This window comes from Peromyscus eremicus, chromosome 9 (genome assembly GCF_949786415.1).
Source record: "Peromyscus eremicus chromosome 9, PerEre_H2_v1, whole genome shotgun sequence".
NCBI classification, from domain to species: domain Eukaryota; kingdom Metazoa; phylum Chordata; class Mammalia; order Rodentia; family Cricetidae; genus Peromyscus; species Peromyscus eremicus.
The window spans coordinates 91,963,312-92,107,490 of record NC_081425.1 but is presented as its reverse complement, the minus strand read 5'-3'; the positions used below and the strand labels follow the sequence as shown (position 1 = coordinate 92,107,490).

Here is a 144,179-nt window from a genome sequence, read left to right as displayed (position 1 = left end):
ATCGCCATTGGGAAGGCACAGCAGAGCAGCCCAGCTCATGGCATCATCAAAAGGCCGTACATGTCATTACAGGCCAGGAAGCTGAGGAAGAAGCAAGGACCAAGGTGGCCCACTCCCCAGTGACCCATTTCATCCAGCTAGACACCCCTTACAAAGGCTCCGCAGCATCCCAAAGTAGCCACCTGGGTGGCCAAGAGAATGCCTATGAGCGACATTCCAAATTCAAGCCACACCAGTGACATACGCCTACCTCCTCCTTTCTGTCCCCTTTTTCTTCCCTTCCCCCACACTCACCTTCGCTCTATTCTTCCCTCTCTCCTTTTCTTTCTCTCCCTGTCATGATGTCTTAGTTTAGGGTTTCTATTACCGTGATGAAACACCATGACCAAAAGCAACGTGGGGAGCAAAGGGTTTATTTTGATTATACTTTTATATCATCGTTCATCATCAAAGGAAGTTAGAGCAGGAATTCAAACAGGGCAGGAACATGGAGGCAGGAACTGAAGCAGGGGCAATTAATGGAAGCATGCTACTTGCTGGCTTGCTCTCCATGGCTCCCAGGACCTCGCGTATGGCACCTCCCACAGTAAGCTAGACCCTCACACATCAGTCAAGAAAATGCCCCAAAGGCTTGCTCACAGAGCAGTGTGGTGGGAGCATTTCCTCATTTGAGGTTTCTTCTTTCTAACTGGCTCTGGTTTATACCAAGTTAACCTTAAACTAGACAGCACACATAGTCAGCTTTAGTTGCCCTCTTGGCTCAAACTAGTCACCTGGGAAGAGGAAACCTCAGCTGAGGAATTGCCTCCATCAAATTGGTCTGCGAGCATATCTGTGGGGCATTTTCTTGATTACTAATTGATGGAGCAGGGTCCAGATCATTGTGAGCAGAACATGCCTAGACAGGTAGACCTGGGCTCTATTTAAAAAGAGCTCGCTGGGTAAGGCAGAGGGAGCAGGGCAGTAAGCAGCCTTCCTCCACAATGTCTACTTGAGTTCCTGCTTGTGTTCATGACATGACTTCTGTCTACGATGCATTATAACCTGGCGGTATAAACTAAACAAACACTTTGCTCCCGCAAGTTGCTTTGGTGATGGTATTTATCGCAGCAAGATAAGTACTTCCCTCTGCACTGCTTCTCAAGCAGACCCTCTTTCCAGGCAGCAGCTGTGCCCAAGGCCTTCTGGGACCCTGTCATAGCCACTCTTCCCCTTTGTCCCACCATGCCTAGCTCCAGCCCCATGCTTGCCCTCATACTGCCCCACTCCAGGCTTCATTCTGACACCTCTGAGCCATGCTGTGCCTGCTCCTGCCTCTTGGTGCTGCAGAGTGTCCCCCACACACCCCCCCATCCTCCGCCCCACACTCCTGCTCTTGGATGGTTCATGTTGCTCTGCAGTGCGTGTCTGACTCAGGCAGCCTCAGGAATCCTATTTCTCTATTCCCTTTTCTCTCCATCAGGTTGGAAGGAGCCTTCCCCCGTGTCAGGGGTCAGGGTGGTCAAGTCCACTCTGGACTTTCTACATGAGAGAAGGGTTCACCTCCAAAACACCTCCACCCATAGCAGCTGCTCCCAAAGCCACCTGCCCAAACTCTGTGACTCAGTGGCTTTGGGGATGGGAAAAGCCTTCCTCCCTTGGTTTGTAAACTCAGTCCCACATTATGAGTATTAATGACATTGGGTGATTGTCAATGTGCCCCGCTTGGACAAGAGACCAAAGTGGAGGCTCACAAGGACATTGTAGTCATGGAAAAGGGCCGAGGACTCAAGAGGATACCTGTATCATTTCAGGGACTTGGTCCCCCAGGAGCTCAGAGAGAGCCAGGCAGGAAGCACTGTGGTAGAGAGGAGAGCTACAGGGCACAGCAGGTCTCTGGGGCTCTTCCAGGCTCCCTATAGCCGTACTCACCTCTCCCAGTGCTGCCACAACCTCCAAATTTCAAGACAAACAACTGCAGGTCTGGATTTTTTTTCTACAAAAATGTCAAGACACAATCCAATTTTTTTGAGGAGCACTCTGCAAGCCAAATAAAACACACCAACAGAACAAATATGGCCTGTAGACCATGGTTATGACCTCTATGAAGTATCCTCAACACCTACCCTCGCCCAGGACCTCCTGGGGAGCTGGCAAGAGGCTTCCCCCTCCCACACACTGCTCTCCAGTTCTACCACAGTCTTGGGGCTCAGCCGTCTCCAGAGCTGTCTCAACACTCAGATGACCCACGCTGTGTGTAGACTCCAGGACTGTCAGCCTGCTTTCAACCCACAGATCCTTGGTCACTTTGCACAGCTGGTTATAAACAAGTTAGAAGACTCCGAGGCAGCCACTGAAGGACCCTCCCCCCCCACACACACACACACTGTTAGAGTATTCTCTTGGGCTTGGTCCCTGGTCTTCTGTCACTGAAGAGCCTCACACACAGCTACTTTCTGCCTCATCTCAGGCAGCCCGGGGCATCATGCTTCAGATGAATTCCATGGCCTCCTGAGGAGCTCCCTAGGGGACCCTCAGTGACCAAGGACAGAAATATCTGTGGGAGTAACCAGTTTTGCTTCTCATCGGCTATGTGAGCTGGGCAGGAGCTTAAGCTCTGTGGGCCTCCTTTCTTCACCTGTAAAACAGAAATGCTACATCCAAAAGGAGATGAAGTTATAGAAATCCCTCACCTGCTGCCCCTGAAACAGAGAGTAATAACGGCCGCACTGCTGACCCCTGTGTGAAAGGCTGGCAGACACTGTTCTACCTAGCCCTCTTAGTTACCTGTGGGGCATGGTCACCTCTTGTCCCGTTCCCACCACACCATGTCTATGTCACACACAGATACAAAGCTCCACAGACAGTAACCACTGAGCCCAAATGTGAGTCCTTGCTCAGTCTAGAAATTCTAGGCCAGGGCTTGGGGCCACCCTGGCTGAGATCCCCTATCCCCCAGTGTGAGGCCTCTAGCCCTTCTAATTCCCTTGTCCTTGGACTGACTTCTTTCCCCCACTGAATCTGCTGTTGGCCCTGGGGTCCAGCATGTGTGGACCTGCAGCCATACAAAGCTGGCCCCTCCACTACTCACTGCCTTAATAACAGAGTTCTCTTCACACCTCATGGGTTCACCACCATGGTGAGTGACATCCCTGGACAGAGGCGAAGCAGCTGTTGTGGGTTCCTATGTCATCTTGGAGTTGTAGCAGATGTTCTGAGGGCTTTGTTGCTTGCTTTTGAGGGTATCCTGAGTTTTAGTTCCTGGTTCCCAAATAACCTACAGCCTTCTATGGGCCCTGAGGCTTCAGGGGCCATGCTGGGGGTACCCTTCCTGTTACGATGAATGCCGGTCCTACGCTGGCTGGCACCCCCTTCTTTTTTGTTTTATTTTCACATTTAGCTCCAGATCCCTTCCTCCTGGGGATTGTGCATGACTTTCACAGGGCCAAGCAGAGCTGAGGGGTCCAAGAGTCCTGACTGTTCCCTTACCCCCCACTGTGTGACATCCTGTGGTATTATTAGCGCAGGAGGTGATGAGGTGAGGATCGTTTGTCAGCTAGAGCTGGGGCTAGATTGCCCTCTAAGTCATGCCAGAGGTGGGCCCACACTCAAAAGCTGCACAAATGTGTATTCCAGCTGTGGAAGGGCAGCCTGGCCCTCTCAGAGGCACACTGCCCTCTGCTGGTCTTGCTGAGAATACAGTGTCAATGGGGCTCTGCTGCAAAGACCTGGGTGAAGAGGGAGGATGGGGGTGTGCATGCGTGCATCACTTCCTCGGTCCCCCCTCCCCATTTCTCATGCCACAGTGATGTCTCTTGACAATCCGCTCCCCACAGTGTTGACGTTTCTAACAGATCGGTCATGTAGTTAGCCCACATATGCATGAGCACCTGCTGTGTGCTCGCAGGGCTCTAAACTATCTCACCTGGAGAGCCTCCGACTCCCGTTTCCTGTGTTCAGGTTGTCAGAGTCCTCCTGTCCCACCTCCAGTGTCCGCCACCTCTTTGGAGCTGGCGTTTGCTGCTGTCTCCTGGACATGTGACCAGGGCCCCTAGCAAGCACTGGTCTCTGTTCTCTCCTGAACCCATCAACCCTGCTGACCGCCTTGCACTCAGCCCTCCTGTCCAAACAGCTTACACAGTCCAAACCCCAAGGACATCTGCTCAAGAAAGACTCATAGTTCCTCAAAGTTAGACCTGGGCTGTAAGTCTTGGCTGTAAAGCGTAGACCCGTCGTGAACTAGCTTTGGAAGGGTAGGAGCTGGTTAAGCCAAGATGGCAGCAAACGGGAAGATTTTTCCCATCATCGGGGCCATGAGAGGTGAGGAATGACACCACCTCCCTGATATATCTATCCCAGGCAAACTACTGCACTCACCCCAATAGTAGTGAACTCTGGATATACCACTCAGTGTCTGCCTCACAGGTTACCCATCGGCTCTCCTTCCCAGCATAGGTGCCTCTGCCTGACAGCCACCCAAATTCCCGCACAGTCAACTGGTTCTTTTTCCCTTTCCTGCTAAACAGGAATCCCCTGAAGAGCCCCCTAGAGGACTCCCACATCAGGGAGTGTTCTCCTCCCCACAATTTCCAGGGCCCAATCTTCTGCAGGCTCTTGGGGTTCTGAGTGGAAAGGAAGGATGCAAAGAGAATACATCCTTTGCCTGGTCTCCAGGGGGAGCCTTTCAAAAGAGTTACATTCCCATGGGTAGCTTTGGTTCTGGGAGGGCAGTGACTGGCCACCAGGGCTATGCGTCCTGTGGGGCAAGACGGGGCAGCCAGGAAGCCATTGTTCCTGCTCCACAGCAAAGCCAGGCAAGCCCTTCCTCCATTGGAGGAGGTAGCCGCAAAACAAGGCCTGGGATACAGACTCCTAATGGCCCATTTGAGCGGCTCCCCTCAAGCAGAAGTTTCCCACATGACCTTCTAGCCAGGGCCCCAGGCATTCCTGCCTCCACAGCAACTGCAGCCTCCTCTGCTTGGCATTCTGTCCAGCCAGGGCACAAGGGAGGCTCCCAGGGAGGGAGGAGGAGAGCAGCGGAGGACGCTGGGCTTCACTGAGTGAGACCTTTCCTGTGAGAACTGTTAGCCCTCTGGGTCTGGTTCTGAACCCTTTGCAGTACCCAGAGACGCTCAGGAGCCATATCAGGTGGGGGACCCCTCTGCTAAGTCCACATGACTGTACTTCTTCCAAGACACTACGTGACTCCAAATAAGTGACAGCAGCTTTGATTCCTTGAAATCTCCTTGCTAATTTAAGTGCGAAGGACCCATACGTCCATAAAGAGAGAAAGTTCACACGATAACCCACACGCTAACCCAAATGCAGCTCTGGCCACTGAGTGATGAATTCCTTTCAACGTATCCTCAGCAGCACCCTCAGCCCAGGGACCATTTGCCCAGACTGAGCTTCCTGGGTCTGGCTGTGTGAACCCCAACAAGTGTTTGCTCTGCTGAGCCTTGAGCTGCCTGTCTTTGTGCTCCCACCAGCCATGGCTCCTGTACAATGCAGGCTGGTTGTCCTCTGTCACCGCAAGTTTCTCATCCATAGATTTAGCAAACGCAGTTGTGTAACTGAGTGAGCACGTGTTTTTGTTATTCTTCCATCAGTCATAGGCTAACAGCCATTCACATAGCATGTGCATTGTATTTAGTGAAAGAAGTCATCTAGAGATGATATAATTATGCAGGAGGGGATGCAGGCTCGCGCTAATATAATACCGTATAAGGCCCTCACCACCCAGAGTCTGCTGTCTGCGGGGAGGGCTGGGCTCCAACCAGGCCTCCATGCACACAGAGAGATAGATGTGTTGAACTGTGTTGGAGATGTGTTGACTCTTCTCCCAAAGAGGCCCAAGGGCAGAGGCCCTGCTTCAGTCTGGCTTCCAGTCTTTCAGACCCCTTTCTAGTCCACCCTAGCCCTCCATCCTTTCCCTGTAACCTTCCTCCACTATCCCCTACTCGTGACAGAACCTGCTCTTCTGTCACATGTACTCATAGGTCCCAAGCCCTGAGTCCCTAGATGTCCTACACCCCCAGACCATGTATGCCATGGTCTTCAGAGCCTTTGGGCACATGACAGCTTCTAAGACCTTTGAGCCTAAGCACAGGCCCATGTGGCTCACACCTGTTCCCACATGAGTGAGGCCAAACACCAGGCTCCGTGTTCCCCGGGGGGTTCTCAGGTGCCTCTGTTCCTGCTTGCATTCCTCTTTTCATCCCAGCTCCCTACTGGACTCAACCCTGAGAGTTGGAATAGAGTTTGCATTGACTTATAACTTAGTCCACATCTGTTCTGTGCCCAGGGTATGCTCAGGTGGCTGCCTAAAGCCAATGTGAGCCTTGCAAAGCTAGATTCCTAGGTGATCAGGATCTGGAGGAGTAGGGAGGAGGATAGGAGATTGCTTCCCAGGGGCCAGTAGCACTTTCTTCCACATTGGAAGCCTGAGACCAGCCAGACACACTGCAGCTTGGGCCTCTGCAGTTGTGAGTTGGAAATGTTCTCTATAGCTCGTGTTTGAATGTTTGACCCCTGCTGTGGGATGTTCTGTATGTCAAATGTGTTGCTAATTAGTCAATAAATAAAACACTGATTGGCCATTGGCTAGGCAGGAAGTGTAGGCGGGACAAGGAGGAGAATAAAGCTGGGAAGTGGAAGGCTGAGTCAGAGAGACACTGCCAGCCGCCACCATGACAAGCCGCATGTGAAGATCCTGGTAAGCCACAACCCATGTGGCAAGGTATAGATTTATAAAAATGGATTAATTTAAGCTATAAGAACAGTTAGCAAGAAGCCTGCCACGGCCATACAGTTTGAAAGCAATATAAGTCTCTGTGTTTACTTGGTTGGGTCTGAGTGGCTGTGGGACTGGCAGGTGAGAGAGATTTGCCCTGACTGTGGGCCAGGCAGGAAAACTACATCTACAGTCCCCAGCCGGTGACACTGTCTTGAGAGGCCGAGGAACTTTGGGAAGAAGTAGGTCACTAGATGAGCCTTTGGTTCCACTTGCCCTCCATCACTGTGATTCTGCCTTGAACTCTGCTTCCTGGCCCCTGTGTGTCTGTTCCATGCTCACACAGTCACGATGTGAGTTGCAGTCATCTCCATGACACACTGAAACCCTCTGAAACTGGGACCCAAAAGAAACCTTTCTAACCTTAAGACTGTGGTGTCTTAATTACTGTTTTAGTGCAGTAACAAAATACCACGTCCAAGGCAACTTGTGCAAGACGGTATTTAACGAAGCCTACTGGTCCATGACCGTCACACCAACGAGTTTGACAGCAGGCAGGCAAGCAGACATGACCCTGGAGCAGTAGCTGAGAGCTTACTCTGATCCTGATCCACAAACACAAGGCAGAGAGAGAGCTAACCAGGAATGGTGTGGTCTTTTGAAATCTCAAAGCCTACCTCCCCACCCCAAGACATACCTTCTTCAACAAGGCCACACCTCCTAAACCTTTTGAAAGAGTTCTACTAACTGGAGCATAAGTATTCAAATATATTCTCATTTAAACCACTATATGTGGCCATGATGACTTGAAGGTAATCAGCCTACACGCTTATGGACAGACCAGACAACAAAAGGGAGGGTCACCAGTGGACAGACAAAATGGGGAACACCTCCTGGGGTCTCCAGGCCCTAATCCTTGCCCTGCAGAAAGCACCAGAAGTCTCATGCACTAGATATGGAAGTGTAAGTAGCTACTTCAATTTCCTCCCGAATACAAAAATTGCATGATATGTCTCAGTTAACGGTATGGAATGGCTTGTGTGGGCCATTTCCCCAGTATCGAACATTTGGGCCACATAGGGACAGTGATTCTAAATCACACATGGACACACAGACTCTAAATCAAGAAGAGTCAGTCCTTGTGGGTGGGTATGCTTAGCTGCATCATTTCTACAGTACACAGTGGTACCCACAGGATAGGGAGCTCTGGGAAGGACGGAAGGGTGCTTCTCACTGTCCTCTTGGCCTGGGAATATGAGGCAGATGTGTTCTGTGAGAACCTGGCATGCAGTAGATGTCCAGCAAAGACTGGTAAGTGCTCACCCACTTGAGGAGTGTCAAGCTTCACAGGCCGCTGGTAGATGTGATTCCCGTCTGAGGCTGCAGCCCTTTGGCTCATGTGTGTGTCTGCCTCACTGAGGGAGGGAATTGTGTTGGGACAACTGGAAGCCTCTTTTCATTCCTCTGCCAAGTGGGCCCCATGCCAGAACTATGATCCAGGGCATCCTTGCCAAGTTTCCAGGCCCCTATGATGCTGCACTCCTACCCTGGGGGACCCCTGCTCCGTCTCACTTCTTCTGAGACAAATCAAACTGAAGAGAGTTGGCTCGCATCGAGGATGAAGACTTTTTCCTTTGCACACACTTCTGGGGAGGGGATGAATTCTTATGGATCTTTTCCATGAGATGCTAGTGGAGGGTTCTGGAGGGACCCTTCAGGCACCCATCACTAACTCCCAGGGTGGAACATAACACAGAGGAGCATGGTGCCAATCGCAGCAGACTCCAAGATCAAAAGGAGACATGTAACTTGGGTCTCTAAAGACGAGTCCTGATTGTGGCATGTAGGGCATGCTGCAGCCTGCACAGTATCCTGAGAGCCACAGGCAGTACAAGCCACCGTGGGTGCTGAACGGGTAATGAAGCAGAAAGGCAGATCTGGACTCGGTACTTCTCCTGGCTCCTATGACCTTGAGCTTCTGGGCACACAGAAAGCATCCACAGCCACTGGGCTTCCCTAAGTCAGTGTAGAGCCTGCTGCCCAAGTGCCAGGGTGAATGATAAAGTCAGGCTTGGATGAAAGACTGCTCATACCGGGGTGTCTGTGTGGTAGGCTGGAGTCTGCTTCTTCTAGAGCAGGCTAGTGTCAGCAGAGGGCAGGACCACACGCTAGGCACCTCTGGTGGAAAACCATGGAGGTCCTCTACCACAGTGGGGTACAAAGCAAAGATGGGGACCCTGGGCAGACCCTCAAAGGTTCCCCACCTTATGAGAATGTCCGAGGCATTAGCCAGCCCACCCGTGAAGGAAAGAATGAGAAGACCCGGTCAGAACAGTCCCTGGGGTGCAGCACTTCAGAACTCCTGTCATTGAGGGAGAAAGTGGTCCTGGGGCAGGACATGGCTTCTATTTTCTTTTAATCGGAAAAATCAAATGGTTGGGTTCTGCTTCCTTTACCTGCAGGTTGGATCAGGTGGAAGCTGGAGGAACCGGGGAGTGCTCTGGTTCCAGGGAACACTCCTCCTGTAGCTCTCTGTGGGAGTTACCCTCTCACCTCTCCCAGAGGTCTCTCCTAACAGTCCCCAGGCCCCACACCATCCCCAGGTCCCTTCCCTGCTTCTCCTTTTCCTCCACAGGGTCCTGCAGCTATGACACAGGGTGTGCTTCATCCACCCAAGCTCCACTGCCCTCTGCTCTGGCAACAGGTTGTTTTCCCGGTCCCTGCTGCCACCACGTTCTTTCTGTGAGTAGTTCCCTGGGTTCATCCAGCACCTCCTGGGAGGCGTGTGCTCTTTGATCCTCATTTTATAGGCAGAAAAACTACAGCCCAGAAGTGCCAAACGGCCTGCTGAAGGCAACCAGCTGGCTGGTGGCAAAGCAAGGACTCCATCCCAGCCCTGTGTGGTGCCAGGATCTGTGCAATGAATCTCCGAGTTACACTGTCTCTGACAGATTAATATGGTGACCTGTAATGAGGGCTTTGCAAATACCTTTCGAACAAATGCATTTAGACCACCTCCGCTGAATTTTAATGCCCCTACCCCATACCCACACAGCACAGTGTGGAACTCTTGTTGTGGACCGCTAGAACTTGACCCTCACAGAGTAAGAAATGCCTTGGACCAGTGAAGGCAGTGTGCTCCCTGCCCCGTGTTAGTGTCTGCATGTGCAGCCAGTAGAGAGGGTGGCCTTCAGGCCCAGCACATGCAGGGAGCACCGAGCACCGGGCCAGGACTGCTTTCCTGACACAATGTCCTTCTACACAGAGTTCTCTCGCCTTCCCAGCACATCCTAAAAAGTGAAGCCCTCCACAGAGACTTCATGAAAGAGATACCAAGTTGTTAGTAGAGGGAGTCAAACAGGCTGAATCCCATGCTCACACCCAGAAGCTGTGTGATGTGGGGAAATGATCCACATTCTCTGAACTGTAGATATCTCCAGCTCTAGAGTGGGAATCCCGAGACTGTTTAGCACACAGAAATGGCTTACTTCTCAGTGGTCTTCCTTTGGGGCTCCTAAACCAGTTTCCACTGGGAGGCAGGAGTGAGTCCCATACTAAGAACCCAAGTTCAAAGCCCATGTCACTCCTGATCTCCAGGAGGCCTGTTGTGGCTGCAGTTCCCCAGGCTAACTGGTATTGTGCTATGCACAAGGCAAGTAGCAAAAAGTGTCCCTGTCCAAAGCTCATTGCTTAAAATCCCACCATCCTCCTTAGAATAGGGGAAATTTGACAACTCTCTTGGTACCTACCCTTATTCAAGGCATTGTATACTCAGCTCCTAATGTGAGGATGCTTTTCAGTGTAAACCCACTGCTCTGCTGAAGACTCTGTTGAGAACTAATCCACACTGATACATCTCCAGCTGACCTCAGAGGATGTCACCAGCAGGAAGGAGTCCTCTCCATAGAGGACTGGAGATCCAGATGTTGTCCTTATGGGAAAGGAAAATTCCTCACACATCCCTTTAGCAGGAAGCTGGTCCTGGGACACCATGTCCATGTCTACTCCACTAAAGACCAAAACATCTTGATAAAAAGTGTTTTCAACAAATAACCTGCCACTGCTGTTTATCAGCACCAGGTTCTAACCAGCTGAGATAACTGGCCAGTCCCCTAGTGCTGAGCTGAGAAAGTAATCGTAGCTCCCTTCCCCGCTTCAAGGTCAGGGGCAAGCTCGTGGGATGCCCAGTCGATGTCATATGGGCACCTGGAAACCCACATGAGGAAGGTGTGTTGCTCAGATTTTTACATTGTGCTTTAATCTTTCTATCGTCGTCATCGTCATCATCATCATCATCATCGTCATCATCGTCATTATCATCACCAACAGCAAAGAAATACTTCTCAATAAAAGCCACACCGTAAGTAAGATATTCCATATAGCAAAGACGCTTACCATGTAGCTGAAGGCAGCACCTGTTTACCAGGAGCCTGAAGTCCTGTGGAAGCCACCCGCTGCCCTGGTGTCTTGCTTAGCAAAATGGGACAGCATCTGCCTCATAAAGCTGTTTGCTCACACACTCCTGGTGGTCCCTGGACAGCCAGTGACCACATCCCTAAGCCATGCTGTTAGCCCAGGTGTGTGGTCTGATGGCACCACACTCCGATGACAGTGTACCACCCCCAAGTTTGGAGAAACCCTTTCTTCCTTCCTCCTTCTCTCTCCCTTCCTTCCCTCCTTTTCTCCCTCCTTCTCCATGGGTTTAGTTCACCATCCCGGATGAGCCCTCCTCATTGGATACCAAGTGAGGGGCTGTGCCAGGAGTCCCTGTGTGGTTTTGGGGAACCAGTGTTAGCCTCTGTGGCTTTCGTTCCCGGTCGGCTGGATGACTTTTAGTGAAGGCACCTCAATCTGTAACTTGGGGACAGGGATGTGCACCTCAAAGACTAGTGTAAGTACCTCTAGCCATAGGGGGTAGACAGAAAATGGCTTCTGTTGGACACAGTACTTTAAACCAATGAGCTGCAGGTCTGGGTGGGGCCCACTGAGCAGCCATCCCAGCAGGCAGAGGCCGTGGGGGAGGGTAGGATGGTGGTGCAAAGCTTCACATTCTCACCTTGTCCACTCACTGTGGATTGCTTATGTTAATGTCACAGCTCTACAGCATTATCGCCAGAGGCCAAGAGATACAAAAGGAGAAAGAAGTCTTTTTCCAGAGAATGGTGCTCTGTCTGTAATTAGCACGTTTCCAGGAGCCTGGGGCTGGGTGGGAGGATTTGCCCAGCCCCTGTTGGCTTGTTAGTGCAATGCATTCCTGAGGCTTCTGCAGTCGGAGCTTCCTTTGGCCGCTGCCCTCCTCGGGCAGCTGTACCTCTCATTAAAGGATTAGCAACATTGGCCATGCAAGGCCCAGAGCTCCAGGCCTTCTGCAGTCAGCCCACCCCAACCCTGTGCCTTATCAGTGCTCCCCGGCAGTGTTTGTGCTGGAAAAGCCAAAGCAGGGCTCGGGCGGAAATCACGGATCACTGGTGTCATGAGCTAATTAAAGACTCTGGGGTCAAGTCCAAGGGGGAGGACACAGATTTTCCCACCCAAGACCTCTCTGGTCATGCACGGCTACAGGCTGAGAAAGTTGTTGCTGCCAATAGCCCATGAGAGCGTGATAAATGGGGACTTGGTGGGACTTGCTTCACCAAGAGAGGCAGGACTGGCCCACCTTGTCACTGCTGAGCTGGCCACAAGTTGGGGAGCACATTTGGAAACATCCATTTTTCAGTAGCCTCTTCTTTGAGACAGGGACCCAAAGGGCATCCATGGGCTGTGAAACCCTCAGACTGTAAAATGAAGTTCCCAGAAAAAGGAGACACACTTGTGTAAAGAAAGATTCTATTGGCTGACCAATTAGAACGTCTGTGATTCTGGGGAATTAGAATGTTGCAGGTCAGGAGCCACACTCTCTTGAGTTATCTTTAGCTTTCTATTGTTAGTCTGTTCTAATAATATTTCCCTTTATTTCATTGTATTTCAATAAAGTTGTATAGTAAATTCATCTTTTTTTTATTCTCTGAAAATTTCACACATGTATATAATGTACTTTGATCATATCTACCCCTCATTCACCTCCTCCAACAACCCCCAACAACCTCCCATCATGTCCCGCTCCTTACTTCATACTTTCCTTTTATAATTATCTATTACTTATTTAATCTTTTAAACTTCCAAGTCCAATTAGTGAAACCTATATACCTGGGACACGGGCAACCTACCAGGGGCCACATTCCCAAAGAAAAGTGACTCTCCCTCCCCCAGCAGCCAGCAACTGCCAATAGCTCCTCAGCTAGGGATGGGGCTTAGGGCACCTCCGCCATCTCCATGCTGGACTTTTTAACTGGCTTGATCGTGTGCCGGTCTTGTGCAGCTAACCATAGCTGTTGTGAATTCGTGAGTGCAATGCCTCCGGCAAGGTGTCAGCTCCACTGTAGTGATCCCTGCTCAGGCCCTCAGGGTAGGAGGGCCATACTCACACATTGCACATGGGCTGAGATAACACCCCAGGTTTGGGTAATGTGTTCCCTTCTCCTCACTCCACTGAACTCCTTTTGGGGACCTGAGCCCAGTGTGTGATCCCCAAGGACAAGACATTCCGATGCAGCCTGGTTGAGCATGGCAAAGCTCACTCACTACACAGAGCATCATGCACTCAAGAATGGACCCCAGCTGGGCGGTGATGGCGCATGCCTTTAATCCCAGCACTTGGGAGGCAGAGGCAAGTGGATCTCTATGAGTTCGAGGCCAGCCTGGGCTACAGAGTGAGTTCCAGGAAAGGCACAAAGCTATACAGAGAAACCCTGTCTCAAAAAACCAAAAAAAAAAAAAAAAAAAAAATTAAAAAAAAGAAAGGATCCCAAAGCTTACTGTGTTCCACTTACCCACCCCAGCAAGGGTGACCACTGTCAGAACTAGCAGGGCTACAAAGCTCCAAATGCTCCCTGACTTATTGGTTGGGACCCCCAACAGAGCAATGTCATCCAATTTGCGGCGACTGTCAGTCACTTCCCAAGACTATGTATCACTCCCATTCAACACACTCATATGGTCAGTCGCTTCTAGGATCCCAGGACACTCTTCAGCTTTTCTCAGGAGCGGGTTACTGGAGGCAGGTCTATCTGTGGCCCATGGATGCCAGGAGCAGAAGTGTTAAGGGACAGTCCAGTAACCCCTAGGAGGTCCTTCCCTTCTCCTCTCCTTCTGCTTTCTCTGTGCCTAACTTGTGGTGACTATGTTCCTCAATGTGTCACTCAATCCAGCTTCTTCTGTCAGGTGGGACCTCACATTGATAGAACATACACTGTTTTCTATAGGAGGCTTTCTGAACATCCAGCCTTCTGTCAATAAATCTTTATAGAAATTAATGTTTGTCTGTTTGTGGATCATCTATGGCTGACTTCAAACCATCATTGCAGAGGTAAGTGGTTGTGACAGAGACAATAAAACATCCAGCATTCAATATTCGACTCTACACAGAAAGTCTGTGTCTCCTAGGGGGGTTACAAACAATTTTAGTTCATCTCCACTAATGTCCATAACATCTTTGCATGTTTGACTCTGGTTTCCATTCAAGGGAACCTCCTAAGACCTAGCAAAATCATACATACCCCAGGGCTCTTGGGAGAGAAGGGGAGATTTGAACCCACATCTCTTTTTCTGAAGTGTCCTCTCGGCATTTGTCAGATCAGAACAAGCTGAGGCTGAATCACTGCCTTCATCCACCTGCCAAGGCCACTGGGACTTTACTCTCTCCTAAACCAGGAAGATGCCTAGTGACAAGACCCTGACTTTGTCTTTCAAAACCTTAGTTAAAACCAGAAGACCAAAGACATTCACCCAGTTATCTCCCCAAAGCCCCTCGCCTAGACAACTGGCATCTCTCTCTCTCAGGTCCAGGCAATAGGCACCAATGGACAAGCTGGGTGGCTAAGGCTCATCCTGGTGACTCTGTGGTTCTTTCTAGGGGGTCAATGGGCAGGGAAATCGTGAGGTTTCCACTTATGGTTCTCACATGTCCCACTTCTAACGATTCATCTTTACACATGTGATCCCCCACCTGTTAGCCTGACTGTATTTTAAGTACTTCAAAATGAGCCATCTGAAGCAAGAGCTTCATCCCTGGTGGTAGAGGTGGAAGTGAAGACTTATGGCCATAAAGTTACCCTTCTGGTGACTCACAAAAGTCACCTCTGCTGGACCGGAGACTGTCTCCTGAGAGCAGGATGTGTGTGTGTGTGTGTGTGTGTGTGTGTGTGTGTGTGTGTGTGTGTGTGATTTTCTAAGCATCAGATGGGAGCTGCAGGTGGGCAGGCAAACTGTTGTGGCTTTTAAAGCACAAAGACGCAGATTAGTCCTCGAAGCCAATGGCCATGAGCCTGTGTCTGTTTCCTTATCTGCAACATGGAAGAAGACCCTGACGATCCTGACCTTAGAGCTGTGGGGCATATGACGCACAAGACGAATTAGGTCACATGATGGGCACAGGACCTGTCCATGGCAGGTGCTCCCGAAATGGCAGGATTCATCAGCATCAAGATCAACAGCTGCCGCCTCCGCTCATGGTCACTGTCATCAGCATCATCATTAACCTCCCTGCTTCTTCCCTCTTACAGTCTCCCGTGCTGTCAGTGCCTGCTAGCCAGGGGTTCCAGGAAGCCTGGGACAATGATTAAGAAGAGCAGTAATGAATACAAACGGTTCCCTGGGTTCCGCAGAGGCTGCAGTGGGCGGAGCGGCCTCTCAGCACTAGCCACCCCTGCTCCCTCTGGATGGCTCTGTCACTCTGCTAAGGCTGGCTTGATGAAGACAGATGAGGGCCCACGCCTGGGGTGAGGCCCTACTACAGCAGAGCGGAGCATTTAATCAGGACGCTGGTCTCTGCCAGAGCAGAGTAATTGGAGGCAGGTGCTAAGAGCAATTTAAATAAAATATTGAGTTAATAAGGACGGCTGACAAGGATGTTACAAGTCCCCTGTCCAAGTTTTCAACAGGAATTTGTAGGCAACTTGGAGGCCTGAGAAATGGTGACTTAATTTTCTACATGTCTCTTTTAAAAAGTACAATAAACTGCAAATTTTTTTTTTAAAAAAAGCTCATTTATTTTCACTTTGGGGATATAAAAATGGTCAGAGAAGCGGCCAGCATATCTAAGACACCCATGATGGAGCTTACTGAACATGTCTCCCTTTCAGTTCCTGCTGCCCTGCCTCCCTGTCCATCTACCCTTCCTCTCTCAATCCATCTCCCTTGGCCTGGGTGCATCATGCAGACCACCCCTACCACCAGAGCAGTTCTTCTGGGGTGCACATGACACCACCCTCCTGCAGAAAGATGTGGAAGAGCTTTGGTCCCCTCCCCAGCAGAGCAGTGCCCCTCAGAACACCACTCTAGGTTTCTACAGCTCATGCTTGGCCCTAAACTGTCTCTCATCACTCTTGCTCTCCACAGCTGTTCCAGCATGGTATGAACCCCTAAAACCTTCTTAAACCCACCCTGATGGCCCACCATCTCTGTGTCTTAACACCCTTAACACCCTTCTTCATCTGCTGGTGCTCAGGGTCCGGAGCGCCTCTGAGTGTAGCCACAGCAGGGGACCACCGCAGTCTCTAAATGCTCTGCAGATGTGCAGCTGGCTCTCATCACCAGCGAACTCCGAGGTGGCAGTGGACTCTCTCAGACACGGTGAAGCCTGTACAGCAGCATGCCAACTGTCCCTCCAGGGGTCCCATCAGAGGCGCCTGCCTCTCTCTGTATGCTTTGCTACCACTCATCAGCCAGAATAGCCCCTCGATGCATTTTGAGGACTCCGACGGTGTCTGCAGCTACTCTTCTCAACCCCAGTTTGTGATTACATGTCAAAATTGCCCCCTGAAAACATGCGGGGGGTGGGGGGGAGGGAGAGGAGGAGGAGAAAGAGAGCATCTTATCAAAATGACAGACAGAAGAAAAAGCCCTCCCATGTGTTGTCCAGCGAAGGCTGTCTCTGAATGCCCTCTCAGGCTTTGTCTTCAGTCCAGTGAAGTCTTGTGGAGATAGGCTGTGAATTGCCCACTCCGCTGACTACTCCACAGAGTCCAGAGGAACCCCATCTCAGCACTGAGGGAACCCTCCAGCATCCACCAGACCCTGTAGGGAGGATCCTGCTGAGGTTTGAATGAGGCTTGTTCCTCCAAAACACCTGTATTAGAGCAGTTATGGAGCTGCTGAGACGTTGTCAGGTTGTTAAAGGGGCAGTACGTTCCAGAGGGGTGGGGTTAAATCTCACAGTGCCAAGTGAGTCCCTGTCTTTCAGGACTGGATTAGTTACCATGATAACGTGTTGTTCAGTGTTTTGTCTATTTTTTTTTTTTTTTTTTTTTGGTTTTTCGAGACAGGGTTTCTCTGTGTAGCTTTGCGCCTTTCCTGGGACTCACTTGGTAGCCCAGGCTGGCCTCAAACTCACAGAGATCCGCCTGCCTCTGCCTCCCGAGTGCTGGGATTAAAGGCGTGTGCCATCCCCGGCCGGCGTGTTTTGTCTATTTTGCAGGTAACTACCCACCTGCCTGTTGCTGTGAGGCTGTCACTAGAAGCCAAGCAGATATTAGCATCATGTTCTTGGATGTCCTGGTCACCAGAACCATCAATTCTTTACAAATTGCACTTTCAGAGGTTCTCTTTTAGGGGAAAACACCCCAAACCCATAAGACCAAAAACGAGCATTTCTCTATTATCTCTAAAGTTGTGACCTAACTTCATAAGACACCTCAGAGGAGGGCTGCTGTGAAGAGCAGCAGCTCTGAGGTGAGAAAGACCCTATGGCATCTTCATAGAGACCCCCACCCACGGTCTTTCCAGTAGAGCTGCTGGGCCAGCTGTAGGGGAGCTACCCCAAAGAACAGGGCATGTGTTTCTTCACCAGTCTCTCGGGAGAAGAGCCCCTTATGGTCCCAGCCTGCTCTTTCCTGCTTAGTCATAATCCATTCCTCTCCAGGAGACCTTGTGGAATCCAAGCCACACAGAGGGGGCCTTACATCCCATCCAGGTAGCTCTGTTCTCACTGGTGAAAGTGCCCCTAGGAACACACTTCTGGCAGCTGTGACCACACTGACTTACCCTGGCCACGTGAGACCCTCTGCACATAATGTCCTGATTCCTTTCCATCTCCTATTCAAGCCAGAGTTACTCAGTGGAATGCAATGAAGTGAGGGCTGTCTCATGGAAGGCTGGGCCAGGGCTGCACCCATCCTATCCTCCATGCTCCCTGCACTCCTCCCACTGTGCCTGAGCCTGGCCTCCACAGTCCCAGCCCTTCAGATCCTTCCAGAAGTTCTACGGAAGTTCACATTCAACATGTCCTAAACTGAACTCTACAGATCCCTCCAGACTCTATCTTGTGCTCCAAAGAATGACATCAACACCAACCAGACCCCAGAGCGGAAACCTGGAAATCAGAGCCAGTGAGATGGCTTGGCAGGTAAAGGTGCTTGCTGTAAAGTGTGATGACCTGAGTTGAATCCCCAGGACTAACATGGTGGAAGGAGAGAACCAAATTCCTGGGATGTGAGCCCGTACACATACATACAAACTCAAAAATGAATAAATGTAATTTAAAAATTAGAAGCCTGGAAATTATTTGAGGTACCCATCAATATCATCTGTATCCAATGATTAGTTAGCACAGTAGGGTAACTAACCAAAGCCTATCTATCCCCTCCTCACCCTCTATTATTTCACTGAGTCAGGTGTTTCATTGGTCTGGACTACTTAACTACAACAGCCTCTGAGTGTCATTTTGTTTTGGTCTTGACACAAGATTTTGTGTAGCCAGAGTAGATGTAGCCAGAGAAGATGACCTTGAACTTCTGATCCTCTTGCCTCTGGCTCCTGAGTGCCAAGATCACAGTGTGAGACACCATGCCCAGATTACGTGGTACAGAAGATCCAACCTAGGGTCTTGAGTGTGCTAAGCAAGCAAGCAATTGCCAACTGAGCTATATCTCTAGTCTTGACTGGTCTTTCTGTTTCTCAGCTGGACCATTTCCAATCCACCTATAACACTAGCTTCAAGTTGATCTTCCTGGAGATCCAACTTCATTGCACCATTCCAGTCTACGTCTCTCAAAGAATCCCATGAACTTCAAGGAAAACTCAACACTAGTGCTGTAGAGTTTAAAAACTTGGCTCATCCTGTGCCCTCAGCTGGTGGCCTTTCCCAACTGACCTCTGGCCACTCCTCTCATTTCTCTCCGACCCTCATATTCTGATGCATGCTTCTCCCTCCCCTGGCCTGGGGACACTCTAAAACAATGGCTCTAAAGCCTGAGTGTGCTTCAGAGTCGTCTATGAAGATTTCATAAAGCATGGAGTACTAGGACCTTTCTGGGTGCTGATGACTGAGTCAGCTGTGGCCAGGGAGCTTTCATTGAAAGTGTCTTTTCTTTATTTGGGTTTTTGTTTTGGTTTTGGCTTTAGAGACATAATCTTACTACATAGCCCAGGCTGGCCTTGAATTCAAGATCCTCCTGTCTCGGCCTCTTGAGTACTGGAATCGCAGGCATGCACCTCCCATGCCCAGCTCTAGGATCACATTTTCAATGCTGCTGATGCGCCTGCTGCTGGTCTGGTGAGTACAACAAGAATCTCCACTATAGATGCACTCAGAAAGGACTCTGCAAGCACCAGATGAATGACTGAGTGCACAGGTAGCAAACACTTGGACCCAACAGAAATTTGAATCTAGTCCTTTAGAGTCTGTTGACCAAGTTTCACTCATGTGAGCAGTCTTGGGTGGAATTTTGGAGTAAGTCAAAAGAGATAAGTGACATCCTGCCTAGCAATGGTCCTATGGACCTGTCTCAGGCTGTGTCTGTGGTTAGTGCCCAGCTGTATGTCTTGAGGGATCAACATCTTTCCCAGGCACAGAGGTGGGAATTAGAAGCCTTGGGCCTGGGCCTCTGTCTGGATTCCCGTTACATCATTTGGATTTCTTTATAGACTAGAGAGTTTAGAACATCGTCAAAAACACATGTTTTTGTGATTTTTCCAAGAGCCTTGATTCCTGCTACCATGTCCTGTTCCCAAGCCACTGCCAAGCACCACTGACACATGCCAGCACACATCTGAGCTCTCAAATGCATACAACATGTCCCTTCTCATATGGGTGGGGCTTGGAAAATGAAAAACAGCCAGTGTATGAGGTATCTTGAAAATGCCAGCTCCACAAGGCTGCCTAGAAGTGGGTGGTAGTACAGGCAGAGACTTCATGAGTCTACAGGGTCATAATGAACATAACAAAGACCCCAGTGCTAGCCAGGTACAGGAGGCAAATACTAGAGGGTTGTCAAGAGTTCTAGACCAGCCAGAGTGAGACCCTGTCTCCAAAGCAAGTGAATCGGCCATCTGGAAGGAGAGAGATGGCATCTTCCTCTTGGACTTCTAGCCCACAGAACTTAAGGGCCGGTGGTAGAAGCTGTATAGCTCATGGGTAATTGTTTTGGGGCAACCTGGGCAGACTTCACAGATGCCCAGGAGATACAGCCAGTGTAGTCCTGTCTGCACGGTAGAGAACCAAACAGAATAAGCCTTGTGAATGGGTCGGATACACTTCCTACAGAGGAGTACCCCTCAGCTCCATCCACTCGAGGCATCTCCAAAGATTTCTCTGAGTACCTCAGGCACTCACATGAGGTTTTTTTTGTTGTTGTTTTTTTTTTTTTTTTTTTAATGCAGATGTGTGCCTTAGATCCTAGGACAGAGTTTGTCTTCTCAATGCCATTACCCAGCCCCAGATGCCAACACTGAAGCTTGGTCTCTCAGGCTCTGATGTCCCAGGAAGATGTACTGCACATCCTGATGATGGTCCCCAAGGATGCAGCTATTGCTGTGACAGATCTTCTGTCAGTCTCCTAAGTTTCCTCCCACCTGGAGCCCTGCCACACTGTCCCGAAGGTACTCTTTACAGGAGGCCCCCTCTGGCTCTCTTCTTGCTTCTGCCTTGAGGGCTCTGGAAGTCACCTGGCCTCAGGGTGGGCTCCCAGTGAGCCTGGAAGTGTCCTGGAAGATAACATGCACAGGGGTAAGTTCTGCTAAGGAGACTAACCACAGTTCTGCCTGGTTGACTACATGTCTGAATATCTCCACAGACTGCCATCTTTGGGTTTCACGATTTGCAAAACTGACTCAAAATACTCAGCAAATGGATCTTCTCACTACAAGTTTGTTGTACATGCAGGAAAGGAGGAGGCATGGGACAGGCACTAAGCCAGAGAGAAAAGCTCTTGCAGTGCGTGTACCACCAGGAATTTGTCAATCCACATGGCTTCCAGGGTTTCATAATATACCCATGGTGGAGTAGATCACTGGTCATATGACAGAATACATTTTCTATCCATGCACTGCTTCCTGAAGGTCAGAGATGAGAAGGGGTGAAACTCAGTCCCCCAAGAAAGTGCCTGGTCTTCCTAATGGCCACCTGCTTTAGTCCATTCAGGCCAGATGACAAAGTATCATGGTTGGGTGGCTGATAAGCAACAGGAGTTTCTCATAGCTTTGATGGCTAGAAGCATGGACCACAGTTTCTATGAGAGTCTCTCTGGTTCATAGCAGACATCTCCTCCTTGTATCCTTGCATGGTAAAAAGAGGGCAAGAGAGCTCTCTGGGGACACTTTCAAAAGACTCTGTTTCCATTCATGAGAACTCTACCCCCATGACCTAAATTTCCCAAAGACCGCACATCATAATCTTATCACCTTAGGTAGGATTCAATATACGCATTGAGGATAATGTGTATGTGGCAAACAGCATGTTCCTCTTTGTCAGGACTATGGCAGATGAACGTGCTCTGGCCTGCAGACACCCATCTTGCTCCCACTGCTCAGATAGTCCTGATCCAGAGGTGCTTCCACAGATTGCTTCTGGGGTGCCAAGGCAGAGCCTTGGAGGCAGGAGAGCCCACTGAGGGGTATGGAGGGGCCCTGCTCTGTCTTCCAAAGGATGGAGAGACAGGGGAGGGGTGGCATGGAGGAGCAAGGCCACATCACTGTCCATATGGAAAGCTTCTCACTGAATTTTTCTTTTTTTTTTTTTTTTTTTTTTTTGGTTTTCTGAGACAGGGTTTCTCTGTGTAGCTTTGCGCCTTTCCTGGAGCTCACTTGGTAGCCCAGGCTGGCCTCGAACTCACAGAGATCCGCCTGGCTCTGCCTCCCGAGTGCTGGGATTAAAGGCGTGCGCCACCACCGCCCGGCTGAATTTTTCTTGAATGGAACTAAATGGAGTTGTGGGTAGGAAGATTGGAAAGAGGAAGGAGGCCCAGTCATGTGGGAGACTCGATTTATATAGAAAAGTGGGAAGGGAGAGAATGGACCCCGTGTGTTTCAGAATCAAAACTAGGTATAATACCATGACTGACTGGCTAAGGTGGATAGAGGAGGGGTCTCCTGGCTTCTGGATCAGCCTTGGTAATGCAGAATGCTGGGAAGGCATAGACAGAGAGGAGGGGAGCTTCCTTGTAGACACATTGAAGAGAAGAAAGTGGGGCATCAGACATGAGGACACATGAGTAGGCTTCAGCAGTGAGGGCTGGAGTCAGAAACTTGGGATGTGCCACACTGCGGCTGTTGACTAAGTCAGCCAGGTCTTGAGGAAGTATCCTTCTGAGGAGTCCTAGCACCCCTTCTCCAGGTTCTTGGTCTTTCTCCTGGTCATGTCTTCTCAAGGAAAGGAGCTGGGACTGGTGCCCATCAGCTTGATCGTGTGAGCCCATTGACTTTCCCTGTACCATCCTGTGTTGGGGCAAAGGTTTTCCCAAAGACCCGAGTCAGATGTATTCTGTGGGTGTTCCCTGACCCTCTGCCTGGCCTTGGTTTGGAGAAGAACTTGTGATTGCTCAGTGACCACCTTTGCTGACCCTAGAAATCATAGAAGAAATGATTTTTCTGGGCTTGTGGTGACTTGTGTGATGGGCTTTCAGTTGGGGGATACAGACTTCCAGAAACACAGGAAATGACCTGCCCTTCCCGTTCCAAGCACCCATCCACACTTCTGTTTGAAGAAATACTGTGTCCTGGAACAGTGTGCAGACAGACGTGGTGACCAGACTGGCCTTGGTGATCGGCAGACAACTAACAGGGACAATGTAGGGGATTCTCTGTGACACCCTCTCCCACTGGGCTTTCTAGGGCCTCCTCTGGCAGGATTCAAGGCTTGGTCTGTGAAGCCTGGCTCTCTTTACCTCCCGACTGTGGAACTCTAGTTACTTAACCTCACTGAGCCTCAGTTTCCATACTTGACAACTGCTTGAAAGACCCAAAGCAATAACTTGTGAAAAATGCTCCTGCCTCCGGGCTCCTGCCCTGTTTGAGGTCCTGTCCTGACTTCCTTCGATGATGGACAGTGATGATGATGTGGAAGTGTAAACCAAATGAACCCTTTCCTCCCCAACTTACTTTCGGTCATGGTGTTTCACCACAGCAATAGGAACTCTAGAACAGCTCTCTTCCTCCGTGAAATTAACACAAAGCTGCTCTAGGAAATCAAAGCCCAGTGTGTTTAAGTTCATAGTCAAATATGACTCAGGCCTAATGGCAGCTGTTTTTAGCAAGGCTTATCTTCTAGATATGAACTTGTGCCCCCAAACAGAGTGGAGAACACACCAAGCTCCGAGGGTGGTTAGAAGGAGGTTCTGGGAGATCTGCTTTGCCAGGATTAGTCTCTGGCAAAGCTCACATGCAGGCAGTGCCACCTAGTGGATATTTTTGCAACCATACATGCCAGGCTAACCCAAATATACACAACTGCTCTGCCCCACCCGCCCCCCCCTCCCCGAACACACACACTAGACATACACACTGGTCCCGACACCTGTCTGCACACCGGAACGTAGCCGGGCCCTACCGTGCTTTGCACATGCACACAGCTGATGCCCTCTATGTGACTCATCCAGGCATTGGCATCATCAGCAACTCCAAAGCCACGCTTATTTCTCCTTCCGAAGGCTCATTTAGGTGACTGTGTGAGGACAGCCAGATGGTCTGAAATGGAAATGGGTGAGCTCACACTGACTAGGGGGGCAGTTGTGTGTGCCAAGCTTCAGCCCATGAGGTAGGTGTCACCGTCACACAGCGGTGTAAGGGCACTTGCCCAAGCCCACCCAGCAGCAGGAGGCTCTGCCAACCTCAGCCGGCATGGCGCTGTGTCCAGGTTCCTACAAGTTTCACTGATGCCTGTCTATGAGAACGGCTTGTGTGGATCCTAAAGCTCCTTTCTTGAGTTGAAATTCTATTTGAAATGGAATTACACTGGTCTGTAGTTTTAGCTGTGGCCCCAAGGAGATTATGTGACAACTGAACCCCAACTCCCACCAGCCTTTTTCCAACCTACCCTGGCCTCCTACTGGTGATGCTGTGTGTGTGTGTGTGTGTGTGTGTGTGTGTGTGTGTGTGTGTGTGTGTACATACATTTGTGTATGTATGCACATGTGAGTGTCCTATGTTTATATGTATGTATATAAATGCATGTTTGTGAGGATATGTGTTACATGGTATGTATTCTCTCTGTATGGTGTATAGTATGGTGTGTGTAGTGGGTGTGTTTATACAGTGTGATATGTATTGCTATATACATTGTGTGATGTGAGTTTGTGGTGTAGATAATATAGTGTAGTGTGGTTGTTGTGTATGTACCTATATGGTATATGTCTGGGGTTTTGAGAGTGTGTGGTGTGGAGAATGGTGTGTGCTATACAATATTTTGTGATGTAGTATATGTGCATGTGTAGTATGTGCTTTTTGTGTGGTATGTAATGTGGTATATGGTATATAGTATGATGTGATGTGGTGTGTGGGGTCTGTTTGTGAATGTGAAGAGTGTTTACTGTGGTGTGTGTACAGTATGATGTGGTGTGAGTACGTGTGTGGTATGTGTGATGTGAAGAGTATGTAGTGTGGTGTATGTACAGTATGGTGTGGTATGGTGTATGTGTGTGGTATGTGTCTGTGATATGGAGAGTATGTAGTGTGGTGTATGTGTGTGGTATGTGTCTGTAGTGTAGAGAGTGTATGGTGTGGTGTGTGTACAGTATGATGTGGTGTATGTATGTGTGTGGTATGCGTCTGTGATGTGGAGAGTGTGTCGTGTGATATGGGTACAGTGTGATATGGGGTGTGTGTGTGTGTGTGTGTGTGTGTACAGTATGATGTGGTGTGTGTATGTGTGTGGTATGTGTCTATGATGTGGAGAGTGTGTCGTGTGGTATGTGTACAGTGTGATATGGTGTGTGTGTGTGTGTGTGGTGTGTGTGTGTGTGTGGTGTGCCTTTGCTGCATTCAATGAGAGATGAGGTCAAATTCTAGTTCTTCCTCTGGCCTCGGGGTGTGACAGACCCTGGTACCTCACTTTGAAGCTGGGCCACTCCTAAAGACTAGTTCTAAAGAACAGAATAGAGCGAAGGTTAGAGGCTGTCAGAGTCTTGGTTTCTATCCGGTGTCTATCTTGCTTTCTCCCTCACCGGCTCAGATGTAACCTAGCGGTTTCCCTCTGGTGTGAAAAAGCCTGAGAGAGGCATTTGTCGGGAGCCAAACCAACTGAAGACTTCCTCAGAGGCCCCGATGGAAGGACAAAAGGGCTTCAGTTCTGTGTCCTTGTCTAGGAGCAGACATGGCAAGACAATACTGAAGCCAGTGCCGTGAAGGGGGTCACGGTTGCTGCAGTTCCTGGGGACCCAGCTCTCCCCCCTAGGCTGTTGTTCTCAATCTTTAGGCGGCTGTAGCTGAGGTATCCTGTATTCTCTTTGCCAACATTGTCTGTCTTAGCTCAGCTGACCTTGCCCTCCCCCAGCCCGCACCCCTGCAAAGAGTCTATATGATGCTGTGCTGCTTAATAAGCTTACTTAGCATAAGTCATCAGCCTATGCAAGCCAGGACTCCTGGTCCTAACAATTGTTTTTGTTGTCTTTATTTCTCATCGCTGGTCATCCCACTCAACACCTTATTCTTGTGGGCTTGGGACGGGTATTCCAACAGGCAGCAAGGAGCTGAATCATGAATCTCACCTTAACCCTGAGGGAGTGTGGAGAGGAGCCACCTACATGGAGCTTTGAGACGACACAGTTCTAACCAACACGTGATGTGGTCAGTCTCTCAGAGCCAGATTCCTGACCTGGAATCACACATCACACAGGCAGCGATACCTACTATACTGGGTTATGTTATACACCATCCCAAAGCTGGTCCTTCCAGCCCCACACCTTGCACCAAGTGGAGCTCAGACAGGCCTTCCCTTGAGGCCAACTCACACTGCAGTTTCATGACTAAATAAAGACTTTAAGACACTAGTTTGGGGCAGATTTTAAAGTGGTGAGCAGAGTTCACATGAGCTGAGATCAGGGTTCATGTCTGCTTTCAGCCACAGCTGCCTTCCTGATTCTTCTGGAGTTCACCCGGGGAACGTGTCAGGATTGATAGAGACTGTCCAGCTGTGAGAACACCCTGGAGTTGGACTATTCATCCCACCAGGCTCAGCCTCCACTAGGATATCCTTTCAGGCCCATCTTTACTACATTTCAGTTTGTGTCCCAGGGGCAAGGGTTGCGATTCAAGATGACCACGAATGACTCTTCAATTAGTCTATTTTCTGTTGCTATAACAAAATCCCTGAGTCTGAGTATTTCCAAAGGTGAATATTTATTTGGCTTGCAGTTTGAGAGGCTAAAAGTCTAAGGTTGGGTGGCCCCATCCCTTTGTCCCCCATTGAAGAGTCCTCTTGGCTGGATCTCAACATGACAGATATCATAGTAGAGCATGTGTTTGGGAAGGAAAAGTTACATAATGAGACAGAAAGCCAGAGAGATTTAGCAGTCAAGTTCAGTCTTTTATGATGATCTGTTCTGGTCTTCACTAACACCCTCCTTCAGAACCACATTAATCCCTTCCAAGGACAATGCCCCCAATGATTTAATCACCTCCCATTAGGCTCCACCTTTTAACGGTCCCATCAACTTGGAATAACACCACACTGGGACAAAGCCTCCGACACATGAACTCTTTCTTGGGAAAAGCCACATCTAAACTGTTGTACTCTATGCCCACTGTTCTTTCCTCGAAGGTCAATGGAATCTGTGTTAATGATAAGCCATTGCCCCCATGATTATGTTACCTACTTGTCAATAGGACTTGGCAAAAATTGTTAAGGGTCCTAATCAGTGGACCTGAAGATAAGATGTTCCAGGCAGATCAGGAGGCTTTTAATAGTAGAACATTTTTCCTAATGATGAAAGGCCAAGCAATCATATTTGAAGTCTGAGGGGCTCAGGAAACTCGGAAAGAGTTCTCTCTTCCTAAGAGATAGGGGACTGTGAGACCAGGACTAGAAAGACACCTCTAGGAGCCAGAGAAGTCAGCCAGTAGGAAAACATGGTCCTCAGCCGTAAGGATCAGGAATTTGCCAAACTCCTGAATGAATGAGGCACAGACTACGTCCAGAGTTCCTGGATAGGATCCTGGTCCAGTTTATCTTGATTTCACTTTCATGAGAGCCAAGGTAGGTATGTCAGTCAAGCCTAGCAAGACCTCTGACCGCAGAACCCTGGGGGACAAACAGTTATTGTCTTAAGTTGCTCAAGTGTAATTCATTGTATCAAAAAAAAAAAAAATCACTAGGACAGAATTCTGTAGATGCCTTGTCTGTAGATGTCCTTCCTCCGAAGCATCCTTCCGGTTTTCATTAGAGACTTCCTGAGTAATGACTAAGATGGGAGTCCACAGCCTTGGGGAAAGCCCCAGGGCCAGGCTCAGGAGTAAGGACTGTACCCGCTCACAGGGCTTTAACGTCTGCAGGCTAAGCCTCCACAGCCTGGCAGAGCCTTCGTGGGAAGGCTGAAATCCAAGTCTGATTGATGGTAGCATGAAGCCTATTGATCCCCAATTATCAGACTCCAGATGTCCCATGACAGTGACTAAGCCAGAGCTTAACAGCTAGACTCTTTCACTCAGACACCACTGATGCCACCAATTCCAGATGGTGCAGACTCACTCTTTCTCCCAGTCTCTCTGCTAAAGGAGTCAGTCCCAAACTGCTGCCCACAGGATATATAACCTGCTCCTTGTCTGCCTCCAGCCTTGACTCATCTCTCAACTCCTCTGAATCCAGCTACACTCTGACAGAAGTCCTTTGTAAGGTCATACACCTTGTTAGGTGTAAGGATGGAACCTAATACACTGTAAATAGACCCTTGCCTGCTCTGCTCACAGTCTCCTGGCACATACCTAAGGCAGACAGTGCAGGAGTTCCCATACCTGTTTATTGTCTGAGTATTCTGAGACTCTTTAAGCACAGAATGGAACAATTAGTACACAAAGGTAGGGCATTTTTTTAGTCAGCACACATCTCAGAAGCTTCTGTTTAAGTCCTCTGTGCCTTAATCTTCAGATGCCAACTTGACAGAGCCTAGAGTCATCTGAGAGCATCTCAGAGAATTCCCAGATCATATCAACCATATCTGAGAAGGATGATCTTGAATGCAGATTGACGCAGGAGTGTCCAAGCCCATTGTGGGCAGCAACATCCCTAGGCAGGTTTGCTTGGGCTAATAAGAAAGCATGAGCCATTAAGGCAAAGAAAAGCCTTTCTGCACAGTTTCTACCTACACGTTTCTGCCTTGAATTTCCGGCCTGACTTCCTTCAATGACGGAGTTTAAGCCAAAGAAACCTTCCCATCTCAAGTTGTTCTTGGCTGAGTGTTTCATCCCAACTGTGCAACAGAAAAGCAAACTAGACACATGCCCACTGGTAATGACCTCCTCAGAGGAAGCAAGAGCCAGGCACACCATGCATTATAGGGAAAATTATTTATTAAGTGTAAGGTTATATATTTATCATCAAATCAAGCAGAGAGACGTGGTTTGGTTCCCCGGTTCCTTATTAATTGTCTTATCACCGTGGATTTTCCATTTATTTGGCATTAAATAGAAACCTCCCATGGCCACTGGTTTTGCAAGCTTTTTGGTACTGGTAATCTGTTCTTTATGCAAGCTAGGGCAATACCACTTTTACATTCCAGGGCCTCATTACTAAATCTATACACTTCATAACTGCAGATTGCTTCCTCTGCAACAACGCATTGCTCCTCGCTGCCTCTAAATGCTATTCGCCTTCACTTTATTTCACCTGCTGGAAAGTGACACCACTCTGCTATTTGGGTTTGTGTGTCTGGTACAGTTCTCCTGTCTCTTGAGTTTTTCTGTGGTTTATTTTAATTGTATCACTTATAAGCAAAATTAGAAGCAAAAGTTTCTAATTGTATAGTTTTTGCTTCCTATGATTCTCTCTCCCCCTCTTTCTCCTCTTCCTCCTCTCTTCCTCTCCCTCCCTCCTCCTCTCCTCTTTCCTCTCGGGTTAATCGGTCTCTGTTTCTTTTCTGCTTTTGAAATTATGTCTTTTTTTTTTTCTCTTCTGGTAATTGGTTCCGAACTTTTCCAGTCCACACAGTGAACTTTATCCTTTCTCTCAGGAAACTTCAGTGATTTGTTATTTCCACTCTTCTTCCAAGTGCAACATGGACTTTGCCAAACTTCAACCGCTTCTTCATCCCTCTGCAGTGTGCTGTTTCTGCGTGGTTAGTTTTTACATACACACGTATATGTAATTACCGCCTTTAACTTTTATAATCAAAAGCTAATTATACACATGGTCTGCATTAGGATCCCATGCCCACCTTAGCTTCAGTGTTCATTCTCAAGCCCTCTGGAAAGGCAGGCAGCCTGGGTGCACGGTTCTGACAGACCCCATTTCTGTAACTGCTTCCATCAACCGCTGCCAGTCTCCCCACAGCACCAGGCTGCCTGCAGGTACCAGGACACGGTTTCTGGAAGTGATTACAGAAAGTACAAGTTGTGACTGGGGACCTATCACCTCTTTGAAACCCCTTCAGGGATTGGCCACTGAGCACATTATTTGCATCACACGTAGACACACACCACAGGTGTGCAGCTGCGCTGTCTCCTTGACTCAGGCTGACATTTTACAGGATTGTTTTGCAGAAGAAGTGTAAAGAATTGGAAAGTGTTTGGTCAGGCAAACTAAGCCACTCTTTCCAGGTTTCTTAAATAAGCCTTTCGTTTTCAGCATTTACATTACAGTGTAATAAATATACTGCTTTATCCTGCTTCTTATTTTTCCTCCATACCAGTTATAACCAACCACAGAAGACATTGGTGTCCTGTGAACAGTTTTGAGAGGTTTTCCTAAAGGGTTGAAACCTCGTAGATTAAGATTGCTTCCTGTGATTTGACCTGCACAGTTCTCTATGGTGCCTGCTCTGTGCCAAGCAAGGACTCCTCAAGCATGCATGTGGGTCTCGCTCTTTCACTGAAGGTCGGAAGGGGATAGCTTTCAGTCTCTGTCTATGCAGTCCTCTGTTCTTACTGTTACCTCTCAGCTTTGTCTGATGTGAAAGTCAAGCAACCACTGTTTTTGAAGCGTGTTCTGCTGTTGCCACTCCATGTGCTCCTGGCATCTCTGGCCAAGGAACAGAATCTGCTGTTCCGCCCACCTAAAGGCTGTATACATGTAATGTATGTACTATGTATACAATTATTTATTCATTCATTTCTTTAGCAAACTTGGTCATATCTGATTTAGTACTTCTACATACATAACTGCTAGGAACATGTATTTTATGTTTGGGCAAGAATTTCCATTCACCTAGAATAGATGCCCAGGAATGTTATCTGGGTCACATGGTTACAGTGTGCTCAGTTATATAAGAAGCTGCCAAACTATTTTCAGAGTGGCTGAACAGTTTAAGTTTGTACCAGCAAAGCTGGAGATGTCCAGTACCTCCGTCCTTGCCAGTGTTTCCCACAGTTTTGAATCATGACCATCCTTTGCATTTTCCAATGAGTATCTTCCCAGTGTTTATTTGCCAACAATATGACCTCTTCAGGAAAATGTCTCTTTAAGGTTTTTGCAATTTTCTAATCAGCTTTTTATAAATTAAATCATTCTTTGACAACACCATACATGTGTATAATCTATTCTCCAATCAGTTTGTTTTTGACAAAGGATTTTGAAAGTCTTTGCATATTCCAGGTATGAGTCCTTGGTCAATGCATGACTCAAGGGCTTTCCCTTTACATCTGAAAAATATTTTTACAGTATCTAGAATTTGAAGTTGATAATTCTTCTCTCAACACCTAAAACACATCACCCAAATCCCCTCTGGTTCTCTAGCTTCAGATGATAAGGCCACAGGCATCCATATAGGTAATGCACCATTCTTCCCTGTCTGCTTTCAAGACGTTGTTGTCTTTAGTTTTCAGGGTTTTGCTATTGTGCATCTTCTTGTGGATTTGTTTGCTCTGTGTTTTGGAGCTCATCCAGCTTGGGAGTCTGTACGTTTATGTCTTTTTCCATATTTTGGACATTTTCAACCACTGTTCATTGGAATACTTTGTAAGCCCTACCTCCACCACCACCCCCTTCCTGGAACACTGTTGATACTAACATTAGACCTTTTGCAAGACTTTCCCTTTTCTATCCCCAGTGCTCATTCTCTTCACCCCAAACACATCAGACACTGCTGTCCCCTCCCCTCTTCCTGGACATCCCTCCTACAACATCTCTTGAGGTTCCTGCTGCTTTATGGGCAGCTCTGCTCAGTTGCATTGGCCGGGGCTTTCTTATGTTCTCCCACTGCTAAGTTCTAAATCCTTGATTTTTTTAAATTGAGACAGGGACTCAGTCTGTAGCCCTAGCTGACCTGGAACTCACTAAATAGACCAAACTGGCCTCAACTCACAGAGATCTGCCTGCCTCTGCCTCTCAAGTGTTGAGATTAAAGGTGTGTGCCACCATGCAATCTCAGTGGTATCAGTCTTGGAGTCTCCTCATACTCTCCCATCACGTTGGATGTTAGCATTCTCAAACCACACCTTTCCGTGCCCCCACATTGGGAATTCCTACTGCTTTGTTAATAATTGACCTGACTGCTCATATATACCAGTTTCCAACACACACCGTTCCATGACATGGCTTCAACACTTGGAACATGGCTAGGGAAAAGAGTTCACCTCCCGTTTAGAGACGCCCTCCACTGCTGCAGCCATCTCATGATCCACCACACTGCGGAGGCTCCCTCAACTCAGAGGGTGCTGCCTGCATCCCTGGCCCTCAATTTCACTCTGTCTCTGCCAATAGCCACCAGTACAGGATATGGCAGGACAGCAGGCTCTAGGCTGAACAGTCATTTAGAACTCTGCTCACTGTGCATCTGGTGACCACTGGTTGTACCCTTTCCAGCCACACAGTGATACATTTCCAACTCCTGTTTCCCTATCCCCCCAGAGACATTCCAGCTGCAAACCCATGTCCTCTGCTGTCACACCGCTAGTCCCAATCTGCCCTTCCATCTTTCTGCAGGTCTCGTACACCTCCTCTTCAGCCGTGGTCAGAGCGGCATTTCATCCTGTAACTTCCTCCTGAGACCATTTTTAACTCTGTCCTCATGCTCAGCCCAAACTCCTGACACTCCTCTCCTGACATTTTTCTAGTCCCACCTTGTCACCCGTCAGCCCTGGATCAGGCACCACCTGCCGGCCTTTCTCTCCTGGCTATGCTGCCATGCAACGCTATGCCTCGGCCCCCGACAAGGCAGTGCTCACTGGCCTCTGTGGCTCCAGCGCTGCTCATCAGCCCTCTTCCCCATCCCTTGCTGGCTTCCCCAGCCAACCCCACAGCAGCTGTTCCCAATCTTCCCCCTCTTCCGGAGCCCTCAAGCCAGACCCCACTTCCTGGACTCACAGCAGATGAATGTGCATTATAATTTATTGAGAACTTCATTCAATAGTGACGTTCTCACTTTCTCTCCCCTTCTCTGAATGTCTCTATCTCCCCCCAGTGTGTCTTTATCTGAGAAATATCCTTCCTCTTTTCAAGACAAACTTTCCCCTCTGGACTCTGGATCCTTCTCCTTCCTGACCTCCTTCCATTTCTCTGTCTCATAGCTTCTTCCTGTTAAGTTTAATATTTAGTTTTATTAATACACACTTACGAGGTAGAAAATATTACACACATCTGATGTAGATATCTCCATGAGTTCGGACATATGTGTACACCTGTGGTCTGTCACCATAGCCAAATGAACACATTCATCCCCTCCAAAAACATTCTTCTGTGGCTCTTTGTTTCTGTGGGAACACAACGTGAGATCTATCCTTGTAACATTTTGGAGCATACACCAGCATGTTGTTCATGTGGGTCTCCAGAACTCATCTTGCATAATAGAAAATTTATGCCAGTAAGAAATAATAATTTCCATTTTCCCCTTCTCTGAGCCCATGGCGGTAACACCCTTTCATTCTCTGCCTTCACATGGTGGGTTGTTGTAGATACTTCATGTAAATGGACTCACAAGGAATCCATGACTTATTTCACTTAAAATCACGTTCTGTAGCTTTATTCATGCCACAGCTACAACATATTTCCTTTGTCATTGATTTATCAGTGGATAAAGCCATGGGATAATGTCTGTTATGGAATCGGGCAAATATGAGTGATGAAGTCAGTTGCTGACAATGGGTTTTTTTTTTTTTTTCAAGATAAAGAGGTGGAGTGATGAGGTTTGTGTCAGGTTTTCCTGTCTTACTATTATTCTGAGTATACGGGTGCAGCTACCTCATTGAGATCCCGATTTCAATTATTTTGGAGAAGTATCTAGGAACAGGATTGCTGGATCATATGGTAGCTCCATTTGCATTTCACACATTACAGCGGCTGTACCACTGCAGTCCCAGTCATAACAGTTCTGTGTCCCGCACACACTCAACAGCAATTTTTAATCGTTTGTCCTTTTTGTAGTTGTCATCCCAGCTGGTGGCAGGTGGTATCTCACTGCGGATTGGACCTGTGTTTTGCTTGTACATCTTCACCGGAAAAATGTCTCTTCAAGTCTTCTGTTCATTTGTAATGAGGCCATTTGGGGTTTTGCTGTTGAACTGTAGATTCAAATCCATTTTAGTTATTACCTTCTTATCAGGTAGGTAGTTTGCAAGTATTTTCTCCTGTTCCATAGACTGCCTCTTCACTCTGTTGGTGTTTTCCATTTTCTGTGAAGAAACAGCACAATTTGGTGTGGTTTTATTTTCCTATTAGAGTCTTGTTACCAGTGTTTTTCATCTCAAGTCCAAAAAGCCATCACCAAGACCAATGTCGTGAGAATTTTTCTTTACATCTTCTTCGAGGTGCTTCAGGTCTAAATCTTCAGTGTATTTGGAGTTGGGTTTTTGCTTATGGTGTGAAAGAAGAGCCCAATCTCATTCTTTTTCTGTGTATATTCAGGTGTCTCAGCACCATTTGTTAAAGAAGTCTATATTTTGACATATCTCTTTTCCACAAAATTCATGAAAACAAAGTTTATCCATGAGATTGAAAAATGAATTCAGTACTTGCTGCTCCTTGAACGTCTCCCATTTGCCCTTGGCCCTCAGGTGCCATTGGTTGGACCCTCCAGACCTCCTGAATGCCGTGTATAAAGTTTCCTTCCTTGTTCTCATCCACCACAGTCTGTGACACACACAACTGCACACCAGCTTCCTAGCAGTAGTTCGTGCACTGTCCCAGTTACCAATCTGCCTTCCCTCAGCTCTATCCACCCACCTCCATCCTTATTGCCAGTGAGTCCCTTAACCAGGGTAGCGGGGACACAGAGATGCTTCTAGAGTGAGGCTATCACCCACCCCAAGTAGCCTGTCTGTTACCATCCAAGTTCATTACTCTTCAGTAGCACAATTCAGTGTGAACAGAGGTCTTTAAGAAGGATGCTGTCTTAGCCTGGCATTGCCATAGCATGTGATAGGGAAGTCCCTCTTCCCAGGCAGTAGGAAGCAGCACACAGAATGAGCAAGTTAGACTCAGAGTTAAAGGAATGGTGGTTTGCTGCTCTGCAAAACTTTCTGCTGGTTTACATTTGAAGGACCTTCAGTAAAGATATCCACCCTAGGGAGGAAAACAAGGCACACAATTGTTGAGGAGTTGTTACTGTTATTGCCGGTGGTTTTGTTTTGCTTATCTGTTTTTGTGATTTACTTACTTCTTTTTCTTCTTCAGACTCATGGGACTAGTGGTTTTGAAACACAGAAATGCTTTAGGGGAGGCTAAAGCTCTCCTTACACGGGTGGGACCTTCAACATCCTGTGGGACCATAACCTACTTCACTAATGTGCAACTACCCCAACCCCAAATTATGACAACCATTGCTCTTCTATGCTAATATGTCCCACCTGCTCCTTCTTGTGGGTCATGACCCCTCCTCCCACTCCACTCCCACCAGTTTCAACTGAACCAATCAGCTTGTGCTTCCCTGAGTATAGGGATCAGGCAATTTCTCACACGTCCATGAATTTACCTCCCAGATACTGACAGGTGGTTTTTGAAAATACGTGTATTTGAATCTTCTCTATGAGCTTGAGAATACCACATATATAGAAGACACTATATTGACTTCCGCCTATGAGACTAATCCAGAAAAGAAGGGAAAACCCAAAGAGAGAATATATGAGTGGATGGATGTGTGGATGGATGGTTGGATGGATGGATGGATGGATGGATGGATGGATGGATGGATGGATGGGTGCATGGATGGATGGATGGATGGATGGATGGATGGATGAGTGGAAGGATGAATGGATGGAGGCATGGATGCATGGATGGATGGATGCATGCATGCATGGATTAATGAATGGGTGCATGGATTAATGGATGGATGGATGCATGGGTGAATGGATAGATGTATGGATGGGTGGGTGGGTGGGTGGGTGGCTGGCTGGCTGGCTGGATAATCTGAAGTATCCATATTGGAGAATCTTTTCTAATTAGCACTAAAATATGTGACTTGATGGAGATTCCTTTCTTGACTGACTCCTCAGTCTTCCTGAATGGATCCTGCTCTTCCAGTGAGGCTTGCTGAATTATCCAGGAGGCTTGTTGAATTCAACTATAGATACTTCCCTCAACCCTTGATATCAACCGAGTTCCTCTGAATGATTTCCTGTCTGCTGATCCATCCTTATGCCCTTTGGCTCCAACTCTCAACTGTCTTTGCTCTAGGTGGAGTTGAGTTCCATCTATATTGTTCTCAAGTAGTAGCTTGAACAGAATCCTTTTGCAACATGATTTCTCCTTGACAGGGTATGAGTGTGCCTACACAGACTCCAGCCTGGGTGTCCTTGTCTACCCTGGGTAAGCCTTAAGTTACATGATGTTTCTCTTCCCTCTTGTTTTCTGATGAAGGGCTTCTGACAGGGTCAGAAGATTCTTACAATATGGGCTGTGTCCACAAGTTGCCTAGATTTAAAGTGCAGCATCCACACTTTTGTCTGAAGAAATACTGTGTCCTGGAGCCACACAGTCTTCAGCAGCAAAGTGTCTTTGATCCAAGATTGTGACCTTGGCTTAGAGACACACCAGAATAAGAATGGGCTTAGGATGGGCAAGTCAACGGGCATAGGAGATTAACAATGGTTCAGTTGCCACAACACACCCGGCTTTGTGTTAAGCCCTCTGACCAGTGAGCTCATCTGATCTCGACCACCTCCTACTTTAACCATAGGCATCCACCCTTGTGACCTGTTAGCAGGAGTCGATCTAGCCTGTGCTCTGTACACATGGCAGTGGCTTTCCTGAGAGAGCAGAAGCTGCCAGTCCTGGGCCTGGCCTACAGCCATCACCTTGCCCACAGTTTGTCAATAAAGGCCTATCAAAGTCCACATCTCCCAGGCAGGAAAAACTGTACTTCTCAAAATCAAAGCAGTGTTCATGCATTAAGGGGGAAGGAACTGGTGGTGCCCGCCCCCCCAAGACCATTTACAGCTCACACCAAATATGGAGTTTCCTCCTTGGAGAATGAGCCTCTGGAAAATGCTGTCCTCACTGAGACCGGAAAGCAGTTGTTGGGCACCTTTGGGGTCACAGACAAGAAGTGTGTCACACATACATCTGGGTCAGGAATAGGTGCTTACGGATTCAGAAGGGGACAAGAAGAGTTCCACATTGAATTCTGTGACAAACACTTGTCTATGAAAGCCCAGACACTGCAAATCCAAGGTGACCTTGAGAGGGAACCATGGCTTTCTGTCCCAGGCCATGAAGAGCACTAGGCTGGAGCAACTGATCAACCTGCTCAGGAGGTGCCTCGTCCACATGGGACATGCCTGGTTCTTGCTAGTGAGGCTGAGTGGGGTATATGGCTGCAGCAGAATCTAAACCTCACCTTCCAAGCTTTCCCAAGCAGAGCTCTGGAGGCAGAAACACCTCCTGATTGTTCTCATTCCCCCAAATGGCTATGTTTTATGATGTGTTAAGTTTGGGGGAAAGAGAGAGTTCCTCCAGCTGTGGTGTCCTCTCAGCTGAAGGCATTCCAGGGTTGGAGATTTATGACCTGCTGAGTGCCAACAGCCCACTGGCTCCACCAGAGGACCTGGGAGTCCAGTGGGCTGCCAGGACTCTGTACCCAGCCCTGCAGGGACTACAGCCATGGCTCCCAGGCCAAGGTGTATCCTCTGTGGGCTCCTGACTCATACATGCTGGTTGAGCTGGCAGCCTGCTGTGTCCTGTCATCAGTGATCTGTAGGATGTTGTGGTGGTTTGAAAGAAAATGCCTCCCCCCCCAGGAAGTGGCATTATTGTAGCCCTGTTGGAGTAAGTGTGGTCTTGTTAGAGGAAGTGTGTCACTCTGGGGGCAGGCTTTGAGGTCTCTTTTCTTAAGCTTCACTCAGTGTGACAGTCGGTAGAGTTCCTGTTGCCTACAAATTGTGGGACACTAGGCTATTTCTCCAGCACCATGCTTGCCTGCATGCTGCCATGCTCCCCGTCATGGTGATCATGGACTGGACCTCTGAACTGGGTGAGCCACCACAATTAAATGTTTCCTTTTTAAGAGTTGCCGTAGCCGGGCAGTGGTGGCGCACGCCTTTAATCCCAGCACTCGGGAGGCAGAGGCAGGCGGATCTTTGTGAGTTCAAGGCCAGCCTGGTCTACAAAGCAAGATCCAGGAAAGGCGCAAAGCTACACAGAGAAACCCTGTCTCGAAAAAACCAAAAAAAAAAAAAAAAAAAGAGTTGCCATGGTTATAGTGTCTCTTCACAGCTACAGTAACCCTAACTCAGACAGATGTGTTAGGAGGCCTGGATTCCTTGAGATCCCCAGGCCCAAGCAGTGATGCTCTAAGTGAGCGGCCCTTGCCTTGCCCTTCCTCAGGACCAGGGCCAGGTGGTGGCCTCCAATGAGCCTTTGTTTGTCAGCGTCCCACTCCCTAATCTACACAGGAGCTTCACCCCAGCCCACCTGAGCTTCCTTTCACAAAAGGCAGGAGGCTGTAGCTAAGAAAGTAGGCTTTGCAGTGGCTTAGCTTGGGCTGCCTGTGGTGGGACTCTTGCCAAGCTCTGGAGGATGGCTTCTTCCTTAAGAGTGTACCTGAGAAACAGGCCACCCTGGAAGGCACGTACAGTGAGTGCCGGCTGTGTCAGGGGCATGTGTAATGATGCCTGATGCATGTGTGTGTGGCAGGGAGAAATGAGCGGGGGCGAGGATCCTTCAGAGAAGGTCCCATCTAGAACCCTCCCTCCTTCTGTGATGATGCATACATAGCCTGCCTGTTAAAATCATTCTTGCTGACTCCCCTCACCTTGGAGGATGTCTGTACCTCCTGTAGGTTGGGAAAGTGAGGATGAGGGCCCTGATGTAGACTGAGGCTACTGTTCCTACTGCCTGTGGCAGGGCTATGGAAGTCATGTGGACAATATGGTGGGCAAACAGGAAGTGCACACAGCAAGTGCCTGGTCCTGCTCCTGTCAGCAGAAGTCAGTTTGCCACTATTTCCAACTCCACATGGAAAAAGACCCCAGGAAGGACACTTTGATTGTTATACACACCATACACCAATAGCCATGCCCTGTATTTGCCTGTTCTTAGGGACAGTCTAACCCCATTGGGAGAGCCTGAGCTCTGAGCTCCGGGTGGAGGAAAATAGAACACCAACACCCAGTTCTGGCCAGCTAGGGTAACTGAGCCTCCCAGGCCTCAAGTCCTCCAAAGGCCAGCAAATCTCCCTTGATGATTGCCATGTGCTTCCTGAGAGATGCTGGCTGAGAAGGGCCGCCGTGAGCCTCTAAAACATTTCTTCTTTGCAGGAAGCACACCCTTAAACCCCAGGAGGATAGCACTGCTCTCTCTAACAGGTCACGCCGAGAACAGGCTAATATTTAGTTAATCTGAGCTCACCCTGCTGCCCATTCTCATTAACATTTATTTATTCAGTTATATAACAAGTGTCCAGAGTACAGAAAATACACTAGGTGGCAAAAATACAGAATAAATGTTCCAGAGTTTAAAATATTCTTGACCCAAGAATTAAGCTTATTACTCATCCAATGATTAAATTGTAAAATTGTGGTCTGTTGTTCTGGGGGCGGGTCGTAAGAGGAAGTTCTACCTGAGTAATTAGACAATAAAGGTTCTAGTGGTTAGTTTGCCTGGTCTGACCCCTAGTGGGTGCTGGTCTCTGTTTGTTCATAAGAAATTATTATAGATGCCCCTTGACTTACGGTGAAGTCATTTCCCAATACAAATTATATCATCAATCTTGAATGCATTGAATCACTCAACCTCTGAACATCATAGCTTAGCCTAGCCATGCATAAAACTATAGTTAGATAAGACCATCTCACACAAGCTTATTGTATAATGACAAATTGAGTGTCTCATATAACTTATTGAGTGTTGTAATAAACGTGACAAACAGAAGGGCTTTCTGGGTACTTTCACACCATCATGCAGTTGGAAATTGTGACTTCCAATCATTGTAATTATGGGACCATCTGTGCATGACCAAGGGGAAGACGAATGCATGTGACACTGAAAGCCAGCTCCCCTGGCTCCTCACTCTTCCTTCCCATCAGCCAGCAAGAGGCCAAGGCTTTTTCCTAACAAGAGTGGGGTCTAGCTGGGGGCAGAACAATAACTGGTCAGAGAAATTCATGTCACCGAGCATGCCATAGGTTGTTACTAATGTCTGTAAGAAAACAAACAGGCCATTCAACTTAAGGAAATCACAGTCCTACATGGAGGAGCTCTCTTCTGAACCACACCTACTAAGAAGGGCTTTATACAGGGCCGAGGCAAGACCACAATAAGAGCAAGCCAGGCAAGAGTCAAGGTTTCCTCACCTCAGCAGTGCAGTTAGGAAGAGGGTCACACATGCAACAGTGATCCCAGAAAATTCCAGCTGAGCTAGAAAGCTAGTTCTTAGCATTTTTGCTGTATTTTTTTTCCATACTTAGAAACAGAAATGCTGCCATCAGGTTACAATTGCCTATGGTACTCATCCAGTACCATGCTGCACATGGGGGCGGCCTAGAAGCGATATGTGGTATCATTCAACCTGAGTGCATAGTAGGCTGTACCATCTAGCCATGGGTATGACTCTGAGATGTTTGCACAATAGTGCAGTTCTAAGAATGAATCCTGGTTCTTAAATGATGCAAGGTTGCATTGAGGAAGGACCATACACACTGTGTAGCCACTGTTTTGATTAAGGGGCCACCTCTTCTCCTCCTCCTCCAATTTCCTGCTTCCAGTTGTTCTTGGTGAGTGGGCTGTCCCTGGTGCTGTCCAGAGTGAACAGTTCCTTCTGTACTTTTGTCATGTGGTACCACCTTTTCTGGCTTGCTGAGATGTCCCAGGCAGGGAGATATGATGGCTAAATTTCATTGTCAACTTAGCACATCTAGAAAGAGGGATCTTCAACTGAGGAATCACTTCCGTCAGATTGACCCATGGGCATGTGTGGGAGGTGTTTTCTTGATTGTTAATTAATGTAGCCGGCTCAGCCCACTGTGGGTGGTATCATCCCTAGGCAAGTGGGTGTGGGCTGTGTAAGAAAGGTAGCTGAACATGAGCCTGGGAACAAGGCAGTAAGAAGCATTCCTCCATCATTCTTGTCTAACTCCCCTCAAAGATGGACTGCGACCTGGATGCATAAGATGCAATAAAACCTTTCCTCCCCAAGTTGCTTCTAGACGTGGAGTTTAGCAAAGCAATGGAAAGCAAACCAGGGGTGGGGCTTTGTGGTACTGAAGCCACCACACAAAGGGCAGCATCCCCTTACAGATGATTTATTTTAACCAGCAAATCTTTCGTCTCTCTCCTAGCAGCAGAAGGAGCTAAGCAAAACAAGAATTCCAAAATTCGAAGGATTAAATTAACAGATTTCCCAATGCCTGTGTGAATGCCAAAGTGAATAAAATACAACCCTGTTACACGTTCATTATGGAGAGCTTGTCTCTATAAAGAGATGTCTTGGGAAGGACTGGGACCCAGGTGCTGCCCCATCTGTCAACTGTCTGTTTAACCATCCTGGTTGGCACTGCATAATGAAAATTCAAATGTGTCTCTTTCCATTCCACATAAAAGGAAAGCCCCCATGGCCTCATGTGACAATATTGCTCTATTTATTCTTTGTGCTGGAGAGGTGCTTGACTGTTAATGGCAAAGGAGGAATTGTGGTGCCTTAAGAAATGGCATGGTGAAAATAAGGTCTCTCTGTGTTTGTTCTATGAACTGAAGCTTGGTGGGGGGGCACCCATGTTAAAGTTTCCATAAGGCCTAATGGCTCATTAGACTTTTTTGACTGTGGAGAATTGAATGTCACAGGTTCAGCGCCAAATTATCTCACATAATCTTTTAGTCTCCTAACAGCCACTCCGTGCCCACCTATGTGCCCAACCTGACATCCTTTCAACTATCAGATAAAATCTTTGGGGTGTAGTAACAGGCCATTAGAGTCTACCAGCCCCAATGCTAAGAATATCGTCAGAAAGCAGAAAACCACTTTGCTGTGACCCACTTCACTAATGTCCCCATCTATGTATTTGGGAAATGCCTTGACTTAAGTGACTATAAGTGAGTGAAACTGCTTCCACATTGGAACACATTTTTTGGGGCAACCCGAATCCATGCTCCTGGGCCACAATATGTGGCTCAGGATAATCCTTCTCTTATTCCCTTTGAAGTGAAAGCTCTGTTTTGAATTGGCAGTTTTGCTCATTTGAAATATGAACTACTTGGAACAGGACAGGAATGCGTAGAGGCCCTTGTCGCTGAGGATGTTTAGAGATAACAGCAAAATCCAAGCTGCCCCTGACGACTGGGGATGTGACTCTGGCAGGGGGAGCACTTATCTAGAAAAGTAAAAAGAAACAAAACAGCCCCAAAGTGGAACTGCAGGTAGACCATCCCTGTGCACTAGCTAGTAGAGAGAAGGGCTGCTGTTCCATGGGTAAAGAGTAGCAGGAAAGCTGCCCTGGGGATCCCAACAGAACGGAAATCACCAGCACACAGCTGAGGATGCTCGCCAGACAGGAACAACACTGAGGCCTCCAAGACAGAACAGAGACAGGCCCTTGATGAGGGGTAAGCGGGTAACAAACGGAGCTGCAGCAAGATGACAGTGCACTGGGTGGGGATTGGGGTGGGGAGGTGTTCTTGTTTATTATCCAAGCCAACTCTTTTGCCTTTCTGCTGGCCCCCTGAGCAGAAGGAGTCAATGAACTGTGCTGTGTGCATGACATTTGTGTTCAATGCTTAACAACATTCAATGTTAAGAGAAAAGGGAACAATGTTTCGAAATCTCCAACAGAGGAAAGACTGACACATGAATTTGACAGGGATCTAAAGTGCCACCCACACAAAGACAGTCCACACATGCAACCAAGGAAGGCACAGCTCAAGTGCCCACTTTAAGAAAGTTACCGAAGGATGAGTTCCAATCAACCAAGCCATGCATCATGCCGACCTCAGAAACAAAATCAAATATGTTGAGTTCTTCGGCTGTTTAACCTGCTCATTCCTGTTCCTACAGTCATATTTCCACGACGCCAGCCAAGAGCCCTGACACTTACCACTTTGTAAGTCCTGCTTTTCCAGGTGTGAAGATACTAACACCTAGCAACACCAAGGAAAATGATGAAGTATTCCCCAAACCCTTGCAATCATGGGGCCATTCTGTTTTGGACTGTCCTGTAGGACTGGGTCTATATAATATGCCTCAGCACTGGCATATGAAGGTCATACACTCATGTCAGAAACAAATATAAACTAGGCGTAAGACTCCAGGACCACAAACTTGTATGTGAGTAGTTACTAGTTCTCCCTCGATTCACCTAACACTTCCTGAAGACCCACTATGGACTCATCATGCTGGGCAAGTGACTCAAAGCCAAGCCAAGTATGGGTGAGTCTTTGAAAAGATCATGGGAAAGGCATAAATGAATAACCAGGTAATGTGCTTACTGTAGCAGGGACACAAACCAACCAGTCACAAGACTCTAAGGGAAAGTGACACAATGCACGATGCCTCACACATTTGCCATCTTTCCCAACTTCCCTCACCTTTGACAGGACAGGGCTGATGACAGGAATGGTAGCCACGGTACTGCTTGCCCTGTGTGGAAGGCAGGTGTGGGGTACAGTGCATGGAACGTGGCCAGAAGATCCACACCTGCACAAAGGCCTGCGCACGAAGGTGTCAGGGGCTAAAAGGTACCCCCCACACGATCCTCAGTGCAGAATGGAGTCACACCCTGGTAAACCCATCACAGGTGGAAAATGCATTGAATCAGCCTAACTTACTGAGCGCCAGAGCTTAGTGCCACAGCACTGAAGAGTACAAGACGTTTCTCCCTAATGATCACAGGGCTGGCCAGGGTTGCTGGCTGCTGCTGCTGCTGCTGCCCAACGTCTTGAGTGAATATCATATAGTGCATCCCACCTACTCAAAGAACAGAGTGATGATGATGATGATGGTGATGACGAGGCTCAACAGTATTGTTGGGTGAGGGACTGTCACCAGTTTAAGGACATCTGCCCAGCCAGGGTAGAACAAAACCACAAGCTTCTCATCCATACACAAGCCTTTCCTCACTTACTGGTACTCCTGGGTTACAGTCATTCTGAAGTTACCCATTCCCTCCCACAGCAGTTTCTCTCTTGGCCAGTGGGCCTTGATCCTGAGTACCTCTTGGGACACCTTCAGGTCACAGTGCCAATCTGGCTTCTAGTCAGTAAGCAACAATCACCTGTGTTCTCATCCTCAATGGTGAGCCATGCACTCTTCTCTCTGAAACCCAGAAGGAGCCAGGCAGTTGGGACCCCCAGGCGTTCATGTAGCCGCCTTCCTTCGCTTTTACATTTATCCCTGCCCTTCCCCAACTTGACATTGTTAGCAGGACCACTGTAAAGCTGCCCGGTTTGGGGTCAACTATGAAAATTCTTGAAAATTAAGTAATTTGGTCTCTAAACTCCTGCCCTCCTGGCCTTATTGACCCAATAACAACTGGCCAGGAGATGTGCATATCCATCCCCTCATATTAACTTCCCACATTCAGGCTACCCCTCATAACAGCCAACTTCTAGCCAAAACAAAGCTTCAAAGCTTCAGTTCCTTCCCACTCCTATCCTCTGAAACCTACAAGGGGCCCCCTGAACTCTGCCCTGTGCACCCGAACTTTCCTCAGAGTCCTGCCATGATGCTATCTGCTTGTCTCTGCCATGGATACCTCTTCTAATACATCTCCTAGCTCAAAGAACAATCTGCTTCCATGCTCCCCTTGAACCCCACATTTGAAACCTTTCAGACCCACTAGCCAAGGGTCTATATTTGGATAAACAGGAACAACCCTGCTCCAGGGTAGACCTTCCTTTAAAAAGCCCTTATGCAGAGACCTTATGTTAAGCCTTGGCGGTCTCTACCTTCTGAACAAATCTCTCCCACAGAACTTGACTATGAGGTTAGGGGTTGGCCATTGTGCTCAAGTATTACAGTAAGCCGGTTTCTGCATAGCTCTGAGAGCAGCTATCAGTGCCAAGGGGCCCAGGTATTGTTTTCCAGAGGCAGTGGAAGTCTCATGTTAACAGGTATGCCAGCCCAGCATCCCTGGCAGGTCCCAGCATGCCCATCCTTGGTGGCAGTCTGCTATAGCAGTCCCTGAAGGGTGCATGCTCTACTTTGTTGTGTGAGGCCAGCACTGCTTAGCCTCTCTCATTTGGCTGTGGGGACCTGCCCCACCGGGAACTTAGGTCACCTGTGAAGAGGTGGCCTGGAACCCAGGAAAGGCAAGTGCTTATCGCTCGCCGGGTTCCCCAGCCTCCCTCTTACCCAGAGACAATCAGAGGCATCAGAGGCAGCGGGGAGTCAAGTCAAGCAAGAACTCATTTATTGATGGGCAGTAAGCCTCTTTTATACCAGAAAACCTCAAAACCCGGGGGGGGGGGGATGAAGGAACCAACCAATCATTTTAAAGATCACCCTATTTACAAGTTGTTTATGCCCTGACATCATCTCCTGTTTTTAGCATAAATAACTTGAGCTAACTTCCTTCCTCACTATTTGTCTTTAATCTCCATACAAACAACCCAAGCTAACTTCCTTTTAGCCATCCTTTGTATCTATTCTCTGCACAAACAGCTTAAACTAACTTCCTCTGGTACCATTTATATCCACTCTCTGCACAAACAGCTTAAAGCTTAAGCTCTATTTATCTAAATTTCTTTTGGCACCCTCTTTGCAGCCCATGTATGCCCCACATTTGGCTTTGACAATTATTTTAATGTTCTGCCTTATTTTCTGCTTCATACAGGCAGAATCCTGGGAAATAAGCACTTTGCCCTGGGAAGAGCATGTGCTTTGCTAAAGATGGATATTCTGCAGAATGAACCACTGCCACAATACACATTTGTGTTTGGCCTCTGAAGAGCTTTTTATACAATGAGTTGATAAAAGGAAAGATTGATTGCCAACATCTCAATAGTAAGCCCTAGCAGAAAGATACCGCAGAGAGTGCCATGGGTACTCTAAGGGGTCTGTTAATCAAATCCACTCCTTTATCTACAAAAGAATCTCAGGCTCATCACCAGCCTGGCTATGTGGTACACAGAGTTTTCCACCCTCGCTCCATCCATTCTTTAAAAGACATGTGGGAGACAGTACTTGAGTTGTAGGAGTCAAACCCGCCAAACACAGCTCCTCCCCCAGAGGACGACTCCCACAGGAGATATATAAGGGGCATCCCCAAAAACAGACTCATGGTTCATCTGGTCTTGTCCCCTTCTCCTCTGCAGGGCCAAGGGATCGCCCGGAGTGCTTTACCCATTAAACCTGGGCTTTCCAATTTGGTCTGATTCGGTTTATTGTGATGGCGGAGAGGCCTTCAGGAGGCCTAAAAGTTATCACTGACTTTATAACAATTTTAAAAAGATACAAATGATTGTGGGTTGGTGAGGCAGCTCAGAGGTTACAGGCACACTGGCTGCCAAGGCTGATGACCTGAGCTCAAGGCCTGGGCCCCGCATAGTGGAAGGAGAAAACTGACTCCTCCCAGCTCTCCTCTGACCTCCACGTGCACCGTGGCATTACATCCCCCAAGCAAATGCACACACACTCATCCACACAAACAGCTTAAAGATTTTAATGTTTGATTCTACAATTGACAACTCTATTGTGTTCCACTGATCCATATCTCTGCACCCTAATTGCTTGCTTGCATTCTATCTTTTTTTTTTTTCTAGTGCTATGGATCAAACTCAGAGCCTCGCATGTGCTAGGCAAATGCTCTACCACTGAGTACAGTCCTGCCCAGAGTCACAGTGTTTAAATCACTTTGGCTTTTCCACCACAATTTGATTACTCTTCTTTCATCCCAATTAACTTTTCTTTTTCAAAAAATATCTTGGCTCTTTAATGAACCCATTGTCATCTAGAACATGATCATTAACTGCTCAATTCTTATTAAGTTTAATCTTAAATTGTTTTGGTTTTTGAAAGAGGGTCTCACTGTGTAGTTCTGGCTAGCCTGGAACTCACTATGCATACCAGGACTCACAGACATCTGCCTGCCTCCACCTCCTGAGTGCTGAGGTGAAAGCATGTTCCACCATGCCTACATCTGACAAAAGCATTTTATACAACATTTTTGTTCCATGTTTCTCTCTCTCTGTGGTGATATAGAAGGGGCAAAACCCCTCTTTAAATGGGTCAGGCAGTAAATGCTGTAGAACCACACAATCTCTGATAGTTTAAATAATCCAGCCATTTCTATTGCATCACAAAAGCATCTGCAGATGATATTGTAAGTGAATGAGCCTGCAACATTACAAATACAAGCCAGCTAGGGTGTGCTATCAAAAGATAGTTGAATAGCCGTAGAGAAAGATCACATTTACAAAGGCACCTTGGATTCTGACTTTGTAACATATTTTCTAATATTATTTTCAGTAAACTTATTTTTATGAAGGCAAACAAGTAATGTTAACTGTCCAATATTAATAGCAATGACTGTACTTTGTATCCTTACACTATCCACAGCTCACTCCCTAGTGATAGTGCTGATGGCTTCGTTAATGGAATCTACTTTTCCACCCTCAAATATAATGTGATTTTTAAAAAAATTGTTCTTTATCATGGCCAACCCTCAGCGATGATAGCTGTATTGGATAGCTTTTACAATACCTTCAGTTTCAGGCTGTTTCATACTGAAGTCATTACTCCTACTGTTGGATCACAGTTATAGACTAACTGAGTGCTCTAAGCCATCCATCCTCCCTCCCGAGTCCGCTAACCGTTTTTTGCCGAGTGAACACATTCCAACTCTTCTCTTTCAGTTTTTCAAATCTCAAAACAACACAGAAGAAAATTCTTTCTAGGACTTAGAAAAAACTAAGTAGGAGATGGAAATTTCATTTTAAGTTTTTCAAGGTGTTTTCCTTTGAGATTTTTCAATAAAATAAATCATGGAAATAGCTTTTGAGTCATAAATGTAAACTTCATTGGAAGTTGAATGTTATAGAGAGACTGACAGTGAAAAAATTGAAAGAAAAATAAATTAGTAAAAGTAGTGTGAGGATAAAATATGTAGTACTTATTTCTGAAAAGCCTTGGTCTAACACTTAAGCATCATTAAAATATGTATTTGAAGTTAAAAGTTAATAATTATCTATGCTTACTTATAAATATTTTAAAACTTTCTTTAAATCAGCTTCACAAAGGTACCAATGAGAGCTGCAGACTCCCATTCAGGTGGAAAATGATTCACTATTGGTACAGAAGTTAGGATTTCAATTCATCCCAACTTTTTACCTTGAAGTTCACCTTCAAGAACAAAATGAAACAAATGCAATTAGTATTTCCGTGTTTACTTACTTAAATTCCCAGGAAATTTCAAAATAGTCCAGCTGTAAAAATATAACACACATTTAAAAAGGGGCATACTCATCACGACATAGGGAATGTTTCTGCACAAGAAATCACAAGATCCTGATAAATAAAAATACTTCAGGCAATACATTGTAAATATTTTCATTTAATAACATACAAAATGATATTATTGTTCAGCATAGACTTTTGTATATAAACAGTATAAAGAGCTATAATCATCAACTTGAGTTAATGTCAAATATATGCCATATAATTATTTTTAAAGTGAGACTTATCGATTCTAATTCAACCAATTCAAGTATTCATTTAACCAAAGCAATAACCTCTTGAAAGTTTAGTATTTATAATTTTAGGAATTTTCAATATGATTCACAGCTCTGATCACTACTGAATTCACTGTACAAATACACTTATCAATTGCTTTGTGGCTTATAATTAAGAATGACTGATCACCAAAACCCCTTAACCAAAGAATCACTATAACTGTCTGAGGCAGAATCTCGGTATGATGAATATAATAATGGCCAGGAGTTTTTTAACAAGAATATAGACGTTTTCACTTTCACAACTATGAATTTGGTTTTCCAAAATCTAGTTCCAATGTCCTGCATGTAAATCTTTCTGCAGAGAAAGAAACAACTTAATGGGCCTCTAGAGAAAAAAAAGAGAGAAAGACAAACAAACAAACAAAACCTTCTTTTTAGATCTTAGTTAAAAAAAAAAAAAACCACTTGGTATAACAGGTACCAAAAATGACTCAAACTTACATAGCAATATCCTTATATTAAAGTTTATTGGTTAGCTAAAGATTAAGAGGCAAGTACCTCATAATACTTGCTTCTGATAAAGCAGACAGAATGGTATGTTAACTGCTAGGGCAGGATAGGAAAGAAGCTGGGCCTGGCAAATGTTTCCACTGAATCTACAGATGGATGAGTATTTTCGTTTGGGGCTGTTCAGCAGTGTGTTCATGGGAGGGACAGGAGGGACTATTCACCCACAAGGGGTTTCCCAGGGCAGCAGGACAAGGGCCTGACTGCTCCAGGAAGGTAGCTTTTCCTTGGAAATCCCTAGGGCACTCTGGGACCATGGAAGTATAGGACACAAAAACCAATGTATATCAAAAGCCAATCCATCCTAGAGTCCTTTTGAGTTATTCAATTACCAGCTGGGAGTATGGACTCTAGCTTCTTTAAAGAACACAGATAAATATCTGTCTGCAAAATGCTCGTGAGAGGTCAAGACATGAACCTCAAGTTCATTGGCTCCATGTTCTCCCAGAATAAGGCTGTACTGTGTTGGAAATCTTATGAGGCTTTTGGCCACTTTCCAAATAAAATCTTAATGAATACACTGAAGTCTTTTCTTGAACTCTCTAATCCCTTAAACCAAACAGCTAAACTGAGGTTGTTTCACGGAACTTTTGTTCCACTGGAAAACATGGGAGGGTACTTGCTATTGTCCAGAAAGATCAAGTGAAAACAGTTCACTCCGTGCCGATGATGCTGCCTTCAGGGAGACTTCAGAGAGAAAATCAGAAGCAAACGGCATGGCCAGCAGACCCTTCAGCACAGGCTTCTTGGTAATCTCAAGTGAGAAGCGCAGACTCTTTCTTAACTCAAAGTCAGAAGATTCTGAAGAACTTCAACCACAATTTCATAACAAAAGTGATACTGCTCCTGTACACACACAAACGGCACAGCGGTGAGTAAGCAGACACCAATGTCTCATTTGGGAGAACACATCTGGAATCTTTTTCAAAGAACAAATGTTTATCTACAAATACTTGAGAACTTCTTTAAGCAAGTATATATTTAAATATGAAGAACATAAATAATCCAAAGAAATGTGTTGGTCTAGAACTCTTTAACAGGCAAGTATCTAAACAGAAGGGAAATGTCAACATCCATTTCCTTGTGTCTTCTCTAGCTAATTTAATTCTTTAAGTCCCTCATGTAATTATAACATTTCAAATGTATACAATTGCTATATAAATATATAACCAAATATATCCCTAATTAGATATACACATTATAGATAGTATACATATCAGTTCAGAGGCAACTGTTTTTATTACAAATATTCCCTTTATTTCTCCCTGGTGATTACAAACTAATCTGTGAAATAATAAATAGACAGAAAGACAGATAGAAGCAAGTACACATTTCAAATTATTGTCTAGAAACTCAGTAATAAAATTAGATACACTGCTTACCCAGCATGGCCTCTCCCTTGCTCTCTGAGTAACCCCATGAAACAGATTCCTTTGCTGGGAACCTAATGCATTTTATCAAGATTATCAGAACAAAACAACTCCCCAATGTCCACCTGGAACAGTAAGAATGAATGCAATCCCAAAGGTAAGAAGAACATTATGAACTGTAAATGTTACAGTATGCTATCTTTACCTTGACTGCTCTTATTAGGGTTATGAGAGGAGCACCTACCTTTGTTTGGATCATGCCTTGACGCTGTTTTCTCATCTGGGTCACTATGTTCAGAATGTTGAACTGAAATAAGATGGCAGTAACTGAATTATCCAGACAGTGGAGAAACACAGACTCATAGATTGCCAAATGAGTACTCTATACCTCTTTCTAGTGAAAAGAGATGTTGAGATGTAACCAGAAAGGTCTCTTTTCCAGTCACAATATACATTTTTTTTATTTTTTAGCTTTTTATTTATTTTAAATTTTAAAAAAAATCCAGTTTGAAACACAATTAGAAATACAACATTTTCAGTATATTTCTAAGTAATAAAACAGCACAGCATAAAAATTTTCATTCCAGTGGTTTATGTATCTTGAATTAACTTTTTATTAATACTTAATATACTAAAAAATTGCTTGAAGAATTTGATTGTTATGAAGATGTTTGAAAGCACAGCACTGTAGTTTTCTTTCTGGGTAAGTGGCATACTGCCTCCACTTCTGAGCCTGAGTTTATCTGTAATTAAAACAGGTAAGTTCGGTTTCTTTCTTGTTTGTTTGGGACAGAAACCGTTATAACAATACACGTTTTAAAGCCCAGCCTAATGGAGGAGGACTTGTTTTAGCAGACAAGGGCAGGGAGGAAACCATCACTTATGAGAAGAATGCTCCCAACGGAATTGCCCCTTTGTGGAAGCAGCAGTGGGGTTCTGGTTGAGCACAGCAGACCCTCCTGGGCTACATGTGCATGCTGTCTCCTATATAAAGAGAGACCTTTGGCAACAGTCACTAAACATAGCAGTGTGCACCTGCACAACTAGAGGTGGCCAGTGACTGCAAGTCACAAGGGTCTGCTATTAGTCCACCAATGACATGAGTCCAAATGCTTGAAGAATTTAGGAACTCTTACAGCAACTGGACTCTGGTGGTGGATCACTGCTGAGAGTGACCAGCTGAATAGCCTATGGACCGACCAGCTCAGGCACAGACAATTCATCAGGAAACTTGGTGTGGTGCAAGAACAGTACAGGCATACTAACATGGTCATGCTAACATAATATCTTAAGACTTTTCAACCATAATTCTGCATATTTTTATTTTAGTGTGTGTGTGTGTGTGTGTGTGTGTGTGTGTGTGTGTGTTCATGTATGTGCAGGTACATGTACATTTAGAATCCAGAAGTCAACTTTAGGTCTCATCCCTTAGGAATTGTCCACCTTATTTTTCTAGGCAGTTTCCTTCTGGGACCTGGGGCTCATCAATTAGGCTAGGTTGGTTCATCAATGACCTTCAGGGATCCACCTGTCTCTGCCTCCTAAATGCTAGGATTACAGTGAGTGACATCATGTGGGTTCTGGAAGATTGACCTCAGGTCCTCAAGACTACATGGCAAGCACTTGAAGTGACCGTAGCTATTGTTTTTCAAGGTGCTTTATGCATTCAAGATGTATGGCATTTCTTGGATACATAGTTTTCAAATATTTTCTCCCAATCTTTAGCCTGCCTTTCATCTTCTCTCTAAGATCTTTTGTAGAACAAACTATAGAGGAATTAATCTGGAAAATAAAAAGGAATGCATATTGAAAAGAAAACAATAAATCTATTTGCAGATGCCACAAATCATCTTTGTAGAAAATGGTAACTAACTCATAAATAAGACTCCAGAATAAATGAGCTTGACAAAGTCACAGGATATAAAATCAACATAAAAGTCACTTGCATTTCTACATTTCACTTTTATTGCAATAAATATGTGAAAACTGAAAGTTAAAATAGTAAATTTACAATTTCCTCAAAGAAAATGAAATAGAATAAATTTAACAAAATACATAATCTATATTCAGAAAATTGTGGAATACTTACAAAAGAATGCAAAAAAAGACCTAATAAATGAAGAACTATATAGTATGTTCATTGACTTGCTGATTAAATACAGGGAATTCAATACAGTCATATATAGACTTCAAGTAATTTTTACCATAATCCCATCAGCTTGACAGAGGTTAGAGACATATCTGGGAAGAAGAAGTCTTAACTGAGCAAATGCCTCCATAAGACTGGCCTGTGGACAAGTCTGGGGTGCCCTTTCTTTGTTGGTGATGGACATGGGAGGGCCCAGCCTGCTGTCATTGTGCCATCTCTGGGCAGGTTGGTCACGGGAAGCAAGCTAGTAAGCAGTACTCCTCCTGCCTCTAGTTTCAGGCTTGAGTTCCCGCCCTGATTTCCACCAGTGATGTACTGTGTGACGTGGAGCTGTAAGCTGAAATAAACCCTTTTCGCCTCAAGCTTCTTTTTATCACAGCAATAGAAATCCTAACTAAGACACAAACTAATCATAAAATTTATATTGGAAAACAAAGACTCTGAACTGGCTAAGACACTTTTGAAATGTAAGAATAAAGTGTAAGGAATGATTTTATCTAATATTAAATATTTTGCGTAGTTACAGAGATCCAAAGATTGATACTGGCAGCAAAATAAGACACACAGATCAATGTAAGAGGCTACAGAGCTAGAATAGCCCCATGGGAATATACTAAATGATTTTAAATAAAGGTATATCAGCAACTCTATATAGGAAGAATAATCTTCTCAACAATGGTCTTGGAACAACTGGTTATCCATATCCAATAAATAAATAAGTTAAATAAATCTTAACCAAAACTTTATGCTTTACATGCTCAACATGGAGTATGGATTTAGGTATAAAATATAAAACCTGAATTCTTGGAAAACAGTAGGAAGTTTCCTCAGGATCTAGGTTCCTAGAGTTGACATTTGAAACATGATGCACAAAAAGAAAAACTAAAGCTAAGTAATTAAAATTAAAACATTTATCTATTTAGAAGCTTTTAAATTATAACTTAGTGTTAGGTAAATTATGGTCATTAATCTGCAGTCCTCAATCTTAATTTATTGATGGCAAAAGCAGCTTTGCTGAATTACCTTGTCAAGAAAGGACACAGTCTTCCTAGTGTGGTTGTACTGGTCAACAAAAGACGGAAGTGATTGAGAGGAACTGAGAACTAAAAGAGGTCACATAAATTCTACAGGAATTGAGGCTCCTCATATAACTGAGTTTTATAATAATTACTGTTTGTATGTGCTAAAACCACGCTTGTATTATTTACAAAGATGTGCTGGCTAACAAAGCAAAGGGACCATTAACTTAATGCCATTCATCATAAGAAGCATTTATACAAAAATAAGAGAATTATTTTATAGACATTAAATTAGAAAGCCAACGAAAGCAGATATTCAGCATTTCCCACGTCAATGCTGGGCAGGCTTCTACAAAATAGTATTTGAATTGCTAACAGTAAAAACCATATATAGTTGTCAAAAAAAAAAAAAGGTTAAAACTGCTCTAATGATTTCTTTCTTTCTTTGAAATTTTGGTAAACAGATGGCAAAAGACAGTTATTTCTAATGATGCTCTAGGCTGATAAATTTGGGAACTAGCTAATGACAGAGAGTGACACCAATGCTGCTGAACACGACTATAAACACCAACAGGGATTCAGTCGGTGCATGGTTGATAGGAGCACGATCCACAGAGGAGAGAGTTCACTCTTGTCAAGCTGTGCTTGCATTGATGACAGATGCACCTAGTTCTTTTTTTTTTTTTTTTTTTTTTTTTTTTGGTTTTTCGAGACAGAGTTTCTCTGTGTAGCTTTGCGCCTTTCCTGGAACTCATTTGGTAGCCCAGGCTGGCCTCGAACTCACAGAGATCTGCCTGGCTCTGCCTCCCGAGCAGATGCACCTAGTTCTAAACTAAACTCAAAGCACTGCAGCACAAATGTGACTTGCAGCTCATATTCTGCAGGACAAAATTCAGGCATTTAAATTACAATGACAAAAAAAGATTCAAGGCTTTAAATCAGAAGGTAAGTCAACACACTGCTTCACCAACAGTTCTACTCTACTGACAAAGCGGAAAGTGACCGCCAATACCTTCCAGATGAGACCGTGGTTAATACTGCTACATATAAGTTAAATGGCAAGAAGGAAAATGTGTTTAATTTTGGCTTATTCTCCCCATTGCATCACAGTTCTCTTCATTACATCAGCTGGTGGTTAACAGTTACTATATGCTCACAATGGGAAAAAAGAAAAAAAAAGTTTTGCTGAGAATATTTGACAAACTCTTGATGTTTCTTCCAGACAAGAACTAGTTTGCTCTCAACGTTTTAAGGGGTTTTAACCTAGCTTGATTAAGTGATTGTAAATAACAATAAAAAGACGGTAAAAATACTCTCTTATTTTTATATCTGTAGGGAGCAGAGGAAGAAGCCCTGTGTGAATGGAGTCTTGAGGAAATGTATACTGTTGACACAGGCATGGACATGCCAAGGACCCTGAGTCCTTCCCCAGACTTAACTCTCTGGTGACAACAAACAAGGTCTAGTGAACATAATTTCTCAGGCGAGTAGACCATGGCATCAATAAGAACATGAGTTACTAATACTATGGAGTCCTACACTTCTTATTTTCAGCCACAGTATTTCATCAATTAGAAGCATCATTTTTTCAGTGTTGGACATCACACCTTGAACATGCTAGGCAAGCATCCACTACTAATCTACAACTTCAACCCAGACAAAGCAACACTAAGAAAGAAAAACTACCAAATAAACCATAGAAGATCAGTGATAACAGGTATTTTAAGTATAAAGAAGCTATTATGTGGGGGGAAACAGTGTTGCTTAGATTGGACAAAAAAATACATAGCTTTTACAGCTGCTACAGGAATATGAAACAAGGATAAATATGCGTAAATCACTTCAGAACTTGTGATAGATAATACATGTGCTAACAGCATTATACCAGCGTATTGACTGCTAAAGGATAAAACATTAGTTCCTAGTTAAGCTTTCAGCATTTTAGGACATTTGTTTTTTTGGTTTTTTTGGTTTTTTTGACTAGCCAATTTATATTCATCATTCATAATGATGTTCTGAGTTTGTTTCGGACAACTCTGCCATTCTCATCCTCACTTGTACAACCTGAAGGTCCATCCTTAAGTGTTCAGACACGAACACACAATCAAAAGAGTGAAATGCTAGCAGATAGGAGAAGACTCATCTTTCCCTAAGGACTGTTTGCCTGGCTCCTCCTTGACCTTCCACCACAGGGAGGCCTGCCTCTGTTGGAGTACGACTGTGCAAAGCCTGAACTCCAGTAATTTACCTTGTCCCACAGGAAGATAACTGCAGGATACACCTGCCAGGACAAATGGCTCTCAACCTGTCAACCTGTGACTGAGGCAAGGACTGTCACATTCCCTATGGGCAGCGTAAGAGCTGCCTTCTACGGTGCCCGCACACTAGGCAGGTATGTTCCCCTCCTCAGTGCTGCAGCACAGAATAGTTCAGGAGGTAAGTCATTGTGCCACACATCTAAAATCACATTCTCAATCCACTTAGTAACAGTAGAGGACAGCATAACCACCATATATCAAACTCTGTCTCTCACACCTCCGTTTAGGAGAAAAGTAAGGGACTGCTAATGTTTGGCTCATATCCATGCGTATTTCTCTCCTCATTTTATGTTAAAACTGATTTGAGGGCTGAAGTTGAGGATGAGCAACTGATATAAAGTCACCCAGATCTAAAGCACACAGTAAAATTGGCAGTTAAGCCTAGAGACCTCTCATTAACTCTGAGCTCAACATTTTTTCAACATGCATGCATGCCAAATTTGTTCACTAAAAGCAAGCATACTTCACTGAAATTACCTAGGAAAATACTAAAGCCATAAGTGGCACACAAAGCAAGGAAATGAATACATACTTACGGAGGGTCCATTCCTTTCTATGCTATCCTAGCCAATTATTTATATAATACATTTATTTAATCCTCACTACCATTCCCAGGAGCCTGCAGCAAGCCGAGTGAGAATGAGGTCTCCCAAGCTACTGAGCCGCTGATGTGCTACACTGGTCCAGATCAGTCTTCCAATAACACCAGGCTGTTAAGAACCATGCTTAGAGACAGTATCAGTTCATCGGCTTCATCACACACTTACTGAGTAGCTCTTCTCGATGGCACAGAACACGACATCCACACATATTAACACCCCCGTCCGGCCTACACCAGCACTGCAGTGAACAATCAGGGGTCCTGTAATGTGGCTCTTCCTCACATAACGGACATATTTTATGAAAAAGTCTGCTGAGACAGGAGTGCCATGGTCTGGCCATTTGGTGAACTGCAAGTGTTTTACGCAGTGACTCATTCCTGTCTGTTGGAGAGACACAGAGAAGTTTATTGATTTATATTAGAGAGCTCATTTCAATTTCTAATATACCACCACCAACAATGATGATGATGGTGGAGGTAGTGAATACTAGTATACAGAGCATTCAGAGTGTGGTAACCTAATTTTGATGTTTACAGAAACTGAAAGTTGCCAGACTTAGCTTTCTCCATTTAAAAAAGAACACAATAATGAAAACAATAAAAATAAGAATGCTCCCCAGGAGGCAGGAATCCAACATTTGCTCCCCACCAGGTAATGTGGCAGGAGCTTCACATGGGTTATCTAATTAAATCTTTATATCAGCCTAAGATAAAAGCACTATTTTGTCTCCATTTTAGAGACCAGGGTTGGGAGGTAAATGCTAGGTCACAAGGCTTCCATATTTAGAGCTTGGATTTGAATGTATGCCTTCTAAATCCAGAGCTACCACCTTTCTTCTATATCATGAGGCTGCAGAAAAAACAAGATTTCAAAGTACTTAGAGTAAAAAATGGGCTGACACATTCAGAAGGGTCTGCCCATTCTGGTACAGTAGCCAAACTTGCATGGTCAGCATGGTTTCAAAACCCTCTTTGTGTCATGAGTTACACATCCTAAGCACCTGGTAAGTCTGGCAATTTTATTAAAAAACAAAAACAACCTGTGAGTGTTTAATCCCAGTTACCACTTATAAAATTTTGTTCTTTTGCAGAAATAGGGTATCTCATGTTCTAGCTGGTTCCTTCTTTCTGTCTACAGCCATACTTTATCCTTCATTGTTCTTTGATAATGAACAAATTTATGTTCCAGAGCATTTAACACACACACACACACACACACACACACACACACACACACACACACGGCCAAGGCAATTTCTTTTTCAATTGCTTGCTTCCTTTCTTTCTCAGCTAGGTCCCTCACAATCCAGTTGTGATGTTACCTTCAGTAACCCTTTTCTCAAACTCCAGATAACGCTAAGTATTTCCCATCTCTGCTCCCAAAGCACCCCATGTGAATCTTGGCATTAGCGCTGAGCACAACAGCTCAAAGATGGGAGAATACAGATATTTCCTTGTTCACTGTGTAGCAGTGGAATGCAGCAGTGGTGTGCACTGTTGACAAGCTCAGTGCATGGCTGCCACACTTGACAGAAGCCACCAAAGCATGTCCCAGGACCAGAAACATCTAGGACCACTCCCCGACCCTGCTTTCCCCTTTCTGTTTTCTACTCTTTCCAAAGTCTGGCTAAGCAGAAGTGAAAATTTATAGCTTCATTCCTAGACAAAAAGAGGTTAAAAGTTACTTTTATTTTTCTTTTAGAGACAGGGTCTCTCTATATAGTGCTAGCTGTCCTGGAACTCTCTCTGTAGACCAGGCTAACATCGAAGTCACAGAGAGCTTCCTACTTCTGTTTCCTTAAAGTTCTGGGATTAAAGGCATGTGCTACTACCACTAGCAAAGGTTACTTTTTTTTCTTTTTCTTTATTCTTCATCCTGCCCACAGCCTCCTCTCCCTCCATTCCTCCCAACATCCCTCTTCCTCTCTCCCCCAGATTCATGGCTCCTCCATTTCCCTTCAGAAAAGAGCAGGCCTCCCAGTGATATCAACTGAACACAGCATACTCTTAGTATGTATTCCACTCTAGTGGAATACATCAAACTTATATTGTAAAACATGCATGTACTAGCGACATTTTAAGACTTACGGACTTCTTCACAATTTGAAATATTCGAATGATGAAATACTGAGTTATCTGGCAGTTCTCTAGAAGAATGCGAAACTGTTTCAATTCCAATGGCTCCTTCAGAGTAATGGGCCAGTAACTGTGACACTTGATAACTCCACCTTCTATCTCTCTCGTTATCATAGCAATAACATTACAATTATTTTCCATAACCATTTGCCAAAAGTCTTCTATAGTTTCTGGCAGTGGTCCTTGAGTAGCAATATAAAAATACTCTTCGTCATGATTTACTATTCTAATATAACTAGCATTGATGTAGTCCTTGTGATTTCCAAGAGGAACACGTGTTGAATCATCTATTATAGAAACAGAAACGTGGTGAAAATAATGGAAGAATGGGGTATACAATATATCCAGACTTCATAAAAGCATCCCACATAAGTAAATCCATGTATTTCTTTACCCTCCTCCTCAAAAATGGCATAGGAAATTGTTTTCAAGAGTCAAGTTTAAATTATTTCCTCCATAAAACCTATTTGCAAGACTTGAGAAATAAACAATTAGGAGGATTTTAAGAGCAAGTGCCATCACCACCATCCAGCACCTGTGAGATACAGTAGTGTTAGACCAAAGGGGTATCTGCTGTTCACTACTATGCAACTGAATACAGCAAAGAAGCAGCGTTCAGGGGCAATGGTGTATGCCATTCTCCTGAAAATCGGGGAAATCTGTAAGTATAGGGCGGTGGAGACCAGAGTTTTTACAAAATAAACCTGATAATGATTTAGAGATAAATTCCAGTATTAATGGGATTCCACCAATGTCTTTATTGCAGCCAGGCAGCCATCTTTTCCAATTCTTCCTCAGCTTCCACTGGGTGTAGTAATGTGCCAATCAAAACAGGTGTGGTAGTTTGTACGTAATTATGGGTATAAGCTCACAGGGAGTGGCACTACTAGGAGGTGTGGCTTTATTGGAGTGGGTATGGCCTTGTTGGAGGAAGTGTGTCACTGTGAGGGTGGGCTTTGAGGTCTCATATATGCTCAAGCCATGCCTAGTGTCTCAGATGACTTCTTGTTGCCTGTGGGTCAAGATGTGGAACTCTCAGCTCCTTCTCCAGCACCATGTCTGCCTGCAAGGCATTTTTGTCACACCATAATGATAATGGACTAAACCTCTGAAAATTACAAGCCACCCCAATGAAGTATTTTTCCTTTATAAGAGTTGTTGTGGTCATGGTGTCTCTCCACAGCAATAGAAACCCTAACTGAGACACAGGTATGTGGCAAAAAGATGGCACTGAAAGTCCTGGCTCAAAGAGCATGTGACTGGTCTAACACTGCCAGCAAGGGTGAGGAAAACTGGCCTTTGGCCCACGATAAACTCCACCGTTGAGGAGCTCTTGTTTTACTGCACACAGACATCTGGAGCTCTGTTCCACCACTGCTCCCATGTAGAAAGCAGAAGTGAACTCAGCACATGGCCTTCCCTGCCACACAGTGTTCTCACCAACTGCCTCTCCCTAGTTCTCAGGGAGACATTAGTAGTCATTTAGCAACTATGCTAGGCTTAATGGTCACCAAACAAGGTCTGTGGCTTCTGACAGAGTCCATCTTGAATTCCAACATAGTATACAGAATTCTCTTATAAAGATGAACAGGAATATCTATTTGCTAAATATAGAAAAACACCAAATATTTCCAAATAGGAGCAAGTACATGCTGTTAACTGACAGCCATCTCTCCATCTCAAATGTTACTTTATATGAACATTTTCAGTTTTGAAAAGGGAGATTAGAAGTGTTAAATAATTTAACAAAATCCAACTTAGAGATATAAACCAGAATTACTCAATCCAAACTCCTGTCCTACTTGTCCCTACTTGTGAAGTCTTCTAGGCTTCACAAACCCCCCAAATAATTACATACTTTATTGACTCTCAAGAGAGACTCAAGTTTGCAGAAAGACATCACTTGAGTTGGGATAAGATTAAAGAAGAGAGTTATTAAGACCTTAAGGCCAACATCATGGAAGTAAACAATTACTTTCTGATTGGATTAAAGGTACACTCCACAAGTGAAACCTATCCTGGACACCATTATCAGGCCAAGAACCAATGGCTAGACAGTTAAGACCCTAGGAGAAAACCTACTACTATCATGCTGCTAAAAGGCCACAGTATTAAATCAACTGACCTATCATTATATCCATATATTAAAGTATCTCTCAATCCTCATCAGAGGAGCTTACATTTATAGTAGATAATGATCAATGCAGAGACCCACAATTGGGCAAAATGCCCAAATGAGAATAACAGGCTGCAGGATGTTCAGCCCTAAATGAAACCTATACACCACACTCCTCCCTCCAAAAGCTCAGGCACCATTGCAGAGGAGGGTGTATAAGAATGTAAGAGAAGGTAGACGACAATAGGAATATGCTTTCTGGACACAGCAGGAAGTTGCATTTATGAACTCACAAAGGTTGTAACAGCATATATAAGACCTGTGAAGGCTCAAGCCTGGCCAAATGCCAGCACGGAGAGGAAAGTTGGGTACAAAGTTCCACCTCTAGCTGTGTGCTACTGGCAACTGATAGCTGCTGGGAGAAGTTTCCTCTAAGAGTGTAGTGCCTGAGAAGTAGACCATGCTCCAATAAAAGGTCCACACATTCAAGAATGTTTGGACAGACCAGATCGGTCTTCATGGGGAAGGGGAGGACACAAAGGTGGATGGGAAGGGAAGGGGAAGGATCTGGGAAGAATCTGGGAAGATTTAGGGGGAGAGTAAATATGATCAAAACATGTACAAAATCCTCAAAGAACTAATAAACATATTTTTTAATAACATAACAAAAAAGGCAAAAGTCACACATTCAGGAAGCAAAAATTGTGTTGATGGGTTATTAAGGTGATGTTGCTCCTGTGTGCACCCCTTACTCCCTGAATCCTGGCTACAGCAGGTACTGTGTGTACGTACAGTCTACTAGAGAATACTGTCCCAGGAAGATAATGTCATCCATTTAGCACTATAATTGTCTTTAAGAGGATATTCAACCACTCTATCAAGTAAGTCTCCTCAGAATGGTAGAGACTATGATAAAAACCTCACAGGAAAAAACCACTAAGAGCCATTTGCCACAAAGAGAGTTTCTTTGTGTTGTGGCACACCATGATGGTGTGTAAGGCATTCTGTAGGTCTACAGGTGGTAAATTTGGGAAAAGCACTGTGTCTAGCAAAGGCAACTCTATATTCAGAGTAAATTTATCTTTTGTTAGAAAAAAAACCTCACTATTTCTTCCATGATAGAAGTGGCTTGACATAACCTGCCACCTCAGGGAGTGGTTTCATGTCAGGGACTCAGTGCCACTCCATGCCCAGATTCTAGAAGCCCAGATACTCAGCAATGGTTGCTCTTGGTGAGTGGCAAGAAGTCTCTGAAGCTGAATCCATATATTCCCTCCAACAGTGCCAAATAGGCTGTTTTTTCATGAGCTACTAAAAAACAGCAGGGTAATTAGGGGAAATTAGCCTGTCCCCAGAACAATCCGTCTACAAGGTTTCTGCTCTTTGTTGAAGTCACTCTTCATGAGCACTCACATGGAACATCAGGGTCTGTGTGGGCTTCGCTCATTTATAAAGTTCTAGCCACATACCTCTTCCCTAGACCTCCTTTGTTACTAACTTTGCAATCACATTCTTCCAAGGCCTTGATCATCCATCTAGCGAAGGCACTGGTTATCACCTCAGCTGACCCTTCAACCATTCCTCCAAGGAAATGAACAACCAAGTACACCAAGCCAACGTACTCCCAGTAGGTATACACCCCTTCACCATTACACTTCAGAAATGTCTCAAAAAAGAGCAACTGTCAGGTGACACAGCTGATCCACGGCAACAACACAGACCATGTAGAACCCTCTGTTTTCCTGTCTACTGACCACAGGGAACTCCTCATAAGAACATAGGTACACACTAGGGAGAGAAAGTAGTGTACCAGCAATAAGGATCACGGATAGTTGGACAATTTTTTTCACAGAACTTATTTGTGCCTTCAGGGTTATGGTGGTTTGAATGAGAATGGCTCCCATAGGCTCATACAGTTGAATGTTTGTTCTCCAGTTGGTGGGACTGTTTGCAAAGGATGAAGAGGTCTGGCCTTATTGGAGAAGGTGTGCCACCAGGTAGGCTTTGAGGTTTCAAAAGCCCATGCCACTTCCCAGTTCACTCTCTTTGCCTGGTGCTCGTGGATCAGATGTGAACTGTCAGCTATTGTTCAAATGCCATGCTGGTCTGCCTGGTGCCGTGTCCATGGACTCTAACCCTCTGGAATCATGAGCTCCCAAATTAAATGCTCTCTTTTATAAGTTGTCTTGGTCATGGTGCTTTGTCACAGCAATAGACAAGTAACTAAGACAAGTTTCTCAAGAAGAAACTCACATCTACCATTCTTTCTGATAATCAAGTGATGTTGTGTATACCCAGCTTAATGGCTTGGTTATTCACAGAGAAGCAATCTCTCTTTAGTTCTCTACTATGCAGTCTCTGCTAAGGTGTAATAGCAGGCTAAAAGCCTGCTTCTCCAAAGGAAAGTGGTTCACAGAGGGATTGTGGGGCACTGCTTCAAAATCCTAAGAGTCTTTGGAGTACTGCAGCGGGTTCTAAACAGCTGACTGCCACTGACCATTACATCTGCTGAATCCAGATAGCAGAGCCTTGCACAGTGGTCTACATTTGTGGCAGAGCCTTGCACAGTGGTCTACATTTGTGGCAGAGCCTTGCACAGTGGTCTACATTTGTGGCAGAGCCTTGCACAGTGGTCTACATTTGTGGCAGAGCCTTGCACAGTGGTCTACATTTGTGGCAGAGCCTTGCACAGTGGTCTACATTTGTGGCAGAGCCTTGCACAGTGGTCTACATTTGTGGCAGAGCCTTGCACAGTGGTCTACATTTGTGGCAGAGCCTTGCACAGTGGTCTACATTTGTGGCAGAGCCTTACACAGTGATCTACATTTGTGGCAGAGCCTTGCACAGTGGTCTACATTTGTGGCAGAGCCTTACGCAGTGGTCTACATTTGTGGCAGAGCCTTACGCAGTGGTCTACATTTGTGGCAGAGCCTTACGCAGTGGTCTACATTTGTGGCAGAGCCTTACGCAGTGGTCTACATTTGTGGTAGAGCCTTACGCAGTGGTCTACATTTGTGGTAGAGCCTTGCACAGTGGTTTACATTTGTGGCAGAGCCTTGCGCAGTGGTCTACATTTGTGGCAGAGCCTTGCACAGTGGTCTACATTTGTGGCAGAGCCTTTTCTTTAGAATTCTCATCTAAAAGAATATGTTGCCACCCAGAGGCTAGAGAGGCTCGCAAGACATGTGTCTCCCCTTTGGCTGGAGAAGCATGATATAGTAAGTTATCTTTCTTCGTAGATGGGAGTATTTCAAAATGTCCTACAAACTTGGACCCCTAGAAATTTCAACCACAAAAGTTCCTTTTAGTTGTATTTTCCATTCTCTGGTATGAAAATGTGTTGTGAACAAGTCTAGAGTACTTGCTACTGTTTCCTCCATAGTGGCTTGTGTGATACCTTACAGAAGGAAAGGACGGTTGAAAGCCCTTTGAACTCAACTATGACAGAACTGAAAAGCTGGTCTGTCTCTGAGTTCAGACAGTGAAGTGAATTCCTAGCTTGGCCAACTGAAAGCAAACTACTTCTAGTGATGTCCATACACCTCCTCAATGTGACTTCTCAAATCTTTTGCTTATTTATTCTAGGAATACTGTTCTTTCAGTTATAGAAATTCTTACTGTATTATAAATGCATATCCTTTGTTAAGTAAATGTTTTATACTTAATTTTCTTCTAGCCTGCCTCTTGCAATTTTGTTTTTAGAATGGTATAATTGGAAGAGCAATTTTTTTTTTAAAGTTTCATGAAGTCTAATTTTTCTTTTGGCAGTTTCAGAGTTTTGTGTCCTGCTGAGAAAATTCTCACTAAATTTAATGATGCTAAATTTTTTCTTTGTTTTTTCCAAGAAATTGTATGTTTTTATGTTTTTAATTTAAAATATTATTTTATATGTATTTGTGCATGTCTCTGTGTGTTTATGCCACATGTGGTATGTGTGTAGACACACTTGTGTATGTGCACACATGTGCAGAGGACAAAAGAAGATGTCAGACTCCCTGAAACTGGAGTTACAGGCAGCTGTGAGCCATCTGACATGGGTGCTGGGAACTGAACTTGGGTCCTCTGGAAGAACAGCAAGAATTCTTAACCACTGAGCCATCTCTCCAGTCCCAAATATGGTTTTTATTATATTTGGTTTTGTTACCTATTTTGAATTCATTTTTATATAAAGTATGAAGTAAATATTGGAGGGATTTTTTATTATATAAATATGAAGTTGACTAGACTGTTTGTTGAAAGAGTATCTTTTCCTCATTGTTCGGTATCTTTAAATTCACATATTATCATCTCCCCTGTCCTCCTCACATTGTTATAAAGAATACACAGAAATTTAAGACACTATCATTATTAGTCTTGGTTACATCTTGACCCAGAGACAATTAACAGAAAAGGTATTCAGCCTGGAGTTGAAGACTTTGTGTACAATGTGTTCTCACTTCCCTTATCAGTCAATAAAATGTTTTGCAAGTTGTAAAGTGTTAAATAAATGAAATATATTGTGTTTCCACCAGGAAAGCCTTGCTTGCTTTGCATGATGGTACAAGGCCATAAATATGACTATGTAAAGTGAAACTGCAAAATATCTTAATAATCAATAGGAAAATATGATTGTTTCATGGCCCTTAACAGTTTTGTTAAAGTTTTAAAAACTTTCCTGTTGCTTATAAATATACAGAAAAAAATTGAAGCAAGACTCCTATTTATTTTGAACAAGAATCTAAAACATTAGAAACACTGAGAATTAAAGCACTTGTAGTTTGGACAGGGTTTGTGCCTTCCTTTCATTGTGTAACTTAGGGTGAGGTTATTGTTGTCCTGGTTGTCATATTCCCTCCTGTATTTGGATTTGTTCCTCTCATTGACCTATTTCCACTGTTGTGAAACCATCCTAAAGTTCCTGTGATGTCAAGCTTCTAGTCAGCACACTTCTAGGTGCTCTTCATCCTGGCCATCCCAACCACTTCCTGCTTTTTGGTAAGTCACCCTTCAGCAAGTCCTTCTGGGTACAGCAGTAGAGAATCTTGCTTGGTGACAAGATCACATGCTCCAGTCAGCTATTTACTCTACAGGGTTATTTGTGTTCAATTCTAATTGTAGCCCCAGAATTATAACTTTTCTCTCCTTTGCTGCCAATGACAACTGTCTTTGTTGGTCAGCTCTCTCTTGATTATCCCGTTTGTAGAATGCCATGTGAGTTTCTCACTGGGAGATAAAGGGCAACACAACCGCATGCTTTGCTGTTTGTTCACACAACACAAACAGATTTTGAAAGAAGTCAGGTTAGTCCTGGCATGCTGCCCATCTTTTCCTGACACAGTAATCTGCACACTGAGGAGTTAATAGTCATACTTGCTATGTGTGCAACTATTCACGGTTAACACACAGTGACAACGGATCTCTGTGTGATTCCTAACAGTATGTTGTATTGGTAACGACATGTGTGCACATCAGGCTCTGCACGCTGAAGGCTAACTGAAGAGAGGGCAAACAAATGACTTGTGTCTTTCCTGGTGTGTCATCTGAACTCCTCCGTACGTCTGATGGAGAAACCAGAGAAGCTTTGTGAAGCTTCACAGAGGCTGACACTTCATGGTTCTTACCCACATAGGCTGACATGTAGATTAGACTAGACTGTGTTATGAAGTGAGCAAATCTTAAAATAGAACTTAGTTGAATTATAGTTTAAGTAAAGCAAAAAATTGAGGATGATTTCCCTTATTTTTAATCATTCAAGTGAACTGTTTTGTGTCTATAAACCTCCTTGTGAACCTTTGTGCCCGGGACAGAACTCAAGCAGAATCAAGTACATGTACACTTTACTCCTAAAATGCACTTCTTACTTCTTATAATCCTGAGAAAATCATTTTTAAAAACTTTACTTTCAGTCTCCTTGAAGAGTAACTGCACATGTAGGGATAAAAGTCAACATATGAGACCTTTGACCTTTCAGAGTAGCACCAAACTGTTTGCACCACTAAAATGTTGCATAGTAGGTTACTGACCTGATTTTCAGAAATACTCACTAGTGAATTTCCTGTTGTCTCACAGAAGATAACAGAATACATCATTTGAACCATCACAGTTATTTTAGCCTGAATGAGCTAACTAAACATAGAGGTGTCTATTTTATCTTGGCAAACACTGTCGCACTTTGACTTGAGCTACCTCAAATCTGTCTAGAGAAACAACAAAATCATAAAAGCAGAGTACTCACTAACAAGATACTAGGACACCTGGAAAATCACCCAATCGTTTGAGGAAACAAGAAAAGCTAAACTGACAGAGATGACCACAGCAGGGAAAGAAGGTAGCTCTTGCATGGATTGAAGTATTAATCATACGGAGGGAAGAAAAAGAATGCCTTCCAGAAACCCACAGAAGCTATAGACAGACAGACAGCATGACAGCAACACAGGGTCATAGGAGAGGAAAGCAGGGTGTGCTCGGACTGTGTCCTAAGGAAATCTCTTCAGCAGCTCTTGCGAATGGGCAGGGACAGAAGGAAGACAGAAACCAGCTGAGAGGTGAAAGGCACTCAGTCTGGGCTGGCAGCAATGTCACCAGAGAAGTGTGAGGAGGCTCTGGAGTCATTAGAGAGGAAGAAGAAGTAACTGGCAAGCACATTTTGCATATAACAAGGGACTCAGTTTTCTGGCTTGAACAGTGGATGATTATATTAAGAAAGCAGTTAATAATGGAAGATGGTCAAGTTAGTAGAAAAATGGTAAATTTGACTTAGAAAATTTTGATTTTGAAAAATGATCATAGGATAAAATTTCCATTAAGACTGCATTGTCATATTTTTGTTTCTGTTCTTTGGATGGTTGAGATTGACAAATGCTGTGAGGAAATAAGAGAAGAAGAGGAAACAGTCCCCCCCATCATGCATAAAGCAGAAGGTAGAGTCCTGGATATAATAAAGAAGCTGATGGGCAGCAGACTGATGAGTCTGCATTAATATCTAGGGCAGAGGACATAAAGAGTCCTGCTGTGTTTTAATGTTTAGACAAACTGCCAGGGAAGGTAGCCATGCTCTGGCTACCAGATGACAGACAGCAGCCTAAATGGTAATCAGGCTACAGGGCTGTGTAACTAACTCAACAACAGTACTTAGAAGAGATGCCTCAGGTTCCAGCATGTGCCCAGATGATCCAGTGCTAGCTACTAGAGTTGGTCAGGAGAAAGTTCAAAGTCTGTCATGCAGAAAGTCAGTTTTTACCTTTTCCCAACCGTTAACAGGGAAATAACTTAAAAAGCTCTCAGCTTACATGGAAGAATATCTCGGTATCTGTTTTTGTCTCTGTTGAGTAGTTCATTCCCAGACTTGAAGTCATCAGGCACAGTCATTTGTTCTAATTCCTTCAAAGATTTAAAAAAAAAAGCCACATATTTACTATTTAAAAAGAAGGAAAATCTCCATTTGTTTAGCATTTATTATCCTTTAACTCTATATGGGATGGCCTGCTACTCAATGTTATATAACAAACCAGGGAAACTAGAATCTCATCCTGTAAGGACTGCATAGAATATCCTAAGTTAAGACAATAAATCAATGAGTTGGTTGATAAAAAATGTAAAATCCTCAAGATACTTTTCTCCCTGAACACTATTGTTTACCCTTTCATAAGAAATGAAATAGAGTATTTAGTTATTAGGATCTAACCATAATACTATCATTTTCTAAACAAAATAACCATAACAGAAATATTTTAGAAAGCTGTAAGAATCCTTAAAATTTACTCCTTAAAGAAATTATGCTGGGCCAGGTTGTAGTGGCACACACCTTTAATCCCAGCACTCAGAAGGCAACGGCAGGTGGATCTCTGTGAGTTCGAGGCCAGCCTGGTCTACAGAGTGAGGTCCAGGACAGGCACCAAAACTACACAGAGAAACTCTGTCTCAAAAAAACAAACAAAAAAAATTAAAAAAAAAAAGAAATTATGCTGGGATACTGACTAAAGAATTCTCTTCTTCTCAAAAGAAACTCTTAAACAAGTATGAATTCACCAAAATTTATCAAGCATTTAGTTCTAGATATTGGAATACAAAGACAAACTAGAAATTTTTCCAATCTTTAAGCAGTGAATAAAAAATATTTAATCAAATATGACTAACGGAAACAATAATATTAATGACAGTATTTAATTGTGCCTGAAGATACATAAGAAAACACCCAGGAAGTTAGCAGCATTTAACATGGGTCCTTATAAGCCACCAGAAGTGCCTATATGAAATGTACTGTGTGCAGAAGGGCTCAGGAAGGATGGATAAGCAAGGTAGCAAGAGCACAGAGCATATGCTCTAGCTCAGAGGTAGAACAAAGCTAGGAAAGACCCTGTTTCATCATTCCAGGACTCCCACAGAAAGAGAAATCTATGGATGTTAGAGTCTTGTACATAAAATGAGGGACAGTGTTTTCATATGAACTGTGCAATTCTTTCAGACTTAAATGATCTTCAGAACACTTCCACTCAAAACAATGTAAATGCTACATACACAGTTGTTACACTACCTTGCTTAAGGTATAAAGACAGGATAGGCATCTGTACAGTTCAACACAGATGCAATATGTTGCCAAATATTTTTGATCTACAGTCCTTTGAGGCCAGTAATGTGGAGTCCACAGATACAGAGGGCCAATGGTACAAAAGAAACTGGAAAGTATCTGGTCCTCTTTATTCTAATATATATGGATAAAGCCTGAGACTGTACATTTTAAATTTTCTTTGCTAATTTTTGTGTATCTACCAATGCTTAAATAATTGCCAATAACTGCTGCCATCACAAGAAGGGGCTTATCTAGGTGTCAAGCCCTATAGTACTATGGCCAGACTGACAGACAGTTTTTACTCTTTCTGAAAGCCAATTCTAAAACTAACCCAGAAAGAAATCTTTAAGAAGAACCAGAAAAAAAAATATCACACAACAGTAATGAAAGGTTAGTCTTAATACATGGTAAAAGCCTAGAAATCTGGAGCCAGTACATGAATAATAAAGTCAATTTTAAAGAATCTAAGATAAAATGGCATCATTCATTACCAATAATAATAATAATAATAATAATAATAAAGATCTTTCAGCAGCGTCTTAAGACAAATGGACAGATATACAATAGTGGCCCCTTCTAAACACTTAAGTTGAGTTAAATTCTAACCAGACACTGAATTGAAGATTCAAAAGATACTAAAAACCATTTTAATAGTACCAAAAAAATATAAAATAATTATTATGTTCTTAGACTGAAACGGATATTACTAAAAAATGTAAAAACCCAGAAGTCCTTTGGTCACCAAATTTCACTACTAAAAATTAGTTATTCCTTCATGGTAAACAGATACATACATGTATGTTCATATCCATGTGTATAAATATACTATACATATGCATGTGTTCCTATCTATGTGTATAAATACACTATACATACACATGTGTTCATATCTATGTGTATAAATATACTATACATATGCATGTGTTCATATCTATGTGTTTAAATATATTATATATAAAACACACCAAAGGAATAATTTATTCATTATATTAAGAGTAATTAATATGAAAATAATAAGCAAAAAATTTGGGTAAAGAACTGCATGTAAATATGCAATGCTTAAAAACATGGAAAGATAATTCTGTATCTTATAATAAAGAAATGACAGATCATCAACTAAAAGTCATGATGGATAAATTTGAAAATTTGACAGCCCAAAATACTGTTTTTCTAGAAATTTGTTCTTTAAAAGGACACATGTATAATACACATACGAAGGATGATTGATGTTTAAAAGACAGGCAGTGGAACAAGCTAAATGTCCTGGACCTATTAAAGAAATGAAGATACTTGCCATGTAATTAACTCAAAGGGTCTGCTGCACAGACTGGTAATATGAATGAAAATCTATGTCATAGAAAAGCTTCTTTAAAGAGGTAGACTAGTGAATAAAGAACATCCCAACACTTCAAGTTTACAATGGCAAGCCTAACAGTTAAAGGGGGCCCTAGAGGGAAATGGGGGAGGAGAAAAGGAGCATTTCTATATATTTTATAGCTTTTTGTGCTAGTTGATTCTTTTTACCATGTACATCTATTATTTTAAAAATATGGTATCTACAAATACAAGCAAAGTACTCAGTATAATAAGGAAGAAAAAAGCAAAGAAAACTTTTGGTTGTGGTATAGAAAAGAAAATTATAAACTTTTCTTTAGAACAACATATTTACCAAAAACTCACGGATGATATCATATTCTTCTTTTTTCTGGAGCATTTTTAAAAAACTCTTCATGACAGTTTGTGTAGAATAATTGAATACTAATGGTCGAATGTGAGCCAGCTGAGCCAGCTCCTTCTCAGAGACGGTCGAGCCAATGTCTGAGAAACAGAAACAAACACACTTGTAAATTCCATGAGATACTTAAGGGATAGTTTCTTAAGATTTTTTTCCCTCTTTACATACAAAGCTTTAGACTCCAACAGAAGTTGACTTTTCCAGAAGATCTGTCACTTTTGAATAGACTACCATTGTTTTAGGGAAAAAGTGTGTTATGTACCTTGAAGTTATAGAAAATCCATTCAGTGCCATGACAGACATAGTAGACTGATGCATATTCTGTCATGTAATATGAATGTGGTGTGTAGATTGTCAACTACACCAAGGTAAGAATGCTAATACCAACTAAGACAAAGACAAAGCTTTTTGCACTCCATGGATTTAGTATTTAGAGTATTTAGAAGTCCCTAGAGTCTAAACGAGAGGATGCAGAGAGTCCAACACATGTCTCACTCTACTAACACAAAACACATCAAAAGACAAAGAAGGTCTAAGTATTATAACTCACAAGACTGAATAGCAGAGATACAGCACACATAACAACAACAGAAGAGTCTGTTCTTTATCACATAGCACATATGAAATCCATCATTTTAGAATGACCTTTAGGTCACACTGCCAGTATAAATTCCAAGTATCTGAAATTTTACAAATATCTGTGGGTCAAAAATGCAGTAAGTCTTGAAGTTTATAGTAAAATATACTTTTTAAGTTTCACAATTTTAAGGTAAAATATTGTTCTCAAAATCTCTTTCTAACAAAATAGTGTGAAGAAAAAAATTAAGTTACTATAATACATAAAAATCAGTTAAATAAAAGGAGATGACCATTCCCAAGAACCTCAACAGCCTTGGGTCATCATTTCTTGGAACCACAGTATCTCCAGAAGCTCTTTAGAGGGGCAGGAGGAAGAGATTATCAGTTGGATGGACAGCCAGAGAAATCCTACTATTCTTTATAAATGTCTGTAAAAACCGTGTGAGAGGCAGTATAAGCAATCCATGAGAGGAGATGTAATTTTCACAACAGCAGAGGCTATTTTGATTACCTCTGAACCACAACAAAAATAAACAAATAAAAATATTAAAACCTTAGAGATTCCAATTGTGTGACATATCATATCAAATCCAAAAGCCTTATTATGATTGACAGCTGAAGAAAAGCATTTAGTAAAACTCAACATCCTTTCATGGTAAAATTAAATACTTAAACACCAATTAATTAAAAATTTAAGAAATGTACCTTAACACAATAAAAGTTATACACTATAACCCTCAGCAAACATCTTGAATGAAGAAAAGCTAAAAGAGTTTACTGAGGTCATGAATGAGATAATGTCCATTTTCTTACTACTATTCAACATAGGATTGGAAATCTTATCCAGTGAAAAGACTAAAAGGCTTTGTAAAACAAGTAAGGAGGAAGCCAGAGGTTACTCATTAGTAAATGGCATGTTTTTACATGTAGAAAACCATGAATTTTTCTCCTAAAACAAAATTTGTTAGAACTGATACATTTACAAAATTTACAGGATGCAAAATCAACAGACAAAAATAATATAATTTTATACAACAGACCTGTTGATCAAGAAATTAATAAACAAGCCTATTCATAGCTGCCAGAGTAAAATATCTAGTGATATATATAACCAAGGAAGCTGAATGATCTCCACAATAAAACTACAAAATATTGATGAAGAAAATGAGCAGAACATTGAAAAGTGAAAAGACCTCCTATACGCTTAGACTGGACAAGCCAATATTGCTAAAATGTCCATACCAAACAAAGCAATTTACAGATGAACAGATGTAACATAATTCCTAGCAAAATGCCAATGGCATATAGAAATAGAAAAAAAAATCTAAAATTCACATGGAAGCAAAAAAGATGCCTACTGGCTAATCAATCTTGAATAAAACAAAGCTGTAAAAAATTTGAATAGCTGACCTTAAGATATTACAAGGCTATATAGTAAACAAAGCATGATACTGCCACAAAAATGGACAGATGGTATGGGAGGCCAGCTCCCCTCTTTTCAAGGGTTCTTATGAAGAGGAGAGAGGGATAAGAAAATATTAGATAGAAAGATAGTGAAAAAGAGAAAGACAGAAACACAGGATAGCTTCAGAAGGACCTGGGTCAATACTCAACGGCCTTTTCCGTTTACTCAAAAGAGCTTTTTGTAATACCAAGGTGTGGAGCAAAAGACCTCCCCGTTGCTAGATCAAAGCACACCGCACAGCCAAGTGTAGACCCTTCCAAACACCTGGTAACCACGCTTGTGGTCAAATCATCCCCTTATGCAGCCCTGCTGAGTTAAGCAAGCTCAGATTCTCGGACCCTGAGTAAGTTCTCAATAGGAAACCTCTGTGGATCTCCACAACACAGCAATGAAACAGATCACAGAAATTAATCAGTAATATCTAAGGACAAATCATTCTCAACAAAGGTGCCAAAGTACACACTGGAAAATAATTTCTCTAATGCATAATGCTGAGAAAACTAAATCCATATACAGAAGAATGAAGCTAGATGCATCTTCCACTGTCTGCAAAAATCAACTCCAAATGGACCAATGCTTAAAACTATGACTGTAAACTAGAAACTTCTTACTGCAAGAAAAGCATAGGAGAACTGGTTCAAGAAATTCATATAGACAACAACTTTTTGGATAAGATTCCAAAAAGATGATATGCAGAACTGCTAAATTAGGTCTGTTATCTCTCATCCTGCACAAAAGAAAGATGAAACTAGATCAAAAACCTTAATTTAAAACCTGAAAAGTTGAAGCCACTAGAAGAAAACATGGGATATAGATACAGTTAAGAACTTTGAGAACAGAACCCCAATAGTACAGAAAACAGACTCAAGAATTCACAAACGGGTTTGAATAAAATTAAATGGCTTATGCATATAAAAAGGGGGTCCAGAGTAAAGAGACAACCTACAGCATGGGAGAAAAGTATTTGCCAGCTACACTTCAGACAAGGTATTAATATCTAAAATATGTAAAGAACTGCAAACATGAACTCCCTAAAACAAAACTGCCCGGTCAGGGAACTGACCAGATAATTTTGAAAAGAAGATAGAAATGTCCTAAGTATTTTTAAAGTGTTCAACATCCTTAGCCATCAAGGAAACACAAATCCACTTTGAGAATCCATCTTTCCCCAGTAAGAATGGCTATTATAAAAAAAAAATGCTGGTGAGGATGTGGGGAAAGAGGAGTCTTTAGTCATCATTGATGGGAGTGTAAACTGGTGCAGCCATTCAGCGATCTGCAGTTTCTCAAAAGCTAAAAATATTACTAACATATGACCTAGCTAGACCACTTCTAGGTGTATACCCAAAGGACTCTACACAAGAGATATTTATCCATGTTTATGGAGTTCTCTTCTCAATATTAAGGAAGCAGAACCAGCAGAGATGTTCATCAATAGATGAACATAAAATGCAAATGTGATACAAATACACAATGGAAAATTGTTCAGGTATAAATTAAATTATTCAATTTATAGGAAAAAATGTATGGAACTGGAAAACGTTATATTACACAAGGTAACCCAGGCTTAGAAAGACAAATACCACATCCTCTCATTTATGGATCTCAACTTAATTTCCTTTTCTGAGGGTCTTGCTATGTAGCCCTGGCTGGCCTGGAACTTTCTATGTAGACCAGGCTGGCCTCATACTCACAGAAATATGAGCCTGCCTGCCTTTGCCTCTCAAGTGTCGGGATTAAACGCGTGCACCACCACACCCAGCTTTAACTTATATATAGTGCATGTGAGTGAGCGACCATACATGCCAAGGACCAGAATGGGAAAAAAGAGTTAAGGAGGAGCAATAGGGAAAGTAATAGGACACATGTGATATGATACTAAAAGAAGGGCTACTTAGGGTGAAAGGGTGTGTTTAGATGTGGAAGGAGTGAGGAGATGCTGAAGAGGGTAAAGGGAAGATGACCAAAAACTAGTAGGTATAAAAATGCCATAAGGAAACCTGCTACTTTATATGTAAAGATAGATAACAGATAGATAGGTAGACAGACAGACAGATAGGTAGATAGATAGATAGATAGATAGATAGATAGATAGATAGATAGACGATAGATAGATGACATATAGATGATAGATTAGATAGAGATAGATAGATGATTGATGATGGGTTGGTAGGTAGGTAGGTAGATAAAGATGTATGATAGACAGATAGATAAAGATGGATGATCGATGATAGACAGATGATAGAGACAGACAGACAGACAGACAGACAGAGCAATTGAAGAAAATAAGAGCAAAGGGAGGAGGAACAAACAAAAAGCCTTGTGCCTGGAATGGGTTACCTCTTTTGGACTTGTTGGCCAGTGAGGTTACAGAGATCCTCAAACATTACCTTCTATTACAGTTTATTGCCATTGTTCTTGGTTACCTTTCAGAACATGACAGTTAAGACCCTATTGCTGAAGATACCACACAGTTTGGATATAGGACATGGAGAAAACAGTCTGGTCCTCACCTGGAAGCTTCATCCATACTGACTAGCATTCATAGTGTTGAAAGGTGTTGTGGGGGCTACCAGAAGAGAAAAAGAGACTTTGGAATACTTAGCTCCAGCAGGACAGATACATTGCATTCCCTCTTCCCAGGGCTTGTGGAAGAGGGGACAGAAAGATCTTAAGAGCAAGAAGTGGTGGAGGACTCCAAGGAAACTGTGTTTTCCAGACACAGAGGGCAACTGCACATATGAGCTCATGGTGTGACAGCACACACAGATCTGTGCAAGCTCACGCCAGATAAAGTCCCATCATGGAGTAGGGCGGGTAGGCATGAAGTCCCACCCCTAGCCAATTGTCTATTTGCAACTGTAGCTGCTGGGAGAGGGAGTCAGTTTTCTCTAATAGTGTGGCCCCTGGTAGATCTAAAACCACACATCCAAGAGTATATGGGTAGCGCCAGGTGGTGGTGGTGCACACCTTTCTTTAATCCCAGCACTCAGGAGGCAGAGGCAGGCGGATCTCTGTGAGTTTGAGGCCAGCCTGAGCTACAGAGTGAGTTCCAGGACAGACTCCAAAGCTATACAGAGAAACCCTGTCTCGAAACACCAAAAAAAAAAAAAAAATGAGTATATGGATAGCATAAATTGGACTTAGTTTAAAAAAAAATGCAGAGGACACAATGTTAAGTGTGCAAGGAAGAAAGGTAGATCTCAGAGTTGCTGCCAGAAGGAGGTGGATATAATCAGAATACATCATATGAAATTCTCAAAGAAAATTTTCAAGAATATGACAAAGGGTGTCTCATTTCAAAATGGAGGAATGGGAGCATAGCAAGGAAAAACTGGGCCAAGGCCAAACTCAAGCCTGGCAGGCAGACATCAAATCCATGTCCAGAAATGGGGCTCCTGGTGGTACTGTCGGCTCCAGTAACCTTGGGTAGCCTTGCCCTTCCAGTGTTTGTTCCTCCCTCCTGTCTCTCTCTCTCTCTCTCTCTCTCTCTCTCTCTCTCTCTCTCTCTCTCTCTCTCTCTCTCTCTCTCTCTGCTTATCCCCCATTGCATGCCTCACGCTTTGCTTTGTGGATGTCCTGACATCTTCAAACACCTGAGGACTCCAGTACAACTTGGCTCCACCTTCACAGCTTCTTCGGGCAATAGCTTGTCAGAGCCTCCTACAGAGAATTCATCTCTTAAACAGATTGCTTGGGCTACCAGGCAATCCTAAATCCTGACATGGAGACTTATTGCTAGTTATGTATACTTGGCCTAGTTTAGACTCATTTCTGGCTAGCTTTTTTAACTTAAATTAACCTGTTTCTTTTTATCTACCTTTTGCTCCTTGGCTTTTTACCTTTCTTTCTGTGTCTGCTGGCTGGCAACCATTTGGCTGGCCCCAGGCATCTCCCTTTCTTTCTCCCTCATCCTCTCCTCTCTTCTTATTCTACTCAAGCCTAGATTTCTCCTATTTATTCACTCTGCCTACCAGCCCTGCCTATCCCTGTCCTGCCTAGCTACTGGACATTCAACTTTTTATTAGACCAATCAGGTGTCTTAGGCAGGCAAGGTGAAACAGGAACACATCTTTACATAATTAAACAAATGCAGCATTAAACACATGTAACACATCTTTACATCATTAACAAAGGCAGCAGAAACAAATGTAACACACTTTCACATAGTTAAAGTAATATTCCTCAGCATAAACAAGTATAACACATCTTTGCCCAGTTAGTAATATCCCATAAGAACTTGACCTCTTCAGCTTTCTGTTATGTTGATGCAAACATTCATAGCTCTGTAAATCTTGCATTTTGCAACCTTGTAAAGGTGGCACCATGTGATGACACTGCCAAGTTCTGCTGCCAGCTCAAGATGTAGTCTGTCCCCTTCCTATCACAGTCGTATGGCTTCTGTTCATCTTGGTGGTTGAACCTGGGAAAACACTTTCCTAGGTGGTTGTTTTTATCCAAGGACACTTTCAACCTTTCAATCAGTCTTATTTCTTTCAAATTAATTTTCATTTTCACAATTATGAGCCCTTAATGGGTGGAGTCGTATCCTCAGGGCATGCATTTTTTTTCCATGGATGATTATGAGGTTTCTTTTTATGACAGCAATCTGTTTTTTCTTTGAGACTGTAATTACTTATTATGTATACAGTGTTCTGCTTGCATGCCAGAAGAGGACACCACATCTCATCATAAATGGTTGTGAGCCACCATGTGGTTGCTGGTAGTTGAACTCAGGACCTCTGGAAGAGCAGCCATTGCTCTTAACCTCTGAGCCATCTCTCCAGTCACCAACAGCAATCTTTTTTTAAAAAGACTATAGCTGCTCTTTCTATAACCCTTTATCTGAAACTTTAAACTCATTCACAGTCCTTTTCTTTACCAAATTGCACATTTTTCATATCTTTCTGCTCTCTATCTCAATGGAGAACTGCCTAAAAGCAGTGAGTAGTAATCACATCATAGCTGAATGCAATGCAGTCTTCAAATTCCCTCAGCCAAACGACTTGGTCCACTACTTTCAAATTTATTCTCACTCCAATTTTTAGGACATGGGCACAATGCAGATTAAATTCTGTTAGAATGTAATAATAGCTCCTAGGTAAGTCCCCAAACAGTCCTTGTTCTCCTCCATAGCCTCATATACCAGACTCCACTGTCTAAATTCTGTCCACATTTTGGTCTTCTAAGCTCCCATCAGAAAGGCCTGTTAAACTCTGCTTACAGCAGTACAGTTTCTCTAAGTCTATAGCTTCACTCCACACCAGTTCAATAACCAATAAATAGAATAACCATGCAAAAGACAAGGAAGAAAACAGAGGACATAAATTAAAATAGCTTAACATACACAGAATGCTTTAAGTAATAACAAAATACATAATCTTCAAGTAAACATGGGATGTTTTCCAGAAAAGACCATAAACTAAGCCACAATTAAATATCAAGAGATCTTAAATGATTTAGATAACGAAGACTATTTACTTTAAGCAAAAGAAAATGAAATTAGAACTCAATACCAAGGAAAACTAGAAAACCAAAAAATTAGTGGGGTAAAGAACAAACCACTGGGTAAATTAGAAACACTTAGAGATGAAAATAAACAACATATCACAACTCACCACACAGTAAAGTAAGTTCTAAGGAGGAAGTTCATAGCTACAAATACATACTAACAAATCAGAAAGATTTCAGAACAACTATCTAGCTTTATAACTTAAGAGACCCATAAAAAAGCAAGAACTAAATAAAAAGGCAGATATAATAGGGATTTGAACAGAAACATTTAAAATATAAAGTGTCAGAGATAAAATCAATAAAACCAAACTATGCTTGTAAAATACAACACCAAGATTGGGTAACTTTTATTTAGATGGTATTATAACATGGCTCTTATGTGCAGCCCAAAAGCCATGTAGTAAAAAGTCTGGTCTCCCAGCATTGCTCTGCTGTGAAGTGAGGAAACGTCCATAGGTGGGGTCTAATGGTATAACTTCAGATCACTGGGGAAACATTCTCTTTCCCTTGTCTCTCATGTCCACTGAGTACCAAACTTTGCTCTACCATATACACACAAATTCCACAATGTGCTGCCTAAACTAATAGTGAACCAGTCATGGACAAGAACCTCAAAGCTGTGAGTTGATATAAATCTTCTCTTTTTTATGAACAAATTACCTTTTGTTAAAGTAATGGAAATCTGACTGACACAGATGGACACAGAAACATATTCAAGTGACTGACAAAGAGTAAAGGTGAGAATATTAACACCAATTACTAGGAAATTAAAAGTATTATGTTCAAACATACACACAAAGAAGATAGGTAACCTAAAGGAAATGGATAAATGGAGTCCAGCTCCCTGTTCTTGTGGGGAGGAGAAAGGAATGAGGAAGTATTAGATAGAAATATAGACTAAGACAGAGAGAAAAGACAGAGACACAAAGGAAAGCTTCGGGAGGGCCCAGGGTCAATACAATGCCCAGTCGCCTAAGATTTATTCTAATAAGCTTTTTATACACTACCAAGGGGAGAGGCAAAAGACCTCCCTCTTTCAAGATCAAAGAACAACAGACAGCCAAGTGTAGACCCTTCCAAACACCTGGTACCCACGCCAGTGGCCAAATCATCCCATTATGCAGCCCTGCTGGGCAAAGCAAGCTCAGACTCTCCGACCTTGAGTAAGGGAGCCTCTGTGGGCCACCACAGATAAATGCCTAAGAAATACAATGCCTACCAAGGAAAAATCACAAAGATGAAGACTATCTGAAAAGACTCATAGCTAATAATAGGACTGAATTAGTATTCAAACTTTTCGAAGTAAAGCCCTAGACCTGGTGACTTCACAAATAAATTTTAACATACAGTTAAATGCTGCAGGCCTCAGGAATATATCATAAGAACTCAGCTGGTAATGGCAAAGTCACTACCTGGAGGGATCAGGGAATTCCTCCAGAATAAGCCAAATTCCAAGGAGTTTTTGGTGTTGTTTGGCTTGTTATATATCAGCTGTCTTCTGTTATGAAAATCATGTGTGCCTTCATAGCTTTCCCAGTTGACTTTTTCCTAAGAAGGGCTAAAAGTGTGGACTGATCACTCTCTGGACATACACATTCCAGGTATTTGGAGAACAGCCTCAGGAAAGGCTTTCTCTGGAATCAGATATCTCCCTTGGCCACTTTCAAGGACTAGCAGTAATAACAGTCCACATGCAAGTCTCCTGATTTAAGATAAATTCCACAAGGAGACACCACCTAGGTCAGATGGACATTAAGTAATAGCTTTACACAATTTAGCTTGGACCCTCCTTTCTTACAGCCTTACTAACTTTATAGACCTCTAACTCCTTACCTAACCACTTCTAGGAATATTTAGATTACCTTCTACGCTGACAGCTATGCTCAGCCAGAACCCCAGTTCAAGCCTCCTTGTAATTATCATCATTGGCAGCATCCAGCCAGGTCCATCCCCAGACAGAGAAAAGTACTTTATTAAAGATACCTCTGTACTCTCTAAGAACAGACTTAACCATCCAGGCTACCTGTTTAAGAAGGCCTGGCAGATGTGCCAATTAAGCTTAACTTCCTCCTTTCCCAAACCTTACCTCTAGTTCCAGATCTCCCTTTAACTATCACCAGAGGCATCTAGCTGTATACAGGTTGCCTAGCGACTGAGCACACATTCCCCCCACCCTGCAGAAAAGTGGCAGATAGCTTGGACAGATAGGAGCCTCAGGAAAAAAGACAGTTTTATTTTCTCCCATTGACCTAGCAACTTATAGATTCTTAACATTTTCTACTAATCACGTTTAAGACTATAGTTGAGCACGTAAGAGCCCTCTTCTTAGATATTACCTGAATTTAGCCTTTAGTTAATTCATTTCCCCATTGGTCACTTCCCTTTGGGGTTGCAAATGATAATTAATGGTTATTGCCTCCCTATGTGATTCTTATCACCCCTCCATTTGACCCTGGAGGCCTGGCTTTGCACTGCCAAGGGATTACTCCTTGTAAGTGTATATCTACCAGGACTTCCAGGGCACGGGAGGACAGAGAGAGAAAAGAGAATGGATGAATTAGATGGGTAAGAACTTGAGAGGAACAAACTGAGACGGGAGAGGAGATGATATGGAAAAGAACAAGATGGATGAGAACCTAGAGGGGGCAGAACTAAGACGAAGGAGTTAAGATACAACCTAGAGGGGACCGCAGATAAGTGTAGAGAGAAATCAGGCAAGAAAGGAGCTAAATATGAGAGCAGAATAGAAGCTTGTAACTGACTCAGAATAGTAAAGTATATGGACTAAGGAGTTTCCTGTACATAGATTCATTTCTTTATATCAAAGATTAATTATCAGCTGGTTGTAGATTCTTCCTGGACCCTGGGAGGGGACTATCGAGGGGCTGGACCCCCATAGTCCCCGATAGTTAAAGAAGAAATAACAAATTTCCTCAAAATATTCCAAAACCTCAAGCAGGGTAGAATACCCTAATGATCCAAAGCCAGATAAAGACACTATAAGAAAAACATTGACAAATATCACTATGAACATTTATGTGAAGATCCTCAACAAAATGTAGTCAATTAGTTACTCAACAGCACATTAAAAAGATGATAATTAAGTTGGATTTATTACTGGAATTTAAGTATCATTTGCCATTAGAAATGCTTCAAGTAATACAACACATTAACAGGATGAAGGAGAGAAAATGCATGATCATTGAAAGTTATACAGAACAAACATTTAACAAAATGAAACACCTTTCATCATCAAATAATTCAATAATCTAGGAGTATCTTTAAAATGTAATTATATTAAAGTCATATATGAAACATCCACAGAAAAACCACAAGAAATAGTGAAAAACTACAAGCTTTTCCTCTGAAATTATAAATTTAGCAAAGGTAATATCTTTGCCACTTCTGTTCACCATAATACTTGATTCCCTGTCAAAAATAATAGAAATTCTAGGAAGAAAAATAGAAATAACTAAACTGGAAAACAAAAACTGAAATTATCATTGTTAATGAACAATATAACCATGTATCAAAAATTTCAAAGACTACACAAACACACATGCACAGCCCCCAAAACCTGTTAGAACTAATAAATACAGTGAAGTAGCAACATAGAAATTAGACACATAAAATCAGTTGCAGTTCTACACATTAATAACAATCTAAGAAGAAAATTCTATTAAGATATGTGATATGATGGAAAAACTCAACTTTGTAAGGATACTGAGTGATTTGCAGATTTAATGTAATTTTTTTACTTGCTTATTTGTTTTGAGGTAGTTTCACGTAGCTCAGGCTGGCCCTTAACTCAATATGTAACTAAAGATGACCTTGAACTACTGATCCTCCTATCTTTACCTCCTCTGGATTGGAATTACAGATGTATACCATCTTGGCTTAATGGAATGTAAAAAAGAAATTCTCATTCTATACAAATGTCATATTTCTTTCACAGAAGCAGAAAAACTTACCTAAAAATTACATGTTAATGCCTTAACTTTCAGAACTTCAGAATGTTACTATATTTGGAAACAGGATCTCTAAATAGGCAAATAAATTAAAATAAAAATATCAGGGTGCTCCACAATCCAACATGACTAGTACCCTTGGAAGAAGAGATGAGGATGAAGACAATAAAGAGAAGGCATTTGAAGACAGTCCTCTACAAGCAACAGAGAAGCCTCGAGATAAACAGGTCATGCTGACACCTTGATTGTGAGACTTTAGTTCCCTGACCTGTAAAGACATAAATGTCTATTGACCAAGTCAGCTACTATAGGATTTTTTGTCATTGAAACTATAGAAAAATAATAACACCCATATATATTTTAAACCTCGCAAGAACTCTAGGCCTGAACGACTTCACTGGCAAATTCTACCAAGCCTTTAAGGAAGCAATTGATGGCAATTTTATATAGACTCCTCAAGAAAACAGAAGTGAAGAGAAAGCTTCTCATCTCATTGAGGATAACAGTACCCTAACTAAATCCAGACAAAGACATCATCAAACATGAACAGGTAAGTATTTGTTCTGTAAAGTTCAGAGAATATCAAAGACTTTTGGTTTTGAATGGATTTATTCCATATACAGCTAGCTAAGGTAAAAGAGTAAATACTGCATATGTGTATGCATGAGAAAGACAGAGATGGAGAAACATAATCAAGTCAGGTACATCCCGCAGAAATTGACTGGGAAAGCCCAATATACAGACAGCTGTAGTAGTTCCCTATTGGGAATGCTGGGCAACTTGGTCCAATGTAACCTAGTCACTATGCAAACCTATAACAAGGCAATCTATTAAATTACTGGGCTATCTACCCACACATATCCAACAGGAGTTAACAGGATGTATGTCACAATGATAAAACCCCAATACAAGATGCCATCTCACTCCTAACTGATGTTCATGGCATCTGCCTTTGTTGAAACCTGGGGAAGAACTGTATAACACATGCTATTTCTTTCTCTTGGTGAAATCTATCATCTATTTCTGAACTGGAAAAGAAGGGAGGAAATAAAAACTATTATATTTTAAAAAAAGGAATGCTGGGCAAAGCAGTGTCCCCTTGTAAAAGAATAAATAACAACAGGTAGAGAAAACATCAAACCAGGGCTCACAATCAACAGAAACTATGGAAGGTGAGATAGCTCAAGTCCCCAGTTGAGCTCTCTCCACGGCTGATCTTCCCATTGCTGAATTTCTCATGGTTTCTCTTCCCTACTGCAGTCACTTTCACATCATGCGATAAAACATCTACAGGAAATGGTTCATATTCTAGCTGCTCTCAAAGTTACATTGTTTTTGCTTGGGCTGTTTTGCTGTTCTCCTCTCCACTGTCATGGGGGTGGGGTGCAGCTTATCCAGACAAGAGTTCTCAGGGGACACTGTAAGACAAACATGCTTGAGTCTGAAAAGTAGATTGGGGCAACCTCACTTCTAGAGCCAGCTTCTCGTCAGCTCAAATGGCACAGGACAGTTCATCAGTACAATATCCATCACACTGTCTAGCATGATAGTAAAGGGTAGAGCCTCACAAAAATGCTGTCCAATCAAGGAACAGAGAATAACAGTAATAGAGCATGACCAAGTTGGTCTCATCTTAGGAATGCAATCAAGTTAAGCATTTTAAAAATCACCCTAAGTGGCCAACCTTGCTAACAGAAAAAGAAAAATATTACAGAAAGTATTTTAAATCTTCCAGACATCCCCAATGGCTGGTTTTTTAGACTAACTTACAAATAGGTTTCTTTGGGGGTTTCAAATCTGTTTTCGGTTGTTCTCCCAACTCTCCCTTCACCTCCCTGTTCTCCCTTCCAGGCTTCACCCTTTCACTACCATCCCCTTAAAACTTCATTTTTCCCTGACACACAGGTCTCTTTCTAGTTTCCTGGCCTTCACCCATATTTATTCCTACCTGGATATGCATTATTTTATAGCTTGAGGTTACAAACAAGAAAACAAATGGTGTTTGTCTTTCTAAACCTAGACTGCCTCACCTAAAAACAAATTCCACTCATTTTCTTGAAAATTTTGTAACTTTCTTCCTATATACCACATTTTCATGATCCATCTGTTGATGACCATCTAGGCAGATTCCATTTTCTTACTATTGTGAAAAGAGAAAAAGTGATCAGGATGTATAAGCACCTTTGTAGTGGGATGTAGAGTCTTTTGGGTATATGAACTGGAGGGAAAAATGGATCATATGACAGTACTTTTTTAAAAAGCCTCCACACTAATTTCTACAGTGGCTGCTCTACCTTAAACTCCCTCTAATAGTGTATAAGGGTTCTCTATCCTCAATTCGCTAGCATTCGTTATCATTTGTTTACTTGATGGTGGCCATTCTCCCAGGGATGAGATAGAAATGCAAAGTTGCTTTACTTTGCATTTCTCTAATTTTTACAGATGTTTAATAGTTTTAAACAGTTTTTGAGAACTTGAGACTTAAGTTTTGGGTCTATATTACCACCACTCACTCCCCCTCCAGCTCCTCCCATGCCCTGCTTCTTTCCCAAATTCATGACCTCTTCTTTATTATTTTTACACATACATATATAACCCATTGAGTCCACTCAATGTTGCTCTTATGAACATGTGTCTAGGACTGACCACTTGTGATTGAGCAACCTGCATGGAAGCTTGTCTCTGGAGGAAATTTGGTCTCTGTCTCTCTGCAGCCACTGACCATCTGAGCCTCTCATCTAGAAACGGGACCTCGTGGAATTCCCTCAACTATGTTGGTCTATCACCTGGTGGTGTCAATATGTCTCGTTCAAGCAACCACATTGCTGAGAGCTCGTGGTGATTTCCCTGCGTGTCCAGGGAGCTATCTAGCAGCAGGCATCCCGGTCCTCTGCTCTCACACTCTCTCTGCCTCCACTTCTGTAATGCTCCCTGAGCCTTCAGGGCAGGGGTGTGCTGCAGATACACCAGCTGGGGCTAGACACCCCTTAAACGGTTTTTAAAATATGTGTAGATCATTTGCCCATATATGAACTGGCAGCTTTGTTTCTCTGGTGTTTAATATTTTGCCGTGCTTTATATATTTCAGATATTAATACCTTGTCTGAAGTACAGCTGGCAAAGATTTTCTACCATTCTGTAGGCTGTATATTCTGTTATCAGAAGCTTTTTTAACTTCATGTAATCTTATTTGTCAACTTGGGGGATGTTCTTGTGATGTTAAGATTCTATTCAGAAATCTGTTGCATATATCTATGTTCTGAAGTATTTTCCCTTTGTTTTATTCAATGAAAGAGGGCCTAGGCCATTGTAAGCAGTATCACCCTGGGGCAATGGCCCTGGGTTATTTATCTAAGGGAGGGAGCTGAGGAAGCAGGATTCTTCCATGGTTTCAGCTTCAGTTCTTACCTCAGAGTTCCTTCCTTGGGCTCCTTCCTAGCTTCCCTCAGTGATGGACTATGGCCTAAACCCTTTCCTCCTGTATTGCTTTTGGTTGTGATGTTTATCACAACAACGATAAAGCAAACTAGGAAATCCACTGAACCATCTCAAGAACTCGTGTGTGTGTGTGTGTGTGTGTGTGTGTGTGTGTGTGTGTGTACTTACAGATATATACTTTCTTCTTAAGAATGCCTTAGGGGCTGGAGAGATGGCTTAAGATAGTTAAGAGCACTGGCTGCTCTTCCAGAGGTCCTGAGTTTAATTCCCAGCAACCACATGATGGCTCAAAACTATCTATAGTGGGATCTGATGCTCTTCTGGCATAAAGTTGTACATGCACATAGAGTACTCATACATAAAATAAATAAATCTTTTTTAAAAAGCCTTAGCTAGCCTTAAAGCTCTCCCAATAACCTCAGGCTGTACCCCCTCTCCAGGCTCCATATTCCAACCCACAACTTTGGCAGACTTTTGCTTTACCAGAGGCTAGGCCAATTCTAAGGTCCCAAGGTAAGAAACTGCCCACAGCCAGCTAATACTCCCTCAAGATCTCAAGGCCCAGCTAATGCCACTCCTGGGCACATACCCATAGGGGATGCTCTACCATACCACAAGGACACTTGCTCAACTATGTTCACAGTAGCATTATTTGTAATAATCAGAAACTGAAAACAACTTAGATGCTCATCAACCAAAGAATGGATAAAGAAAGTGTGGTATATTTACACAATGGAATATTTCTTAGCTGTTAAAAACAATGGAATCATGAAATTTCCTAGCAAATAGATGGAATTAGAAAAGATCATCCTAAGCGAGGTAATTAAGACCCAGAAAGACAAACATGGTATATACTCACTTATACGTCGATATTAGCCATAAAGTAAAGGATAACCATGCTATAATCCACAGATCCAAAGAAGCTAGGTAACAAGGAGGGCTCAAGGGGGGACACATGAATCTCACTGTGAAAGGGAAATAGAATAGACAACACAGGCTGATGGTGGGAGGGGTCTGGATGGGGGGCAGGCATAGGAATAGTAGGGATCAGGTGGAGGGGTGGGAGTAGTGGGACAGACAACAGGAATCTAGCTGTGGGGTGAGCTAGAAACATAGTGCAATGGAAACTCCCAGGAATCTATGAGGGAGATTGACGCTAAGATTCCTAGCAATGGGAGATAGAGTGAGTGAACTGGACATGTCCTGTAATTCAGGCAAGACATCCAGTGGAGGGATTGGGACCTCAACCCAGCCACATAACATTTGGCCTACAATTTATCCTGCCTACAAGATATGCTGGGGTAAAGGTGGCTTAGAAATTATGGGAGTGGCCAATCAATGACTGGTCCAGTTTGAGACTCATACCATGAGAGGGAGCCCACCCCTGAAACTCCCAGGATGCCAGAACCCAGAGGCGGGACAGACCAGAGACCTGAGATAGAACCAAACATGACTGGCAATTTTAAAAAAGTCAATGAAATGATTCCTAATGATATTCTGCTGTACTCATATACCATTGCCTAGCCCAATTGTCATTCATCAGAGAGGCTTCACCCAGCAACTGGTGGAAAGAGATGCAGAGACCCACAGCCAAACATTAGGTGGACCTCAGGGAATCCCAAGGAAGAAAAGGAGAAAGGATTATGGGAGCCTGAGGAGTCAAGGATATAACAAGAAAACCCACAGAATCAACTAACTTGGGCTCATAGACTGAACTGCCAACAAGAGAGTTTGCATGGGACTGACCTAGGCCCTCTGTACATATGTTACAGTTGTGTAGCTTGGTCTTCTTGTGGGACTTCTAACAGTGGGAACAGGAGCTGTCTCTGATTCTGTTACCTACTTTTGGGACCCTTTCGTCCTACTGGGTCACCTCGTCCAGCCTTAATAGGAGAGGAGGTGCCTAGTCTTACTGCAACCTGATATGCCATGGCTGGAAGTTGTCTGAAACACTGGTGTGGCTTGAGCATATAAGAGACCTCAAAGCCTGCCTCCACAGTAATACACTTCTGTAACATGAATCTTAGAAGGTCTATAAATAAAAGAAACCTGGAACCAGATATTAGGGTGAAAGCTGAACGATCAGAGAAGCAGAACAAGCCACAGCCAACCTCACCTCAACAACTCCTCAGCTGATCCTGTTTCTACAAATCCTCAAACTGAAAGACCACTTTCTGTTGTCTACAAGTCAAGATATAGGACATTCGGCTACTTCTCCAGCACCATGTCTGCCTGCACACCACCATGTCATACCATGATTATAATGGACTAAACCTCTGAAAATGTAAGCACCACAATTAAATGTTTTCCTTTATGAGAGTTGCCGTGATCACGATGTCTCTTCACAGCAATAGAAACGCTAAGATATATACATATATACATATATGCACATTCATATATGCATTGAGGCTTTTTTGAGACAGGGTTTCACTATGTTGTACTGGCTGGCTTGAACTCAGAGATCTGCCTGACTCTGCCTCCTGAGTGCTGAGATTAAAGATAAGCATTGCTGTGCCTGGCTGCATATATTTTTTTTAAGATTTTAACTTAAAGACTCTTATAACTGAGAGTCTCAGTTGAAGTGCTTAAAAGCCTCTAGTTCCTAGTCCTCATGCCTTAGATACCTCTCTGCTTCCTACCATCACTTCCTGGGATTAAAGGCGTGTGGCTTCCCAAGCAAAGACATGAGATCTCAAGTCCTGGGATTAAAGATATGTGCCACCATGCCTGGCCCTGTTTCCAGTGTGGCCTTGAACTCACAGAGATCCAGACAGATCTCTGACTCCTGAGTAATAGGATTAAGGGTATGTGCCACCACATCTGACCTCTATGTCTAATCTAGTGGCTGGCTCTATCCTCTGATTCCCAGATAAGTTTTATTTGTTAGAACACAAATAAAATATCACCACATACTTCTTCCAACAAGGTCATACCTACTCCAACAAAGCCACACCTCCTAATAGTGCCATTCCCTTTGGGGGCCATTTTCTTTCAAACCACCACAGTGTAGCTGAAAGTTTTCCTGTGTCCCACAGACCCAAGTAAACACACAGAGGCTTATATTAATTAAAACTGCTAGGCCTTTAGCTCAGGCTTCCTACTGACTAGCTCTTACACTTAAACTAACTCATTTCTGTTAATCTATATGTCATCACATGTTCCGTGGCTTTACCTGTGTATCATTACATGCTGCTCCTTGGATGGCAGACTGGTGTCTCCTGACTCAGCCTTCTTCTTCCCAGAATTCTCCTTGTCTGTTTATCCTGCCTGTACTTCCTGCCTGGCTACTGGCTAATCAGAGTTTTACTTATCAACCAATCAGAGCAACATATTCACAGCATACAGAGCAATGTCCACTGCACATCCCCCTTTCCTTTTTCTCCAAAAAGGAAGGTTTCAACTCCAACATAGCAAAATTACATATAACAAAACAGTTATCAAGCAAGAATTACAGTTATAATATCCAGTCTATTTATATTTGGCAAATTCAAAGAAAGTATTCTATTTATCTTATATTTGTGAGTCTAAAGTCTCATATTCAATTTATCTTTCATCATAACCAAGGAAAATTATAACTATCTAGTCTTAAACTACATCAAAGACCCCAGAAGGATACAATATTACCTAAGTAAACAGAAGAGTATTGAAAACAACTTCCAAAAATTCAGAATGACAGAGACAGCTGCCTGCTTGGAAGGTTATCCAAAGTTCTTAAGTTCTTCTATAACATTAGGGCATCCACTCTTCAGCCAACAGGCCTAGAGTCTCTCAGTTGCTCCTCTCTGTGTCCTGTAGAATATCTGGCAGTTTCTTCTCCAAAGCAGGAACCTGAAGGACATCTCATCTTGCAAAGTTCAGTGGTCATCTTCCTATGGGTCCTGCATGTCCAGTTGATACAACATTTTGTCAAGCAGTCCAGGCAAGAACAGTTCCTTGCCCAAATGGCTATTTTTTTCCAAAAAGAAGATGAACTCCATATGGAGTGTCTTTGATGCCCATCCTCCTCTTTGAAGTAAATTGGTGCTGCCAGGAGCAGATGTGTCTCATTGTCTAGAAAGTCTAAGTTTTTAAAACATTTTAACTGCCATATTCTGCAGGTCTTTGAAGTGTTTGAAGATTACCTACCTAATTGAACTAGTGCTGTGGATATTGCTCTGTATGCTGTGAATGTGTTGCTCTGATTGGTTGATAAATAAAATGTTGATTGGCCAGTAGCCAGGCAGGAAGTGTAGGTGGGATAAACAGACAAGGATAATTCTGGGAAGAGGAAGGCTGAGTCAGGAGATGCCAGTCCACCATCCAGGGAGGAGCATGTAATGGCACGAAGGTAAAGCCAGGGAACATGTGGCAATATATAGATTAACAGAAATAGGTATATAGATTAACAGAAATGGGTTAGTTTAAGAGATAGTCAGTAGGAAGCCTGAGCTAATGGCCGAGCAGTTTTAATTAATATAAGCCTCTATGTGTTTACTTGGATCTGTGGGACACAGGAAAACTTTCAGCTACACCACAGTATATATACACATACATATCCCAGAATTAATGAGTTCAAGAAAGTCATTAAAAACTACAAGGGCAATTTACAAGTCAGTCATATTTTTACATACTGGCAGTGAATGATCTATGAAGTTGGGAGGCCGAGGCAGGAGGATCTCAGTGAGCTCGAGGCCAGCCTGGTCTACAAAGGAAGTACCAGAACAGCCAGGATTGTTACACAGAGAAACACTGTCTCAAAAAACCAAAAAAAAAAAAAAAAAATCACACAACTCCCATTTATAATAACACCAAAACATGAAATATTTAAGATACAGACCTAAAAAGAATGTATAGAATCTGTATGATAAAATTTCAGAACAACTAAAACTTGATGAAAGAAATCAATGCAGATCTAAGAAGACTGAGAAATGAGTCTGTTGGGGGAAATAATGATTATTGAACTGGAATTTGACAATGCCGCCAGGCCCTCTGTGCTTCTTGTATACCACTAACAAGTAAAAGATTATTATATTGCCTGATGTGATAGATTGTAATTATCAAGGGAAAATGGGGATACCCTTATCCAATGGGAAAAAGCAGCATGGTCAATGACCCTCTCGGGTATGCGTAAGACAACTGAAGGCAATAGAAAACCACAGCCATGTGGATGGAGAGATGACTCCGGGGTTAATAGCACTGCCTGCTCTTCCAGAGGTCCTGAGTTCAGTTCCCAGCAACCATATGACAGCTCACAACTACCTAGAATGAGATCTGGTGCCCTCTTCTAGCATGCAGGCATACATGCAGGCAAAACACTATACATAAAAAATAAACAAATCTTAAAAATAAAGAAAACCACAGCCATCCAATTTAAGCAGAACTGCTAATTGATCAGATATTGAGGAATGAATGCTGTGATCATTTTATCAGACCAAAAAAAACCCCAGAAAACAAAAAACCCACAATCAAATGAGGTACTCACATAAGTGAAAAGCTTTGTTTGAAAGAAAAAAGAGTCATTATTGAGAGCAGATACGGCACAAATGAATATAACATGTGAGATTTTCTCCCTCTTCAATATGAATGTAAGATAAAATAAATCACCTTTCTCTTTTACAAGATAATAAAGGAACAGTAAGTTAGAGAAGACCAAGGAGGTAGAATTATTTCCTCTTCTGGGCAAAGAATATAAATGCCCTGTGTACAATTGAAAATTATTTCCATCATGAAACATGTTTATCATGTTTATACATTTTACATTTTGAAACAACCAATCAGTTTATACTGTTCATACAGTTCATACAATTATTTCAATGTTATTGAATTTTTATTTTCCTGATTTACAGTTAGATTGAAATATGTTTTCATTTTTCTCCTCTGTGTTGTGTCTATCAATGTCTTTAGCCCATTTTTTTATTGGTGGTCCTTTACTTGTCAATATAGAGTTCTCCATATCTTAAGGGCATTAACCTTTTGTTATGATAGCTCTGCTAGTCAACTCTTGGAGGAGTCTAATCTCATCTACACTGAAATTGAGGAGAGCACCTAGAAATGACTCACTTCTCTGGAAGATCTCTTGCTATATTGAGAATTTACCTTGCTATAACAGTTAGGTCACAACAGTCCTTGGTGGAAATAAATAAATTTCATGCCACACAAACATGAGTTGTTACTCCGAGTTCACAATAAAACAAAACAAGTCATGTCTGAGTGCTGGCAGAGCTAAAAACAACAGCTCCAGATACAGAGGAGGTAAGCGTGGGATTTTTCTATGGCTCACAACTCCTTCCCTTTCTTTTAAAACCACTGAACCGAGCTTGTGGACATATGCTGTTGTTAGAGTAGTGCAGATCTAAGGGTGTGTGTTTGCTTGAAAATTCAATCTAAGAGTATTACTAAAGACTCAGCCCCAAGGATATTTACCACAACATCTACATATCCAGCAAGAAATCAATAATATAGATTATGGTACAGTCATACAACGGAGTATCATTAATTATCCTAAAAGAAACTATGATGTGCATAGCTATTTGTTTTGAAAAAGATAGGTTTACAAAGGAATTTATTCATATCTTATAAACATACTTATATTACAAATTCTATTTTTGCCTAATATATAGAAAGCTATGATGAGCATCATTTGTGTCCTAATAATATATGCAATTTGCTAAACCCACTGAATTATCCTTTTGTTGAACTTATCCGATGGCTGAGACCAGGGCAGCTGAAGAATCAGAAGTCTAAGAAGACAAGACTGAGTCCTCTACAGAATGACAGGATTTGGAACACTACTTCACTTGGAGTGGCTCGTGGGAAGGAGAGAAACGGAGAACTGCATGTCTGGGAAGCAAGCACTTGGTCACAAGCAGTGTACTGTAAACATGAGAGGGCAGTGAGACAATACAGAATCCTAAGAAGTCAAGGGCACAAAGAGTCTGCACACACTCATGGACTCAACTCCACAGAGTTCCAACAAGGACTCATTAGAAGGCCTGGGAACACAGCAAGGATTGGAAAGGGTCATTTCCCACGTAGTACAGGCTTGGGAGAGGGAGATACTACCACTGTGGAAAATGCATAATGCCTGAGTAGAATCTAGCTCCCCAGAACAAAAGTTTTAACTATGGACTGAAATTCTGCCAATCTTATTGTAGCAAAGTGAAGACCTACTACAGGTATGAGAAAAGAACCCAACGAAGGCTGTACTCCAAGCAGATAGAAACGAAGCAGTGCTGGGCCCACTGTTAAATGGGCCAATACTGCTACAAATCTCTTTACCGAGTGGGGACAGGAAACCTTCTCCCACAGAACTGCCAAAGACACTAGGCAGAGAGGGATGCTATGAGAAGGTACAGTCACACACACACACACACACACACACACACACACAGAAATACAAATGGATTGAAGGGTAGAAAATGTTCTCATAAATATGAGGTGCTAGTGTTTTTATTTTTAAAGTATGTATGTATTGGTCATGAAACTGGAAAGGGGAAGAAGAGATCGTGAGGGGCAGATGAGGTAAGAGGACAGATACGGCATGAGAACCAAAGCAGGACTACTGGTGAAGGAGGAAGGGATCAGCAAGACGGGGTCAAGGGAAGAGGGAGGGCAACAGGGAAGGTGATATAAAAACAATATATTATGAGAATGCCTTAATTAAATCCATTTTTAATCCAAACTTTAAAAACTTAATTGAAAATAAAAGCAGTTTATATAAGAAAATAAAAACTAAAATCTTTAAAAAATTATTTTCACATTAAAAATCTACCACAGCTCTTTCTTTCTTTCTTGTTAAAAACATCTTTGTGCATACCCTTTGAGAACTTACTACCACCAATGGTGTAATACCATACCAGGACGCACTGGGGAGACAGTCTTTGATGGCCCTGCAGGCTCTGTGTCCACACTGTTCCACCTGTCTCTATTCGAGAAGTCACTGACATCACTCTCACTAGAAAAGAAACACACACGAGATTTAGAAAAACATACAACGTGTACATTTAGAAAAGAACCTCTACTGACCTCATTGTTCAATAGATAGCCACCTTCGTTTCATTTCAGCCATGTACTCCTAGTATTCCTGCTCTCATCACCTGTAACTGACTCCCTTCTAAGGTAATTCTAAACTTCCAAACCTTATCACAAACTTCATCTCCCCTCACAGTGAGCTTGCAAACCCTTTGGCCAATCCACCAATCATCCTCTCTTCTCTCTTAGCTAGGCAGAAGGATAGGAACCACTGGGATTCTGAACACCAATTGAGAAGCCATTTCTATGTTCTTAGACAATTTCTACCATCCATTCACTACAGCTCACTGCAACCATTCCCCTCATGTAGTCCTTAGCTAATTCTCTTCCTTCCTGAAAAGCAATAACCACTCCTAGAAAATATAAACCAGAACTTAACTCTCTGGAAACAAGTACTTAGATTACCAACCTTCCTCATCACTCCTTACTTGTTCAGAATTAATCAACTATGACTTGTCTGTTTTTCAACAACTCACTATCTATATATTCTTTCATATCCTGAAATATTCAATTTTCCCTCATCTGTCTAGCTAATAATTCCTCTAGGTTTTTTTTAACTTGCTGTATTGACTTCTTGTTCCCTTTCTGACTTCTTACTACTCAGTTTACTTAGTCTACGTACCTGGCTCTTGCCCTCTCATTTGCAGCCTCACTTAGAAAGCTCTCCCCATTTGCTGTCTGGACTTAATCTTCAATGTCTAGCAAACATTCTCCCTAAAATTATGATGACAAAGCCACTTCAAAATAAAGACTCCTTGTTGAACACATAAACTATTGCAGCTGCTTATTTTCCATCATGATCTCTACTGTTTTTTCACATGTACTCTTTGCTTGAACCATGTCTTTTTCTTTGGTTCTGTGGAAACATCTGATGTTTTCACTATTTTTCCTCACTTATTGGAACCCCTGTAAACATGTTATTAATGTTCATTCCCTAGCACTTTAAGCTATCCTCACCTTTCCTTTCAAGGCTGGGGGAGGGGATAGAAAATACAAATGGATGGATGGGCAGACAGTCAGAGGAATGAAACTAGAAATCTAATTGTGCTTCATTTTAATTTTAATAGGCCAAATAAAATATATGCTTAGCTTCATACACACTGAGTTCCCTAACTCCAGCCAGAACTATATTTTTAGTTTTAATTCTCCTCTCTCCAGCTTGCTGTCATCCCAACCCACATACATCATCTCATCTTGACACATCCTCCTCACCATTAGTAAGATATTTTTGTAAGCCCTTACTTTTCTCAAACGTCTCTCATCTTGAAATCCCCCTTTCGCCTGCTAGCTTTTCTATTTACCTAAATTCTAAATCCAGTAATAGTTATATATTTTTCAAAATGCTTGTGAGGAGCTGGAGAGATGGCTCGGCAGTTAAAAGTGCACACTGCTTTTGTAGGAACCCGAGTTTATTTCTTAGTACCCACAACCACCTCTACCTTCACCTCCAAAGGACCCGACACCTACGGTCTCCATGGGCACCTGTACACACATACACAGATGCACACACATATACATAATTAAAAGCTAAATATATCCTTTTTGTAAAGTTTGTGAAAAACTCCTCCCTATAAATAGCTGTAAGCCTTCTGCAGCACAGTATTTGGATTCTGACTATGTAATACTCACTATGCAACCACTTGCATTTCTACATCTATTTGCCTACTTAAGCTATGATCTGAGCAGCAAAGGTGGTATTTTGTATTTGAGTATAGAACTCACCAGACAATAGGGTCTAAAAATACTCAGAACTAACTTTATTTTTTTGTTCCTTTAATGAACTTCTGAATATTACACACATTTTACACAGATACACACATATAAAAATATTTACATTATTATACAATACTATTCTAGTGAGTACAGTTAATGTTATTGATAAATTCCTCTGGAAACATAGTCCAATCAAACAGATTTTGATTTAATATTTAGTACCTAAAATTGGGCATTTATAAACATAAAAACTCTCATTCTTATGGCCAGGTGTAGTGACACACACCTTTAATCCCAGTACTAGGGAGGCAAAGGAAGGCAGATCTCTGTGAGCTTAAGGCCAGCCTGGTCTACAAAGCAAATTCCAAGACAACCAGGGATAGTACACAGGTGAAAGTCTGCCTTGAAAAACAAACAAACAAACAAACAACAACAACAACTCCCATGTCTTTCTTTAGTTTTGTTTTTGAAATAGAAATTTACTTCTTTCTGGTTCTTCAAATTTTTTCAGACACAGTACTAAGAATTCACCATTCTAGTTGTAGCATTGATTAAAAAATATAATTTTCTTTCTGAAAACAGATCAACTATTTAACAAATCTGAATATGCCCTGAGTTTTATGCTACTTCAAGGACACTCTCCCCTTCGGGAGCACTATACACATTTTCAAACACTTCATATGCTATGGGATGGTCTTTCTGTATGCTGTGAATATGTGTTGCTACCATTGGTTAATAAAGAAGCTGCTTTGGCCTATAGCAAGACAGGTTATAGCCTGGCAGGAAATCCAAGCAAAGATACAGGAAGAAGAAAGGTGGAGTCGAGGGAGCCACTGAGAGCCACTAGGGGAGCAAGATATAAGAGAATACAGGTAATGCCAGCAGATACGTGGCGATACATAGATTAATAGAAATGGGTTAATGTGATTCACCCACCCTGCACTGTTTGGGAATGGGTAAGGCTCCTATCTCTGGACTGGTCAGCCCAGTTCTCTAGCCCCTAGGCCCTGGGAGCACATTCCGTGCCCCTGCCCCACAACCGGTGCAGCCCCAGAGACTAGGCAGCAGCCTCCCCCCAACCCCATCCCCTTGCCAACCATCCCCTACTGCACCAGTGACCACCAGAGCCACACCCACTCCTGGACTGATGGGGAAGAAGAGCAACCAGAGGAGCCAGAGGCCCCACCTGCACCAATGGGAAGAAGAGCGACCTGGAGCCCCACCTGTTCAGATTAAAAGAAGAAATGGGTGGACGGCAGTGTAAGAACACATTCAACAACATAAAGAACAGTACAGCACCACCAGAACCTAGTGATCCTACAACAGGAAGTCCTGAACATCCCAAAGCAGATGATCCAGAAGAAAACAACACTAAAAACAACTACGTGAAGATGATAGAGGCCCTAGAAGAGGAAATGAAAAATTCCCTTAAAGAAATGGAGGAAAAGACAAACAAAAACATGGAGGAAATCAAAAAATCTCTTAAAGAAAGTCAAGAAACCCAAGAGAAACAATCAAAGAGGCAAAGGAAACAGTTCAAGACTTGAAAATTTGAAATAGAGGCAATAAAGAAAATACAAACAAATTCAGGAAAAGGAAAATCTGAGTAAATGAACAGAAACTACAGAGACAAGAATAACTAACAAAATACAAGAAACAGAATCTCAGGCATTGAGGATACAATAGAGGAAATAGATTCATTGGTCAAAAAAAAACATTAAATCCAGCAAATTTTTAACACAAAATATCCAGGAAATCTGGAACACCATGAAAAGACCACACCTAAGAATAAAAGGGATAGAAGAAGGAAAAGAATTCCAGCTCAAAGGCACAGAAAATATATTCAATAAATTATAGAAGAAAACTTTCAGAAGCTAAAGAAAGACATGTCTATGAAAGGACAAGAAGCATACAGAACATCAAATAGACTGGACCACAAAAAAAAGTCCCCTCACCACATAAGAGTAAAAACACCAAACACATAGAATAAAGAAAGAATATTAAGAGCAGCAAAGGAAAAAGGTCAAGTAACATATAAAGGCAGACCTATCAGAATTACACCTGACTTCTCAATGGAAACTCTGAATGCCAGAAGGTCCTGGACAGATGTTCCTCAGATATTAAAAGACCATGGATGCCAGCCCAGACTACTATACCCAGCAAAGTTTTCAATCACCGTAGATGGAGAAAACAAGATATTCCATGATAAAACCAAATTTAAACATTACATATCCACAAATCCAGCCCTACAGAAAGTACTAGAAAGAAAACTCCAACCCAAGGAAGTTAGCTGCAACCACCAAAACATAGGCAATAGATAACCTCACACCAGCAAATCCCAAAGAAGGAAAACACACACACACACACACACACACAACCACAAAAAAAATGACAGGAATTAACAATCACTGGTCATTAATATCCCTTAACATCAATGGACTCAATTCACCTATAAAAAGACACAGGTGAACAGAATGGATACAAAAACAGGATCTATCCTTCTGCTGCATACAAGAAACACACCTCAACCTAGAAGACAGACATTACCTCAGAGTAAAGAACTGGGAAAAAACTTTCCAATCAAATGGACCTAAGAAACAAGCTGGTGTAGCTATCCTAATATCTAACAAAATATACTTCAAACTAAAATCAATCAAAAGAGATAAAGAAGGACATTTCATATTCATCAAAGGAAAAATCCATCAAGATGAAATCTAAATTCTGAACATTTATAACCCACATACAAGGGCACCTACATTTGTAAAAGAAATTACTAAAGCTCAAGTCACACATCAAACCCTACACACAAATAGTGGGAGACTTCAACACCCCTTTCTCACCACTGGACAGGTCTGCCAGACAGAAACTTAACAGAGAAATAAGGGAACTTACATGTTATGACTCAAATGGACCTAACAGACATCTATAGAACATTTCACCCAAACACAAAAGAATATACATTCTTTTCAGCACCACATGGAACCTTCTCCAAAACTGACCACATACTCGGTAACAAAACAAATCTCAACAGATACAAAAAAATTGGAAACTCCCCTGTATCTTATCAGATCACCATGGCTTAAAGATAGAATTCAACAACACAAAATGCAGAAAGCCTACAAACTCATGGAAACTGAACAATGCTGAATGGAATCACCACTGGGTCAAGGAGGAAAAAAAGAAAGAAATTAAATACTTTCTAGAATTCAATGAAAATGAATACACAATATACCAAAACTTATGTGACACTATGAAAGCAGTGCTAAGAGGAAAGTTCATAGTGCTAAATGCCTACATAAGGAATTTGGAGAAATCTTACACTAGTGACTTAACAGCACACATGAAAGCTCTAGAACAAAAAGAAGCAAACTTACCCAGGAAGAGTAGATGGTAGGAAATAATCAAACTGAGGGCTAAAATCAATAAAATAAAAACAAAGAGAACAATACAAAGAATCAATGAAACAAAGGGTTAGTTCTTTGAGAAAAATCAACAAGATAGACAAACCCTTATCCAAACTAACCAAAAAGCAGAGAGAGAATATCCAAATTAACAAAATCAAAAATGAAAAGGGAGACATAATAACAGACACTGAGGAAATCCAGAGAATCATTGAGTAATACTTCGAAAACCTGTACTCCACAAAATCGGAAAATGTGAAAGAAATGGACAATTTTTTGGATAGATACCACATACCAAAATTAAATCAAGATCATATAAACAATTTAAATAGACCTATAACCCCTAAGGAAATAGAAGCAGTCATCAAAAGTCTCCCAACCAAAAAAAGCCCAGGGCCAGATGGTTTCAGCACATAATTCTATCAGAACTTCAAAGAAGAGCTAATGCCAATACTCCTGAAATTGTTCCACACAATAGAAACAGAAGGAAAATTGCCAAACTCCTTTTACGAGGCTACAGTTACCCTGATACCCAAATGACATAAAGATGCAACAAAGAAAGAGAATTACAGACCAATCAACTCATGACATTGATGCAAAAATTCTCAATAAAATACTAGCAAACAGAATCCAAGAATGCATAAAAAAAATCATTCACCATGATCAATTAGGCTTCATTCCAGAGATGCAGGGATGGCTCAACATACAAAAATCTGTCAGTGTAATCTACCATAGAACAAACTTTAAAGAAAAAAAAACACACATGACCATCTCATTAGATGCTAAGAAAGCCTTTGACAAAATCCAATACCCCTTCATGATAAAGGTCTTAGAGAGATCAGGGATATAAGGAACATACCTAAACATAATAAAGGCAATATACAGCAAGCCAACAGCCAACATCAAACTAAATGGCAAGAAACTCAAAGTGATCCCCACTCAAATCTGGAACAAGACAAGGTTGTCCACTCTCTGAATACCTATTTAATATAGTACTCGAAGTTCTAACTAGAGTAATAAGACAACAAACGGAGATCAAGGGAATACAAATTGGGAAGGAAGAAGTCAAACTTTTACTATTTGCAGATGATATGATAGTATACATAAGTAGCCCCAAAAATTCTACCAGGAACTCCTACAGCTGATAAACACCTTCAGTAATGTAGGATGATACAAAATTAACTCAAAAAACTCAGTAGCCCTCCTATACACAAATGATAAATGGGCTGAGAGAGAAATTAGAGAAATATCAACTTTTACAATAGCCACAAATAACATAAAATATCTTGGGGTAACTCTAACCAAAAAAGTGAAAGATCTATTTGACAAGAACTTAAAGTCTTTGAAGAAAGAAATTGAAGAAGATATCAGAAAATGGAAAGATCTCCCATGCTCATGGATAGGTAGGACCATCATAGTAAAAATGGCAATCTTATCAAAAGCAATCTACAGGTTCAATGCAATCCCCATCAAAATCCCAATGCAATTCTTCACAGACCTTGAAAGAACAATGTTCAACTCCATATGGAAAAACAAAAAAAACAGGATAGCCAAAACAATCCTATACAATAAAGGAACTTCCAGAGCCATCATCATCCCTGACTTGAAGCTCTACTATAGAGCTATAATAATAAAAACAGCTTGGTACTGGCACAAAAACAGATACATGGATCAATAGAATCGAATCAAAGACCCTGACATTAATCCACACACCTACAAACACCTGATTTTTGACAAAGAAGAAAAAATTATACAATGGAAAAAAGACAACATCTTCAACAAATGGTGCTGGCATTACTGAATATCTACATTGTAGAAGAAAGAAAATAGATACTTATCTATCGCCATGTACAAAACTCAAGTCCAAATGGATCAAAGACCTCACATAAATCCAGTTACATTGAACTTCATAGAAGAGAAAGTGGGAAGTAACCTTGAACACACTGGCACAGGAGGCCACTTCCAAAATATAACACAAGTAGCACAGACACTGAGAGCAACAATTAATAAATGGGACTTCCTAAAACTGAGAAGTTTCTGTAAGGCAAAGAACACTGTCAACAAGACAAAAAGGCAGCCTACAGAATGGGAAAAGATCTTTACCAACCCCACATCTGACAGAGAGCTGATCTCCAAAAATATATGAAGAACTCAAGAAATTAGACAGAAAAGTATCAATAATCCAATTAAAAAATGGGCTACAAAGCTAAACAGAGAATTCTTAACACAAAAATCTCAAATGGCTGAAAGACATGTAAGGAAATGTTCAACATCCTTAGCCATCAGGGAAATGCAAATCAAAATGACTCTAAGATACCATCTTACACCTGTCAGAATGGTTAAGATCAAAAACACAGATGACAGCTTATGTTGAAGAGCATGTGGAGAAAGGAAAACACTCCTCCACTGCTGGTGGGAATGCAATCTTGTCCAGCCACTCTGGAAATCAGTATGGCGGTATCTCAGAAAATTGGGAATCAACCTACCTCAAGACCCACTTCTCCTGGGCATACACCCAAAAGATGCTCAACCATACCACAAGGACATCTGCTCAACTATGTTCATAGCAGCATTATTCGTAATAGCCAGAACCTGGAAACAACCTAGGTGCCCCTCAACCGAAGAATGGATAAAGAAAATATGGTACATTTACACAAGGGAGTATTATGCAGTGGTAAAATCAATGTCATCATGAAGTTTGCAGGCAAATGGATAGAACTAGAAAAAAATCATCCTGAGTGAGGTAACCCAGACCCAGAAAGACAAACATGGTATATACTCGCAAAACAAAGGGATAACCAGGCTACAATCCACAACACCAGAAAAGCTAGGTAAAGAGGAGGACACTAAGAGGAACACACATGGATCACCCAAGGAAGGGAAAGGTTAAGATCTCCTGGGTAAACTGGGAGAGGGGAATAGAGGGGAGGGGATGGGAGGTGGGAACATGAGGTCTAGAGATGGCCAAGTTTGGAGGGAGACGAAGGTGGGGGAGAGCACTGAAACAGATGTCTTGACAGTGTACCATTAAGGGGATGGGGTCAAATCTGCAGCTAGGGAAAACCCTAGGAACTCACAAGATTGTCCCCAGCTAAGTCTCAGCAATGGTGGAGAAGGTGCTTGAACTAGCCTTCCCCTGCTAATTTGGTGATTGGTGTCTATCCTAATTGTCATCATAGAACCTACACTCAGTGACTGTGTGTGCAGAGACCCACAGCTAAGCCCTTGGCCAAGATCCTGGAGTTCAGTTGAAGAGAGGGAGGAAGGATTATAAGAGCAAGGGGGGTCAGGATCATGATGGGGAAAACCACAGAGATAGTTGACCTAAGCTAGTAGGAGCTCATGGACTCTGGAATGACAGCTGTGGAGCCTGCATGGGACCGAACTAGGCCCTCTGAATGTGGGTAAAAGTTGCGTGGCTTAATGTGTTTTTGGGTCCCCTGGCAATGGGACCAGGACTTATCCTGGGTACACACACTGGCTTTTTAGAGCCCATTCCCTATAGTGCAATGCCTTACTCAGCCTTGATGCAGTGGGGAGGGGCTAGGTCCAGCCCCAACTTGTTATGCCAGCCTGTGTTGACTACCCAAGGGAGGCCGGTCTTTATGAGGAGGGAATAGGGGTGGGATGGGAGTAAGTTGGGGGGGGAGGGCAGGAGAAGGGAAGGGAGGGGGAACTGGGGTGGTATGTAAAAGGAAAGAAATTTTTTTAAATAAAGTAACAGTATTTTTTAAATAAAGTAACAGTATTAAAAAAAGTAACAGATTAATGTAAGATGTAATAGCTAGCTAGCTAGCAATAAACCTGAGATGTAGGCCAAACAGTCTGTAATTAATATTAAGCCTCTGAATGATTATTTTATAAAAATGGCTGCTGCCCAGGTGGGACTGAGAAACTTCAGGCTACACTTTGTACCTATTGAGATAATACAGATACTAAATCTTTTAAGAACTTCTTTTTATTGTTAATATTACATTTATGATGTGATAACAAACTTATTTCTAAGAAAGATAAATTGGGTTTAAAAAGAACTGCATTGTGAAAAATGATCAGATATTAAGGGTTCTTGATCACCACCTCCATTTAGAGGGCCAACATAAATATGAAGAGAATAAATAGGAAACTCAAAAAATATTTTTTTTTTACCTTTCTGAAGGCTCTTGAAAAAGATACTGATAATTCTTACTTGAGAATGTCAGAGGAGAGGATTTCACCGTCTCTGATTTAACTTCATTCTCAAAAACCTAAAGGCATAAGAAAGGAAACAAATTACAGACACAATTTTAGGAAAATATAGTTAAAAGAAATATTGTTGCTATAGTCTTAAAAATAGTAAGATCTCTAATGATGTAATTAAAATAGTAACCACGCAGTGTTATTTAACTCTCTGAAAAATCACATCAAATGTACACGAACTTAGTAAATAGTCTGCAATTTTCCAAAATAGAGTGCAGATGATTAATATCATTATATAATTAATACTTATTAATTATATATTTTCTTTATGTGTGAATATTTTAATTTTAAATAATTTAAATTAATATTTATTACATTAAATATAAATAATATTCATTGAATACTTAACTGCCTAAAGCTAATAAAAATTAGCTTCATTTGAAAAAATTGGTTACTACAACAGGCTAAAAGAAATTTATGTAAGTACTTTTGACATTCTATTTACTGTGAATATAAAATTCTTAACACTATATCTTTACTTTAGTACTTTCACAATTTAAATTCAACAACTCTACATTTGTCTTCACCATGAAATCTTGCACTGCCTAAGGGAAAATTGTTATTCTTCTTTCATATACTTGTAACATTCTGTATTGTATATGGCTCATTGGTTGCAAACACTGAATTTAATTAGAGGGATAAAAATCATATAAAGATGCTTTTCAAATCATATTTTAAAATCAATACAATAACATTTTTAAAGAAGTAAACTATTCTAGAGGCTGGTGAGATGGCTCAGGGGTTAAGAACACCTGTTGTTCTTTCAAAGAACCCAGGTTCAGTTCCCAGTACCCATGTGGGAGCTCACAACCTCTGCAACTCCAGTTCCATTCTACGTGATTCAATACCTCTTCTAACATCCATGGATACAATCATGAATATGGATCACACACATACATGCAGACAAAACACTCTTATGCATAAAACAAAATAAATAAATCTTTTAAAACTATTTTAAAGTAAACTATTCTAGATGGCTGAAATTCAAGCTAAAGGCTCTATCTTGTCTCTGGTTGAATGAAATGAGATTAGCTAACAATACCAAAACAAGAAGAAACACAATACATTATTAAGATGCCAGGTCTTTGGGCAATTGCTCAGTGAATAAATTAATAGCAAATTAAAGAAAGGGTTGGGTAATTTTTTCTGAAGGGCCTAAGTTTTTCTTTTTTTTTTTTTTTTTTTTTTTTTTTTTTTGGTTTTTCGAGACAGGGTTTCTCTGTGTAGCTTTGCGCCTTTCCTGGGACTCACTTAGTAGCCCAGGCTGGCCTCGAACTCATAGAGATCCGCCTGCCTCTGCCTCCCGAGTGCTGGGATTAAAGGCGTGCGCCACCACCGCCCGGCCTGGGCCTAAGTTTTTCTACACTGTATACAACAAGGATATCCTTGCTGGACAAAATATAGTGAAAATAGTAATATTAGGAGGCAGGGTCTTTTCTCTGCTCCTGAAGAGCCATATAGTCACGACTCAGTTACTTCATCTTGTAAGTGTCAATTTCTTCATAACTAAAATGAGTATACACAAATATTTAACCATCTTCTAGTATTAAATTTACAAGTCTATAAACAACAAAATTTCTAAGAGACATCATATTAAAAAAGAAAGCAAGTAATTACAGTATCAAATTGTCTTATGAAATGTAAGTTAAGTAAATTCTGTTAAAATTAGTTAATCTCCCCTTATATATTCCAAAAGCCATCCAGGAATGTTATGAGATATTACTTAGAAGTAGGAAACATATCAAAACTCTTCTTAGGTAAACAATGCCATAAAATTTGACAAGATAAACAAAAATTGAGTCACAAAACATATTCCATTTTAGAAAGAGCCAAGTTTGACATGGTGGTACATGCCTATAATTCTAGTATATAGGAGATGGGAAGCAAGGAGAATCATGAGTTCAAAGCCAGCCTATGCTACATAGGGAGACCCTGTTTCAAAATAAAAATGTACACAGGAATCAAAGTTATATAAAGCTAATTTTTAAAACAATTTTTTTAAAAAAAACAACAGCAAGAGTTTGAACAGAAGTATCCTGTATGGATGGCTAAAATTGATCCCAGAAACCAGCTATTGAATGATGCCAGTGCCAGGGCTGGGCTACTTCCCTACAAGCTGTTGTTAAGGGATGTTCCTGAGACCCTAAAACAATACAGGCGATCGCCACTGTGGCTGGTTGCTCACTGCAACTAGACAGTAGAAGACACTAGTGTCTCTTGCTAAGAAAGTAATGCTCTGGTTTTAAGACAGACAGAAATCAAGCTGAGATGGAAGCTACCTGCTGGTTAGCCCTCACAATGCTAGAAAAGTATAATGAGCATGCTGGGGAGGGATGCCATCAATAATCTTGCTGAGCCACAGACACCACATGCTATTCTTCTGATCGGTCAGTCAAGATGTGTCCACTGGTACAGCAGTGGCAAGTCTGGGGCAGCTAACCACTTACTAATTAGGACTAAAGCCTACTCCATAGGAACAATTCTATTTTCATAAACCTGGTCAAAAGCCTGTGGCTGAGGAAGTCATAGACCCTACTAAGGAAGCTACAGCTACTGCTTTGATAAGTGTCTACAATGTGTTCATCAAATTATCTTCTCAATAATTGTGTTTCTTCCCATATATTAGTGTTGCTGTTGTATTTGGTCAGAGAAGCTTCATTTTTTGCAATGAGCAATAAAAATAGCAGAGACTCATAACTGGCCAAAGTGCTAAGAGTAAGTGACTGTTGAATGTTTAACCATAAATGGGACTTTTATATCACAATATTCTCTAACACTTGGGGAGTGAAACATTGTAGTAGACAGGACAGAAAGAACCAGAAGATAGGAGTAATCCATGTAGAGCACTGTCTCCTGGGCATGACACAGACATGGCACTCTTGAACTCACAGCAACTATAATAACCTGCACAAGAGTGGACACTCAGCATCCTGTCATGGGAGAGGAAGTTACAACAAGGTTCACCTTCCCTGAAAATTTTAAGGGGGGTTGATTTTTTAATTTATTTATTTTTATTTTATGTGCATTAGTGTTTTGCCATGGGTGTCAGGTACCCTGGAACTGGAGTTACAGGCAGCTGTGAGTTGCCATGTGGGTGCTAGGAATTGAACCCAGGTCCTCTGTAAAAGCAATCAGGACTCTTAACTCTGAGCTATCTCTCCAGCCCCTCCCTGAGGATTTTAGGCAGTTAACTTTAACTAGGGGTGTGAGCTTCACAAGGTCCCACCCCTCCATGAGGATCTATAGGTAGTTAAATGGTTGCTGGTATGGTAGCTTGAATGAGAAATGTCCTCACAGGCTCATGTATCTGAACACTTGGTCCCTAGTTGATAGTGCTGATTGGGGAAGTTATGGAACAATTAGGACATGGAGGCTTGCTAGAGGAAACACTACACTAAGATAGAGATTCCAAGCCAGATGTGATGATGACCTTGATGTATCTACCTCACATATAATGGAAGGGTAGACAACACTACAGACTACAACCAAGCTGCATCACTCTTTAAAGCAGCACTCTTGTCAGCCTGAGGTAGAAGCAGAAGTGTGAAAGAAATGGATGGGAAGTGTGAAGAGAAGTACTTGCTCATGGTACAGATCTTTCTATTTCTGCTGGAACTTCTAGGAGATGAAAGAGGGGGCAGCACCATCATCAAAGTCCCCAAGCTCCAGTTGATTGGATAAGAGAAAAAGAAAATGCGGCTAGCACAGTGAGTTAGGAGGATATATAGACACAAGTCTTAATTCTCTAGCAAGACTCTATAAGCTTAAAATACACTTCCCTCTTTGTGCTAAGCCTGGCAGCAGCTCCCCAAGGAAGACAGTATGCTAAGAATACTGATCTTGCTAGATTCTTTGTAACATTGTCTTTCTAAAATTTGAAGATAATATACCATATTGTTCCTATTAATAAAAATTTAACATCAATGTATCTAAGTGTGCTTCATATTTCATTTTTATTTTGTACCTCGTAGTAACACAAAATGGTGTGAATGTCAAAACAAGTAAAATTTCCAGGGCAACAATGAAAGTAGTTTCCTTTAGATTGGCAAAAACAAAACCCTCCTGCTGGGGATGTCTTTCTGTATGCTGTGAAAGTGTTGCTCTGATTGATTGATAAATAAAATGCTGATTAGCCAGTAGCCAGGCAGGAAATACAGGCAAGATAAGGAGAGAGGATAATGCTGGGAAGTGGAAGGCTGAGTCAGGAGATGCCACCAGCCACACGGCAAGGTATAGATTTATAGAAATGGGTTAGTTTAAGATATAAGTTCTAGCTAGCAAGAAGCCTGAGCCATTAGGCCATACAGTTTATAAGTAATATAAGTCTCTGTGTGTTTAATTGGGTCTGAGCAGCTGCAGGAGCCAGGTGGACACAGGAAACTCCAGCTACAAATGGCGTCCAACATGGAGCACAAATTTCCACCTAAAACCTGAGAAAGAGGATTCTAAAAGGAGCTAAAAAACAGCTTCCTAGTTGTCACTCTCAAGCTAGCAGCAGCCTGCGGGCTTGAGCTACTCTATGGTGGGTTCATGGCGTGTGGGCTTGACCTATAGCATGGCAGGAATGAGGCATCTGCAAGCCACACATTATAGTTTGTGGTAGATTTAGCCTTTGCTAGTATAGGGGGGAAAAAAGGTTTCTGGGCTACACACTGCTTTGATAGAGGCATAGACCCACTGCCTCCCAGAGTCCAGTAGTGAACATGGTTCCCCCAAAGCTGGCGTAAACATAGTTCCGCGATGTTGGAAAGCTGAGGCCCACCTGGGTGGAGCCAGCAGCCACTGCAGCCGTTTCAGTCTTAGTAATGCTGCAGTTAAAGCAAGAGGTTCACAATAAGACAGATTCAGATGGAATAATTTACAATGTGTGTAAAAATGTATGTAGGCTTGAAAGAGAGACAAAAAGTAATATATACAGTTATATAAAGAAATAGATAGTTTTAAAAAATAAAGTCTTTAAAGAGAAAATAAAAGTAATATAAAAAAATAAGCCATGTAAAGATGGATATCACACAGAGAATCTGGATTGTGTTGTCTTTGGGAGTTTGAATTGCAGAAAGACATTTGATTGTAAAGACTGCTGAGTTAAACCAGTATGTATATTTTAAAGGTATCTTGATTTCAAAATTTGGATCTAAGGATATGTTGCTTTGGAAAAGAGGCCCTGCTTTTGTTTCCATAGAAAGCAAGATGCTATGGATTTGTTCCAGATTAAGATACATCAGGTTTGACTAACCAACACCCCCTGAAAGGTCTCCAATGACACCATGGCCCAGAATACCCAACATCCAGAATGGATTCAAGGCAACTGGCTCAGACAATACAGCATCATGGACTACCCCATAAGTCTAAAATTTTCTTCATGTCCCCATGAGAATACAGCACCCTCATCCAGCAGGAAGTAATATGAGAAACTACACCCAAATTCCCAAATATACCAAGCTGGCTTTGGAGACAGAATTGGCTCAACTCCTTCTCTAAACCCAAGCATATTCCTTTAAAAAAAAAAAAAAAAAAAAAAAAAAAAAGGTTGAGAGATTCTTGTGTCCCATATCTGAAGAGCCCTCTGGTATCAGACAGAGAAAAACTTATATTTTTATTTAAAGCAGGTTGATTATAAATGGAATCTCTTTCTAAAGAAGAAAAGGGGATAGTTTAGATATGATAGGATAAAAGGGTAGATTATTGAACCTACTTTTAAAGAGCAACTTGTTTAAAATATTTTACATTGGTATAGATTTTAGTTTATTGATACAAGTTTAAACTTAATTTTGTTATACTGTATGTATATTTCTACTCTTGTTTAAGGTATTTTGTTTGTACAGCTCATTTGAAATTGCAATGGATAATTAAGAAATATAGATTAATGATTAGTCTTCTATGATAGTCAAACTTATAGTCATGTTAAGTTTTCTAGGTATACATAGATATAATTTAAATGTTTTAAAAATTTAGACTTTCTGTACAGTGAGACATGTCTGCTCCTGGCTGCACCGATTTACTTCAGAGAGGAGGATGGGCATTGAAGACACTCTATATGGAGTTTATCTTCTTCTTGGCAAAAATAGCCATTTGGGCAAGAAACTGTTCTTGCCTCGACTGCTTGATTGACTGGACATGCAGGACCCATAGGAAGATGACCACTGAACTTTGCTTAGTGAAATGGTCCTTCAGGTTCCTGATTCACAGAGGAAACTGCCAGACATTCTACAGTACACAGATAGGACTGAGAGACTCTAGGCCTGTGGGCTGAAGACAGATGCCCCAACTTTACAGAGGAACTTCGGATGACTGTCCAGGCTGCCAGCTGTCTCTGTCTACTCTCGCAAGACTCCCGAAAATTGCTTGCATCCATTTCCCATTTCTCAGGTAATATTATATCCTTCTGAGGCCTTTGATGTAGTTGAAGACTAGATTGTTATAATTATGATTTTTCTTGGTTATGATAAGAAATAAGGTAGATATAAAACTTTAGACTCACAAATATAGGATAGATAGGATATCTTCTTTAAATTTCCCAAATACAAATAGACTAGATATTATAAATAGACTAGATATTGTAACTGTAATTGTTTTGTTATATGTAATTTTACTATGTTAAAGTTAAAACCTTCCTTTTTGAAAAAAAGAAAAGGGAAAGTGCTGGGAATGTTTTTCTGTATGCTGTGAATGTGTTGCTCTAATTGATTGATAAATAAAATGCTGATTGAACAATAGCCAGGCAGGAAGTACAGTATTGGTGGGATAAGGAGAGAAGAGAATGCTGGGAAGTGGAAGGCTAAGTCAGGAAATGCTGCCAGCTGCCACCACCATGAGAAGTAAGAGGTAAAGATACCGGAAAGCCACCAGCCACATGGCAAAGTATAGATTTATAGAAATGGGTTAATTTAAGATATAAGATCTAGCTAGCAAGAAGCCTGAGCCATTAGGCCATACAGTTTATAAGTAATATAAGTCTCTGTGTGTTTGATTGGGTCTGAGTGGCTTCAGGAGCCAGGAGGACACAGGAAACTCTGGCTACAACCGCCAGTCTTCTCAATCTCTATTTTGGTCACTTTTAGTATCAGAAATATTCTTTTTAAATAGGACATAAGTGTTGTGAGAAAAACTAAATAAACACCTATTCCTACAAGAGTGAAGCCAATGATCTAAGTACCACCACCATTAGTTAGCAGAGAATGCTCCCCTTGTAGTTATACCTTTTTTGTAGGTGTCTTTCTCTGACTTGATGAAGGCAAAGACTTCTGGAAATTCAGGTCGTCTGAATCAGATTCATCATCATTACCTCTTCCTGAACAAAGAGAAGCAAAGACTTGATCATAAGAGAAGCACTAAGAGAAGGTGAAATTTTACTGAGAGAAGTCAAGCTATATGAGAGAAAAGGAACTACTTTTCAAATAATCTCATCTTTATCTTTTATCATTTCTTCCCCCTGCTTTGAAAAACCAACGTCAAAGAACATTTTGCTTCTTAATATTATATTTAAAAAGCTTATTTCTAGGTAATTCCTTTTTTCTTAATTGCCATATTAGTCAAGAAAATATTCTTCAAGTAAAATTTAAGTATATAGGACCTATGCATTGAGAACTATAAAATAAAATTATTCTGTATTTCAGAGCCCATGGAACAGGAGGATATCTGTGAGTTACAGCCACAGAGAGTTCTACACAAGACAATCAGGGCTACATGACAGAGAAACCATGTCTCAAAAAGTTGAGCTAAAACAAACTGAAAAAAAATTATCATAGGCGTTTGGGAAATGAAAACCAAAAGTAACACAAGGTGGTGATTTTACAACAAATTAGTAACATTTATTTTTGCCATGATTCCACAAATGATGGTGAGTTTTACAGTGTTAAGTGGCACACTGCTGGTAAAGTGCTTATAGCCTGTTCTGGAAAATGATATGGCAGGTGAAAACAACATCCAGACCCACTATGTCTAGTTTTCAAATCCTGCATATTCTAAAACAGTAATTCAATCAAAAATAAGTTATAATTATCAATATGTGGGTCATATCATATCTATATTAAAAGCTGAGAATACTACATGTGCTAAGCATGTCTATAGTAAAAGAGAAAAGCTAAGAATAATACATGTGCTAAGAGGGTGAAAGAGGCTTCCTGGACTGTCCAAGTATAGAGGACCAGAAGGACTTCTAGAGTTGGAGCTGCAAAGTCAGGAAATGACTACCCTATACCTCTATAGCTTATACCTCTAAGGCAGTCATTACAAAAGATCCTGAAAAGTCCAAGCAACCTCAGCAAAAATAAAAAGCTAAAGCCATTACACTTCCTCATTTCAATGATTTTCCAGAGCTATAGCTGTGATAATCAAAATAGTATGGTGCCAGCATAAAAACATACACAGGGACTAATGAAACATAATATTCAATACAGATATAAATCCTCATTTTTACTGTCAACTGATCTTTGTCTAGGAGGCCAAGAATACACAATAAAGAAAAAGGTAGTCTCTCATGCCGGGTACTATACACCTAGTCAACCACCCATGACTAGAGAGGCCAAAGACTCTAGAAGAGAAGCTACTACTGCTATTTTCCTAAATAATAAATATTTAACTTAATATCTGAATACTTATTTTAAAACCACAATAAAGGAACTCTCACCTCTCACCAAAGTTAAGCTTCTTTTTGCAGCAGATAGAAGCTACTAAAGAAATCAACAACTGGTCACATTGCAAAGAATAAGTGAGCTCAGGGTGCCTAGCTCTAATTGACATAATACAACCTGTATACCTAAGGCTCAAAGAATGTTACTGAAGAGGGAGCTGATTGTAAGGAACAGATAACTAGGATGGCTTGTGCTAGATAGTGTCTTCCAGACATGATAGTCAAGTGAGTAAAGCTACATTTATAAACTCTCAACAACAACATAGTTGCCTACATAAAACTGGCATAATGAAGGTTCCACCTTTAGATCAAGGGCTATGGGCAATCAATGGCTGTTGAGAAAAGGAGAATCAGTTTTCTCCAGGAATGAGCTCCCTGATAGATTACCTAATCCCAAATGGTCATTTCTAAACACATATACAAAGAACAGTACTAAATGGGCTCCGTGTGTGTGTGTGTGTGTGTGTGTGTGTGTGTGTGTGTGTGTAAGGTCATGATTTTGAGAGGGAGAGCAGACACAGGAAGAGCTGGAACTGGGAAAGGTAGGGGTGGAAATAATATACAGTACTCATGTATAAAATTGTAAAAACATAATAATTAAATTAAAAGAAAAGGCTAATCTCTTTAATAAGTGGTATTAGGAAAATGGGGATCCACATGCAGAAAAATAACAATCTACCCCAAACCAAACTAAAAGCAAGTCAAGTCAAAATTTATAAATACAGATTTATATTAAATCTCAAAATATAAGACCAAAACTATAAAACTACTAGAGGGAAACAATTCTTGAAAATGGTTTGAGTAATGGGCTTTTGATATTACACCAAAAGTAAAAGTAACAAAAGCAAAAATAAACAAGCATGAAGCTAGAGTACCCAAAAAGCAAAACCCAGAATGAAAAGGAAACTTAAAGAATGAGGAGATATTGGAAGTATATAAGGAATTAAGAACTCAACAAGAAAGAAGACAAACAACCTGATGCTAAAATGGGTAGAAGGCTAAATTTAGACATTTAGACACTTAGACAAAAGAAGAAATAAAACTAATGCCCAGATGTATGAAAAGGTGCTCAAATCAGTGATACGTAGGAAAATGAAAGTCAAAAGCACCATGAGTGTGACAACACACCTGTTAAGAGTACTACCGCCGGGAAGTGGTGGCGCATGCCTTTAATCCCAGCACTCGGGAGGCAGAGCCAGATGGATCTTTGTAAGTTCGAGGCCAGCCTGGTCTACAGAGCAAGATCCAGGACAGGCACCAAAACTACACAGAGAAACCCTGTCTCGAAAAACCAAAAAAAAAAAAAGAAGAAGAAAAAAGAGTACTACCACTAAAAAGCAGAAGATAACAAGTGTTGATGAGGATGCTGAGAAAGCTCTAGTTAAATGCTGTTAGCTGTTAGCGAGGATACATACTGTTACAGAAAACAGTACGGCGTCTCCATACAAAACTTAGAATTATCATAAAGCCCAGAAATCCCAACTGCTAGGTCTATTGCACTCAAAGTTAATAAAATAAATATCTAGAAAGAACATACGCATTCCATGATCATAGATAGGTTTATCTATGTTATAAATGACAGAATTTCCTTCTTATTATGGTGACTACTACATTATATTTATGTTAACAATATTTTATTTATCCATTTCTTCTTTGACAGGCATGTAGGTTGGTTCCATTATCTTGTCTGTTGAGAATCATGCAGCAGTGAAGTAAGCCAGACACAGAAAGACAAAATTGTATTTATCTCAAATACAAATGAAATTCAAAATCACATGCATTGAAATAGACAAGAGAATGGTGAATACCAAAGGCAAGTAGGGTGTTGTTGATAAAAGGATATAAAGTATTACTTATACAAAATGAATAAATCCTGAAGGTATAGCACCATTCCTATATTTAATGATACTGCCATCATAACTTGAAATCTGCTACAAGTGCAGACTTTCAGTGTTCTTACTACACACCAAAATATAAAAATGCACTAGCTGGTTTTGTGTGTCAACTTGACACAAGCTAGAGTCACCAGAGAGAAAGGAGCCTCAGTTAAGGAAATGCTTCCATGAGAGCCAGATGTAAGGCATTTTCTCAACTAGTGATCAATGAGGGAGGGCCTAGCCGATGGTGGGTGATGTCATCTCTTGGCTGGTGGTCGAGTTCTATAAGAAAGCAAGCTGAGCAAGCCAGGGGAAGAAAGTCGGTAAGCGGCACTCCTCTTTGGCTTCACATCAGATCCTGTCTCCAGATTCCAGCCTTGCTTGAGTTCCTGTCCTGACTTCCTTCGATGATCAACAGTAATATGGAAGTGTAAGCCAAATAAACCATTTCCTTCCCAACTTCCCTTTTAGTTATGGTGTTTCATCACAGCAATACAAACACTAAGACAGCTAGTTATATAAAGTGCTGGGTATGTTATCAGCTTGATTGTAGTGGCTATCTCATAATGTACAATAACGCTGGACAGGGGAATTCCCAAAAGGATGGAAGGACAGAAAAGGAAATAGGAGTTAAGTTGGATACAGAAAGAATAAAGAGAAGAACACTAAAAATGATGGCAAAGGCTAGGTATAGTGCCACACGTCCATAATCCCAGCACTTGGGAGGCTGAGGCAAAGAATTGCCAAATCCAGGCAATTGCAGTAGTAATTTTGAGGATTTTCCCATTTGAAATATTAATTCAGTCATTGTCACTCAAAGGACACTCAGTTCTTTAAATGCATTTCAGTGCTAAATTAGGCACTGGGAATTCAACATGGAATAAAAAGAATCAGAAGCAAAGCCTGCCATCGAGGTGTTCAAGTTCATTCAATCTATAAAAGTCCTCACATGAGTATTTTTTAATCTTCTAATCTTTGCCATGAGATTGCCCCATAATATCATTTTTCATTGTTTATATCGGCTAAAACGTGTGTGTGTGTTTCTTGGTTTTGAGACAGAGTCTCATTCTATAACTAAGGCTTCCATAAAATTCAGTATGTAACCCAGGCTGGCCTTGAACCTAAAGTAAAGCTCCTGCCTCAGCCTCTAAAATTCTAGGATTTTAAGCATGGAGATACTTTTTCATTAGCTACCTGAAAATAAATTAATCTGAATTTAAAGTAAATGTCTTGATAAAGAAAGATTTTTAAAGGGAGAGATAAGATATTAAGAAAAATTACTTAAAATTTGATAAGGCAAAAAGACAGGTGGAATGTTCTTCCAATGTCTTATGATATCAAACTACTCCAATGATTATTTATTCAAGAAAATTATAATCTGTTCAGTTGTTTACTACTAAGTTTTCTAGACTTGTTGAACTTGTATAGTAACCTGTACACTTTTGTTTAGTTGTGATACAAGTACTTTCTTTCTTATAGAAAAGATAACACCCAAGAAAGAATTTACTGTTGTGTTAATCCTTAACCAGTGGGGATTTTTGTTTTTTTGTCTGTTTGTTTTATTAAGAAATTTTTCATTCATTCCACATATCAACAACAGATCCCTCCTTCATCACTCTTCCCGCCCTCTCCCCAGCCTTCCCCCACAGCCCACTCCCCATCCCCTCCTCTGAAAAGGTAGGCCTCCCATGGGGAAAAAGCAAAGCCTAGAACATTTCAGATAAGGCAGGTCCAAGGCCCTCCCCCTGCATCAAGGCTGTGAAAGCAGTGCTTTAAATGTAACTAGTACTGACTTGAACCTTAGTTCAAACTCCAATGAGAATCTAGATATTCCAGCTGTCTCAGAACAACCTTTGTTACCTTCCTGCTTCCTTCAGTAATTAACAAGTTTAAGATCCTAGGTGTGATTTCTAGTTTACATGAGTTGCATTTTTAATTTCTTGGAAATTCTACTTTAATATAGAAAAAGAAAGTATTTTTGTATGGAAGGAAGCTGACAGAAGCCTTGCAGCTGGTACTGAGGCAAAGGACAAACCTGAGGAGCACTCCCACAGGAGTGCCAAGGCACTAGGACTGTGTGCTAAGAACCTCTAGGAATGACATCAGTCCTTCATCCTTCCAACTACATACTTGAAAATATGTTCAAAAGCTTGTTTTTAATTAAAGCCAAAGCTAATTTCCCTTGGAATTTTGTCAGTTAAGTTCTAACCATTCCTTGGTAAGCAGAGACATAATTTCTTATTTAAGTATCAGTGTTTAAATACACCATACCTGACAACTAAATGTGTGGAAAAACTCAAATGCAATGACTTGTTCTTTTTATATAAATATACATAAAGTGGATCTCTCTAGAACACAAATAAGTAGAATGAAATCTTTACTAATCTATATCCAATAATCACTAGTTCCAAATCTATAAAAGTCAACCATGCATCCAGACAATATTTTATGCCTTTTAAAAATTATTTCTACAGATGCAGAGACCCACAGGCAAGCATTAGACCGAGCTCAGGGAATCCTGCTGAAGAGAGGGAGAAAGATTGTAGGAGCCGGAGGGGTCAAGAACGTCACTAGAAAACCCACAGAATCAACTAACCTGGGCTCATAGGGGCTCACAGAGACTGAGCCACCCACCAGGGAGCCTGCCTGGGACTGATCTAAGCCCTCTGCATATATGTGACAGTTGTGTAGCTTGGTCTTCTTGTGGGACTCCTAACAGTGGGACAGGGACTGTCTTTGACTCTTGCTGGCTTTTGGGACCCTATTCTTCATACTGGGTTGCCTTGCTCAGCCTTAATACAAGGTGAGATACTTAGTCTTAATGCAACTTGATATGCTGTGTTTTGTTGATATCCATGGAAGGTCTGCCATTTTCTGAATAGAAATGGAGAAGGAGAGGATTAGAGGGGTAGAAGGGTGGTACGGGGGAGGGACTGGGAGGAGAGGAGGGAGGAGAAACTGTGGTTGGAACATAAAATAAATAACTAAAAATTTAAAAATTTTTTCTAACATAGCTGGGAGGTTTTTTTTTAATAAATTTTGTTTTTCTAATTATTAAGATAACCAATATTCATACTGAAAATAAAATTACTGCTGGTACATTCCATTTAAAAAAAAGCACACACATTTCTAATATTTTCCCAAACTCGAGTGCAGTGAGTCAGAGATAATCCTATAGAAAACAAGAATCAAACTGGATGAAAAACAAAAAATTTAATATAAAGCTGATGAACATTTAATTCAGTTTTTGAGCGGCAGCTTTGGTAATGAACAGGACGTATAACTCACCAATGTTGAGATCAAGCTATGCCTACTCTTACATTACTGCATGTTGTGTAAAACAGTGCTTCTTCAGGCTGTGAAGTCCCTGAAGAGATTTCCTTTTACAAGCAGCTTTGACTTTGTGCAGCTCAGTGCACTGACAGTATTGTGCCCTTGAGAAGAAACGGGAAGGTAAGCTGTTTCCAACAGAGGTCACTGCTGTTTCCTCTATGGTATAGAATGCCTTCAGGGGGACAGAATCCAGTTCATCCATGGAGATGCTCTGCCCACAAAGATCTTCAGCTGAGGTGTTGTCTTCACCCCAGCTCACTCTTCCAATGGAAAGACCAATTCTGCACCATGGATTTTAGTCTGGGTCAAAGATGCCAACTACTACTAAAATGAACTACTCAGCAAATTGCCCTGGCAGTTACTTCTGGGGCTGATGTTGCTTGGAACATGACTACTAAAATGCCCTATTCTCAGAAACCTACACTTGCCAGGAAAGAGGAGGATGAAAGAAACCCCCAAAAACTCAAAACTGATGGACTCTGAATGTTCTACAGTCACCCGAAGATATGTTCTTTCTTAAAAAAAAAAAAATTCTTAAGCTGTATTACTTGATATGAATTATATCTTAAAAATTGTTTTTATTTTAGTTGGAGTTCTTTTAAAAGTAAATGATATTGCCTTATCTAGTTACAAAAATAACCAGGGCTAGGGATGTAGCTTAGTTGTCAGGGTGTCTGCCAAGTCTGCACAAAGCCCCGAGTTCAGTCCCTAGCACCACATAAGACAGGTGTGATGGTACACTCACACCCTCAGTACTCAGGAAGTTAGAGACAGCGGGAATAGAACTTCAAGGTCATCCTAGGGCTACATAGTGAGTTCAAAGCCCATCTGGGCTACATTAGACCCTGCCTCAAAAAAAAAAAAAAAGATAACCAATATTCACAGTGAAAATAAATGTCCCACGGGTATACTGAATTTAGCAGGCTTTAATTACTCTGTAGTGCAAGTGTGTGAGTGTTGAGGGTTACCAGGGAAGCACAGGGAAAGTAAAGGGGGAGGCACTAACTTCTAAGCATCAACACTCTGTCTTATACTATCAGGGAAAAAATATAAGAAGGAGAAAGGAAACAATTCAAATTAGAAAGGAAGTAAAATATCACATTTATTTACAGGACTATGTTTTTGTGTGTGATTATACTGTAAAAAAGGTATATTTTAATGCAATAAAATATATTTCAATAAAATTGTGGTCAAATAAATAGAAACAAGTGCATAAAAACAACTGTCAAGTTACTAATGAAAAACATTTTTAAAGAGTTATGACCCATATACAGATATGAAAGCAAATTGCTATCCCTGTGTCAATAGTAAGTTTATTGGGAAGTACTGTGACCATCCTTTTGAACAGTGAACAATTTAAGATTCCTAAAGCATTAGAATCCTATGTCAACAATGCTTAGTTGAGTTGTAATCAGGGGACTAATAGTTATGAGCCAGACTCTGAACTTTTCTAGTTGATTAGGATAGCATAGCTAAAAATGGTCACTTAAAACATCTTTTTGTTTTTCTCTTGTTTTGTTTTTGAGAAAGGGATTCATTATGTAGCCCTAACCAAGATGGTCTCAAACTCATAGAGATCTGCATGTCTCTGTCTCTCAAGTGCTGGGATTAAAAGTGTGAGCCACCACACCCAGCCTTTTTTGAAATTTATTATTGCTGATGTTCTCATATAAATGTTTTAGGAATTAATGAGCTACTATTTCTTTAGTATAAAAATATATCAATCTGACAAATTTCAACTCACTCTACTATGAAGAGATAGACTCCAGACAAATGCCTCATAATGTGTGGCCTATGAGTACATATGATTAATTTCTAAAATATGAAACTCAACAAAAGATTAAACCAGGACAGATCCTATATAGATTGTAAAACAGTACTGTCTCTCCCAGCCGATACTCAGACTCTTCCTGTACTATGTCTGTCATGCCTATTCTCTAAGACTTTGACTCTTTTTTTAAAATATAAGCCTTCTCACTACAGTCTCGTAAAAATAAATAAATATGAGCAAGTCACCTCAAGTACAAGCTTGTGCATGAGTAAGACAAAAGTGAAAGTGAGCACTTGCTGGCCATAGTCACTATGTCCACACACCCCTAAAGGCTAGCAACATTATTAATCTTTAGCTTCCTAAGCTGGATTGTTACCCAATATGAGGTGCATGGGTGAGCTATGAAAAACTGGTAATACCAAAAAGTTTCTGAGCAAGCAATGACTAAAAAGTAATTCAAAATCAAATCATAATGAATCAGAGGCCACCTGAGCTGGAGGAATTCACTGTATCCTTGGTTCTGAATATGTAACACATGCCCTTCATACTGCGCATGCTTTCAGACTATGCGATGCCAATGAACACTGCCTGAAACACCTTGTCTCAGACTGAAAGTGCTGTATGTTCCAACCTGCAGTACTCGTGTTCTGCTCTTATAGACAGACAATGGCTTAACTACAAGACAAAGACTTCCAATATTTTCCTACCATCGTTCCTTGGCACATAAGTATTAAAGTATTAATATGTTTTTGAAATGTATAGTGTTAGGATGCTTGATTTTTAAAACTGCTTTGTTTAGTTGCTAACTTCTTCATAAATATTAATTAATGAAGTTTGGCTTGGGATTAGGCCAGAATTTCCAACTATTTCTATAAAGGCCCAACTATACTTCTGCCATTTTGTGTTACATATTTATATGTAGTGGTATTCTCAGCATTAACAATAATAAAATCACAGTATCAACCAACTCTGAAAAATGCTAAAGATTCTCTGCACTCTGCAATACTGAATATCAGAAATATTTAGCTCTTTACACAAAAATGCCAAGCACAGATATTTTATTAGTATGCAAGTTTGATCTCATCTTAAATGGTCAAATTTTATGTATACCAAATAATGGTTTGAAATGCTTTTCATGATTATCAGTAAGTAATTTATTTATCTACCTATTTTGTATATACTTATACTGAAGATCACATAAAAAAATCCTGGACATCCTCTCTGTAAGAAATTAATAAGTGAAAATTGGCCTTCTAGCACCCATGGTCAGCTTGTGTTTGATGGTGGCTAGATAAAATAATAAAATTGAGATGTGGAGCTTTGTGAGACCTCCTGAGAGACAGGGAGGTGGGGCGGAGGGGAGATGGGAAAGGAGGGAGGGAGGAAGAGGGGCCACAAGAGCAAAAGGCTTAAGAAGCCCCAATCTACTATATCACACAAATGATTCAGACAGGCAATTAGTAATGAGGGCCTTTTCCATATGCAATTTTAAGGTTCATAAAGCCTGGCCTTAAGATACTGAAAATCTTTGTTATGCCCACAATATTCTTCTCTGACTGACATGCTCTGACACAGAAAAATAAAGCAAAGGCAAGCTGTGCACCTCAGTCCTCATTAGACATCCTGTCTGTGAGAAATTAATAGGGAGAAGAGAAAAGCCAACCTCTGCCTAAGCTGTCAGTTAAAGGTGTAGGCCCAACACTTCCATAGACTGGTTTAAAGATAAAAAAGGCAAGTTCTCTCTAGCCCACTCCCCAGGGAACCTTTCTTCCTTCTCTATGGTCTCTTAACAGCCACTGCTGAGAGGAGGGAGTGACAGAGGGACAACCCATTTCTGGAAACAGATCTCCTCGTAAAGAATATCCTAGCTGGGCATGGCAGTCAGGAAGCAGAGGCTGGAAGAGCTCTATGAGTTTGAGGGCAGCCTGGTCTACATAGTAAGTTCAAATGGACTCGGGCTTTGAAGGGTTTTGAATATTAGGAAGTAACTAAAGTTGCCCCTAAATTAATTCAGGAACAAAGAAAATGGAAGATGAAGAGCATAAAACAAGCCCTTAGCCTCAGTCAATCCGTTTTATTCAGAGAGAAAGGTCAGTCAGGAAAGTGTTTGCTACACAAGCATTAGGACCTGTGCTCAGGTCTCTAGGACCCACACAAAACCCAGGCATGGCTGCATATACTACAAATTGTGTGTACTTCTATAGGGAGACCCTCATGCTTGCTGCCAGTCAGTCTAGCTGAAACCGTAAACTCCAGTTCAGTGAGAGACCCTGTCTCAAAAAATAGAGTGCAGAGCATGAGAAGAAGATACCTGACATTGACCTCTGGCCTACACACGAGTGCCCATATACACATACAACCCCACCACACACACACACACACACACACACACACACACACACACACACACACATCCCCCCTCCCTCTTTTCCTCCCCTTCCTACCTCCCCTCCGCCCCACCTCCCTGTCTCTCAGGAGGTCTCACAATGCTCCACATCTCAATTTTATTATTTTATCTAGCCACCATCAAACACAAGCTGACCATGGGTGCTAGAAGGCCAATTTTCACTTACTAATTTCTTACAGAGAGAATGTCCAGTGCCTAACAGCAAAGTAACTCACTGATTTTTGACAACTCATATGATATCAACAGATTCAGGAAAAGGCACTTGACAAAATCAAAATTCACTCTTGATAATGATCAGAAAACTAAGACCAGAGGAAAACTCTCAAATTGTTAAAGAATATTTACAAAAGTATACAAGGACTTCGTGTGTGTGTGTGTGTGTGTGTGTGTGTGTGTGTGTGTGTGTGTGTAATAATTAAAGAAAAGAGGTTATAAATTTAAGAGGGAGTTGGAAAGCCCAAAGAGAAGTTGGAGAGAGGGGGAAAATAATGTAAATACAGTACACATATATGAAATTTTAAGTGTTTTAATTATATACAAATATATGTAACCTAATGATGAGAAATCCTAGATACTATAAAACAATAAGACAAGAAAAAATACAGAGATAAATAGCTGTGGAAAAAAGAAACTCTGGCTTCTTAGATGGCAGATTACCTATATAAAATACATCAAAGAATAAGCAACAGTAAAAATCCTTTTTACAGAAGCCCCCTAAAAAATCAGTATCACCAACAGACAAGACAGCATGTGCATTAGGACACTAGAAGAAAGATAAATTCATATTAGAACAGAACATAGCATTCTGGATTGAAGCCTCAGCAACATAAAGGTAACAAAACTCTTTAACATCCAAAGAATACTAAGCTAATGTATAAAACCCAACTCCTTTGCAAAATAGCAGTAGCAACTCTTCAAAACTCTGGTAAAAAACAAAGATCTATGTGGAGACCCAGAGAGACTTCCTAGTGAGAACTTAGTGTCAGAGAATCTGAGCTGGCTTTACCCAGCAGGGCTGTGTAAGGAGATGATTTGGCCATGGATGTGTTTACCAGGTGTTTGGAAGGGTCTACACTTGGCTGTATGGTGTGCTTTGATCTTGCAAAGGTAAGGTCTTTTGCCTCTCCCCTTGGCATATTATAAAAAGCTCTTTTGAATAAATAAAGTGGCTGTTGGGTATTGACCCAGGCCCTCCCAAAGCTATCTCGTATCTCTGTCTTTCTTCTCGTTGTCTAGGTCTCTCTTTCTATCTGATATTTTCTTATCCCTCTCTCCTCTACCTAAGAACCTTTCAAAAGGTGAGAGCTGGACTCCCGCAGATCTAAATAACTGGATGTTTTTATGTTCATGCACAGACTCACTATTGTTACGATCTCAATTCTTCCCAGTTTTATTTACAGGACCTGTAATCCCAATGAGAATCCTAGCAAGTTGTTTTGTGAATAACAATACACCCCTTCTAAGGCTATGGAGAGAACAGCCAGAATTGCCAAAAATCCTAAAGAAGAAAGTTAGAAGACCGATATGGGATTTCAAGACTTACCATAAGGTTTGAATAATCAACATTACATAGGACTACTGAAAGCATGGACAAACAGATCGATGGGATAGAGATGCCAATAAATCAACCCACACAAATGGAGTCAAGTAATCACTGACAAAGCAGCAAAGCAATTCAGTGGAAGAAATATTTTTCAAAAAATGATGCTAGACTAATTGGACATTCACATGCAAGAAATCTAGACATAAGCATTGTACCTCTCACAATTCAAAATGGATCACAGTCCTAAGTGTAAAGCACAAAGCTATAATTCCTAGGAGATATTCGCAGGCTCCCACTGTGCTTAAATTGTGCCATAAAAGAACTGTGTTCTCTCACTGTTCTGAACACCAGGCATCAGCAGGGCATGCTCTCTATTAAGCTCAACACAAAGATTCTTCCCTGTTTCTTCTTACTCTTTGCTGGATCCCAGAAATCCTTGGAAGCATGCTTCAACTTGGTGGCACAATTAAAACCACAAAAGCTTGCTTTCCAACCTCCCAAAGTCACAAATACTTACCTTGGGCTTTTAAAACACATACCCCATGTCATCATTTCCAGGAGTCGTGGCCCATCCTACCATCCAACCTGTTTCCAACTTGCAGAATATCGAAGTCTTACAGCCTTCATTCTTCTCTCCAGAATAATCTGCCTAAAAAGGTTTTTGGGGTGTTAACAGTCAAGCTTAAGAAGTGGTGGGAGTAGAGAGCAGCCAGTACCTTCAACAAAGCAACAGAAGGGCTATGGATCCATGAGTCACTCGCCTACCTAATCTCTTCAGTAACAGTCAGGTGGCTGGAGTAGTTTTCCTCTACCCCGATAGAAATTGCAGGCAGGAAAGGTAAAGCTAGTGCTTCTCGTGCTCCTCATGGGAAGCTTCTGAACTCCTTGGCATTAGATAGCTGTAAGCATCAACAGCAGATAGCTTGAGGCAGCAGCAGGTAGTGCCTTCTAGTGTCACAACTCTGATGAGAGCCTTGGGCAGTGCTGGGATGCTTAGCCTTATGGCGACAAGTGTTACAGCTTTTGTGTGGGCCTAGGAAGTCAGGATTCTCCAGTTCTTGATACTGGCTAGTGTTATAGTGCTAATGCCTAGAATGTCTTAATACCCTTGGTCCATGTATTAGTCAGGGTTCTCTAAAGGAACAGAACTGATTTTTTTTTAAAAAAAAAGTGTGAGCATGTACTTATTAGGGTGGCTTACAAGCTATGGTTTAAGCAGTCCAAAAATAGATGTCTTCCAACAGAAAGGCAAGGATCCAGCAGTCATTCATTCCATGAAACTGGATGTCTCAGGAGTCCCAGTCTGGTGCTGGAGTCCTAGAAAGCTGCTGGGCTTCAGTCTATGTTAGACTCCTGATTAGTAGGTTCTAATACCAGTGAAGGAATGTCTCAGCAAGAGGACAGATTAACTTGCCAGCACAAGTGAAGGCAAGTCAGTAAAATGCAAAGCTTTCTTCTTCTATGTCCTTTTATACAGGCTGCCATTAGAAGGTATGGCCCAGATTTTGGGTGGATCTTCCCACCGCAAATGATCCAATCAAGAAAAATCACAGGTATGCCCAGCTGGATGTGCTTCAATTGATTCCAGATGTACTTGGCAATCAAGATTAGCCATCATCACCCATAAGGCCATGTCTACCTCTGTAATCACTGATGTCATAGCCATCTCTGCTACAGCTCTACTGTTGGCTCCTGTCACTACCACGGCTTTGCTACTTCCGGTTTTGGTCACTCTCGCAACTCCACTGCTGCTGCTGCCAAGGCTTCCAGCAGTTCCCACGGCTCTCTCCTGCCGCTGTTAGAGCCTTGGCCACTCACCGTGTCACTTCTGTGGCTCAGTCTGTCTGTCACTCTCCATTGCTGAGCTGCTTCTTCAGCTGTGAGCCACTGGTCACTCTCTGACTGCACCACTTTGACGTTTAGCCTGCCAACTGCTCAATGTGTTCGCACTGAAGCCACGCTGCTGTTATCACCATCTTTTCTGTGTTTCTTTGTCGTTGTTGTTATGTGTTGCTCTAAGATTTATTTTTATGAGTGTTTCTCTTGAACGTATGTATGTGTACTGTGTGTGTGTGTGTGATTAGTGCCTGCAGAGGCAAGAAAAGGGTGCTGGATCCCCTGGAAGTGGAAATACAGGTGGTTGTAAACTGCTATGTGGGTGCTGAGAACCGAACCTGAAGTCCATTGCAAAAGCAAGAAGTGCTCTGAACTGCTGAGCCATCTCTTCAACCCCTAATGTTTGTCTTGACCATGTTGCTCAGGCTGACCTCAAACTATGTAACCCAGGCTGTCCTTGAATTCCTGAACCACCTGCCAACTGCTAGGATTATAGGCAGACAGAGATGTATTTGGCTACCTTTTCTTTAACAGCACAGTATGCTCTACTAATGGATTTCAAACACAGGCAAGAAAGGTCCACTTGAGAAAAGCCTCTTACTGAGCCTATGTTGCCAACATCAAGCAAAGTAGTACAGAAGGTGTCTCCAAGTCACAGCACAAAACTGACCTACTTGGTTACACAGCCATAAAATGGCCATTTGCATCAGTCACAGCAAACACCCATGCAGTCATAACTGTAGATGTTATTGGGGGGTGTTTTGGTTTTTGTTCCTATCACAACAGACCCTCTGTGTGCCAACAGAAGTGCCCCCTCTGGCCTACACAGGAAGGGTTACAGGGAAGCCCAGTGAAAGCTGTTTGAAACAACTGTGGCTGTGACTTCTTCACCGTTGGGACTTGGAGCAAGCAGTTGTGATCATTACGTGACCTCCTTAAGATGGTGCTGGCATGGGGTCATGCACCTAGCTTCTGCATATAGTCACTGCACAAGGCAGTCAGGACACCAGGAAAGAGTCTGACAGCTCTCCACTAAGCAGCAGACTGTCCCACCCCCCACGGCTTTATTTATAGAATAATAAACATCAGATGGAGTGCCATTATTGAGCAGTAAGACAGCTCAGTGGATAAAGGCCGATGCCACACAAGCCCAGCTACCTGAGTTCAATCCCTGAACCCACATAAAAGTTGAAGGAGAAAACCAACTCCCCAAGTCATCTACCAAGTGCCATGGCATGCATTCATGCTCATACACACAGGAATATAAAGCTTAAAAATGTATTAACATTAACCAATACTGACTTTTTTTTGTTTTTGTTTTTTGAGACAGGGTTTCTCTGCATAGTTTTGGTGCCTGTCCTGGATCTCACTCTGTAGACCAGACTGGCTTTGAACTCACGGAGATCCACCTGGCTTTGCCTCCTGAGTGCTGGGATTAAAGGCATGCGCTACCACTGCCCGGCCCAATACTGACTTCTAGCAGTACTTTAACAATGCTCAACATCTACTCTGTGTCGCAATAAGGTAGGTCTGCCTAATCGATCTCAAAGCCACACTTTGGTCCTGTTTCCAAAGCAGATTTCCTGGATAGGTTGAAATTTTTTCAAGCCATATTGATTTTTGCTTAAGAAGTCTCTCCTTAACTTAGTTCCTCCCCCTTTGCATTTTAATTATGAGCAATAAAGATAAATTATGGTCCCACAATAATTGCTTTAAAATGTCCTCAGCCAAACGTGCAAACTCATTTTTTGCAAGTTCTTCTTTCACCCAGCTGTCGAGCACAATCCAGGCAAGTTGCTGGCACTCTTGACAAGGATAACCTTTCCTCAGAGCCAGGGATTGTAGCTGTCACTCCTTTAAGATCACACAAGAAGCTCCTTGGAAGTCCATGTTTCAAATACAGTTCTGTTCATGATGATACGTGTATTCTCTAAAACAAACATGTTCTGCACAATTCCCTTCTCTTGTGAGCCTTTTCCAGAATAACATCCATATTGCTACCCAAGTCTTGTCAAACTTGACTAGAGCTTTTATGTCATGTGCCTCAAGACTCTTTCTGTGTCTACCCACCTGCTACCCAATTCCAAAACCTATGCCAGGATATGTATTAGTTTCCGGGGGCTTCCAAAACAAAGTGCTATACCACAAGCTGGATGGCATTTTAAAAAGTGAAAAATGTATCGTTTCACAGTTCTGGAAACAGAAGAATGAAGCTCAAGTGTCAGCAAAGCCATTTCCCGCCTCAGAGACGTTGAAGGAAGGAGTCTTGCTTTCTTCTAGCATATGCTGTCCACTAGCAGTCTTTGGTGTCCTTGGTGTGGAGGCACAGCACTTCAATTTCTGCCTCTACTGTGATACTATAGTCTCCCTGTGTGCCTATGTTCAAATTTCTCTTGTCCCACAAGAACATGAATTATTGGTTGGGTTTTAATTTCATTTATTCACTTCTGCAAAGGCCTTAGTTCTAAATAAGGTCATAGCATCAAGTGGCAGGGTTAGAACTTTATCTTTGGGGAATCAAAACTTCAAAACAAGACAATTACAAGGATAAAATCTAGTTAACCTAAGTTTTGGCAAACTTTGTTTTGTTTTGTTTTCTATTGTTTTTATATTTGCTTGCTTGCTTGGTTTTAGACAAAGTCCCACGACATGCACTCTGATGCCCTGGGAGGCCATATGCAGATCAGACTGGCATTAAACGGCGGTGCCCCTCCTTCAGCACTCTCCCAAAGTGCTAAGATTATAGACATGGCCACCACACTCAGCTGGCAATAAGTTTTTCTATTTTATTAAAATTTAAAAAAAACCTTCTGTTGTGCAAAAGATATTGTTGAGAATAAGGAGATAAAAAAGACTGAAAAAATATTTACAAATCAGATATCTGATCATTTGTAACCCAAAATATAAAGAACTCTGAACATTCAGCAAGAAAACCAATTTAAAATAAATAAATGAACTGATAACTCACCAAAGAAATAAACAGATAAGTAATCATGTAAAAATGTTTCACATTCTACATTATTAGAAAATTACTAATCAAAACCAGCTGCTGCTTTTATCTGTTATTTGTTATAGTGGCTAATTAACAATACCAAATACTAGTGAGAATGCAGAACATCAGGAATAAGTCACTGCTGGTGGAAAGGGATTATGGTATAGCTGCTGCGGTAGGCAGTTTTAACAGATCCTTACAGAGCTAAACACAGTATTATCTACCATGAGATCCAGCAACCATTCACTGCAGCACTCAATATTTGTAGCTATCTTATTCACAATCGTCAACATCTAGAAGCAACTAAGATATGTTTCAGTATTTGAATGGATACACTGTGATATTCCCATCAACGGAATATTACTGAATAACAAACAAATGAGCTATCAAGCCATATAAGCTATGGAGCAATCTTAATGAATGCTACTAAGAGAAAGAAACAAATTTGATGATTTGATGAACACTGTAAAAACAGTGACGCTATGAAAAGGAGGACCAGTGGCTGGCAGGGGTTTTGAAGAGTAAATACAAGAATGTATCAATAGAGCAGCAGGGATTTTTAAAGAAATAATACTGTAATTGTAGAAAGATGATATTTTTTCAAATTCTAGAGAAATGTGCTATGCAAAGAGTAAACCTTAGGACCAAGTAGAGCCTTTTGCTGGTAATAATGCACAGTGATTCACTAAGTAACAATGTACCAAAGTAGTAAAAAATAATAGGAGAGCATGTGGAATGAAGAAACATATGAGCACTCTGTATTGTTGTTCAGATTTTCTATACATTTAAAATTCTTTTTTAAAAGCCTTGTTTAAACAAGAGACTAGGAATTTTATAATAACTAAAACAATAATAATAATTACACTGTTGAATTTATAACATCTATACAATAAAATGTATAATAAGCATACCTCAAAGTATGTGTGAGATGCCATGGTAGCACACTGATATAAACTCATTACATTCTATGTGAAACGAGACATCATTAAAAGTAGACTGTGATACAGTGGAAGTCTATTAACAACTGTTGACAAAAAGAACCAAGAAGAGGAGAAAGAGGCAGAAAGGAGGAAATGCGGCAGTGAATGTCAAGGAGAGATTGAAAGGATTCATTAAATGTCCCTATTTCAATAAAAATAGGATGAGAAAGAAAGCAGTAGGGTTAGAGACTAAATCAGACAAACAAAACTGGCAAGATTGCAGATAATCGTCCAGCCATACCAACCATTACATTAAATGTTCATGATCGTATCATACAAATCAAGAAGAAAAAAATGGTAAGATTGAAAAAGTAAAATCGAATTATATACAGTCTGCAAGAAGCCCACTTTAAATATAAAGGTACTGGGAAAAGATACCCATGCAAATGCTGATAAAAAGAAAGGTAAATGTAAGCATCAGACTGCACAAATTCCAATTTTTTAATGTTCCATAAAAACATGCATTACCTAATAAAAACATACAGCCACTTCAAAGTGTATTTATCAAAGGAACATTGCTTCAAAAAGTCATAAATGGGGGCTGAAGAGATGGCTCAATGGTTAAGAGCACTTTCTGCTCCTGCAGAGGACCTGGGTTCTGTTTCCAGCCCACACATGGCAGCTTACAGCCTTCTATAACTCCAGTTCTAGGGGATCCAATGCCCTCTTCTGGCCTCCATCGGTACCAGGCACATGTGTGATACATATACATTACATACATTCCTTCAGGCAATACTCATACATACACAGATTTTAAAAATAAACCTTTTTTAAAATATAAAACAAGGAAAAGGAAAATGCACAGAATAGGTGGAGACAAGCAAAGAGAAAACCAGTGAGGATGCAGAAAACATGAATGATAATACCGTGAACTAATTTGACCTAAGTTTCAAGGACACCTCACTCAAAAGAAATAAACATTATCTTTAAGTGGATAAAGGGCTTCCGCAAAGTTAAGTCATTATTCTGATCCCCACCCCCCAAAAAAAATTAAAAATCTTATACTGAGGTGCTGGAGAGATGGCTCAGTGGTTAAGAACACTGGCTGCTCTTGCAGAGGACCTAGGTCCAGTTCCTAGCACCTACATGGTGGCTCACAGCCACTTGTAATTCCAGTTCCAGGGGATCCAACACCCTCTTCTTAACTCCATGGGTACCAGGCATGCATGCGATGCACATACATATATGGATCATACACATAAAATAAATAAATAAATCCAATTTTAAAAATCATATGCTGGAATACAAGATTGAAGTTAAAAAAGATATCAAAACTAAAGTCCTCAAATTGGGGGTAGTTAAAAAAAATTCATTTCTAAATAACTGTCATCTCAAATCAGTGACAAAGGAAATAATGAATTATTTTAACTGAATATAAATAAAGATGGAACATCAAAATACTTTAGGCACACAGTTGAAATTGTGCTTCTAAATGTACAGTACTGGATATTTACATTGGGAAAAAAAATCGCAAGTTGATGATTGTGTTGTGGCCTAAGAAATTTTAAAAAGAAATGAAGCTCAAAGCAAGCAAAAGAATGAGATAAAGCACAGAAATTAATAACAAAGCTGACAAATAAAAGAAATACCAATAATTTCAGAAATATATCAAAAAAATCAAGAAAACTTGTTTCTTCTAGACCAGCACTGCCCAGCAGAGCCTTGTATGGTGGTAAAAGCATCCTGTAACTGCACAGTCCACAACAGTTAACTACTTTTGACTACTAATCACTTAAAATGGGATCAGTGTGACTGAGAAATTTCATTTTTACTTAATTCAATGTAAATTAACTTACACCTAAATAGCTGTGTGGCTGGTGGCAATCTTCGGATAAAAGATTGCCCTTACATACTGAAGTGAAAATGGGTGGGGAGGGAGTGACAGAAGGGAGAAGGGGAAGGAGAATATGAGGAGGATGAGGGGAAGAGTGAGGAAACCAATAAACCAGAAAGGAAATGACTGTCTCAGTGTAACCTAGACAATCGCATATATTAAGACAGCTGTGTCCCGGATCTATAACACAGATAGCAAGGACTCTTTCCAGGAAGACAGAGTCCTGATGCTCCCTCACGAGAACGGACACACAGACCCTGCACAGGCTCTGTGAAGGGGAATGAGCCACAGCACACAATCCACATGGAAAACAACTCAACACTATCAAACCTTGAGAAGGGTAACAATTTACACCAAATGACCCACAAAGTAAAAGAGGAAACAATAACAATTTTATGAGACCACCATCAACCTTGATATCAAAATCAATGACATATCTTTACAAGCCAGTATCTATCAAGAATATAGATGTAAAAAGTATTCAACAAAATAACACCAAATATATTGCTCTATTCATTTTGTTTTCGTTAATTTCCTTCATAAGTATTTTATAGTTTCAAGCATTCAAATATTGCCGAACTACATTAAACCTACCTGTAATTCTTCATGCCATTGTAAATGATAATTGTTTTAATTTTTAGTTGTCCACTGCCACATTAAAAAATACTACTGATTTCTGCATACAGACCTCATGTTTTATGTCTTTGCTAAAGTCACTATTTCTAATAGCTTTTTATAGATACCTTGGAATTTCCTATATAATCATGTCCACAAATACATTTTCATGTCTTTTTAAAAATCTGCATACTTTTATATTTTTCACCTTTTTGCTTTACCAAAAGCTTATATAGCATTAGGGCCTTCATAATTTTTCATTCTTCCTCCCTCCTCAAGCCAGTACAAGTCTGTACTGTATAAAAGCAGTTTCATCATCCCATTTCCAAAAGACAACATTTCACTCTGAGTTCTAATAAGAGTATCTGCAATATGTATTACCTACTGCATCTACTCTTAACATACTTTGTACATTTCTAAACATCTAGAAGGACTAGATGTTTCATATGGGAACTTATATTTGTCCACTGTAAGGACCTCTTTACAATGACTAGAAATGGTGAAACATTCAGACCCTATGACATTGGTGTAAGAACAGAAATACAACACCTAAGCAGGAAAGAACAAAAAGGTAGAAATCATTGACATGGATCAACTTATTTGTGGGAAAGGTATCAAGACAGTGGAGACAGGACATTATTTTCAACAAATAGTGGTAAAAAAAATGGACATCTGTATGCAAAATTACAAATGTCACCCAATTCTCATACTATGCACAGATATTAACTAAAAATAGATCACATACCAAACCTAAACCCATAAAGCTGCTGGGTGAAAAGTAGGGGAAACTGAGCAGTATGGCACAGACCTGTCTGTGAATCCCAGCACCTGAGAGGTGAAGGCAGGAAGACCATGAGTTCAAGACCAGTCTGGACAACAACAAAAACCACAACATAGGGGGAGAAACCTATGACACTGAATCAGGTAAAACTTTTCTGCAACATGAAGAATGCAAACCACAAAAGAAAACTATTCAAATGTAGACTTTATGAAAATTAAGACATCTATTCTTTGACAACACACACACACACACACACACACACACACACACACACACACACACACACACAAAATGCTAAGTCCTAGACCAGGACTGAGAAAAGATACTTAAAAAATGTTTACTGGAAAAAGACCTGTACCCTATATATGTAGACTCTTATGACTCAGAAAATATTTGAGCAAGCACATGACCAAAGAAATGCAGATGGCAAATACAAACATAGAAATGTGCTTGTCAGAGTTGGTCAACAGAAAGATGAAGAAAAAATTCATGAGACCCCACTGCACGTCACTGAATAGCCACATTCACACACAACACCACAAAGTGGCTCTAGAGAGGATGGGAAGCAAGTGCAACTCTTGATGCACTGCTGCTGGGATCACTAATCATTGCCCTTCTTTTTATCTCTGTGTGTGTGTGTGTGTGTGTGTGTGTGTGTGTGTGTGTGTGTGTGTGTGTAGGTCAGACGTCAGCACCGCGTGTCTTCCTCGATCACTTCCACCTTAGTCTGACTCAGCTAGACTGGCTAGCCAGGAGCCTTGGGGATCCTCCTGTCTCCACCTTCCCAGCCTGGGGTTCCAAATACCACATGCAGCTTGTTATTTGGGTGCTGGGGCTCGAACTCAGGTCCTCCTGCTTGCACAGCAAGCTCTTTGCTGACTGAGCCATCTCTCCATCTCCACTGCTTTGCTTTTCTTGAAAGCACTTTCATTACTCTGAAATTTCCTCATATATGAAAATCCTTCTATCTACTGTCTATGTCCCTCAATGTGAATTTATAATGCTGGTGACTTGGTCTTTCTTGTCACCATTGTGTCACCCAGTACAAAGAGTGTCTGGTACAAAGTGGACACTTAATGCATATTTACCAAAAGGCAAGAAGGTGGGGAAAATGAACACTGAGAAAACTGAGTGACTGTATGGAGGCAGGGAACCTGGCAGGACAATAAGCCAGTATAAATAGAATGAAGCCATTACAAGAGTGCACAGTAGACTGGTGGATGGCGCAGTGGGTGAAGATGCATGTCCATCAAATCTGGCGACCTTACTTCAATTCTCAGAACCCGGGTAAAGGTGGAAGTAGACAACCGGTCCCACAAAATTGTCCTCTGGCACCCACACATGTGCCATGGCATGTGCACATATAACTCCCCACAATAATAATAAATAAAAGCTTTCATACACATCCTGACTGCCAGTCTCATGTGCATACTAGAATTAGCTGAAGAGTTTTGCAAAATGCCAGTGCCTGGCCACCCCAGAATAACAAAATCAGTATCTATGAGAATGAGATCCCAACACTTGGGTTGTTTGTTAAGTTCTCTCAGGTTACCCCAAAGTGAGCTCCAATTTGAGAAGCACTGAAAAAATCAATCTAGACTTGTAACCATCTATACCTAGACATAAAAATATATACGAGTTAACTTAACCCTCCCTCAGCCTCAGAATGGTCATCTAAATTATGGAAGGAATATGCAGTCTCCCAGAGTTGCTGTAAGACTGAGATTATACATAAAGTTCTTGATAAATGTTAATTCTCTTTCCCAGGGTGAGCCTGATAAATCTCCATTACTAAGTGTGAAAAATGCCAATTCAATCATCAATTCCCATTTTCAGTCATTTGATTATTAGATTGAATATTTGTGTTGAGGAGTTCAGAAACGCTGTTCTTTCACTTTCCTAATAATATGCCACCTGAAACTATGCCTCTTTTTAAATTCTTTCTGTGGAAGGAAATCTGGCTGACTATGGCAGTGATCTTCAAACCCAGCAGCACAGGAGAATCACCAGAGGACATTTTTAAAGTACCAATGTCTAGACCCTACCCAAGCCAATTAAATCTGAATTCCTGGGGGTGGCACCAGACCACTGATAGTTTTTTAAAAGCCGATTAAAAGGTGGTTATGAAACAGAATGAGAGCTGAAAAGTACTGGTTTGTGCACTAATGAGATCCCAAACGAATTGCACATCTAAGTCATTCATGGAATTCTTTAAAAATTGATGGATTCCAGAACCTTATTATGACTTGCTGATTCTGAATCTGTGAAAATGGAGCACATCATTCTGCAAATTTTCATACAGCTCTCACTATAGACTTTCTGGGTCACTACTTTACAGCATACATTTACTCTCCCTGTCACTGTGTATCAGCAAAGATCATTTGGAATTTCTACTGGTCTCAAATGCTAAGTCTGGTCAGTTGCTTCCAATCAGTAACAAATGCATCCAATCATAGTAACCCTCTCGCCTTATAGATTTTTTTCTAGTCTCTTATGTGGCGCCAAATAGCCTACATCATTTACCATGCACTGTACCCAGCACTGGCCATGTAGATCACTGATCTTTCTAACCAAGTATCTTCAGTGGTCTACCAGTTTGGGACCAAAAAACTGGACTCACTTCCCAAGCCCTTGTGGAAAGCAATGACAGCACGATATATATATATATATATATATATATATATATATATATATATATATATATATATATATATATATATATCCTGTTGATGACCTACATAAATCCAGATGAAGTAAGTTATTTTTTAAGCAAACTCATATCCATTTAGTTTCCCCATGCAGACAATGCAGCCATAAAAAGTAAGCAAGCCCCAAGGCAGAAGAAATAATACAGTGCCTAGACTCTAACTAAACACAATGGCTAGATGATTTTAATGGAACTAATCAACCAGTAAAAATACTTCTCTAGTGTCAGCACATTAACTCCTTTGATCCTTACAATAACCTCAGTAAGCAACTATTATTATTCCCACACCATGAATAAGAAAAAAGAAAGAAACACAGTAGTTAAATGATTTGCCCCACGTCACATAATAAGGCAGTATAGGATACAGCTGATCTGGCTTTGGAGTCAAATCTTTGTACATATTCCACTGAAGTTATAGAGAGTTATGGCCAAGCAGCTGAAAAAAGATATAGCTAAAGTCTACAACAAAGCCAGGAACTGGAGCTCACTCAATATCAGCCATTATTATATTTGTATTTAATACAGCCCAAGTAGCCAGGGAGGGATAATAGCCTATTAAACTGAATTTTCCCCTTGGTCATATTAGAGCTGTACATTTTGTAACTATGGGTAAATTAGATCCAGTAGGAAATATAGTAATAAAAAAATATTTTCACATGCCGGGCGGTGGTTGTGCACGCCTTTAATCCCAGCACTCGGGAGGCAGAGGCAGGTGGAGCTCTGTGAGTTCGAGGCCACCCTGGGCTACAGAGTGAGTTCCGGGAAAGGCGCAAAGCTACACAGAGAAACACTGTCTCGAAAAATCAAAAAAAAATTTTTTTTCACAAAAACTTAATAATTGTCACTGTGACAAACTCCCAACCCATCCAGGGTAACAGTTCCAAAACACAAGCAGCTGAGTCACCAAGCCAGATGACCATAACCACATCAAGGCCAGATGGCTAAGGCAGCTGCAAATGTCAGCTGAATCGGGTCTCACTGAAGAATGCACCAAAGGAGAAGATCCTATTCAGTGGTAAATGTCACCCTCTTAGGCACATTTGTAAAAACAGAAAAAGAAACCAAATAAGAACTCAAACAGAGGTTATATTATAATGTGCCTGGCAATGAATTAGATGCTTTTCACAAATCTAATTAATCTTTGCAAAACCTTCCCAGTGTTGAATACACCTACAGAAAAATCGTAAAACCATACTGGCTGGCCTTACAAATTCATGACTACAAACAGGTCTTAACACAGTGGCAATTCAGTTCCACCGCCTCAGCCTCCTCTCCCACTCTTCAGGACTATGTCACAGAGTTCTCCTCCAGCGACGCTTTATCTATCCCACACTGCCCTGACTGCCGACAGACACGCCTTCCTCGGTTACCAACACCATCTGCACCTGTTGCCTCAGTTCCCCTTCCAGCTGGTAGCTGGTTGTAAAATGGAGAACAGTCTGTTGTGACTCTCTCAGATTTTCAAGGACTCCCTCAGGCAAAGTTCTCCTCCTTTATCTGTACCATTTCTCTCTTCCTATGATCTGTCAACTACATTAGCATATGGACAAACTCTAGTTTCTCTTATTAAAAAAAAAAACAAAACCAATTTGACCAAAAGGTCCCTCTTTCTTTTGCGCTAAAGCTGTGCTTATTAAAATGATTAAACTCTTCAGAGTTGTCAAAAACATTTGGGGGTGAATTTTGTTTCCATTTGGCCTTGGTTTTTAGTTTGGGGTTGTTTTAAGGCAGGCTAGCCTGAGACAATCTTGTCTCAGCCTCCCTCACAAACATCTTACAGAGTAGCATCCAACACAGTGACCACCAGTTTTCCCCTCATTTATTTGATGCCCCCCTCTTCTTCATGGAACTCTCAATTTCACCCAGTTCCTTAAATATAAGGTAAAGGCTACAAAGGGTAGGTAACTCTAGCCCTAACACCCTCCAGGGCTTTAGAACCAAATTTACACCGGCCCATTTGACTTCGAATTAAATCTGATGTCAATTTAAAAATCCACTAGGTGATTTATACTGTGTTTTGTCACAACAAAAATCTACTTGGTGACTGATAGATGGTTTGGAACAAATGAATATAATATGAAAAAACAACATGGTGGGTGCGGAGTTCACTGTAGCGCTCTTCCCAAGTACATTATTTGTGCGCTGTACACAAAGGTATCTAAACCCAACGTCAAAAACAACTTCCAAACAGAAAACCTCCTCCTCTCCCCCAGCTTTCCTGGACTCAGAGCCAACCTTGACTGGGGACCTCGCTCACTTCTTTCCTCTACGCCTAGCTTCTAGAACAGTGCGGGGCACACAGGAGACTTCTCCCCAGCAGCTGCTGGTTCACTGGTGTTCTCTCTAGACACCCCAACCTTCACTGGCTCCTGAGTGCCCATGGCACCCCAGGCCTCCAAACCTCCCTGGTCCGCAAAGCCAGGTCTCAGAGGCCCAGAGCGGCTCGTCACCAAACCCATCAACAGGAGCATGCTCCTCCACCGCACCCCCAAACCTTCCCCCACCACACAGCCAGGGCTGGCAGGCCCAGCCTGTCACCCCGTCTCCGGTCGCCCTGAGGCCTGCCCTCCCCTCCCGCCCCCATGGTCAGGCTCCCTCCACAGACCAGGGGGCCCTCCGAGTCCAGCCTGCGCTCCAGGCCTCTGCGCATCCACAGCTCCTTCGCTTCCCTGTGAGTCGGGAGAAGGATGCCCCTTCATGCCTGAGCGCCACCTGACCTGGCCGACCTCTCCTCACCTGGGCCTGTCGGCCCGCGGCCCCAACCGCCTACCAGGAGGTTCGCGCCAGAGCCTCGACGCCTCCAATCCCGGAGACCCCCCACGAGCCTGCGCACTGCAGCCGTAGGCTGGGCCGGTGTGAGCCTGGTCAGAGCGGGCAGGGTTCCCCCTGCTGGTCGTCCTAGGTACTGCAGCGCCCTTGGTGTTGGCCTGTAGCCTGTGTTGGGTATTTTATTTCCCTCAGGCCAGGCTCCTAAAGCCAACCATTGTGTGAAGCATCCCCACCTTCTGTGGGAGTAGTCTCTAAGCCGCCTACTGAGTCCTGGGGGGGGGGGGGGGGGGGTGAGATGAGGAGGCCCTTTATATTTAAGATCAGAGCAAGGCAGACAGATTAGTGCAAAAGAAGTTCCCTAGTCTTTGCCAGAATAGGGAGTCAGTTGACTGCATCAGTTGAGACAGTTTCAGCTAGAGTAGACATTGCCTGAAAATGTGAAGCCAGAATCCTTCTGCCTTGACGAGTATATCTATCCATTTGGTCCAGTTCCCTTGAAAATATGACAAGATACGTGTGTTGCACTTAGCCCCAGCTTTTCATGCTTGTCCCAGAAGAAAGCCACATGTCTGAGGTGCTGTGTAGCTCAGTAGCAAGAGCTACCCTTTGTCCTGGTACAGAGCGGTGAGTTTCCTGTTCCAGGCTCCAGGGCTGGGAGATATCCTCTCTTCACTTTCTAAACCTGTGTTCCACCAGCAGTGAGAAGCATCTTGAAGGCCCTACCATAAGCAAAGTGATGACTTTGCTTCCAGAGAACAGGTTCCCCCTACCATAAGCAAAGTGATGACTTTGCTTCCAGAGAACAGGTTCCCCCTAGAGACTTTCCAACTTTTGTTTCAGTTTTTAAAAACAAGACAGAGTTTTATGGGTGTTTGTTGAGACGTCAGACAGAAGCATTCAGCCCCAGTGCCCGGCCAGAATTCTTCTGTGCTCACATCCCTAGCTTCTCTTTCTGTTGCTCTCTAAACAACAACCCGCTGTTATCTCCCCTTGGTCCTTCTGAAAGTAGGGCTGGATCCCCTCGAGAACCAGACAGTGATCCCAAAACAGAGGCCCAAAACCTAGTTACTAAGGTCTCCCTTTTCATTGACAGAACTTAACCTCAGGGCTTCCCACCGCATTCCCACACCCTTGCTCCCCACTGCAGATGTGGTTCTAGTCTACCAGCCCAGGTCTTGGCTTTGCCTGTGTGGGTCCATTCTTCCACATGCCCCTTCAACCTGACAGACACATGTCTCTGCTGATCTTTGGCCGGATATTCCTCGGATACATACCCTATTTTTGGTGCTATAAGAAAATACCCAAGGCTGAGTACAGTAGACTCCGTCCATGGGAATACTTAACAAGAACCACCATAGATGCCTGAAATCATAGAAGGTACCAGACCCATATATACTCTTCTTTCTACATAACATAAATATTACAAAGCTTAATTTATAAATGAAACACAGTTAGACATAGTTGACAATATTCATAGTAAAGTAGAAAAATTGTAAAAATTTATTATAGGACTATCACCATCACTACTCTTACACTCTGTGGCCATTATTAAATAAGAGTCTTAGAACAAAGTAGTGAGATATCATGGCAGTCAATCTGAAAACCAAGAAGGCTATTATTTGGCCAATGGGTGGGCAGCATATACTACATGGATATGCTAGACAAAGGAATGATTCATGGCTCAGGCACATGAAGCAGGAGAGATTGTGCTTCTACCATACTGAGAATTTTAATGCTAAACCTATACATTATTTGGGGAGATTTTTCATTAATTTTTTTTAAACCACAGTTGATCACAGTTAACTAAAACCTTAAAAAAAATCAAAACTGTAGATAATGGGGAGGTTCTGTAACTTATAAAGAATGCCAATTATTTCTTACAGTTCCAGAAAATGGGAAGTCCAAAATCAGGGAACCAGGACCTGGCAAGGACCTTTGTGCTGTGTCTTCCAGAAAGGATAAGCACTGTTTCATTATCTGTCAGAAGACAAAAAGATAAAGAAGGAAAGGGGGCAACCGCCATACATTTTATAGTGCCATCAATCCTACCCATGAGGGCAGAGTTCCAAGGCCCAATGGCACTCAAATTCCAGCATGAGGGTTCATGTTTTAAGGGATTTTGGTGTGTTGGTTGGTGGGTGGGTGGGTGGGTTGGTGGGTGGTTTGGTTGCTTGTTTGCTTGGTGGGTAAATTGGTTGGTTAGTTGGTGGGTGGGTGGGTTGGATGGTAGGTAGGTTGATTAGTTGATTGCTTGCTTGCTTGGTTGCTTGGTGGGTGGGTGGGCTGATTGGTTGTTTGGTTGGTTGGTTGGTTGATTGGTTGGTTGGTTGGTGGGTGGGTGGGTTGGTGGGTGGGTGGGTTGGTGGGTAGGTGGGTTGGTTGATGGTTGGTTGGTGGGTTAGTTGGTGGGTAGATTGGTGTTTGTGCTAGTTGGTGGTTGGTTGGTTGGTGGGTGGGTGGGTTGGTGGGTTTGTTGGTTAGTGGTTGGTTGGTTGGTGAGTGTGTCAGTGGGTTTATTGGTTGGTGGGTTAGTTGGTGGGTGGGTTGGTGTGTGTGCTGGTTGGTGGTTGGTTGGTTGGTTGGTGGGTGGGGTGGGTTTGTTGGTTAATGGTTGGTTGGTTGGTTGGTTGGTTGATTGGTTGGTTGGTGAGTGTGTCAGTGGGTTTATTGATTGGTGGGTTAGTTGGTGGGTGGGTTGGTGTGTGTGCTAGTTGGTGGTTGATTGGTTGGTGGGTGGGTGGGTGGGTTGGTGGGTTTGTGGGTTAGTGGTTGGTTGGTTGGTAAGTGTGTCAGTGGGTTTATTGGTTGGTGAGTTGGTTGGGAACAAATTTCCAAACCATAACAGAAGGGAAGTTGAGCTAGAAGACAGCAGTGACCAGGCCAAGGAGGCAATAATGTCTCTGGAATCTCACAGGCTTTGCTATCCCTACCCCTAATCTGGATACCCAGAATCCATTTCAGGGGATGGCCTCTAAGGACTAAGCAATGTCTGCTGTCTGCTAAGGAGGTATTCAGGCTCTCATTCCAAGCTATGGGCTAGAAAGGACCCTAGTGGTTACCAAGAGCCAGTGCCTCAGGATCCCAGGTTATTTTTATTTTGCCTTTAAAATATTTTATTTAATATTCACACAGACATATAGTTATGAATCTACTCCGTTTTCGTCCCCAGCAATTTCTCCTTTATTCTTTCCATCACTTTTTCTTTCCAACTTTGTGTACTCACTCTTATTTCTGAGTCCATTCAGTGCTGCTTGTATGTACATGGGTATAGAACCATATACTGGGAGCATAAGCTGTCTCTGAGGATCCCCATTCTTGAAGAAAACTGACTGCACCCCCCAAGGCAACCATAAGTTGCTAATAGCTCCTTCCTGAGTCTCATCTCACTTGGCTGGCTTGATCTTGTGTGGATCTTGCACACTCAGTCACAACCTCTGTGAGTTTATGTTCACAACTGCACTGTCATATCCAGAAAATGCTGTTTTGCTATTGGAATCCTCCTCCTCTTAGAATCTTTGACCCTTCCCTTCCTGGATGATCCCTAAGCCTTGGTGCCAGGAAGAATGATGTCCCATTTAGAACTGAGCACTCTGCAGTCTCTTATTCTCTGCATGTGACCAGTTATGGGTCTCTGTATTGCCATCGACTACAGTAAGGACTTTCTCTGATGAGGACTGAGAGATGCACACTAATCTGTGGTTATAAAGATAAGAACTCAAGGATTGGTTTATTACTTTGTCCAATCAGCAGAACAATAGAATTAGTTTCAGATTGGATTTAAAGCCTGTATCACAAGATGAAACCCCATGCCTGGTACCATTAACTGGGCCAAAAGTCCAGAAGTAACTGGCAAAGTTACTTCTTCATAGTCTCCAAGGCCCAGGCTTAAGCTCAAGTTCAGAGCTTTCCATCAAGGCTTGGAGCCTGGAAAAGCAGATTTAAAAACAACAACCAAAAAAAAAAAAAAAAAAACCAGGAGTACTGACAGAAACCCAAACACAGTAATACACAACTCGAACCCCAGCACTCAAGAATCCCAGACAAGAGGATCAAGAGTTTGTAGCCAAGCTGGAGAGGTGGCTCAGTTGGTAAAGTACATGCCATAAAAATGTGAGGACCTGAGCTCAGATCCCCAGAACCCAAGTGAAAATTTGAGCACAGTGGCACATGCCTGTAACACTAACGCTAGGAGAAGGCTGTGCAAACTGATAGATCCCTGAAGTTCTTTCCATCCAGCCTCACCCAGTAGATAAGCTTCAGGTTTAGTAAGAGACCTGGTCTCAAAAATACATACATATATACATACATACATACATACATACATACATACATACATACATAGAATGATTGATGTCTATATCTGCCTTCTATATGTGTGCACACATGTTCACAAAAAGCCACACACACTAGAAACTCAATTAACAGTCACATACAACATATACCATACATACACACACACACACACACACACACACACACACACACCTCACAATACAACACACACACATGCCCAGAGAAGAGAGAGAGAGAGAGAGAGAGAGAGAGAGAGAGAGAGAGAGAGAGAGAATTAGTTCAAGGACGACTAGGCTATATAATGAATTCCAGACCAGTGTGGGAGCCCGTCAAAGGAAAAGAAAAAAGAAAAACAGTGACAGAAACAGAACAATCCCTTGAGTGACATTTCCCCTCCACGGCACCCCTGGTGCAGGCCTCTAATTGGCTGCTTGGTTTATTTTGGGATGGAATTTTTCACAGCCAGAATTAAATATGAGTTGATGAGAACCATGAACTTGAAAGAAGCTGTGTGGCCTCTCTGTGTGCTGCTTTCTTTCTGCCCGACTTTGAGACACTTGCCATAAAAGACTCTATAAAAATAAATTGAGCAAAGCCCAATCCCAATAAACGTCCCAGTGGAGGCTGAAAACCATTTTACTTCAAGAGCTTCAGAAGGACATGCACAAGGACATGCACTTACTTCATAATAAATGCCCAGCCCCTGAGCCTGACAGATGGCAGATACCCCACAAATATAAAATGATTGTTCCATTAGGTGGCTGCTAACTCGTCTAGAGCTTAGATGTACCCATTGCCCTGCCAGAGACACCTCGGGGAGAGAGAGGCTGCAGGCTTTGCCTCCTGATAGCTGCTAAGCTGGCGTGAGGGCCTGCCACAAACTCTTGCACATCCACACTCAGTTCTACTTATTAACTATAAAATCATGATGTGGCAGGATGCTCAGTGTGGACTTCCAGGTTCTAAGAGACAGGCTGGACTCGGAGCTTTCGGTCCTAGGTGTCACTACTTGGTCAATGCCAAGTCTTGAGCTTTGTAGAAGGAATACAGATGTTGCCATGTTATTGTATCTTACTAATTGAACTTAATAGAGTGCAACTCCTTTGTGTCCTTCCAGTGTCATTCACACTTGCCCTAGTGTCTTCTTTCACTGGGCTCTCACGTGTGAAATCTTGGGCCAGTCCATAATGTGAAGCACCCAGGACAGTCCCACTTCTGTGTAAGGCTCACTCTGGCTTACCTAATTGCTGGTCCCCATTCTGTATTCCTGACGGGAGAGAGAGAGAGAGCACGAATGTCTTTTCCTTTCTCACCCAGCTTTACACACATGCCCCACCCACCAGACTCAAGCTATGGCACCTCTGCAGTTGGCCTTCTCAGCAAAGAACTGTCCAGGCAGGTATTTTGAGCTGGGTGAAAGATGCTTGTTGTTTCTCAGAGATTTCCCATCCAACTTCACAGCCTGTGTGATGGCACCTAACCTCCACCCACTGTGGTAATTAATCCTTGCAGAGTTGTCCCCATGAGATCTCCAGCACCCACTGCAGGGCAGGACTCCTACATATTGGCTCAGAAGCTCAGTTGTGGTGATATTTTGTTTGTGTTCTGACAAGTAAAGCTTGCCTGAAGATCAGAGTGTGGAGCTAAGCCACTAGTTAGCCATAGAAGCCAGGCAGTGGTGACACACACCTTTAATCCTAGAACTTGAGATCTCATGTCTTTGCTCCCAGTACTTGGGAGGCACACATGCCTTTTATCCCAGCACTAGAGATGTTGAGACAGGGAGTGATATGGCTGGGCTGAGAAAGGAATATAAGGCAGGAGGAGACAGGAACTCAGGCCCCCTTTCAGGCTGAGGACTCATAGAGGTAAGAACTAGTGGCTGGCTATTCTGATTCTCTGATCTTTCAGCTTTTAACCTAATATCTGGCTCCAGGTTTTTATTCTAAGAGCAATTAGGATTTGAGCTACACTCAGTTATATAGCACCAAAGACCCAGGGTCCCTCCATCTTCCTGCTCTGGCATCCCTAACACTGACTTCATTTGGCAGAATCTTAAGACTGGTTCTACTCTTTGAGTCCTGGAAAGGCCATCGGAATCTGCCCAGTGGAGTGCATAAATAACTACTTGTGAATTTCCTTGATAGATGCAGGGAGAGACACACCCCAAATATCTATATGTCCCCTGAATTAAATACAAAGGTCCATTCTTTCACTACCAAAGGGGCATTTCTCTGAAGCCAGCCAGGCAGGCATACCCAGGCAGGAAGGAGGATGGCAGGATGCTGAAAAAGCCGATCACAGACTTTCTTATATCCACTGAAAGTGCACAGGACTGGTGTTCAGAGTGGAGTCAGAAAGAGATTTGGAGCCTGTTGATATTGAACAAACTCTTATCAAAGGGGAGGGTCATCGGGTCAGTCAACCAAGGATGACCGTAATAAAACAGAGCAGAGGATATACAGCTTCCATCATTTCCTCTCCTGTGCCTCTGATAGCCCTCAACTGTGTCTACTTACACACACACCCACACTCTCCTACTGTTGATCTCACAGTTTATCAGTGTGTGTAGCACATCTATTTCTAGAGTCCTTTCTACACAGTCTCTGGTAGAGAAAGCCATGGCTCATGTTGCTTTGGGGTCTTAGCAACTGCATCCTCTGCAGAAGAGTACAATACAATCTCAGCTTATTAAAAAAAAAAAGTCCTTCTGTGATCCTCTATATCTT

At 42.1% G+C, this 144,179-nt stretch overlaps 1 protein-coding gene across 1 annotated transcript; it reads right to left on the bottom strand.

The window, feature by feature from the left end:
* Positions 1–48,056: 48,056 nt before the first annotated feature.
* On the bottom strand, positions 48,057–137,180 carry Ptpn20 (protein tyrosine phosphatase non-receptor type 20). Its single transcript, XM_059274132.1, has 11 exons — positions 136,994–137,180; positions 110,280–110,371; positions 102,991–103,088; positions 93,556–93,653; positions 90,938–90,958; positions 70,691–70,839; positions 67,742–67,832; positions 58,310–58,644; positions 56,388–56,603; positions 50,379–50,441; positions 48,057–49,610 (listed from the first exon to the last, which is right to left on the bottom strand). The coding sequence occupies exons 1-11, from the start codon at positions 137,085–137,087 to the stop codon at positions 49,545–49,547; spliced, it is 1,323 nt and encodes a 440-aa protein (XP_059130115.1). The 5' UTR covers positions 137,088–137,180; the 3' UTR covers positions 48,057–49,544.
* Positions 137,181–144,179: the final 6,999 nt, after the last annotated feature.

What these genes read in the sequence shown, in the direction of transcription:
- Ptpn20 (XM_059274132.1), bottom strand. Translation starts at nt 137,087, where the DNA reads ATGAAGGGGCATCCTTCTCCCGACTCACAGGGAAGCGAAGGAGCTGTG. An exon ending in TGGACTCGGAGGGCCCCCTG is followed by an intron (nt 110,372 to 136,993) that starts GTCTGTGGAGGG and finishes CTCTTTGTTCAG; the next exon opens with GAAGAGGTAATGATGATGAA. An exon ending in ATATCATCCGTGAGTTTTTG is followed by an intron (nt 67,833 to 70,690) that starts GTAAATATGTTG and finishes AAATCTTTGAAG; the next exon opens with GAATTAGAACAAATGACTGT.